This window comes from Pseudoliparis swirei, chromosome 17 (assembly GCF_029220125.1).
Source record: "Pseudoliparis swirei isolate HS2019 ecotype Mariana Trench chromosome 17, NWPU_hadal_v1, whole genome shotgun sequence".
Classification (NCBI taxonomy): Eukaryota; Metazoa; Chordata; class Actinopteri; order Perciformes; family Liparidae; genus Pseudoliparis; species Pseudoliparis swirei.
The window spans coordinates 9,510,050-9,640,169 of NC_079404.1; the positions used below are offsets into that span (position 1 = coordinate 9,510,050).

General features: G+C 43.4%; 6 protein-coding genes across 7 annotated transcripts; 2 read left to right on the forward strand and 4 right to left on the reverse strand.

Moving 5' to 3' along the window:
* Positions 1 to 205: 205 nt before the first annotated feature.
* Positions 206 to 11,931, reverse strand: LOC130206937 (fibulin-7). The gene is made up of 8 exons (XM_056435226.1): positions 11,661 to 11,931; positions 10,322 to 10,484; positions 8,693 to 8,869; positions 6,145 to 6,270; positions 5,857 to 5,994; positions 3,507 to 3,644; positions 2,988 to 3,126; positions 206 to 1,349 (listed from the first exon to the last, which is right to left on the reverse strand). Exons 1-8 carry the CDS (start codon positions 11,736 to 11,738, stop codon positions 977 to 979), a joined length of 1,332 nt encoding a protein of 443 aa, XP_056291201.1. The 5' UTR covers positions 11,739 to 11,931; the 3' UTR covers positions 206 to 976.
* Positions 11,932 to 12,869: 938 nt separating this feature from the next.
* On the forward strand, positions 12,870 to 28,073 carry LOC130206944 (zinc finger CCCH domain-containing protein 6-like). The gene is made up of 13 exons (XM_056435236.1): positions 12,870 to 13,315; positions 15,322 to 15,532; positions 15,624 to 15,734; positions 15,818 to 16,067; positions 16,520 to 16,662; positions 16,971 to 17,099; positions 17,205 to 17,319; positions 17,436 to 17,545; positions 17,647 to 17,870; positions 17,952 to 18,358; positions 18,450 to 18,538; positions 25,869 to 25,974; positions 26,156 to 28,073. Exons 1-13 carry the CDS (start codon positions 13,230 to 13,232, stop codon positions 27,661 to 27,663), a joined length of 3,489 nt encoding a protein of 1,162 aa, XP_056291211.1. The 5' UTR covers positions 12,870 to 13,229; the 3' UTR covers positions 27,664 to 28,073.
* LOC130206939 (zinc finger CCCH domain-containing protein 6-like) lies at positions 20,703 to 22,692 on the forward strand. The gene is made up of 5 exons (XM_056435230.1): positions 20,703 to 21,316; positions 21,619 to 21,747; positions 21,853 to 21,967; positions 22,084 to 22,193; positions 22,295 to 22,692. The coding sequence occupies exons 1-5, from the start codon at positions 21,146 to 21,148 to the stop codon at positions 22,520 to 22,522; spliced, it is 753 nt and encodes a 250-aa protein (XP_056291205.1). The 5' UTR covers positions 20,703 to 21,145; the 3' UTR covers positions 22,523 to 22,692.
* On the reverse strand, positions 24,103 to 25,490 carry LOC130206943 (vinculin). The gene is made up of 4 exons (XM_056435234.1): positions 25,117 to 25,490; positions 24,858 to 25,030; positions 24,659 to 24,776; positions 24,103 to 24,537 (listed from the first exon to the last, which is right to left on the reverse strand). The coding sequence occupies exons 1-4, from the start codon at positions 25,171 to 25,173 to the stop codon at positions 24,349 to 24,351; spliced, it is 537 nt and encodes a 178-aa protein (XP_056291209.1). The 5' UTR covers positions 25,174 to 25,490; the 3' UTR covers positions 24,103 to 24,348.
* An 11,842-nt stretch (positions 28,074 to 39,915) lies between the features above and the next one.
* Positions 39,916 to 86,762, reverse strand: itga9 (integrin, alpha 9). Its single transcript, XM_056435223.1, has 28 exons — positions 86,361 to 86,762; positions 85,978 to 86,105; positions 84,611 to 84,717; positions 82,391 to 82,514; positions 81,258 to 81,325; positions 78,975 to 79,104; positions 78,810 to 78,895; positions 78,658 to 78,720; positions 78,074 to 78,211; positions 77,535 to 77,640; positions 75,588 to 75,682; positions 74,973 to 75,063; positions 74,641 to 74,686; positions 74,379 to 74,533; positions 72,652 to 72,812; positions 57,156 to 57,308; positions 56,198 to 56,274; positions 55,645 to 55,792; positions 52,125 to 52,211; positions 51,957 to 52,036; positions 51,692 to 51,775; positions 51,159 to 51,267; positions 50,936 to 51,043; positions 49,005 to 49,130; positions 48,673 to 48,792; positions 48,493 to 48,588; positions 43,841 to 43,960; positions 39,916 to 42,271 (listed from the first exon to the last, which is right to left on the reverse strand). Exons 1-28 carry the CDS (start codon positions 86,549 to 86,551, stop codon positions 42,173 to 42,175), a joined length of 3,096 nt encoding a protein of 1,031 aa, XP_056291198.1. The 5' UTR covers positions 86,552 to 86,762; the 3' UTR covers positions 39,916 to 42,172.
* A 3,004-nt stretch (positions 86,763 to 89,766) lies between these two features.
* On the reverse strand, positions 89,767 to 112,462 carry golga4 (golgin A4). 2 transcript variants are annotated; one of them, XM_056435221.1, is made up of 24 exons: positions 112,287 to 112,462; positions 111,133 to 111,210; positions 109,523 to 109,624; positions 107,116 to 107,184; positions 106,691 to 107,014; positions 106,477 to 106,524; positions 106,296 to 106,352; positions 106,093 to 106,191; positions 105,537 to 105,690; positions 105,195 to 105,385; positions 103,944 to 104,027; positions 103,429 to 103,576; positions 103,116 to 103,294; positions 102,762 to 102,860; positions 102,489 to 102,644; positions 96,698 to 100,473; positions 96,452 to 96,573; positions 95,893 to 96,023; positions 95,144 to 95,230; positions 93,319 to 93,387; positions 92,930 to 93,005; positions 91,431 to 91,516; positions 90,573 to 90,659; positions 89,767 to 90,433 (listed from the first exon to the last, which is right to left on the reverse strand). In XM_056435221.1, exons 1-24 carry the CDS (start codon positions 112,362 to 112,364, stop codon positions 90,422 to 90,424), a joined length of 6,312 nt encoding a protein of 2,103 aa, XP_056291196.1. In that variant the 5' UTR covers positions 112,365 to 112,462; the 3' UTR covers positions 89,767 to 90,421. The 2 variants fall into 2 exon arrangements, with proteins under 2 accessions (XP_056291196.1, XP_056291197.1); XM_056435222.1 differs by lacking the exon at positions 109,523 to 109,624.
* Between the last annotated feature and the right edge of the window lie 17,658 nt (positions 112,463 to 130,120).

Genomic DNA, 130,120 nt, shown 5'->3' on the forward strand with positions numbered 1-130,120 from the left:
AACATTATAAAACACACATTCTTCCTCTAACGTTTCATCCATCCAGTCAGAGAACCTTTGAGAGCCGTCCAGCGTTCATTCATCAATTATGCGTTGGTTTGAAAACTCACTCCTATTGGTAGAATACTGTAGAATGAAAAAGCACAGCCACATGACATCGCATAGCCCGCTGCTCACCGTCAAGAGAGCTAGTTTGAACAAATACTGAAATGTTAGACCCACTTTATTTTAGCTATGTAGAGACATTTAAAATTCCAGATGAATTGTGTAGTGCATTTGCAAGCTTGCCAAATCAACGTTGATCCGAATATAATGATTTCTGGGTAACATACAGAATATGAGTAATAGAGGAAATATGCTCTGGTACACGACTGCATCTACTGTTTAAAAACATTTAAAAAACACCTTTAGTATAATGGATGGTGCTTAACCGAGGCAAGCTAGTACAAAAAACAACAACAATATACAGTAAATGATGAAAGATAAACGTGGCGAGCACTAATATTTCCAATAAATTAGAGCCTCAGGAGCACTAATGTCTTATAGGGATTCATCATCAACAAGGCGAGGGCAGTGCATCGGACCCTGAGCTACAGACATGATCTATGATGGACAACAAAGACAGAAGCATAAAGCAATGGCAAACACAGTTCTGCAGCCCTCCCAACCCATGGATGCTCATGCTTAGCTAGTTGTTATACATTCAAACACACTCAGTCAAACATCAGTCAAAGCTCATATTGACTTTAAGAGGCATATGATGTGTTTTGCCATACATTATTATTCATAATATAACTGTTATATTATAATATTGGCACTCTCTCACTCTTTTGGTAATTTGGCTCCTGAACAAATGCTAACCTGGGACCAGCTACTCAGGCAAATTAATTTCTGATATTGGAAGAAGAAACAGGACCAGTACACTCTTCTTTGCTCCTTTCCCCCCGTCCGTCTCTATAGTCGCTCTCCTTCGCTCTCAGAAGTTGTACGGTGAAACCAGAACGTTAACCTGGGCCACATGCTTGGCCTGAAAGGTGCGGTCGCTGTACTCGGACATGTCCACATCAACGCTGATCTCCTGCGGCCCGCGCAGCTGCTGGACCAGTATCAGCTCCCCAGTCTGCCGGTCTGAACGCTGCATGATAAAGATGCCTCGGGAGTTTCCGCCCACGATGCCAAAGCGCAGGCTGTCCGGCCCGGTGCGCCCCGGGGCGGCGGCGGTTGCCATGCGGAAAAGCGTTGCAGGAGTCTGCATGTTGGAGGTCAGAGACAGGTAGTGGAAGGACACGGTCTTGGGAGCAAGGTGGCAGGATCTGCTGTCCATGGGGCAAGGGTTTCTCTCACACTGACTGGCGGACAGAAAGGCAGCAAATATTAAGCACGGGGCACTACAGGGCAAAATGGTACATGTTCTCCATTTGGCAGTTGTGATGTAGCGCAGCCATTTAGTCACTGAGAAAACAATGACGTCGTCGTGTTCATAAGTGCCTCTTTGTGACTAAAGAGAAGTGACACACATGCATACAGAACATATGAGGTCATGGGCCTTGAAGTGTTGGATCTTAGAAAGCTGGGATAATTTTTTCTTTGCAGAACTTCCAAAATTCCATCTGTATGCACGACAATCTGAAAACCTGCCTCGCGTTATGAAATGGGGACGCGGCTACTGCCAGTCTCGACTCCACGCTCTCTCCCTTGTTACAAGTGTTTTCCCAAACATTTATTTATCCCCTGCGCTGGCAGTGGAGCAGTATTTCGCCACATTGATGGTTCAGTAGAAGCAAACAGAGCTTTGTTTTAAGCTCTTTAATGAGGCAGCTTGCTGATGACTAGGCAAATATGGAGATGGAAGTTGAAATATCTCCAAATATTTGGCCAGGACACAGATGTTCTACATGGTTTTAAAGAAAATTAAAACAAATGTCATGCAGTAAAGTTCTGTTGATCATCCATATCCTGTCACCAATGATTTGCTCCACTGTGATGCAGCATTAACCACATCTATTGTGTTGTATTGTCATTAAAGTAAGATCTGTGAGCATCACTGTAACAACAACAACTTCTAATGCAGCAATTACAGCAGGTCAAAGTAGAACCAGGAGCTTAGTTGGTAAACTAGCGGATATCTATAACAGTTGTTGGAATTCTTTCATCTGAAGCCTTTAATTTCTCTTCCAAAAAAGTTTGGTTAACTTGGCAGTTAGTTGTACTGCTGCAAAGCCAGATTTCAGCAGTTACCATGGCAAGTTTAATGTTATTTTTACGATTAACAATATGGCCAAAACTCTGTCCAAGTTGCATGAAACCTGAATACCTCATCTTGAGAGCTCCAAGGCTGTAACACTTTGCTAAAGTACTCCTCATCAATGGCAGTCAATAGATGTATTCTACAACCCTCTAACCCAGGCCTATTCAACTAGCGGCCTGCGGGCCGCATGCGGCCCGTTTGAGTTTAACTCTGGCCCGCAAGACTGCCTGCAAATCACTATAGCTTGGTAAGAAAAAATAAAACTGACGGACACGCCTCTTTTATACATTGAGACATCTAACCCAGAGCCATCGAGTTTCACTCCCCCCCCCCCCCCCCTCCCCCGTCAACAATCCTTCTCGGCTCGCGCGCGACTCTCACTAGCACCCCCCCCCCCCCTGTGCGGCCCTCACACCCCCCGTGATTTTCTTATTCGGCCCACTTGCTACTGAAGTTGAATAGCCCTGCTCTAACCGGTTCACTTCATGGACTACCTGCACACCTGAACACAGCAACGATCCGTTTTTCTGCTTTTCTTGCTAGTCCAAGACAAAATGTCCACCAGGAGCCAATTAGTGTCTCACAGTCGGTTTTGATTTTACATTCACGTGGTCATTTGAAAGTTGATGATAATTTCCCGACTGGCACGAGGAAGATGTGATCCTGGTTTACTTTTACCGAAAGCTTTTCACTGGCAAAACCGATGGCAACGGGGTCACATTGGGGTCTATCCACTTACAAGGGAGATGTCTTCACGTAGCTGATGTTGCCATGAGAACGGGGACACTCTGGGTTGACGCACTGAAAGCCTCCCCCCGTGTTGATACAAGTTGTCCCTCGGCTACAGTTGTGCTGCTGGCTTAAACATTCGTCCACATCTGGAAGACAAAACAGCAGAGGCATGTAAGAATGAGAAGGGTGTAAAGAGACTTGCCAGACTGACTCCCTGGTTACCGCAGTCTGAGCAGGGGGTGCTGCGCTGTGATTGTTTATTTGGGTTTTCAGATTAGTCTCATGTCCTAAAGATCCCTTCTGCGAGGAAAGGATGAAGTCACTCATTCCACTGGCAAGCCATGTCAGCGTCAGGGGTGCAAATGAAAGTGGTAACGAGGTCTAGGGCCGACAGACACCTCTGCAGAAACTAAAGGCTCCTCTCTATAAGACGCAGGTATTCCTCTCTGGAGCTACATACCCAGCCAGATCTGCAGCTCGGGCTCCGTGAATGAGCCTTTGTCCTCTGTTCCCTCTTGTCACTCACCCTCACAGTTCCGCCCGTCTGGGAGCAACTTGTAGCCACCGGGGCAAGAGCAGAGGTACGAGCCCGGGACATTCACACACTCATGGATGCAAAGCTTCCCTCCTTTGTCGAGCCGGTACACTTCACACTCGTTTACATCTGATGGGAAACGGACACAGAAATGCATGTCGTAAACACAGTGGCGGGCCGTCAGGGCCAGCAAGGCCTTCTCTGCTGGCCTAAACATCATCAGAATATATATTTTTTTCTAAATATATTTTCCCACAAATATGTATTCAATTATTTCCCAGAGTAAGAGTTATTCTCTTAATTTCATAGCGTTCCTCTTGGTTGCGCTGCTGCCAGCGCCAGGTTGAGATTTGGAGGGCTGGTCTTTATGTTAGATCTTTTATCCAATCATATTCAGCCATCGTGTGTTGCCAGGGGCTAAAATCTGCCCTTAGGCCTTCAGAATCAACATTGCGGGCGCTGGTAGCTTCAAGTGAATGGGAATGACAATGTTGTGTCAACCAATCAGCTTTAGAGTTGGCTCCTCTAGGCCTTCGAGAAGGCCCCGGAACCGCACAGGAGCAGCGAGCAGGCGGAGTGCTGCACGTCTTTGATTGGATTACCAATATTGAGAGGCGGGTCCTATGGGCAGGTAGATGCAAAACCTCAGAACTAGGAAACTGAATTTGATAAAGGAATTAATTCGCGGACTACAAAGCTGTTTTTTCAACCCACAATGGCGGAAGGAGGAGAAGATGTCGATTTGGTCGAGCATATACTTGAAATCTGCTTTGGGTGCGACAATGCCCTGTTTAGTGAACAAACGAGTGCAAGTGACTTTTTTCTTCTTCTTTTTCTCCGTCCCGATGCGCGCATTCTGCAGCGCGCGAGACAGAGAGCCGAGAGAAATGACATGCTGTTGTGTAGATACGATCAACATCAGACGGCTGTTTAGTTTAATAAATGAACAGACGTGCTATAGAGAAAATGACGGGGGCGGGCCAATTTTTTTTAATGTCATGCGATCTACCAATACTACGCCGCGATCGACGTATTGAGCAGCCCTGGTCTAGAGCCATGGCATCATAATGATAGTAATAAGAGGTGGATTAATTCGGGTGGGACTGTGTAGGACCTCACTGAAGGCCCAGGCCCCAGGCCCACGGCCCGCCACTGCGTAAACATGTATCACATGGCCATTGTGCACCTACAAGTATAACTAGGAGGCACCCGTTGGGTAATGATATGCCTTATATAGTTTACAACACACACCAAGAAACCACAATATGTTGTTTCTGTCCCTCAGGTTAGTGTCAGTCTTGAGGTCCATCAGCATTGTGGCATCAACACATTTAACGACATGAAAACACTCATTCCGAAATGTTACTCAACCAGTTACATCTTAAAAGCAACTGAACTGTGACCTGAATGGATGCTAACCAGTTTGAGACCTCTCAAGAGGATTATTTTATTTGTCACAGACTGGTCCCTCAGATTTCTCTCATTTGTAACAATTTGGTTACTCTGGGATCTTTTCAGCAGCAAAGTCCCTAAAGAGAGGTCATTGAGCAACCAGCTTCAGGGAACTGCTCTGTAGCTGACCTTGCTGCCCTGTGAGGAGGAGAAAGGACACTTCGCCCACAGTGTCATGATCCAGAGTTTTTGTGTCTTGTTTCCTGTCTTATTTTGAAGTCCCTGTCTCTCGTGCCCTCGGTTTCCCTGAACTTCCTGTCCCTGATTGTTTCCTTCTGTGCGTTTCCCTAGTGTGTCTTGATTGTTTCATTCCCTTCACCTGTCCTCAGACACTCCTCTGTCTCCTTTATTGATCATTCCCTTCACCTGCCCTCAGCCACTCCTCTGTCTCTTTGATTGTTTCATTCCCTTCACCTGTCATCAGCCACTCCTCTGTCTCTTTGATTGTTTCATTCCCTTCACCTGTCCTCAGCCACTCCTCTGTCTCCTTGATTGTTTCATTCCCTTCACCTGTCCTCAGTCACCCCTCTGTCTCCTTGATTGTTTCATTCCCTTCACCTGCCCTCAGCCACTCCTATGTCTCCCTGATTGTCTCATGTCGTACACCTGTCCCCCTCCCCCCCCTATATATTGAGCCAGTCTTCCCCTTGTCTCCTGTTGGTTTGTTGTCTGTATTTGCTAATGTCGCTAGTAGTGTCTTTATGAGTGTCACTTATTACGGTCTATTCCTCTCAGTTTTCCCAGTGTTCCTTTGTTAAAACCTTTTTCCTCGAGTAAAGATAGTTTGTGTTTCTATTTAAACCTGGAGTCCAGCCTTGTTTTCTCTGCACCTGAGCCTCATCTCTGGACACACAGGGATCTTTTAAGGAACACATAACTTGCAGCTCACCCTGACAGATACTGTTGTCGGAGGTGCCACTCATGTGAAAGCCTGCATCACAGCTGCAGTGTTGGGCTCTGTTCACTTGGGCACAGCGAGGTCTCCGGCTGAACGCTGGATCATTCATAACACTCCACTCAGGTGGGGCTGTGTTGGGAGAGAACATAGGAAAGTTGAAGATCTGTACATTTAATCTCGAGAAGAAAAAATTGTAAACATGTACATTAGTAGATCTCAGTCTTGACTGACAAGAACATACCAACTTAACAAAGAGTCTCAGACATGTGTGGTACTGACCTGTCTGGGTTTGATGCTGACAGCGAGAGCCACTCCAGTTCTGGGAGCAGGTGCATTTGTACTGGTTAACACCTTCCACACAGGTACCTCCATTTTGGCAGGGATTACTTTCACACTCTGCTACATCTGTCGGGGTGGGACAGAATAATCATTGTTGTCAATTTTGTTCTAAACTTGCAGCTTCTTCCTTCTGAGATATCTATTTTTGAGATGATGTTTTATTTTGTTTATCAATCTTGATGCTCCCTTTGACACTGTTTGTTGTCACAGTTGTAATCTGTGAAAACAGTTTGAAATCTTGGCCTCAGGCTGAAGGATCTTGTCTAGTTCTTCAGGCAGAAGGATACACTTGTCTCCAAACATAAGTGTATCTAGTGGTATCTTAACAACCAGTGTGCTTCTATCACCTTTTATACAATAATAAATACAAGGGCTTCAGAATAAAATACATGAAATAATTTAACACAATGATCGGCAGAAATCCTCTGCAGCCCAATTTATCACATAGCAGAAAATGATGATAAGATTAGGTCCTCAAAGAAAAAAAAAGGGCAACAAAAAAATAAAGAACCTCTGTCAGCCCTTCTCGTCTACCATCTATTCAAAGAGTGGCAATAAGTGTCCACCCAGTTTAATAACTGTTGCTTAAAATGAGAACTGGTACTGTCATTATGGGCACAGTGTGTCAACAGTACATTTCGAACACCTTGTATTTGTTCCATTTGTGGAAAAGTAGTATTTTAATCAAATCAAATGGGGAGGAGTCATTAAAATCCATCTTGTGCTTTCATGGTCAAATTGTTGGTGATCGTCTCTGGACATGTGTTTTTCTCATAACTTTAGCTTTGTGAAACACATAAGAAGCATTTTAAAATGTGAGGGGTTCACCTCTCTGCAAAACAAACAGTTGAGAAGTACCTGAAAGATTCTCAGGTTAACAGCAATTATACTTATTAATTTCATGCAAACTTCATTTATATTTCTTCAAATGCATTTCATCTCCTGAACAAGTGCAAAATTGGTATCTATGAGTACAGTAGCATCTGGAAATTCAAATAGTGGGATTCAAAAAGAGCTGGGTGACATACTACGCTATGAATACATACTGAAGACATCTCTGTGGCTACTTTAAAGTGCAGATCTATTCATTTACCCCCCAATGTTAAGTCTTAGTGTCTTTGTTGTGGCATATAGATTGACTAATCATCAAACAGTGGCCACAAAGATGGACAACTGTGGGTCAGTGGTTAGCAGGTTCGTCTTCCAATCAGGGGATTGGCGGTTAAATCCCCGCCCTAGTCGATGTGTCCTTGAGCAAGACACTTAACCCTGAATTTCTCCATGGTGAATGCATGTAACATGTAAAGTGTCTTGCTATATACATTAAATAGATTATTATTATAATCCTATATAGTAAGTGTGGCCACTCAATACAGAAGTCCTGCAAAACGCACAACAACAACAAAGGGTAACAAACTGGATAAGAAACATATATTCTGCTCTTTGTTTCTGCAGTCAGCTCTTTGAGTTGTGTAGTTGTTGATGTCATGAAGCAGCCTCTGCTCTCTGAGCCCACAGTATACTGGATGACAACCAACCCCTTTCATGTTTATTTGGCTTCCCCAGGGGCCACCACAGGACCATAACATGAAAAAGCCCACTTCACTCTGCTAGATATTTTTAAACTCTTCTTAACTTTAAAGTGTTCACACTCTGTCAATACTGCTCTTTAAGCATGACTAAATGTATACCTCTTATGCCAAGCTGAAACACACAAACAGGGATCATACTGTGCAGTGCACGAATGTCAATAAACGTATGCACATGTTCAACTGAGTGCGCTACTTGGAATTTTTGGTAGAGTTACACCGGCACAGGCTGACCGGGCAATCAATAGCATGCTTAACATACTTCTGTGCTATCAGACCATGGTCTGGGTATAATGTCTGGACCTAACCCCGTCTCGTGGGACTACTGTCAAAGAACCAGGGAAACATGAGCAAGAGAGGTGGGGTTTCTTACAGTTGCCCAACCACTGCTGTTCATGAGGAGTGGAAACCTGGAGGGAAAGGCACCCCACAGTGGAATGCAGTACAGGTGTTTTTCTGTGTTCAGAGACATTTAATGCCATTTTAACGAGGGCTTCATTCAGTACGCCGAGGAGCTCCAGCCACGCTAAAGAATGCCTCTTTTCTTTGCCTGTTATCTGTGTGTGTGTGAGGAGCTCAGTTTGGCTTCTGGGCTGCTGTCTCTTTCAGCCATAAACTGGTGTGGGGATCTCTGCTCCAGCAGTGAGAAATGCACAGACATGGCACTTCCTGGCCAAAAACATTCCACTGAATCAGAAAAGTAGTGGCTGTGTGTATGTATGTGGAGAAAGTCATGGGGGTGAAAAGCTCCGCATCCTGTGATGAAAGCATACAGCAGCTGAAGTGAGTCTGCATTCCTCACCTCAATCGAATGCAACACTGGTCTCACACATAGTTAAAAAAAGAAAACAGGCTCTGTGGCAGAGCGATGGGCGTGGAATTCTGTGCGTCTTGCTCACCTTTACAGATGACACCGATGCCGGTCCAGGTGCCATTGACCCGGCAGACGCGAGTGGCAGGACCGACAAGATGGAAGCCCTGGGAACAAGTGAAATGGACCTCATGTCCAACAAAATATTTTGAGCCAAACCTGGTTCCGTGAGCAGGGGCTTCCAGCGTGGGGCAGGTGGAGGGAGCTGTATGTGTGAGAGAGAGAGAGAGAGAGAGAGAGCACGAGAGGAAGCTGGTTACATGTGGAGTAAACCTCCCGACATCCTCTGGCATTCCCTGCCTGGGGATCTGCACGTGTCACTGGGCAGCGCAGAGGAGACGACAGTTCAAATGCCTCGTTTACAGTCCAACCAGTACATCGCCGGCCATTTTTATGAGTCACAATTTCACCAGCAGCCAAATGTTATGCTATTTTGCATGCTCCGGAAAGTTTAAGGTTTGTATAATATAGAACGTAATTACATTACACAACTTTGTGAATGGATTAGGCTTTTGACTTTTTTGAGAATGTGGGCCTCATGCCAGTCAGAGAACATGTTTCCTATGAGGGAAAACCACCACTCACTTGAAGATGAAAGGAAAGCATATACTGGAGAATAGGCAAGAACAATATAGGGCATGTTGATTCAGATTATAGTCTACATTATTTGACCTATGCATTTATTCCAAATGTTTCTGAATCAATAATCTATTCACTTTTTATTTCAATGTGTATTTCTGAATTGTTATCCTGAACATTTAACGCTTGTGGTGCAGTAATTTCACTTCTGTACTTTCATTTTGTTGAGCCTTTACTGGTATAAATGAAAAATATCTGCTTCCTGCTGTCTTGCCAAGTACTTCCAGAGTTATGGACTGCACCGGTCCATCACTAACAAATTGGCCTCAGTGTCTACTGCCAAACAACACAATTCCACAGATCCACTTCCCCTGTCAGGTACCCAGCTCTGTAACTGAGATGACTTTGCGCTGTTGGATGAATATGTAATCCCATAATAAAAGAAGCGATATCTGGCTCTCTACTAACAAGAAATCTGTTTGAAGATGAACTTCAAACAATTAAATGTACCCGAAATGTTGTACATTATATACTTGGGAATATTATGTTGCCTTTATGACATGTGAATAAGCATTCACTGGATTTCCAAAATTTAGCCGTATCATGCATGTGGAACTTTACGGATTATTAATTGCACATCCACACATTTTGTAAACTCTTTGTGAAAATAAATGCGTAAAATAATAAGAGCTTTTAGAAGTGTATAACTCCTATAAATATAAACACCACACATCAATTCACCAAATTAGATACAAGTACTCCTAAATATCTTTATCAAAATCCATGACATATGTGATTGTGAAAGGGCCGAATGTAACAGAATGTAAAACACTAAATCATACATATAGGATAGTTGTATCATTATGAAGAGATATGCACTGGGCATCCCTGCATAGCTCTGCCCAACCTCAACCTGTGTGACAAGGGAGTCCGTTGCATTTAATAATTATCAACTACTCTAGAGCATGTTGATGGAGATTAGGATTCCCTTTCAGTAAAGCACAGATGTAAATATGAATTGAATGAGGAGTATGATGACTAAGGTGGCGGTATGTGCTGTTATCTGCTTATGACTCACCAGCTGACTGGTCAGCTTGAGGTAACTTGGAGACAGAATTCTGGAGAGTGGCCAGCTTTGACTTCATGATCCTGAGGCCCTCTGTAAATCGCATCTCCTGGCCTTTCAGAAACTTCTCCATTTGACGAAGCACCCCGACCACCTGGTGCTTGTCCATGCACGTCTGTGGATAAAGTACGAGTACTATGAGCAGAATTAAGAAAACGAGCACAGGAATCAAGTACTGAATATGATCTGTGAATAAACACAAGTGTGCCGCTGTGGTGTAATTCAAACTAAACCCATCTTATGGTTGTTCTGGTCACAAAGAGTTTACATTGATATTAGGATAAATGATGTAACATGTTTTTTTTAACAATTTGCATGATGCGGTCACCATGATTCCTTTTTAAACTCTTTTTGCTCTCTATTGAGCTCTATTTTCCATCAAGCCTCATTACACTCGCATGTGAGATATTCTAGGCCCAGCATCTCTCTTCTTCTCTCCTTTCCACTTGATATCACAACTCTAGTGGCAGACACAGCTGGACAAAAGCTGTTTGGCAGATGTCAATGTGACCTAAGTCCAAAATGATGTTCTTCTGAATATTTTGCATGGGGGTAGGAATGAAGGCACATTGGAGAATCCTGAATGAGCAAACTTAAAATCGCACGGGTGCCACTAGCAGTTACTTGAGTTGAAAAACTTGTCAAGCCATTACGACGTTCCTCAAAAAAAAGTGCCTCTAATCCTTTCAGGAGGGTTTATTAATAACATGCTCATTGGAACGATTTCTCTGTGAAGCATACCTTACATTCCTGCACTTGCATTTGGAGGGACGTGCACAAAAAACACTAGCTTCAATACATAAAAATTCAATGTGCACATAGTTTGGACTTGTGCAGTAGTTAAAACCATGCTCTGCTCCTTTCCCCTTCAGGCAAAGGGGAAATGCCACCAGCAGACAAGACATGAGAGGACTCATATCCGGATGCTCCACGGGACGTTTTAGGTAAAAGCAAAAAGTGTCGTGCAATCTTTCCAGTAAAAAAACTGTAGACTGAGATCACTAACCACAATCATAATAAGCTGGAAAAAGAAGTTTAACAGAATAAAACACAATATTATTAGATGAGAGGGAGGGGGAAGGGACATTTTTGTATGGATAATATAGGATCAAGATATTAAAATAGATACATTTTGACCAAATTCATAAACACTTCCCAAACACAGTGTATGTAGTCATATTTGGAGATTTGATTAAGGAACCATATGTCCAAACACACCTTATAGAAACAAGTTGCCCAGCCGGCAGCTCTTCGTAGTTCCTGCATTTGAGGTACAGTAGATTGCTCTTACCTGAACGGCAGCATTGCCACTCTGGATGGCTGTCAAACACAGCAACAGCAAACACCTGCGTCGAAAGGACAGTGCCATCTCCAGCAATAACACAGTGATGCTGTTCCCTGTTGGTGTTCTCCAAGATTTGGTGCGTCTGTAAAATACCCCAAACTAGTATCTTTTGGGCAGCTCTGTCTCCTTGTTTGAGGAGTTTGAAGGATGCTCATCAGGTGTCCGACACAGAGATGCGCTCCCGTCTCACGATCTGCGTCCTCGAAGAGTTCCGCCTCTGAGCTCTGCACGCCACCGAACTGTTTCCTGCAGCAGGAATCCCTCCCACCGAGATACTCCCAAACATGTGTGTATTTTTCTCTTTACATCTCCATGTTGCTGTCAAGGAAAAGTTTACCACAGTCAGCTATATCTGGTGAATTGCGCGAGTATGATCTTAACTTAAATATGTGTGTTAAATCCGCCCCAAAAAAAGGGGGGGGGGATTGTTTACTTATCCATACAAACTCAAAAGACTGGATCTCTTCAGAATAGGATCATCCTCGGAAGGTTATGCTCATTACGAAACAGGTCGTTAAGCCGTTGACATAGTGGCTATACACACCTAAACTGACCAGCTATCCATGCGACCAGGTGAGCCGAACGAATGAACACTCGTTCACAATTAAGGCCACATTGTTTTGTAGACTATGAAGAACAACATCATTTTGAGGCATTGTGGGTCCATTGATACACATTTTACTCACTACTGGACGTGTATCATGTTTTTTTGTCTGTATGTGGTCTATTAGACTACTAGACAATTGTGTGTTGAGTCGGAGCTACACCTGGTGGTCAATGACAGGACTGCACGTGCGCGTGAAGTAGAGCCCACCCAACGATCACAATACGTAGCCCCTAATAACGCGAGGACGGGAATTGACTTAAGCTGCTTTGCATTAATTCAAAATATCATACTCTCGGGTTGTTGTAACTATATAATACACACGTTCACAAATTAAAACGTTGACAAAGGACACAACTATGCGTCGTATACGCTTTATTGTTGCTGTTGAAAATAACAGACATTTCTTTTTAACCAATGAGAATCGCAGTCTTCGTCACCGCTGCAACGTCTGGCCAATAGCTGACGCGGATTTGTAACAGCCATGTTAGATTGATCCGCGGGGACTATATATATATACGTGGAGGAATACACGAGCCAGGAATGTGCTGCAGACCTCAGAAGCCATTTTGAGATGATATCCCTGTTGAGAAATCCTATGAAGATGCTGAAATCAACGAACATGGTTACATTTCTGTCTGTTTCTCCCTCCGCCTCCTCTATTTCACCATGGCAGCTGTCAACCGACGGGACATTAGCAAAGCGGGGTATCAAGCTGTGCTCACAGAGTTAAAACGTCATTGACATGAAAGAGGACAGTGTCCGTTTACTGTCTCTGTCGAGACATGTAACACCGTGAGTTTTTTTTCCAGTCTGAAATCTTCCAGCATCTCTCACAACACAACGTCTCCTTGAGTGACTGAGTTAATTCACTCTTGTACCGGGGAGAAGGGAGGCAGATCCGCTTTCCAATGGCTTCTGTGAGCCTTGTTTCCAGTCCCCCAGCCCCTGTTCTTGACAAAAACATGACAGACTCTGAGCTTGCAGGGGATGAAAGGTCGAGTAACATTCTTATGCCATTCTTGATACGCTCATCTGTGCGTTTTGAGTGCTGTTGGTGGGTCGACGTGCTTGTGTTACTGTTTTCTCTATTTAACCATGAATTGCAGGGTCTAGGGTCCACCCCCACCCCCTCCTCTCTCTCAAAAAAATCTTTGCATGCCTTTTTTTGTTGGTGCGATTAAATATCGCTGTCCAAACAGCCTAGACTTCCCGTCATTCACGATCATGTCCACGCAAGGTAGCAGACCTCATCGTTTGCATTGTTGTGGTTCTGGGACGAATTCATGGCTTCATTGTTGCCAACCGCAGGAGACTATGCAAATGAAGATGATGTAAATGACCCAGCCACGCCCATCTTCTTACTGCCCCCTACCGGGCACCTGGCGGTACTGCTGCGTGAGACCGGGTTCACGCGGGGTTGAGATATGAGGCTCCTGCTGGACTCGGGCCGGTGTCCATGGGATTGGTCTGTCGGTGCTTGCTGGGTTATCGGACCAGCTGGTGGACTGTGCTCTCCGCTGTTGAGGGCAGCCCGCCCCTGTTGTACACTTACCGTGCCTCACTCGCATGGATATCCTACTAACATGGGTGTGAGGAGTCAAAAGTATTATAATAGGGAATTTAATTATAAGTGTGCTCAATAAGGAGAATTGTGGTTTTATTGCACAGACAAGTTGAATACTTCTGCTGAGATATTTGTACACCGTCCTTATTCTACCAGTGATGCTAGTATACATATTTTATAACATTTATTAGTCTTTAGTTACATGATTTTGGTCAAATGTGACAATAGGGAAGAGTACTTTTATGCTAGTTTTCCCCAGATATATTGAAGTTAAATTTAACATTATATAATTAATCTTCTGGTCGACCAAGTATATTTTGGTATTGGGTGGCTTTATGAAGGGTTGAAGCCTGACCTGCACTGGTGTCGTAGGAAGAGGTAGCTGGTGACCTGGGTCGTTGTACAACTTTCTTTCCCATTGCAAGGTGTTTTTGTTTCATGCTCCAATCTGCCTATATATATATATATATATATATATATATATATATATATATATAAGGCAGCCGACATTACATGTTTACAAAAATAATATTAGCAGTGGAATGATTGATGTATATCAACTAGTACGAGTACATGATTTTAAATGTGAACCAGGTGTTAGAAATGTTTGCTTTTAACTGCCTAAGTGGAGTGTTATAAGTTAAGCATCTAAATATACCCTAACCAGTCCCGTCAGAGACATGACGCCAAACGGCGTGGATGTGAAGTCCTTGCCTGGTCACCAGCTCACTCAAGTTTAGTTACGACTCGTCTGCAGACACTCGGGGCTCATGGGTGCTGAAGCAAAGTCATCGAAAGAACGCCCACCATTCTCATAACAGTAATGGACGTTTGGGACTTTAAACATGAATTTCACTGTCCAGCATTGGATGCGCTTTGTGAGTGCTCAGGCCTTTCAGCCAGATCGTGTTTGTCCCATCAAAAAGCTACTTTTACTCTGCAGTAATTATTATGGACCTTTGTCCTAAAGGTTATATGTTGGCCTACATTATACTGAACTCATCTCTGACTCCAGACTGTCATTAAATAATTATCCTAAATAACCTTTCTTTGAGAAATCAGAGGTTTTCATGGATGTTATTCAACCAAAGGTTGAATTTAATTAGTCTTCCATGAAATAACCAAACACTAATTCACAGGAAATCAAAACAAAGCCTTCAATTATTTATGGCATGTTTTAGTGCAGGAAAGGCTTACGACATTGTGGAAACTGTCTGGCATCGTATTTAGTACTTTACTCCAAATGAAGGGAAAATACATGATGGCAGTTAAGTGTAATTTCATATTTTATTTCTCATTAAATCATGACAGCAGGGGATCTGGGGTTATTTGTTCATCAGATGTGACCAATATTTGAATTATGCCTCAGGCTGACAAATATGTTAATTAAGTCTTACACTTTGTACTCACGGCATTGACTGTTATCCTCTTTTTAGAGAGGATGGCGAACTGGAAGATGGAGAAATAGATGATGAAGGGATTGGAATTGAAGAAGAAAACAAAGAGGCTGCAGCGGGGAAAGACACAGAGAAGGAAAAGGAGAAAGGAAAAGAGAAAGAAGAGAAGACTCACAGGCACTCTAGGAAAAGATACAAAAAGCCTCGAGAGAAGAAGAGGTCCAAAAGGAGGAGGCGCGACAGACAGAAAGTAAGATATCATACCCCAATGAAGGCATGAGTTTGAACTACTCCTAATAATTCACTTTAATGTTGTGTTTCCCCTTTGATCCTCTCCTCAGCACCACTCCTCCTCCAGCAGCTCCAGCTCGGACAGTTATGACTCTGACTACGACCGACCAGAAAGAACCAAAAACCGCAAGAGCCAGGGATCTGATGGCCAGTCCTCTCAGGTGAGTTTGCCACCGCTTGGCATGCTGACGCTTACATTTCATGAAGGCCTTATTGTGTGACATGTCTCTCTTTGACTCGCCAGCATGGACGGGATTCAAAGGGCGGCCATGGCAACTTACAGAAATCCCCGCAGCACAAGAGCAGTGATTTTGACAAATACAGCGACTACAGTGATGACAAGTACGACTATAATGAAGAGGAGGAGGATTACGAAGATGACATGTCCGAGTACCCACAGTCAAAAGAGTCCGTTTCCCAGAGTCGTGGAAGAGGACGCTATGCCAAAGACCAGATGAAGAGAGGAAGCATGAGGGGGATGAAACAACAGCAGTGTATGGACGCTTTTCAAAATCAAGAACTTTCATATCCGATCATTCGTATAGTAATTTACCTATATTTACCTATTTAACTAATTTCGCAGGGCTGCATGGTGGTGTAGTGTCTAGCACTGTCGCCTCACAGCAAGAAGGACTCGATCCTTCTGTGTGGAGTTTGCATGTTCTCCCCGTGTCAGCGTGGGTTCCCTCTGGGTTCAGTCCGAAGACATGCAGCTCAGGTTAATTGGAGACTCTAAAATTGCCCGTCGGTGTGGATGTGAGCGTGAATGTTTGTCTCTCTCTGTGCCCTGAGAAGGACTGGCGACCTGTCCAAGGTGAACCCGGCCTTCGCCCGATGTCAACTGGGATCGGCTCCCGCGCCCCTAAATAGGAGAAGCAGTTTGGAGGATGGAAAGGATTGGAACTATTTTTCCTTTTTATGTTTATGACTTTTTCTTATTTTTCAGTTGGGCAGAGAGGAAGAGGCAGAGGGAGCGGCCCGGGAAGAGGACGTGGGATGCTCTACAAGAACAAGAAGCCGAAGGGCAAACCGTGGGGAGGACGTGGACGAGGTCGAGGAGGAGACCAGGGCATGGAAGACATGATGCCAGTGAGTTTCCCAGCCACATGTATTTGTGTTATTATTTAAGTAGAATTCAAGCCACAGCTAATTAACATAACATGTAAAGCATCAAGCTGAAGTGCGGTATTTATTGTCTACATCTCAATGTAATATGCAGTTTTTAGAAAACAGTTAAGACAAAACTCGGCATTCTTTTATTTTTGCAGTGTTTCAGCTTTTTACTGTTCAGCTTTGTAACTTTTCTACCTCCCAGTTTTTGCCGTACATTAATACATAGGCCTACGTTTAGAAAAAGACAAAACCAAGACCATATCTTGTTTTATTTTGTGTCACAGGAAGGAAAGAATCCGTCTGGATTTCAGAAGAAACGGCCAATCATGAGCAAGGAGTTTATCAATCAGCACACAGTTGAACACAACGGTCGATACATCTGCAAGTATTTCCTGGAGGGTAGATGTATCAAGGTATAGTAGCGCTAATGTTGTTTTACTTGCTCAATGTACACTGAAATATTGTTAAAAATAAACATTTTCCTACCTGAAAGTTTAAATATATTTTCCTCCATACAGGGGGAACAGTGCAAGTTTGAACATGAGCTCGTCATACCAGACAAGAAAAAGGAACTTTGCAAGTTTTACCTCCAAGGATACTGCAGTAAAGGAGAGAATTGCATTTATATGCACAATATCCTTCACTATGCACAGGTTTTGTAATTCCATGTGTGTAATCGCATTTCCTAATTAAGTAAAAGCTCATGATACCTTTTTTAATTAGTCCTATTCCTTAACCTGTTATTGTACATGAATACCCGTGCAAGTTCTTTCATACTGGAGCCAAATGTTATCAAGGGGACAACTGCAAATTCTCCCACGAGGCTTTGAACGATGTGACCAAGGAGTTACTTGATAAGGTGAAACAAAACACATTTTTCTTTTAACCTTCTATGCCCAGTGATACTCGGCTGTACGGGTCAGCAGTTGTCTTATTTCTGCTTTCTGACTCAATTATCAGATAATTAACACTGAGGAGGAGAACGCCCGTGAGGACGAGTTGGAACTGGAGGATCTGAGAAAGCAGGGTATCTCCCCACTTCCGAAGCCTCCACCCGGGGTGGGGTTGCTGCCCACTCCCGGTCAGAGCAGTCCTACAGACAGCCAAGCGGGGAAGAAGATCCCCTCCCTGTTTGAAATCACAGTTCAACCAACTGTGGACTTGGCACAAAAAATTGGTCTGGGGTAACTGACACCATCTGTAATCAAACTGGAATCAATCAAACTCTGCTTCTACTCAACCTAATTGTGCACCTTATTTTTCAGTGGAAACAACTTCTCCCAGAATCCGGGTGAAGGCACCGATCAGTTTAGCGGAGGCTCAGAAGAAACGCAGAGTGGAAGTACAGCGCCTTCAGGCCCCTCTGCTCTTCCTGTTCCTCCCCCTGAATCTCCTGTTCCCATGGGTCACTCCACTGGACCATCCATGCCACAGAGCCCCCCAGGGCTGCACCCACCACACAGATTTCCAATGCAGCCACCAATCCCCCTGGGTCCACCCCCACCCTTCCATGGAAACCCTCCGAATAATATGCACATGCCTCCGTTCCCCCCCTTACCAGATCTACAGATGCTGCAGAGTCTCTTCCCTTTTCCGCCGTTGGGTCAAAACCCAGTAGAGTTCTTCGGCAACTTCTTCCGAAACCAGGCCATGGGTCCGCAAGGAGCTCAATGTAATAAAGATATTGTTATCCAAAAGGTTCATTATCTTTTAAGCTTAACTGTAAATAAACGTTGTTTTTCTTTGTTTTATTTTCAATGTAGTCGACCCTGGTCTGGCCTTCATGCAGAACCTCCAGCAGCAGATGGGTGCGGAGTCACAGTTACAGTCCTTACCCCCAGCTGTACAGAAGGCCATTTTATTACACCTGACGCAGCAGCAGCAGGAGTCTCATCCACAGGGAAATGAGCCACAGAGAGCAGAGGGCCAGGAGGATAACCATGCAAACCGAGGTAAGTTCCAGCAGCTTCGCTGAACTCATTAAGACAGAAAAAAACAGACTCCCTCAGAAATGAAGCACTGACTGTAAGTAAAAAGATTCTTACCAAGGAAAATGATCCAATCACGTCTGTAGAACTTACAACAATGCTCAGACGGGACAAAAGATACTTTATAATTAGGGCCGTCTCTGTCAGTGGCGGCCTTGAATCCAGACTGGTGAGGTCAAGAAGGTTGTTACTGTGGAGATAGGAGGACACTTGGCTCAAGATAGCTCGCTCCAGAGTTTTGGAGAAAAGGAAGAAGAAAACCGGTCTGTAGTTGCTGACTTCGGGCGGGTCGGCGTGGGTTTCTTCAGGAGAGGGTTGACTCTCGCCTCCTTCAGAGAGTAAGGGAAACAGCCAGTTGAGGGGGAGCTGTTAATAAGATGGGTGAGGAAGGTCAGAAGGTCAGGAGCAATAGCCTGGAGAATGGGAGACGGGCGGGGTCAAGGCGCAGGTGGTCGGTCGGGCGGAGGTCACCAAGCTAAGAACTTGATTGGGAGACAAGGGGTGAAAGGGGAAAAGAGAGGGGATGAAGAAGTTAGTGTTGGTGAGGTGATAGAAGATGGATTTGTAAAGGAGGGCGTATGTCGTCTATCTTGTTTGTAAAGTAGTCGACAAAGTGGCTCGGCAAAAGGGTGGAAGGAGGAGGGGACAGGGGGATCAAGGAGGTTGGAAAAGATAGAGAAGAGTTTTTGGGGTTAGAAGGAAGACTGAATTTTGGTCAGGTAGAACGAGCTTTTGGCTGCAGAGATAGAGGAAGAGAAGGAGGAGGAGAGATTGATAGAAGAGCAAGTCTTCCGCTTGATTCGATTTGCGCCATTTTCTTTCCGCCGCTGGCAGGGTGGCTCCCTCGGCGCCCACCGAGTCCGACAACCACGGAGCCGGAGAGGATTTCCGAACCGTCGTGTCTTAAAAGGACAAAGAGAATCAAGAGATGAAGACAGGGAAGAGAGGAGAGTGTCTGCGGCAGAGTTAGGATGCATGGTGAGAAGCAGTCAGTTGAGGGAGAGCAGATAGGACAGAGGAGGCCAGAGAGGAGGGGCAGAGGGTGCGAATGTTGCGGCGTACAGGTGCAGAGTCTGTAGATATGGGTGGGTTGTCAGTACCAGAGGCGAGAGAGTAAGAGATGAAGAAGTGGTCAGAGACATGGAGAGGAGTCACAGTGAGGTTAGAGGTAGAGCAGTTTCTTGTGAAAATGTAGTCAAGGTGGTTGCCGGCTTTGTGAGTAGGAGGGGAGGGACTGAGTGAGAGGTTAAAGGAAGACAGTAAGAGTAAGAGATCACATGACTTCTCTGTCTGGATGTTAAAGTCACCCAGAAGGATGAGCGGGGGCCGTGTTCCGAAGTTCGATAGGAGGACGTCTAGCTCGTCAAGAAATCTCCCAAAGAACCAGGGGACGGTGAGAACAACAATGTGAAGTTGAACCGGATGAGTAACGGTCACCGCATGAAACTCAAAAGTCAGTGGGATAAAGAGTGGAAGCGGGTAGGGACAGAAACACCATGTGGGTGAGATGAGTAAACCTGTACCTCCACCCGACCAGAGGGTCTGGGTGTGTGGCTAAGGAGAAGGCAGAGGAGAGCAGCCGGGGTAGACGTGTTGTCTGCTGTGATCCAGGTCTCAGTGAGAGCCAGGAAGTCAGCGACTGCTCACAGCAAAGCCAGAGATGAAGTCGGCCTTGCGGTTGGCTGACTGACAGTTCAGAGGCCTCCTGTGACCAGGTGCTGGGTGTGAGTAGAGCGGGTAGGAAGGATAACAGAGGAGGGTTCCGGTACATGAATGAGCGAGTCCTATAGTAACTACAGAGCAGGTATGGAAAAGACACACATATTTAAAAAAAAGGGGAATACTCAGCCACCCGAAGACTCCAACGGAAGACTCCTATGTCTTTGTCCTCGAGTCTTGACTCCAACGGAAGACTCCTATGTCTTTGTCCTCGAGTCTTGACTCCAACGGAAGACTCCTATGTCTTCGTCCTCCGAGTCTTGACTCCGGAAGACTCTATGTCTTTGTCCTCCAGCTTGAGCCCAAGTTAGTGCCAATTACCTCCAGCCGCGTTGACACCGCCCCTTGGCTTTTGGTATTCAAATGACACTCAATAGAAACCAGGTGACGATCGCTCGTCCAATCAGTGAAGATTCAGGTGTCGGAACACAGGACACACCTCTCTACCAAAACAACTCCTTAAAACAGGACAGACTAACAATCTAGCAGCTTTAAACAACAAATACAACAGTAACTTTAGCAGATACAACTAGTTTAAACAAGATACTTAGCAGGATCCAAGTAGTCAGTAGTCTCGCCTCACAGGTAGAAAATGCACACTCTCATGTCTCTCTCTGTGCCCTGAGAAGGACTGGCGACCTGTCCAAGGTGAACCCGGCCTTCGCCCGATGTCAACTGGGATCGGCTCCCGCGCCCCTAAATAGGAGAAGCAGTTTGGAGGATGGAAAGGATTGGAACTATTTTTCCTTTTTATGTTTATGACTTTTTCTTATTTTTCAGTTGGGCAGAGAGGAAGAGGCAGAGGGAGCGGCCCGGGAAGAGGACGTGGGATGCTCTACAAGAACAAGAAGCCGAAGGGCAAACCGTGGGGAGGACGTGGACGAGGTCGAGGAGGAGACCAGGGCATGGAAGACATGATGCCAGTGAGTTTCCCAGCCACATGTATTTGTGTTATTATTTAAGTAGAATTCAAGCCACAGCTAATTAACATAACATGTAAAGCATCAAGCTGAAGTGCGGTATTTATTGTCTACATCTCAATGTAATATGCAGTTTTTAGAAAACAGTTAAGACAAAACTCGGCATTCTTTTATTTTTGCAGTGTTTCAGCTTTTGACTGTTCAGCTTTGTAACTTTTCTACCTCCCAGTTTTTGCCGTACATTAATACATACGTTTAGAAAAAGACAAAACCAAGACCATATCTTGTTTTATTTTGTGTCACAGGAAGGAAAGAATCCCTCTGGATTTCAGAAGAAACGGCCAATCATGAGCAAGGAGTTTATCAATCAGCACACAGTTGAACACAACGGTCGATACATCTGCAAGTATTTCCTGGAGGGTAGATGTATCAAGGTATAGTAGCGCTAATGTTGTTTTACTTGCTCAATGTACGCTGAAATATTGTTAAAAATAAACACTTTCCTACCTGAAAGTTTCAATATATTTTCCTCCATACAGGGGGAACAGTGCAAGTTTGAACATGAGCTCGTCATACCAGACAAGAAAAAGGAACTTTGCAAGTTTTACCTCCAAGGATACTGCAGTAAAGGAGAGAATTGCATTTATATGCACAATATCCTTCACTATGCACAGGTTTTGTAATTCCATGTGTGTAATCGCATTTCCTAATTAAGTAAAAGCTCATGATACCTTTTTTAATTCGTCCTATTCCTTAACCTGTTATTGTACATGAATACCCGTGCAAGTTCTTTCATACTGGAGCCAAATGTTATCAAGGGGACAACTGCAAATTCTCCCACGAGGCTTTGAACGATGTGACCAAGGAGTTACTTGATAAGGTGAAACAAAACACATTTTTCTTTTAACCTTCTATGCCCAGTGATACTCGGCTGTACGGGTCAGCAGTTGTCTTATTTCTGCTTTCTGACTCAATTATCAGATAATTAACACTGAGGAGGAGAACGCCCGTGAGGACGAGTTGGAACTGGAGGATCTGAGAAAGCAGGGTATCTCCCCACTTCCGAAGCCTCCACCCGGGGTGGGGTTGCTGCCCACTCCCGGTCAGAGCAGTCCTACAGACAGCCAAGCGGGGAAGAAGATCCCCTCCCTGTTTGAAATCACAGTTCAACCAACTGTGGACTTGGCACAAAAAATTGGTCTGGGGTAACTGACACCATCTGTAATCAAACTGGAATCAATCAAACTCTGCTTCTACTCAACCTAATTGTGCACCTTATTTTTCAGTGGAAACAACTTCTCCCAGAATCCGGGTGAAGGCACCGATCAGTTTAGCGGAGGCTCAGAAGAAACGCAGAGTGGAAGTACAGCGCCTTCAGGCCCCTCTGCTCTTCCTGTTCCTCCCCCTGAATCTCCTGTTCCCATGGGTCACTCCACTGGACCATCCATGCCACAGAGCCCCCCAGGGCTGCACCCACCACACAGATTTCCAATGCAGCCACCAATCCCCCTGGGTCCACCCCCACCCTTCCATGGAAACCCTCCGAATAATATGCACATGCCTCCGTTCCCCCCCTTACCAGATCTACAGATGCTGCAGAGTCTCTTCCTTTTCCCTGGTCAAAACCCAGTAGAGTTCTTCGGCAACTTCTTCCGAAACCAGGCCATGGGTCCGCAAGGAGCTCAATGTAATAAAGATATTGTTATCCAAAAGGTTCATTATCTTTTAAGCTTAACTGTAAATAAACGTTGTTTTTCTTTGTTTTATTTTCAATGTAGTCGACCCTGGTCTGGCCTTCATGCAGAACCTCCAGCAGCAGATGGGTGCGGAGTCACAGTTACAGTCCTTACCCCCAGCTGTACAGAAGGCCATTTTATTACACCTGACGCAGCAGCAGCAGGAGATTCTTTTGTATTTCCTTATTTCAATACACTTTTATAGGATGTAATCTTTCTGTTTATGCCTACTTTGATGACGAGTGTTTGTTTTCTTCTCACAATGGCAACAGATGTTTTCTTGAATATTTGCATTTTTATTCACTTGACAAGGTAATGTAAGTTTGTTATGTGTCCACCTCTGACGTGACCGGGTCAGATACATATAATATGAGACGGCTCCCTGCTCTGAGAAGAAATGTGTAATTGTGCAACATTCTGGCCATTCGACTCGTGTTGTGTACATTGTCAGACCTTTTTTAATGGTAAGGGACTAAATGCTTAAAGTTACTGTGGTTAACCTAAAGCAGTAATGACAGTTAAGTAAGTTAATATTGGTTACATCATTGAATTTGTCATTGTCATTCCTCAAAATTCTCACTGCTGACAAGCTTTTAAATAGTGAATAAACAGCTTTTCAATGTCTTCATCAGAATAAGAAATGTAGAAGTTTATCATACAAAGAAACACAATATTGTGAGATAATAGGATTATTTTTCACGTTGAAGTGTGTTGGAGTTGACTTGTCGAGCCCGTGGGGTTATGTGTCCTCCAAAAGGTCAATGTTCTGGGCTCCCGGTGGCGTGATGCTCGGCGGTTTGTATTGTTTGACAGTTTTGTCTCTTAAGATGAGCCGCGTTGGACTGAAACTAAAAAAAATTCTTTAAACAAAACATTTTCATATTTCACTTTGTATATACCTATTTTGTATCAAGTACAGCCCGTTTTTGAGTGTTTTAATGGATGTTCTTTTGTCAGTTTGGTGGTTATGGTTGTGATGATACTATATGACATTTAATAACACATGCTTGTCACATTTTAGTGATTTTGTTATGAATAACTGAAATAAAGATATCAAACTTACATTTTATTTCAGAATCACACATCAAGTTGCACTGTGTCATTTTAGTGAACATGAGACAATCCGTAACACGTCTAGCATATGAAATATGAAGATCAATAACATATTTGATACTTCATTGCTGAAGTGTCCTTGAGGATTAAGTGGGTTTCACATTATTATTTCAAATAGAAAACAACATCTCTTTGTTATTCTTCTTATTCCTTGAGATACAAATACTACTTGTGCTTTGGAGGTGGTCACTTGAAACCAACTGGAGGGGCAAGACTGGGGGCTACTGGGTGGGTTGAGGTCTTCCTCAAACCCAGCTCATCCGTCTCGGGGTTGGAGGTGTGCTGGGCTCGATGGATCTCCAGTTTCCTCCTCCACTGGAAGCACACGGCTGTAGCTTCTGCACCATCTGAGTTTGGCTCAGGCTGCTTCAAACCCTGGAATAAGAGAGACGTTGAATGTCCGAGGAGACGGTTCCTAGACGAGTTTGAGCTGTACTGTATATCTACAGTACAGAGGAAAAGAGATGATGTCATCACAGATTTCATTTGGATTTACTGTGATGCAGGCTGTCTCTGCAGCGTGGACCCCACGCAGCACCGTCTGCAGTAGGTTTTGAGCGTTCTTCACCAGGATCTCATCAGAGGATTTGCACCCAGGTGTTACAGCATTGACACTAAGTAGAGAAGAAGAAAAGAAACTCATTCACTTTCTTCATGATTATCTTCTATCGTAGTCCAGTGTTTCTTCTCCTTACCTGGAGATGATGCTGAGCTGGTTCGTGATGGTGAGAATCTGCTCAACGATGAGGGAGAGTTCACCTGCACAGTGTTTGTCCAGGCAGTGGTCGGCGATAACTCTGATGAACTGAGTAACTGACTGGCAGTTTGAGATCACATCTTTGGCTGCAGTGACGAATGCCTCTTTATTCTGAGAAGAAAAGGGAATTATTGTGGATGAGAGTGCCCTGCAAATATCAAGATCAAGGCAGTAAAATGCCCTCTGGTGGTCAGTACCAGTATCGGGCCTTTCTTCTTCAGGTACTGACTCATGTAACATAGTGTGTCAGCCATCTTTTTGGTTATCTGGACAATTCTGTTGTCCTTGGGATCCCAGCTGTCACTTTCTTGCTTGAGAAAGAGGGATGTGAAGGTCAGCGAAGGATCCTCTTTGTATGCGCCAGATCTGACACCGTTCTTTAAAGAAATGTACGGACATGGATTATTGGGACATAAAGGAATCACTCAAACTGTGTTAATTATGAGAGACCTACATTTTTAGTATTTCCAAGTCCACATTTTGCCCCAATTGCTAAGTTAATCTTTGCTTCTGCAGCATATCTGCTGTGTGTGTTGCCTCTCTGCCATGATCCCTTTGTCATGTCAAAGGAAAGTTCCACTTCTTTGACTTTAGTCGGGACTGCAGCCAACCCTCCGAATAATATGCACATGCCTCAGTTTCCCCCTTACCAGATCTACAGATGCTGCAGAGTCTACTTCCCTTTTCCATGGTTGGTCAAAACCCAGTAGAGTTCTTCGCAACTTCTTCCAAACCAGGCCATATGGGTCCGCAAGGGGACCTCCAATGTAATAAAGATATTGTTATCCAAAAGGTTCATTATCTTTAAGCTTAACTGTAAATAACGTTGTTTTTCTTTGCAGGTTTTATTTTTCAGTAGTACGACCCTGGTCTGGCCTTCATGCAGAACCTCCAGCAGCAGATGGTGCGGAGTCACAGTTACAGTCCTTACTCCCCAGCTGTACAGAAGGCCATTTTATTACACCTGACGCAGCAGCAGCAGCAGCAGGAGTCTCATCCACAGGGAAATGAGCCACAGAGAGCAGAGGGCCAGGAGGATAACCATGCAAACCGAGGTAAGTTCCAGCAGCTTCGCTGAACTCATTAAGACAGAAAAAAACAGACTCCCTCAGAAATGAAGCACTGACTGTAAGTAAAAAGATTCTTACCAAGGAAAATGATCCAATCACGTCTGTAGAACTTACAACAATGCTCAGACGGGACAAAAGATACTTTATAATTCAAATCTTTTTGCAGACGAAACTACAAACTGGTACTCGAGTGATGATGAGGATGGGAGTTGTGTTTCCTCCATCCTTAAATCTCTTAAGAAGCAGAGTGCGATGCAGCATTCTCAGTCCAAGCCCCCCCAGACTGCCCCAGTTCCAGCACTGGGTGACCCTCGGCTTGTGAAGGAGAGGGCCCCGCCCAGCGACCCGCGTGTGAAGACGGACCCTCGACAGCGACCCCCTGATATGAAAAAGGAATCCGATGGTGTTGCAGACCCACGGTTCTCCAGAGACCCCAGGAAGGTGAGACCGATGGAGCACAGTTCCTATCGCCAGCCGAGCCGTGCTCCTCCTCGGAAGCCTCCGAAAGGAGATGAGGATGATGAAGGAGAGCGGGAACTCAGGGACAAAGCTGTTCTCATCCCTTTAGACGCGAGCGCTGATGTGGGGCTGCGAGACCCTCGCTGCCAGTTAAAACAGTTCAGCCACATCCGGGTGGACATCCTGCTCCAGCGGCCAGCCTTTGCACAGGCAGTGGTGTGGGGCCCTGAGGACCTCCTCCCTTCCCTAGTGCCCAAACAGGAGCACTCCATCAATCTGCCCCTTCCACCTCTCGTTGCCGATGCTCTGAAGAACCGAACAAGCCTGCCTGACCACCCCCCCGTCTCCAGCCCTCCATCGATTGACCCCAGGCTGGTAGCCGCACGTTTGAAGGAACGTCGGAGTCGCATGCCCTCTGGATCTCTCGAGTCCCGATCCTCCACTAAAAGACCTGTAGATCCGCGACAGCACAAGACTCTGGACCCCAGACTCAAGCGCACAGGGAGTCTGGACTCCAAGCTGCTGGGTCAGAAAGTGCCCTTCTCTGTGGGAGGAGTCAGGGACCGCAGGTTACAGAAGGCCGGTGCGACCGCCGCTCCTCATGCTGTCCAAGTGAAGCCAGAGCCGGAGAGGCTGCCACCGTATGCCCCTCGGCTGGCATCGTCTGGTGGAGGACGAGAGAGTCCCACCACCATCCTCGGGGGCATCAGTCTGTACGACCCTCGTCATCAGACCGAGCAGGGTCAGAAGGAGCCAGCGGAGCCCCCCAGAAAGATGTTGATGCTGAAGCTCCCGGCGAAGAAGGACAACACTCCGCCACTCTCACCAACCCAACGGAGGGGCTCTCATGATGAGGCCAAAAGCACAGACGTGGCCTCGGATCAGCCTCCACCTTCCAGTTCTCCCACAGTGCCTCCTGCCTCACCCGTCAAACCCCCTGCAGTGCATAACCTCCCCATCCAGGCACTGGCCGGGCTAATCCGACCACAGTACACTGACCCGAGGCAGGCCAAACCAGGAGGACAGGGCTCCATAGGAGCACAAGAGGAGGAGGCGGAAGGAAATAAACCAGAGGAAAAGGAGGAGCAAAAGAAGAAGGAGGAGGCCGAGGAGGGAGAACCAAAACAGGAAGAGCCACAGGACGAGGCAGACGACAGGACACTTAAAGATGTGTTCAAGACTTTTGATCCCACTGCTTCCCCTTTCTGTCAGTGAACCAACCGAGTGTGGACGTATATAAAGTCACAGAAGATTTGTATTTTGATCTTTATTTAGCTTTATAGTAACTTATTTATTTCTGTATATAAATGATCCTGTATAGATTCACAGATTTTCTTGTCTGCCACACATCTGTCACCATGGAGATGAATGGTCCACAGACGCAGTGCATAAGTTGCTTTTAACCTAACATTATATTGTTGTGTTTATGTTCAGGTCTTTTTACCATTGTGTCATTTTCATGTATGTTTGTAAACGATCAAAAAAAAGAAATTGTTAACCTGTATAGTTTTCACAAAGGAGTGACCCCCATGGGTTCATCCCACTGGAGAACAGATGGTCCGGTCACGTCACACCCAGAAGATGCAAAATACTCAATCCAATAATAATTGTAAGAATTCCCTTGAGATTCTTTTGTATTTCCTTATTTCAATACACTTTTATAGGATGTAATCTTTCTGTTTATGCCTACTTTGATGACGAGTGTTTGTTTTTCTTTCTCACAGTAACATGTTTGATGTTTTCTTGAATATTTGGTTCATTCACTTGACAAGGTAATGTAAGTTTGGTATATGTGTCCACCTCTGACGTGACCGGCCAGAATACATGTGTATAATATGAGACGGCTCCCTGCTCTGAGAGAAGAAATGTGTAATTGTGCAACATTCAAGGCCATTCGACTCAAAGTTATGTACATTGTCAGACCTTTTTAATGGTAAGGGACTAACATGCCTTAAAGTTACTGTGGTTAACCTAAAGCAGTAATGCGCAACAGTTCGTAAGTTAATATTGGTTACATCATTGAATTTGTCATTGTCATTCCTCAAAATTCTCACTGCTGACAAGTTTTTTAAATAGTGAATAACCCAGCTTTTCAATGTCTTCATCAGAATAAGAAATGTAGAAGTTTATCATACAAAGAAATACACAATATTGTGAGATAATAGGATTATTTTTCACGTTGGAAGTGTGTTGGAGTTGACTCTGTCGAGCCACGTGTAAGGTTATGTGTCCTCCAAAAGGTCAATACCGTTCTGGGCCCGGTGGCGTGATGCTCGGCGGTAGTTTTGTATTGTTTGACAGTTTGTCTCTTAAGATGAGCCGGCGTATGGACTGAAACTAAAAAAAATTCTTTAAACAAAAACATTTTCAAGTATTTCACTTTGTATATACCTATTTTGTATCAAGTACAGCCCGCTTTTTGAGTGTTTTAATGGATGTTCTTTTGTCAGTTTGGTGGTTATGGTTGTGATGATACTATATGACATTTAATAACTTTATGCTTGTCACATTTTAGTGATTTTGTTATGAATAACTGAAATAAAGATATCAAACTTACATTTTATCTTCAGAATGCTACATCAAGCTGTACTGTGTCATTTTAGTGAACATGAGACAATCTCGTGAACATCGCCTAGTATGAAAATATGAAGATCAATAACATATTTGATACTTCATTGCTGAAGTGTCCTTGACGAGGATTAAGTGGGTTTCATTATTATTTCAAATAGAAAACAACATCTGCTTTGTTATTCTTCTTATTCCTTGAAAGATACAAATACTACTTGTGCTTTTGGAGGTGGTCACTTGAAACCAACTGGAGGCAAGACTGGGGGCTACTGGGTGGGTTGAGGTCTTCCTCAAACCCAGCTCATCCGTCTCGGGGTTGGAGAATTGTGCTGGGCCTCGATGGATCTCCCAGTTTCCTCCTCCACTGGGCACACGGCTGCCAGCTTCTGCACCATCTGAGTTTAAGCTCGAGCTGCTTCCAAACCCTCGGAACAAGAGAGACGTTTGAATGTCCGAGGAGACGGTTCCTAGAGCGAAGTTTGAGCTGTGTACTGTATATCTACAGTACAGAGAGGAAAAGAGATGATGTCATCACAGATTTCATTTGGATTTACTGTGTGATGCAGAGCTGTCTCTGCAGCGTGGACCCCACGCAGAACTTTGCGTCTGCAGTAGGGTTTTGAGCGTTCTTCACCAGGATCTCATCAGGAGGATTTGCACCCAGGTGTTACAGCATTGACATCTAAGTAGAGAAGAAGAAAAGAAACTCATTCACTTTCTCTCAATGATTATCTTCTATCGTAGTCCAGTGTTTCTTCTCCTTACCTGGAGATGATGCTGAAGCTGGATTCGATGATGGTGAGAATCTGCTCAATGATGAGGGAGAGTTCACCTGCACAGTGTTTGTGTCCAGGCAGTGGTGGCGATAACTCTGCGGACAGAACTGAGTAACTGATCTGGCAGTTTGAGATCACATCTTTGGCTGCAGTGACGAATGCCTCTTTATTCTGAGAAGAAGGGAATTATTGTGGATGAGAGTGCCCTGCAAATATCAAGATCAAGGCAGTAAATGCTTACTTCTGGTGGTCAGTACCAGTATCGGGCCTTTCTTCTTCAGGTACTGACTCATGTAACATAGTGTGTCAGCCATCTTTTTAGTTATCTGGACAATTCTGTTGTCCTTGGGATCCCAGCTGTCACTTTCTTTGCTTGAGAAAGAGGGGATGTGAAAGCCTCCAGCGAAGGATCCTCTTTGTATGCACATAGATCTGACACCGTTCTTTAAAAAGAAATGCGGACATGGATTATTGGGACATAAAGGAATCACTCAAACTGTGTTAATTATAGAGACCTACATTTTTAGTATTTCCAAGTCCACATTTTTGGCCCCACCATTGCTAAGTTAATCTTTGGCCTTCTGCAGCATATCTGCCTTGTAATGTGTTGCCTCTCTGCCATGATCCCTTTGTCGCGTCAAAGGAAAGTTCCACTTCTTTGACTTTAGAGTCGGGACTACCCAGCCAACATCTTCTTTGATATGTGTCCTCACCCTTTTCGTAGATATTGCTCCTGATGTGCTCTTTTGGCCTCCTTCGGTGAACCTCCCATCCTGCTTCCTGAGCTCCCCTCCCGCCACATAGTGAGCTTTGGCGGACCAGCACTGTATCTGCACGTCCAGACTGAGTGCGTCACAGATATAGTGAGTCTCGACCATGAGCCTCGCCCTGCTGATGATGTCTGAGATCTGAAAAGACAGGCGGTCGTTGATCTGACCTCAGGTTGGAACTTGAGTATATGTGGGTCGCGGATGAAATGCAAGCACTCCTCCACTCTTTTGGTCACCAGTTTGGACATTTTCAGAAACAGCGCTTGAGCACGCCTTTGTCAAATGTTTGCTCCACATACGTCCTTTACTGTTGTCCTGCGGAAAGTGTTCAGCGCTAAATGAGCAATGCGGACAATATTTTTGAAGTGCTGCGTCATAATCATTGTTTGCCTTGCTTAAATGAGAAGAAAGCACTCTGATTTTAATCAAAACGTGTCTCTGGATGAAATCCGATTTTGCCAGTTACTTGACACTGGGAATTATGTCAAGTCTCTTCTGCAGCTTTGAGATAGGCTTCAGTCAGGGCTTTTTAGTTCATCCTGTTATCCCAAGCTAACTTCTGCTTTGATTTTGTAAGCACTTCTACAATTGAGGCTGGTTATCCCCGCTGCCTCTTTTGGATTCGGACTGAGCTCTCTGCCAACACTGAGAGCTGTTTCTGAGGGCTCAACTGGTTCATCGCAGTCGATGTTCCCTAAAATCTTATCAAGAGAATTCAACAAAACCTGAATAGACAAGTTTTCCCAGAGGATGGCAGAGTCCCTCGAGTTGATCCAGCTGTCCTTCCAAGGAGGCGGAACACTCTATCAGATGCTTTGTGGTAGGGTTTTGGGCTTTGTTCAGCTTGTTGTGTAAAACGCTGAACGTTTCTTGACCAAATCGCTTTGTAAGGTTAAATCTGACGATGTCAAAGAGCCGTACTACTTCAGCACATAGAGTCATCACTTCATGGAGTTAACAACAAAAGCTGCCGTCGTTGTCGGCAGATTCCTGCAGCTCGATGTGTAAACGGCATGATACCAGCTTCCAGCTACTAGCAGTAAAACCTTTCGAATTGTTGGTGAGAAGGTCAGAAAGGCTTTATGCTGTGTTTGTGAGGCTCTCCGTTAACTCATCGATGGAGCCTATCGCCATGATTTCCTGAGCTGTCTCTGGACGAGCAGCGGAGTCAGGACACCAGCTCTGCTCGAAAACGTTCCAACGCTTCTGACAATCAACTTTCTGCGTCCATACAACGGCCGCGGCTTCCTTTGCAGCTTGAGCGTAAGCAGTTTGACAGCCGCCAAAAACACCTAAAGCTGCAGCCCGGTTGAGTGCTGTCGCCGTCTTTCCCTTTAGTCACGGTCACAACTTCATACAAAAAGGGGTAAAAGGTCAAATTCAAGAGGTTTGTGGATCATGTTGGGCTCAACGGCGACAGCTGCGATCCGTAAATCATCAAAGTCGTGTTATGAGGCCAGTTCATCTTCTTATGCGTTCCTGGGTGTGAGTGTTCCTCCTCACAATGTTGACAGGAATCCCTCTCCATAACCTCGCTAAAACAGGACAAAGCTCTTATCATATGATCCCGGGTTCTGGGTCACAGGCGTCTTTGACTGGCACACATGGCTGTGAGATTTCCGGCTGACGTGCCTCTTCTGCATGGCGGGCTCAAGAGATGTGGATGCTAAGGTGGCCGTCAAGTCCATTTCTTAACACTTTAAAATGCTGAATAGCCATGAGGCCGCGATCTGAAAAAGTGCGTAATACACCTCCACATTTAGACTGGAACCGAGCATGTCTGGTTGACATCACTCACTTTGGTTCGAGATGACTGGACCTGCCTGTTCAGCAGGACCCAGCAGCCCATTCCTGTGGATGGGTCATCACTTCTGTCCAAGTGCCCCCTCACAGCAGTGAACCAACCAGCTTCATGTGACAAGTAAGGTCTGCAGCATGTTCCTACTGAACAGTTAAGGTAGCTTTGCTCTTTTTATGCACGCTTGAGTCACATCCACGATGATCATTGACCAACTCATCAATATAGCAATACTGGTGAACTCCCTGCATCCATGACATCACTGAGAGCATCCTGAAGCTGACTCGTCTCTTCCTCTTCCCATTTTGCACACCCCAGCTGTGAATCTTTCAACAGTCTGTATTGAATCTTATCCAAATTCTGTGATGAGAATGGCTTGTTCTAATTTGGTGAGGCATACCGGCCTTCCAAACTTTGCATCAACAGTAAAAAAGCTGAGAGGAATTCTGCCACTTTGATTATTCTATCACTGCGTGTGATAGAAATCTCCACTTGTGGCTGAATAGCCAGATCCATCTTCGAACCTGCAAACCAGGATCTGTCCCTGTTACACTTTGAAAGTTCCTCCTCAACTGCTGTCAGTGCTGCGCTACAAAATGTGTCCAAGACGGTAAAGAATCAGACACAAAAAAAAAAAAAAAAAGTTCCGATCAAGATGACGGCTGCACCAACAAAGTGCAGGTGTACCTGAAGGCTCTGAATCTCTGCTATTACAACCCTTTCAAACCACTGAAACCAAAGGCAGGAGGTGACGATAATGACCCACGCTTTATGTTGAAACTCTCTGCGAGAAGAGTTTGCCACAACCATGCAGTGAAACACAAGATCTCTCACCGCGCTGTCCAAGCCACTGCCTCGGATTGAGGAGGAAGTGGTGAGCAGCTGCAACAGACTGTTCCTCCTCCCTGTGAAATATCCACAAGGACCCGGTGACCCACGGTGGCGTCGGCTTTTCAGACTTATAATAATGCCCCTCACTGTGTCTTGTACCTTGTCCAGAATGTACCTCTTGGCCTGCCGAGCCTGCGCGCTCGTCGGGTGTTTGATGGTTGTGCACATGGCCGTGTGCAGCATGGAGATGCACCTCCTCAGGGTGTCCAAGGAATCAAGAAGCTGTTTCTCTTGTCTGGGGTCCTGTAAGGCATTTGCTCTCTCAACCGTCAGATTGTTGAGGAAAATTAAAGCCTCAGAAAACACCCGGAAAGATCGGAGGAGAGACTTGACGTCTGAGGCGGAGCCGAGCTCAGAGAGAGACTGCAAAACTCGCTCAGCAGCAGCAACCACGCTCCTCACCATCTGTGTTTGGCTCAGGCTGCTTCAAACCCTGGAACAAGAGAGACGTTGAATGTCCGAGGAGACGGTTCCTAGACGAGTTTGAGCTGTACTGTATATCTACAGTACAGAGGAAAAGAGATGATGTCATCACAGATTTCATTTGGATTTACTGTGATGCAGGCTGTCTCTGCAGCGTGGACCCCACGCAGCACCGTCTGCAGTAGGTTTTGAGCGTTCTTCACCAGGATCTCATCAGAGGATTTGCACCCAGGTGTTACAGCATTGACACTAAGTAGAGAAGAAGAAAAGAAACTCATTCACTTTCTTCATGATTATCTTCTATCGTAGTCCAGTGTTTCTTCTCCTTACCTGGAGATGATGCTGAGCTGGTTCGTGATGGTGAGAATCTGCTCAACGATGAGGGAGAGTTCACCTGCACAGTGTTTGTCCAGGCAGTGGTCGGCGATAACTCTGATGAACTGAGTAACTGACTGGCAGTTTGAGATCACATCTTTGGCTGCAGTGACGAATGCCTCTTTATTCTGAGAAGAAAAGGAATTATTGTGGATGAGAGTGCCCTGCAAATATCAAGATCAAGGCAGTAAATGCCCTCTGGTGGTCAGTACCAGTATCGGGCCTTTCTTCTTCAGGTACTGACTCATGTAACATAGTGTGTCAGCCATCTTTTTGGTTATCTGGACAATTCTGTTGTCCTTGGGATCCCAGCTGTCACTTTCTTGCTTGAGAAAGAGGGATGTGAAGGTCAGCGAAGGATCCTCTTTGTATGCGCCAGATCTGACACCGTTCTTTAAAGAAATGTACGGACATGGATTATTGGGACATAAAGGAATCACTCAAACTGTGTTAATTATGAGAGACCTACATTTTTAGTATTTCCAAGTCCACATTTTGCCCCAATTGCTAAGTTAATCTTTGCTTCTGCAGCATATCTGCTGTGTGTGTTGCCTCTCTGCCATGATCCCTTTGTCATGTCAAAGGAAAGTTCCACTTCTTTGACTTTAGTCGGGACTGCAGCCAACACTTCTTTGATATGTGTCCTGCCCTGTAGACCCGCCCTGATGTGCTCTTTGGCCTCTCGGTGAACCCCATCCTGCTTCCTGAGCTCCTCCGCCACATAGTGAGCTTTGGCGGACCAGCACTGTATCTGCACGTCCAGACCGAGTGCGTCACAGATATAGTGAGTCTCGACCATGAGCCTCGCCCTGCTGATGATGTCTGAGATCTGAAAAGACAGGCGGTCGTTGATCGACCTCAGGTTGGAACGAGTATGTGGGTCGCGGATGAAATGCAAGCACTCCTCCACTCTTTTGGTCGCAGTTTGGACATTTTCAAACAGCGCTTGAGCCGCGCTGTCAAATGTTTGCTCCACATCGTCCTTACTGTTGTCCCGAAAGTGTTCAGCGGCTAAATGAGCAATGCGGACAATATTTTGAAGTGCTGCGTCATAATCATTGTTTGCCTTGCTTAAATGAGAAGAAAGCACTCTGATTTTAATCAAAACGTGTCTCTGGATGAAATCCGATTTTGCAAGTTGCATGACACTGGGAATTATGTCAAGCTCTTCTGCAGCTTTGAGATAGGCTTCAGTCAGGGCTTTTAGTTCATCCTGGTATCCTGCTAACTGCTTTGATTTGTAAGCACTTCTACAATTGAGGCTGGTTATCCCCGCTGCCTCTTGGATTCGAAGCGAGCTCTCTGCCAACACTGAGAGCTGTTTCTGAGGGCTCAACTGGTTCATCGCAGTCGATGTTCCCAAAATCTTATCAAGAGAATTCAACAAAACCTGAATAGACAAGCCCCAGAGGATGCAGAGTCCCTCGAGTTGATCCAGCTGTCCTTCCAAGGAGGCGGAACACTCTATCAGATGCTTTGTGTGGTTTTGGGCTTTGTTCAGCTTGTTGTGTAAAACGCTGAACGTTTCTTGACCGTCGCTTTGCAAGGTTAAATCTGACGATGTCAAGAGCCGTACTACTTCAGCACATAGAGTCATCACTTCATGGAGTTGCTGCGTAACAAAAGCTGCCGTTGTCGGCAGATTCCCTTGCAGCTCAGTGTAAACGGCATGATACCAGCTTCCAGCTACTGGCAGTAAAACCTTTCGGGTGTTGGTGAGAAGGTCAGAAAACTGTGCGCTGTGTTTGTAGAGGCTCTCCGTGCTCATCGATGAGCTCATCGCCGTTTCCTGAGCTGTCTGGACGAGCAGCGGAGTCAGGGACACCAGCTCTGCTCGAAAACGTTCCAACGTCTGACAATCAACTGCGTCGACAACGGCCGCGGCTTCCTTTGCAGCTTGAGCGTAACAGTTTGACAGCTCAAAAACACCTGTGCAGGCCCGGTTGAGTGCTGTCACGTCTTTCCCTTTAGTCACGGTCACAACTTCATACAAAAGGGGTAAAAGGTCAAATTCAAGAGGTTTGTGGATCATGTTGGGCTCAACGGCGACAGCTGCGATCTGTAAATCATCAAAGTCGTATTTATGGACCAGTTCATCTTCTTGGCGTTCCTCGTGTGAGTGTTCCTCCTCATGTTCGGCTTGGGAATCCCTCTCCATAACCTCTAAAACAGGACAAGCTCTTATCATATGATCCGGGTTCAGGTCACAGGCGTCTTTGACTGGCACACATGGCTGTGAGATTTCCGGCTGACGTGCCTCTTCTCGCAGCGGGCTCATGAGATGTGGATGCTGTTGGCCGTCAAGTCCATTTCTTAACACTTTAAAATGCTGAATAGCCATGAAGACACGATCTGAAAAAGTAGAATACACCTCCACATTTAGACTGGAACCGAGAAGCATGTCTCGGACCGACTCACTCACTTTGGTTCGAGATGACTGGACCTGTTTCAGCAGGACCAGCAGCCCATTCCTGTGGATGGGGTCATCACTTCTGTCCAAGTGCCCCCTCACCGAGTGAACCACCAGCTTCATGTGACAAGTAAGGTCTGCAGCATGTTCCCTGAACAGTTGGTAGCTTTGCTCTTTGTACGCCGAGTCACATCCACGATGATCATTGACCAACTCATCAATAGCAATACTGGTGAACTCCCTCACATCCATGACATCACTGAGAGCATCCTGAAGCTGACTCGTCTCTTCCTCTTCCCATTTTGCACACACCTCATGAATCTTTTCAACAGTCTGCATTGAATTATCTGCCAGCTCCAGTGACAGAGAAGCGAGCCGAGCTCTGATTCTGGTGAGGCATACTCGGGAGTTCTCCACGCTCTCCAAACTCTTTGCATCAACAGCAAAAGCTGAGAGGAAATTTGCCACTTTGATTATTCTATCAGTGTAAGATATGAAATCCTCCACTTGTGGCTGAATAAAGGCCAGATCCATCTCTGGAGAAGAACCTGCAACCAGGATCTGTCTCGTCACACTTAAAAGTTCCTCAACTGTTGCCGATGCCATACAAAATGTGTCCAAGACTTGGTAAAGAACCGTAGTCATCAAAGCTTGATCAAGCATTTGTATTTGCTGCACCAACAAAGTGCAGGTACTCTGAAGGCTCTCTGAATCACCCTCTGTTGTCATTAAAATCTTCTTTATGTCCGACCAGAACTGCAGGACGTGACGACAATGACCCACCACGCTTTGTTGAAACTCTCTGCGAGAAGAGTTTGCCACAACCATGCAGTGAAACACAAGATCTCTCACCGCGCTGTCCAAGCCACTGCCTCGGATTGAGGAGGAAGTGGTGAGCAGCTGCAACAGACTGTTCCTCCTCCCTGTGAAATATCCACAAGGACCCGGTGACCCACGGTGGCGTCGGCTTTTCAGACTTATAATAATGCCCCTCACTGTGCCTTGTACCTTGTCCAGAATGTACCTCTTGGCCTGCCGAGCCTGCGCGCTCGTCGGGTGTTTGATGGTTGTGCACATGGCCGTGTGCAGCATGGAGATGCACCTCCTCAGGGTGTCCAAGGAATCAAGAAGCTGTTTCTCTTGTCTGGGGTCCTGTAAGGCATTTGCTCTCTCAACCGTCAGATTGTTGAGGAAAATTAAAGCCTCAGAAAACACCCGGAAAGATCGGAGGAGAGACTTGACGTCTGAGGCGGAGCCGAGCTCAGAGAGAGACTGCAAAACTCGCTCAGCAGCAGCAACCACGCTCCTCACCATCGCATCATCGTGCACGAACAGAACCTGCGAGGACAGATAGGAGGCCCGGTTACTGCTTTGCCTTGTTAGCATGTCGATCATTGTCATTGTTCATATTTCACACATGTTGACTGTATTCTTGTGAGCTAATATTATTACTGAGTCAGGCAATAACATCACGGGTCAAAGGTAATGACAGAGGTAAAAACACTGATCTACTGTTCGACATAGTTGTGCAAAGGTACTGAAGTGACTTGCATTGCAGCATGGGCGCATAATATCATGAAAAATAATAATTACGGGGTAAGTTAGAAGTCCCAGATCATTTAACCTAAACCTTGAACACTGATGGGGAACAAAGCGAGCCTGTGACGATGTTGAAATTTAAGGCCCAGGATCCCGAATGAAAACCTGGTTCTTACATAATGGCAGGCCTATTTAGTGCCACACTTGCAGACATATTTCAAACCAGGAGCAGAACAATCATACTTTACTTTGGCTACACCCAGGAAGACGTTTTGTGTGGCCGCGATGAGTTCCTCTCGGTGCTCAGTCAAACCGGGCTGGATGCTGAGTTTCTGGGCCGCCAGCAGCACATGCTGTCCAGACACGGTGACTGACTCCAACAGGGACGACATCTCCACGTGCAAAATGTCATCCTCCGTGTTACTTATTTGCCTGGAAGTAAAGAGATTAGTGTTGATCTGAGAACACATTACACCCATCAGTCTCTTCTGGACCTCAGGACCCCCGACGTACGCACCTGGAGGCCACTGCTGCCATGTTCCCGGTAGCTTTGGCCACAGCCTGAGCTGCACCCTCCAGCCGACTCAGCTGCTCAGCTCCCTCGGCACTGTCACACAGCAGCACCAAGTGGCACAAATGACTTGCCATCGGGGCGACCACCTGCTCCACCGCCGCGGTCCTGATCAACCCGTGATCAAATATAGACGACATGGCTATCAGAGGGATTCTCTCGGGTCCAAAGAAAATGAGGTGTTTTCCCCCATGGTAGCTGAATTAATAAGTCATGTGCTCCATGGAGAAGCTTGTGCTTGGTATCAGTGTTTCATAGCAACTGGGGTCACCTGACCAAACACACACACTGCTACTGCTTCTTTGCTGGTCACCTCACCATGTATATTCTTTCCTGACACATTGTTGTGAATGCAAAGGTACAGTGGCACTGCTCCCACGCGCAGAATGTCATATGATGCAACTGAATATTGTTTTCACTAGAAATGATCTAGTACAATGTATTCTTGTTTTACTTATTGATAACTCATGTAGTCGAGTGGCTTTAGCAGTGGCTTGCTTTGCCATTCAATATTCTTTATTAACAACAACACTGCACACTAAAGAGCTTCATCTACAAATATCTGTCCGTCAGAAGTGAATTTTCGTTATTTGTTCTATTTCATACTGCCAACAGCACGTCAAGACTTACGGCGTTAGATTAGAATCATGTGCCGAAGTTAGCACAACATCTGGATTGGCGTGCGCCAATGAAACAGCAGCTGGAAGACTCGTCTGCGGGTTCCCGGTCAGCTACAAGTGCGACTGAGCAAAGGACTTGTGTTTGTAATAAGATGAAGATGAATAAGAAAAATTACAAATGTTTCCAGATATTCAAGATGCCATCTTAGTCATCTCAAAGTTCAAAATTGTATCCAAACAAAAGAAATTGACAATTAATTTACAATGAGTTAACACTAAAAGGCAGAAAATCCTCAAGATGGAACTATTTTTGCTTGATTAAAAAAAAAAAAAAAATGGTTTATTTAATAAGGGACAGTGCACATTGATAAAAACATTGCAGTAAATGTGCCAGAGTTGGCCAAGAGGCTATTTTTCATCTGTAGTCCCTTATTATTTACAAATTCTGAATAAAAAATTGCCACTGAATAACTTTTTGCTTAACAGCGTATCATTTGAGCTCTAGAATATATCTATTGTACATAAGGACTAGAAATTAGACCCATATAATTAGAATGCGTTTCTTGAACCCAAAAATGTGTTGTTTTACCAAATTTGTAAATGTTTTCAAATGTTTTTTAAATATGTAGTTCATAGAGTGTGTAGTGTATGTAGAGCAAAGCAGCCAGCAGAGAGCACCACACACCAACCCACAACTACACAGGACAAAAACAGGATAGAGCCATGGAATTTCACTCAAAATTATTTTTCAACAGATAAATATACAGCTCCAACATGACTTTCAAAATCAAACATACACACTATAGTGAACATTATATTCAGTGACAGTAGTATACTCAGAACAAAAAACCCAAATAACGGTGCGACTGACGGTGTCCACGAGCATCAGTTCAAATTTATTAATAAATGGTCAAGTGTCGGTTTCTCTGCATACAGGTCGCATCGGTTTAACAGAATAGGGAGGACGTGAATGTGTACAGTATATGCTGTCATGCCAGTGGAATTAAATGTCAAAATAAACCCTATCGGATCAATAAAAGGTTCATACAGCAGAAATCAGAAAGCCAAGCAATCATAGTGAGCCGTAAAGTGTGTCAGCACGGAAGTGTGACACTTATGAAAACATAGATTTTGTTCTTTGGCTTTGCTCATTTGAATCAGACTCCAGACTACTGCAAAATATCTGAATTGATTTGATGACATCTTATTATCATAGATACATTCTGCAAAACTGACATCCAAATAAACATATTTTTGGGTGCAAGATTTACTTTTCTTGATGTTAAATTTGCGATAAAGCTCCACAAATGTATAAAATAGTTACTATTCTTATTTCTTTCAGTAACTATAATATAAAATGTACTTTGCTGTCTTCTGTCAACTTTCATTCACAATCAAACGCGGCGCTTGAACAACTCTCGGGAACATGTGCTGTACAATGTGAGTACTGAGAAGCTGTGAACTTTAATCGTGGCAGATTTTTGGGGAGCTGACATTCCTTCATGTTGACTTAAAATGAACTTTTCCCATGAGCCCCAAAGAGCTCGTTTATGTGAAGTGATTGAGTGCAGCACATTCCCACCTATTTTTAGGGCATTACTCATGGCACGGGCCCCTGTAAATGACTGACGGTGGACTCCCATCGCAGACTTTCATCTGGCCGTGGAGAGTAATGCATCTCATATTTCACACTAAAACCCAATGCATAACAACAGAACGGGAACATTACATATGGTCTGATTAGGAGAAGTCTGGAAAGGTTTTGGAATTAAAACATGATCAGGACTCTTGCCGTGATGTATATGAATCCTATCCCACAACATTTCAGTCTTCACTTGAACCTGGAAACCTTTAGGGATCCATCTAGAAAGTCAGCTGCGTACCTGAGCGACAGATTCTTGCAAAAACAGCTTCCGATAATTCACTTAACTCATTTGCACATTGCACTTAGCAAGCATTTGTTCATTCCAATTTAAAATAGACAAAATCACTTTGTTACATCCACTTTTCTCAACTACAATGGACTGCTTCAAAGCCAGACCATAACAAATGGAATGCTTATGAAAAGTCCCAACGCTTGAAATGTATAATTCAACTGCTTCACACGTGGGCAATAAAGGAAACATGGTAAATAAAAGGTTAATAGAGACCTCTGCTGTGCGGTTGATTCCCACATCCTGAGCTTTGTCGTAATGACCCCAGAGAGCGCGTTTACTGCGACAAACCCGGACAGCACTAGCGGATGACATGAGGGGGGCGCAGCGATTTAATCCTTGGTGTGTGGGTCTGAAACATTGAATTAGCTCCGGCTTATTATCGGTGGGAGTCAGATGTGTAAACCAGATATTCATAAGTCGGAAATAGAACAGAAAAGATACAATCTCTCACTCCCAGGAAGAACTGAATATACAAACAACTCCAATCATATACTTTACAGGACATATCTTTGGCATAAAAAGTAAAGCTATGAAGCCAAGGCATTCATTCTTATCAAACATCAGTGCTTTTAGGAAAACATACTGGAGATACAGTATGTTTATAATGGCCGTCAAAACCCCATCGCTTCTTGAAGCCCAGTTTTATACAATATGGCTTAACGTGTAGGTATAAAAATAAATTTGCCCTGAGGGTTTATTGTCCACCAGTATTCATGCTGTCGCTACATCCCCATAAGGATGTGGCTCTCCATCAACAGCTCCACTCTCGCTGGCTGGGAGTTTCCTCCTTTGAGATTGGCTGAAATCCACAGCAAGTGTCCTCTGGCAAGCCACACTGTCACGTCAGAAGCCTGTTTCCTGGACCACCACCCACACAAAAATATCAAGTCTCCAAAAAATGTGGAGAATATGCTTTTCTTCCACATATGGAAGACTGAAGGGCCTGGTGCCACTGGGGCGGCTGGGCTGCGAGACCACGTGCTATTGGATCTTTCTCGACCCAATCCCTAATCTCATTGGCTCCTGTGGGACCCCCACTACAAGTCTCAGTGGTTCTTTTCCATCCAGTCCCAGCTTTCATCACTGTCCTTTCGGTTCTTTTCAGCCTCGATGATCTCTCTGTAGTGCCGACGGAAGAATCCCATCTGTCAAAGAATGAGCGGGACAAAGATGGTGTTTAGTAAGGTGCATCTGTTGTCAGGTCCCTTTGAGTTCATATACTTTCATCTCTGATGATTATTTTCCAATCCTAACTTTTTAAAGTTGATTTTCCCCTCTTGAAGTGCTGATTAAAAACAAAATAAAATGATATCCTGAATCGTTTAGGATACTCTGAACATTCAGTCTTTGGTATATTTCTTTTTTTTCAAATATATGTTGTCATCTCACAACGAGGTTGAATAAGAGTCTTTGTTTAAATTGTTCATACATTTTAAAAGAGAGCATTCTATTGTGTTGCAATTCTCTGGGAACAAGGAAGATGAGTATGTGTAATAACACTGATCTTTGTATGATAATGCAGTTGACAGAACGGGGACTTGTTGGTGCATTCAGGGGCTCAAACACAGACTTATGAGAGTCAGCTGCAGAACAGAAACATCTTTGATGCAAAAAAGAAAAATCTATTCTACATTTTCTTGCTTGACTTCTGGATTTTAATGTACACACCCTGTGAACACAGTGTTACTCAGAAGCTGACTCAAGAGTTTCACAGAATACATCACTCACGAGTGAGAGTTTATTAAAAGAAGCTCTTCTTTAGGCTGCATTATCACAATAATAACACAAGGTTTTAACTAATATTATTAGTATTAGTATTAAATTAAAATTTAGTTCATCATGATGGATTATAACATGTCTTAGAGTTAAAATATATCTGGAAGTTGAGATTTATCTTGAAGTGAAACAAATGGAAAACAATGGATATTTTCGGAGATCGGAAATCAATTTAAAACATCATGAAATGTACGCTTTGAAAAATGTCTGCCAGTGCTGTAAAATATTCACATTTTGAAGTTAATAGGCTAAACCACAAAAAACCACAAGCATGAATAGAAGCACATCTAACCTTTCCCCTGTCTAAATATGTTGTTTATTTAGAAAAGTAATAGATTTTTTTTAATTGACATTTTACTACCGAGTATAATGTAAAGGAGATATGAGAGGATGGAGAGACTGTGTAGACTGTGTATGTAAACGAGGCCGCCACCGCCTTGGGATGATGCCTCTCTCACGACGACCCCATTCATTTATCTGCGTTTTACCACTACAGTTTATTCACACAGACCTGTACTCTCCTCAGGAATTTACAGAAACGAGCAATACAGGACATGTGCTGCTCTTGGAAGTGGGGTTTATTTTGGCACGGTCCGAGGACCTGGGCATCGGGGGGGCAGACCAACATTCCGAGGTTTCGTTGTGGTATTCCCGGCGGAAAATGAAGCCGTGAAAAAGGAAAGAGGTTCTGTGCTAACAGGGCCTCTGGTCATCAGAGTAATTGCCGTTTCCCTTTTAGACTCTTCTTTCATCTGAGTGGTATGGTGTGAATTATTGTCCAGTCCCTTTCCACGGATGTTAAAGGCCCAAAGCAAGCTCTCACCCCCGCCTCCTCCCTCCAGCTGTCCCTGTACAACTGCATACTGTGCGGATGGCGAGACACAACTCTCCCTTATTCACTTCAACTATTGATAGAGAAACTGTGTTTATGTGTTTACCTTCCAGAGTAGCACAGCTAACAGCAAAAAGATGAGGATGCCCACCAACAGACTGATGGCAATGATCCAGCCGACTACGTAACCCTTCGGCTCCTGACTGTGGAGGGCCTCGAACACCAGCTGAAACACAACAAGTCAGTGAGTCAAATACAATACACACACACACACACACACACACACGGAGGGGCTCACAAGAGTAACCATGAAGTCATCTCCTGCTAATGATGTAATGCAGTGCAACAATGAAAAACAAGACGCATCTCATTTCAGTCGCTTTAGCTTTGTGACTCTTGAGTTGAAGAGGCGCTCGCTTCAAGTAGTGAGTTTATTTTACATAGTCAACATTAAATCAATCAGTTCAGTAGAAAAGAAACTCAAAGAAATCTGTGTTTACTGGAAACTATGTTTCAAGCAGCATCCATTTGTCACACACATCAGTTGTACTTTATTCTAAAGGAAGAGCAACTCCAGCGAGCGTTTCGATCACACCGGGGCAGAACAAGAGGACGAGGTGGTTACTCTGACCTTTGCCTCACTTGCAACACACTGACATGCAAAATATTCACTTACCCTGTATGTTTTTCATCATACAGGGTAAGTGATCGTTTTTAGCCAAGCTGGGAGCAAGGCTCTATGGATGCCACCACTTTGGTCCAGAGTGAAATATCTAAACAACAACACATTGGATTGTCATGCATTTTATTTACAGGCGTTCATGGTCTCCAGAGGATGAATTCTACTTTGGGGCCCTGACATTTCCTTTTGATCTAACCACATGACTTTGCTCAGTACTTTGATTATGATAAACACCTGTAACAATACCATTCCTATAAGTCTCATCTGTACTGTGTTCTTAGTGCTACGGAGCAAATATTAGCATGCTTACTTGAAGATGATAAATCTGGTAAAACATAAGCATGCCATCATTGTTTCATTACTATTCAAAATAATATTTCATCCACCCCCTTTTCTTCAATTCGGAGCGTTGTAACGTAATTCAGAATTGAACAGCCTGGAAGAGCTTCTACAATAATCCGAGTCTGCTGTAGTTCTCTCCATTAGGGGCGGTTTATTCACATCAGAAAGCAGCAGAAACGAACCACGGGAGCTCTCCTCAACAAGAAGAAGCGGAAACCACACCCTTTTAGCACATCAAGATTCCATCTTTTATACCCAGAGCTCGTCACAGGTGCATATCCCATCTCGTAACTGGTGTGGGGGTCTGTCTATTGCCCTCTTGCCCTCTATGTAAATACTGATAACAAGTGTGAATGTTGAATACTGTCAGGCGTGTAGCTGCTTGAGAGCAGAGACACAATATATCTCTCTCACAGCAAAGTGCCGCCCTCTTTCTGATTGCCGGAACCTAGACATTACGGTCCCTTCAATAAATCAGATTAATATTAACAGCGTCACGCCTTTAAACCGATCTGAGAGAAATCTCGGGAGGCTTGGCAACTCTGGAAACAAATAGTCTGGTTCCACAATAAAAAAGAGCTATTTAGGCTGTTTCCCAGAACACGAATGAACACTGACCTGCTGTATAATCAGTCACTGACAGCAAACTCAGTTCACTTAACCCAGTTCGCACAATAACGCTCAACTAAAAGTTGTCAGTGGACAATAAGAAGTATCCGCTTTTTAACTCCAGTATTTTTATTTTCTAACCATTATCATTTATGTGACAGTTAAATAATAATTCTTTACTTGCAGTAAAAAAAAAAAGTTGAATTCAATTATTATTCAACAATTACATGGATTGCTTGAACTAATTAACAGTGGTTTGACTTGAGTGAAATGTTGTATTACTGCACATCAGCTAAGCCTGCGTTAATGTCAGCAATCAGGCATTAAATGGAAAACGTCACATTCACTGGGATCATGAAATAGATAGTTAATTTAATGATGGTCACAAACAAAGACAGACAATTTATAATCTCCCAAATGTCAGATAATCTTGTCTAATTTGTGACTGCAAACAATGCTGGGGCAATTTAAAAAATAAAAAATGACTGAGGAGTTCACTGCGACAGTGTACAGTGCTGTATGCTGCTTTGAACCTAAATGTGGCATGAGACGCCGACCGTGAGCCAAGACAAAACCAAGCGGATAAGTGGAGATTAATCCGTTGAATAGTTTCCCACATTAACACCTCGCCTTGACTCCAGCCCTGGAATCTAACTGTTGCAATGCATGCCAAGGCGCTTGTGTGCACAGGACAGATGAAAGCTCTGCATGTCGTTGCCCTCTGACTTTCCCAGTTTAACTTGTGCAATCAGATCATTCTAGGAATGTCTCATTGAATGTGAAGTTCATTCAAATGCAATGCTAAGTTTGTAACTTGCCGATGCACAAAAGAATCCTATCGATTCATGTCCGTTTGTTTACATGTCAAGGGAGATTAAAAAGTGAGCTTGTAGTCGGTCTGCTGTGACCAGGGTCCACAAATCATACTTTCCTGTGTGTACTCTAGCCAGCAGGGATCCTCAGGGAAAATGTAACTGTGTTTACTAAAACCTCGAAGGGGGAGGGAGCACACTCTATAAGTGCTGAAAGAGCAGCATGGGATGGACATATTCATAGCAGGTCTGGATTTCTCGAGCACGTCTGTAGTTCAGGGTCAGCAGAATAATCACTTGAGAGATCCCACTGCGAGCAGGCTGGGTGCTCAATATAATCATCACTTGTGATCTGGTCGGCTATTCAATCACTCAGCAAACAACAGTGGCGGGGGCGGGGGGGGGGGGGGGTCTCTGTCCTTGAGCACAGCTGAGGACCCCCCCAAAAAAAGCCATAGAAGTGCCACCATAGAGGATACCTACAGGCCCCAGCTGCTCCCTGGGCTCACATCAGATTGTCTAACCGAAGCACAATGTGCATCTAAAGAAAAAATGTATATACTGTATGCGTATTATTGATATATTTCTGCTAGCACAGCTGTGTAGTGAGTACCCTGTCCTTCAACCAGAATGCCTTCATTCTGCCCTGCCTTTGAGCAAAACACAGCAGCATCACCCGCTGCAAATGTTCTGTTCTGCATTTGAGCGTGTGATTCGTGTGATTCGTGGCAAGAGAAATTGTGTGAAGGTATTTCCCTGCCACCGGGGAGACCGAACTAAAGTGAGGCTGTGGGATGCAAAACCAAACCCATGAGCTGAAAGCACTCCAACCTATGGGGAACTGAACGGCCGGGATCTTCACATTTGGTAACTTAAACCTTGTGTTGCCTTCGGGTCGATTTGACCCGATTCAATGTTTCACCCTCCTGTCGCTTTCGGGTCAATATGACCCGATTCAATGTTTAACCCTCCTGTTACCTTTATATTTACTAACATATTTTACCCTTGAGGTCAATATGACCCCAGCTATTAAAATCTCCAGAAAATTATTAGAATTAATATTGTTTTCCAAGTTTAAGTGTGAGGTACTTTATGTTTGTTTGTTGACTCCCGAAAGAATACCGACATTAAACATTGAATCGGGTCAAATTGACCCGAAGGCGACAGGAGGGTTAAGGCCTGCTTCTGATTGTAAAAAAAGAATTACACTCGGAATGCCTTCCCAGATATATTGAAAAATATAAATAATAACATGACAAAAGAAAAGAAAGAAATAATTTTGCTGTAAATATGTGTTGTGCTGCTTACCCTCACCCTTCAGTGCCATTATACATCCAAATGTAATGAGTTCAGGGTCAATTTCCTCAAGACATGCGTTGGAGCTTTTTACTGGCACAGGGTGGGTCCCACATCACTCTTTGGTTTAAAAAACCAATACATTTCATTCCACTGCATCTGAAGAAACATGAGCTAGCTAACTGTGGCAAAACAAGCTGGACTCTACCTGATAATGTTCTGGTGTGGTGATATTATATGTATATATTTTAATCTAGAGAAACCATTTGGCAGTGACATCCGTGGCACACTAAATGGCACACTGAGATCCACCACTGGACCCCGGCTGGGAAATAGCCACACCGTGTCATCGTAAGCAACTAATTTCACATCGTCATCTGACCAATTGTTAATATAAAAATATTAATAATAATAATAATAATAATCATTTATTTTATATAGCGCTTCTCAAGGCACCCGAAGTCGCTTTACAGAGTACAGAGTCCAGAGTCCAGAGTCATACACACACACACACACACAGTCATCCCTGTGGTGGTAAGCTACATCAGTAGCCACAGCTGCCCTGGGGCAGACTGACGGAAGCGTGGCAGCCAATCAGCGCCTACGGCCCCTCCGACCACCACCAACATTCATTCACATCCATACGAACCGGGGTGAGGCTGCGGTGCATGTCTTTATGATGGTGGGGGAAACCGGAGTACCCGGAGGAAACCCACGCAGGCACGAGGAGAACATACAAACTCCACACAGAAAGGACCTGGAACGACTGGGATTCGAACCCAGGGCCTTCTTGCTGTGAGGCGACAGTGCTACCCACTGAGCCACCGTGCTGCCCATTGATAAGACCTACTTTAAGTAGTTTTAAAACACACAAAAAGAACATCTGGCACCAGAAGCTGCTCGATTGTGATGTTAAATGTAATTATTTGATTAAACTTTTTTGCATTCTGATCAATTTGGCTGAAATATTACAATTAATGAAGTTAGAGGATGATTTCCTGTTAATAAGCTACTCACAGAAATGTCTTCTGGCAGGCCATTGGGCACCTCCACAGCCCTGTCGTTGACCTGCACGCTGCCCCTCATCACAAACTGGATCACAGAGGAGCTATCCTGTGGGTTGAGAGAAGTTACGTCTACTCTTGGAATCACAACAACCTGCATCTACATTTAACAAGCTTCTGACGTGTTTCTTACCCTCTTGATAATTTCAGTGTTGACTAGAAGCTTGATATCTATGCTCAGAGCTTCTTCTTTTAATTGTGGGCCCAGACTGCAGGAGATTGTCATACAAGCTCTTCCAGGCCGGTCACAGTCCTTTTGAAAAAAAGACAGAAAAGAAGAAACAGAGCGGGAGAGAACAGGAGAAAGTGTGTGTGTGTGGGAGAGAGAGAGAGAGAGAGAGAGGCATGTACGATGAACAGATGTTGCACTGACCAAACACAAAACAATAACAGGAACCCTCACAGAGGGCGACTCTCAAGTGCCTGCTGCGATGTCAAAGTGCAATGTGGGGGCTGCAGCCTTACTAAGACTTTGCGTCCTGATTTGGTAAAGAAGGCAAAGATGGAGTGGAAGATGTTCTCTCTGTCTTGGGGGATGGTGCACGGCGTCGGGTTCCTGTGAGGGGTGCAGTTTCCTCTGCCCTCGGCGACCTGACAGAGGACAGTGGGAGAGTTGTGTTGAATAGATAGTGAATCAAATGGGATGAACAATAATAAAGTCTTAGGTATAACAGAGTTGAGTTAACAGAGGACATGTGTCATTGTTGAGGAGTTTCTCATGTTAATGTCGCAATGCTTTAGGGGTTGAAAGCAAAAATGGGGGACACTGCACGCGATGGAGCATTAGTTAAGTATGAGTAAACAAATGATGAATTCACCATTTGTAAATGGAGTATTATATCATTCTTCAGAGCGTGTAGTGATTATAAAGTGTTACAGTTTATTTGTGTTTGTCCCAGTAACATTTTGTCTCGTTGGAGGCAGCAGTGGCCTCGAGAAGTCTGTCTGGTCCCATGACCCTGTGACACCTTATATAATCACTGAACGGTGATTTTATAAGAGACATTTATATCTGAGGCAAATTTGTAATCGTGATATTGGGCTATACAAAATAAACTGAATTGAATTGAATGGTATGAAGCATTATATTATACTAATGGTGACTCCATCATTTATAAAGTGTGGAACAACGCTTTATAAATGATGAATTAACTATTTACTCATTCTTAACTAATGCTTAATAGTGTGCAGTTATTATAAAGTGTTACTGTTTATTTGTGTACTCATACTTAACTAATGCTTAATAGTGTGCAGTTATCATAAAGTGTTTCCCAAAAAAGTACACTTAAGCACTTTAGTCACCTCAACTGGCCCAATTCCACTATTGTTATGAGTCTCCAGGGCGAACAGGAAGTTCTCTCCAAAAAGAAGCTGTGACCCCTCCCAGCCAGATTTCCCATATGGAGTGATTTAGAGGCGTCTGGTTTACTGCCCAGCCCCCGGGGATCAATTCTCCTTTCCCCTCTCCTCAGGCCGACCTGAAGCTCTGGAGGTGAAAATCTCCTCTGGCCTTCCTCATTGTCCTCTCTGTTGCCACTCAGCATGTCTGAGCTTTTTTTGCCGCGCTTTCTCATGTCCTGTCCTTCTGCTGCCGTTGCTTGTGTGACGATTCATCGGCTGCGCAAACTTTTAACACTCACGAGAACAGAAGAGAACATTACAAAATGACGATTGCGGGATTCTTTACAGAAAAACTAGTTTGTGTGGAGCAACAGTGAGGGACTGGTATATCATGTTTGAATAAATGGAGGTCTGTATAAAATGTAAGAATATCTGGCTATAAAAAATAAGTGTACAACTGTCCGGTGTGCCACAGGCTAGACTGTTAACAGCGTTAATGATGTGTATTTCCAGGCTGGGGATGGTACTGAGCAGCAGCCAGCTCTGCAGGTGTCCCATTCCCATTTCGTGCAAGCTGTCTGATCCCCTGAAAGTGATTCCAGATGGGCTCAAGGAGGGTGGGATACAGTGGACCCTGTCTGCCCATTCACAGTCTATACAATTATCAGCTTGAGCTCCCCCATGATCTACCTATATGAAAGGAGCAATGCAAGGGTTAAGAAAACATTTTAACCCAGTGGGAGGATTACGTTTCTTTCTCTAAATGCAAAATGTTGTGAAACTAAATAGTGGGCTGACTTTCAGTAGCAACGTCAACACTTTTGCTTAGCTTCTCACTGACCCGGTGGTGCCTCACACCAAGCAAATGGGCCATGCCAGGACAAAAGGCCCACCGGTTCAGCAGCTTTCTTGGATGAAGCAGCTGTACCATGAAGAGACGCTTAGGCGTGTGCAGGATAGATGAGCAAAACATATGGCCGCCTGCAGGTGAATAAACTAATAAAAAATGATTTGGTCTAGATGAATAATGGAGATAGACTGCTGTTGGCATCCACCTGTGTTTCAATCATGTGGAACATGTCAGCTCCGCTGCCAACCAGCCGGTTGGGTATCCTGATGTCCACAGTGGAGCCAGGCAACCTGCTGGGCCCCTTGTTTATGGCCTGGAACCACATCACACGGAGACGGGAAAAGATGGAGATGAAAGGAAAGAAAAATCAATATATATTAAAGCATGTACAAATACTGAACGTCCTACATTGTCTCTGCCAGCAGTACCTGAAAGGTGAGATTAAGAGGCTGAAAGTTACACTCCATGTCTTCCAACTGGACGAAGCGAGAGGCGTCGATGTAGTTCCCGTACACAAAGGAGCTCGGTGTCACCACACTGCAGGCAAGAGACAGTGTTCAGCAGAGATTGAAAGATGATCCATTCACGTCAACTATTTATTAAAATGGCAACACAAATCAATAAATAAAAAGTTTACAAACAAAAATAATCTTAAAAAATAGCTTCATGAACATCTCTGGCTTCAGTCATATTATTAGCTGGACAGCAGAGTTTTCTTTAGCAGTTGGGCTATAAGTCAGATGTCAAACGACCGCAGGATTTGGGCTGTTTTACATCTCTTTCCTTTCTGTGGAGCAGAGCTGTGATAAAGCCTTCAGAGATAAGCCTTTTCAAGTTGACATGCTCCACACTGACACAACACTCCCTCTCCTCCCAACAGCCAACAGAAGGGAAACCAGTTCTAGCTGGTTTCAGCTTTAGGTTTGTATAACTACACTGTTCTGGTAGGTCTGGTTCTTACCCAGTAATAGTCGTGTCGGTCTCATGAACCAGAGGGATGGACAGGTCCAAAGTGTTGTCAGAGAGGTTGTGCTCAGGATTGGCGCTGCAACAAACAGGGAACAATTAAGTTATTCATGTTGTAAATTAATTAATTCAGGATATGCAAGATGAAACTCCACAAACACCCACGAAAACTGAATTTGCTCTACGGGGAATAAAGCTGGGAGCATTTTAAGGGGAGACGTTTGCATAATATCAAATTTGCAGACAAATAAAAAAAATACCTTTTTGCTTGAACTAAGAACTGCAATGTGTCATTTTGCCCAGAGAGCTGGCTCGTGTCAAAAATCACTGCAAAATGATACTGGGGAGAAAAAGACAGAATGAACTTGTGGTTCTGCAACAATGCCATTCTGACATTTGGCAATTATTGTTCTCTTGGTTTGAGTTACCTTAGTCTGCGCTCTCATGAATGGAAATCCCACGCTGCATTTCAGGAAGTCCAAATCAACAAGTCCACAGGAAATGCCCTTCTCTTCCTGCAGAAAGATCGACAGAGAGTGAGAGGAGGCGATAAAGACAGACAGACTGGAGACACAGCGGGAGATAGTCACAGTGATGCAAGACACAAAGAGGAAGACGAAGGAGACAGGATGCAGACCGGGATAGTGAGACTCCGGTTTGATAACTCACCGAGCCAAAAGCCCCAGCAAAGCCTTCGGGTGGTCAAATAAATGCAAATATCACAGATGACATAATTGATTACATATGCACAGCAAAAAGCAACAATATAACCTCTGCTGCAGCTTTAAACTCCCACATGGACAGACACACACACTCAGCTGCCAACATATACAGTACGATCAAAGCTTATTGCTAGAAACAGACTTCAATATGTAAAATAATAGGTATTCATTTTTTATTGAAATTCTAAATTAGGTTAAATGAAGAATGTAGAAAGCAGTCATGGCACACACACATCTGAGCGGGTGGGTAATTGGACAACCGCCAGGCTGCGTGTTTGGAAGCTTGTCTAAACAATATGGAGCTTCACCGGCTGCGCTGTGTAAACACTCGGGCCTTGACCCGGCGAGGAGTAAGAATTCTTTTAGCGAGAGTTCACTAAGAGGCTGTCGGCTGAGCTTGTGCGCTGAAAAGAGGGTAGAAATGATTCACGACTAAGTAAAAAAAAGAAAAAGACAACTCGCCCTCCTGGAACATTCTACAGGGAGCTTAAGGTAAATCATACAAAACGTTGGCATGCATCGGCTGCAGTCCGATTTGGGCTTTTGTTTATAACATGTTTCCAAAAGTGATAAAGAAAAGAGGTGGGAAGGTTGTCTCTGCGGACATATTTAAAGGTAGACATCCATCCACAGCATCATCCACACCGCCATGCCCCTTATTCAGCAGATTTCCAGTGTAAGTCTAGGGTGTGGCTGTTCCCTCCATCTTCATTAAATCAGCTTGAGGGACCCCAGCACAACTGGCAATGATGGAATTTCCTCTATTTCCTGTATTCCTTGATGCTGCTGTGCAAACACTGCCTATCCCATGGGGCTGGGCAGGATTGGGGAAGTCAGCCTGTTTACCCATCATCCACCTGGCTGCTCTGGAGAGAGAGCAGAGCACTCGGACACATGGCCTCTTGTGCCTCCACGGGGAGAGATGTGACACAGTCTGTTTGTTCAGCACTTCTTCACCGTCTTTCGCTTGTCTTTCTCTGTCGGGAACAAATACACGGTGGAATTTTTTAACAAATGGCAGGCCCACTAAATATCACAGTTATTGTTCACCCTGCTTTAGCGTCTGCTGAGGCCTCTACTGGAGTAGACATCAGTGTGGATGACAATACACAGAAGGACAATTTTCTGCATGTCTCTTTATGTCGCCATCCATTTTGGTATTTAGACATTTGGCTCAACTTCGGTCTACCTTTTCCAAGTCAGTGTCATTGCCTGTTTTCCACTTCCCACATAGGTATGAAGATTAAGATCTATCTTTGGCCTCCACAGCATTTGGAAAGCTGTGTCTCTCAGACAAAAAATGCAATGATTCATATTTTCGTCGGTTCGAACTTCACACTTTTCACAGCTGCATTCCCATTTTCTTGACTTTTAACCATGTTTATCTGTTCCAACTGTTAAATAACCAAAGATCCGTAGTGAAATAGGGAATAAGGTATTCTGATGCCAAACCATAATAAAACTCCATTACAAGTAAAAGTTCTGCATTCAAAACTTCATAAATTAACAAAAATAAGCCTTATAATCAAAATTTACTTTAAGTACTAAGAGTACTCATTCCGCAGAATGGCCCCTTTCAGAGTGATTATAAAATATGTAATTTTGCATGAATTAGTTGTAGACGACATTGCGTACCACATTATTGGACAATAACCCATAAATATTATGGCGTTGATATCAAATATCACCTTACCTAAAACTACCTAAAACCTTGTGTGCAAGGTCGTAATCTGCAAAGTAACGCATACCTATGGCTTTCAGGTCAATGAAGTGGAGCAAAAGGAACAATATTGACCTCTGAAATGGAGTGGAGTAGAAGTATAAACCACTGGCACAAAACATCTGCAATAAAAAAAGAAGGAAAAAAAGAAACAGAAGCCGCTGTCTGTCCCACGGGAGTGAAGGCATCGCTCCTGAAACCAATTCACCTCCACAGCTTTCTGACAGCTTGTGTTGCAAGAACAACAGACAGACGCCACACCCCACTCCCAAATATGAGGGGGGAGCACAAGTTCACGCCTCGCTCACTGGAGAAAAAGCCTCAGGGGAGGATCGGAAGCTGACCGTAACTTTGCAAAAAGGGGTCACATCCTCGCCACGGACTTCGCCAGCAGTAATTACAAATGTCTCAAAGAGCATACGGCAGTAAATCGTCTCGGTGGCCTTTTTGTCATCTCCGCACCCTGATCACTTCCTGCTCCCTTTGTGCCTCGGTGGCTGCTGGTAACAAGATACTTTGTTCATTAGATCAGCTATGAAACCCAAACTGAAACACTGTTTTTCTAATATTCGCCTGCAGCATGTATTCTATTTAAATTCAATTTCAGCTTTTTGTTGTTGTTTTTGTAATCATGTCACAGATTATGAACTTTACAGAGGTGATCTTATCCATCATAGGGGTGTAAAACCCAGCTGGAGGATAAACAAAAGGACCATTATGAGGGCAAAAGCCTTCATGGAGGATGCCGTGCCCTCCAACATCTGCTCAGCGCTCTGACCGACGTGGCGTCTTTTTGGGCTGCGAGCGGACCTGTTGGCCTCTTTGCACCAAGTGAGCAAACAGACGTGTGCGGAGGCGGAGGAGGCCGCTGTGAAACTCATCCCCATACGGCCAAGCATGGTCTCCAGGAAAATCTCTCAGGTTTAATGTGGGATGGCAGTGGGTGGATATTTATTTTCCAGAGACAGAATGCTCCAGGTCTGAGGAGCAGACCCGATCAGTATCTCCATGAAGGTCAGTCCCAATCCTCACATTACGTACCTGCATTAAATATAGCCCCTTGTAATGCGATTTGAACGGCACATAAGTCAAGCGTGTGTTCTGGATTGTTCTCATGCACACAGCTCACATGTCGTTGACGTGGTGTGTCCGCCTTCAATGAGTCAGAGAAGCGTGTGACAGGTCCGCCAGAGGAGCTGTGGGATGGGACAGCTGCTGCTGGGGCTCTCCTGCTCTCCACCCTGTCCTCTCACAGCAGGTCTGTCTTTTTTGTATGCTTCACTGTTTAGTCTGCACTCCTTTAGTCTTTCGACAGTCTATTTAAATCTTTTGAAAAATGTACATCTCAGTGGAAAGCTGATGATATTCAGCCGATTTGGATCTTAATAAACGGGGCTCTCGGCTCACTTTATCCACATCTTTTCGGCCAAACAACCAAATAGATTTCAGAAACAAACAAGTGCACTCCAGTAAATAAACAGCTTCAACACCTCAAGAGCAACAGACCTTCTGCCAGAAGTTGATGTAGGAAACTTCTCTGGAGAAGTGGAAGTAGATGTTGGTGTCGTAGGCGTCGTCCCCAGCGTTAGAGATGGTCAGGTTCATCGAGACGTTCTTCACTCCTCCGAGGGCCAGATGGGGTTTGCTATGCAACCTGATGGGAACATTAAATAAACAATGCATGTCAGAGAATAAATATGCTTCTTATGATAACTGTGGGGTGTCACAGGAGCAGTAAACAAAGATGTACATCAAGATCAAATCTTGATGGAAAAAAGTTTTGTATTATTTAAAAATATAATAAACACATTTAAAAGAAGACCCTGGAGTAAAATGACACACACATGCCGTCACTAAATGTACAAAGAGCACAAGATACACAATAAAAAGAAAGGGAACTCCCTAAGTATGGAAAAACATATGGATACCCTCCAAGCATGCGTCATGGTTCCACTACCCACACACACATGGCCTCTGACGTCAGCGTGCTTCCTCAGAACTGGAGAAGCAGCCAAGACAGAGAATGAATCCAAACTGCAGAGGAAGTCAATGTTTTTACCCAGAGAGCAACAGTTTCCCATGAAGCCTCAGGTCCGCAGCACAGTCGTCTGAAAGGCAGTTCTTCTCGAACCAAGTCTAAAGAGGAAACAGTAAAGTACACAGTTCAAATGACATCATGCACAACTTCACATTCAGACTAGGGGGCAGTGGTGGGTTGTTGAAGCTTTTCAGTAGATTTCTTTTATCAGGAAACAACTTCATTCTTTCTCGTCTGTCTTTTAATCAGAAAGAGGCTGGTCTCTGGTTTAGAGCTAATTCATGAAAGGAAACTTAAGTCAAGCGGTAAAGTTTGATGTAACGTTGATGAGCTTCAGATAAATGGATAAATCTGTAGGCGCTGAAAGACACAAATCCCTCCGCTTTTCAAGAAGTGCAGACAGTTGGGAAACACATGTGGGGCAGGTTAGAGGTGGTTGCAAAGAAAATAAATGAATCGCTCTTTTTGGGTTCCACTCAAGAAAAGCTAACACAGACAATAATGAGCTGGTAACACACACCAAATCATTATAACCTCAATTTGAGCTATTTCCTTCAATTCTTCTGTGGTCTAAGGTATATTTATAATCAATTGAGAAGATGAACTAGAATCTGAATCAGTTGAAAATAACTGCTATGTGAGAGGGATCCACCTTTTATCCTCATCTTATGCCTGAAGCAAAACGTTACTATTAAAAGAGGTTAACATGAAACAGCAATACATGATTGTGTTTTCTTACTCACAACAATGAATTATGTTTTTTTTCATTGATAGCAACTTTATTCCTCCATTGTATATTAAAGTACCACCACAGGAAAATGAATATCCAATGTACATTTTGAAAGATCTTTTTTCTCTGGTCATTTACTTTCAACACAGAAAACCACAGACATTGGAGAAGCCCTGAAAACGTTGAGACTTACACATATTGAAACAATATTATTCCCAAACCCTGTATCATTCCATCTCAAAGCTGTACCTCGTTCCGCGCTGCGATCTTGTTTCCTTTCCTCCATCGCAGCACGGGAGTGAGCGCCGGCAGGTCTCGCTCCGGGTCTCCCGACAGCACATGCTTCCCCAGGCTGTACGCCACCTCGAACGTGATGGCTGTGAACACGTCCTTCACGTCTTTCTGCAGAGAGCACGAACAACAAGGCTATTGCAAAGAAATATGTCCCAGCGTAGACACACAACTATTCAAACTCATTTGAAGCCTCAAATAAATAAGTGTCATGTGACAGCCTGGGTGATTATGGCAATTTAACAACCTTCTCCAATTGGCGCATGGCGCAAAGACTGATTACACTGCAGATTATATTGGATGATCATAGGCTACAGTCTTTATGGGATGTTATCGCTGTAATCACTGTGCAAAAGAGTCACAAGGTTGAGCTCAGATGTAATTATACTGATAAACTACACAATGATCTGAATTGGTCGAATTAATCAGAGTGAAACACTCCGTTTAATGACTATTTCATTATTGTCATTATGCTGAAAGTAATAAAAGCAGGGCCACCACTACTTTCAGCAAAGGAAACACAAGAGTAATTTTTTAATCTGCTTGAACTGCCTCTGAGAGACATCGTTGCGTTTTTGGCTGCTCCATCTGAGACCACAAGTGTTTGATTTGGCCTCAGGTTTGGAAACAATACGGACGGAATGAAAACACAGAGCTAAATGTGGTCGAATCCCCAAATCTTCATTAGATGACTGGTGAAAGGCAAACATGGGAAGAGCAGATACTGATCTCTTCTGTGTATTACAGTTGAACTCGTCTCTTTGAGGAAGGCTCTGTGGGATCTGGCTTTGGTCTTAAGGTGCGTTCACACCAAAAGCTAAACTATTTTTCGCGCGACCGAATCCCATGAAAAGTCAACGTACAGACGCGTGTGGCTGCGATCGACGCGATATTTTCCCGGGCGGCGAGTTTGGGGCGACGCGTTTACAGTGGCGTGTTTTCAGCGGCACAATGTTCGCCCCGAGTTGAAATGCTTTATTTTCATTGGTTGCTGGATTAAATCTTACCCAGATACAACAGATACGGTTTTTTTTCTGATTGGCTATTGTGTAGCCCATTTTGTTGTTGTTGATTGGCTGATAAGTGGCTCCTCACAGCAGAACTCCAGGGGAGCGCTTGATTCCTCCACGGTGAGGGCAGCGCGGCTCATGTTGGCGCACTGCGGCACATTAAAACATTAAATAGCCGAGTTTTTTTCAGCGTGAGAAATACGATGTGTGGCGGGAGTGCGTGACTTAAGACCGAAATGCGTGAGTGTCACGCTCAATGCGTGACACTTGAGAGCCCTGTGTCCACCAACATGGAGCCATGAGACCCACACTGCAAACACAAAGGGCTTCCCTGGGTTTTCCGGTGGTCACTGAGGCCACTCGTTCGTTTGCACTTTCTCCCTTCTGTCCATTATCACAACATTTTCCAATGGGCACCCTCCCATCCTCTTTCCTCCGGCAGGCACTGAGCCAGTCTGGGCCTTGAACACATCACCAGTTAAGAGCACACCCAACTCATCAACAGTGAGAGAGTTAGAGCAGGAAAGAGTCTATGTTTGTGCGGGACATCAATAATTTAATTCAATTAAGTTTATTATATACAGCCCAATATCACAAATTATGAATTAGTCTCAGAGGGCTTTACAATCTGTACATATACGACATCCCTGTCCCAGGACCTCACATAAGATCAGGAACAACTCCCAAGAAATAGAAAAAAAACTTTCACGGGGAAAAAAGGGAAGAAACGTTCAGAAGAGCAACAGAGGAGGATCCCTCTGCAGGATGGACCGAAGCACAAATTCAATGAATATGACAGAAATGTATGAATAATTAGTAGTTAGTAGTAGGCATGAACCACAATCCAGACCCCCACAATCATAGACATTAGACATTTGGGAAATGGTGCTGCACACAGATAAAGACATGGACCCCAAAAAAACAGTTTGTAGTGATAATCCGTCATTATCTGATTGGCTCTACCACTGATAGTTGACATGTATATTATCATTACTTTATCTAGCAATCCACCATTTCATTTATAAAAATGTACTTGAGAAAAACTTGCTTGTTTGTCTGACCAACCACCCAAAACCCAAAGATATTCAAATCGCTTTAACACAAGACTAAGATAAAAAAGCACAAAGTTAGAAAAATATGTTTGTCAATAATCCACAAACTGCTTCAGCTCCAATTGAAGATGAGAATATTAGTTGGCCAGTATTGGTCAATAGTAAGGCTGAGTACGGCTGATGCAAGAGGTTGAGCTCACATTCAATTCAATTCAGTTTATTTAGTATATAGCCCATTATCACAAATTACAAATTGGCCTCAGAGGGCTTTACAATCTGTACACATTCGACATCCCTGTCCGAGGACCTCACATCCTTCACTGGACTGCAGTTCATGCCTCATTAGACGTATAGAGACCGTATTGTTGTAGTAGTTTGTCGGCTCAGCTGGGAGGTAACATGACACAATATTGTTGTCGGTGCCGGAAAACTATGTGAGGCACCAGTGAAGCCCTCGGCCTCAATAGCCATTAAAGCCGAATGCTTGAAACGGCCCTTGTCCGTTGGCCTCTGAGTGAACTGACCTCCTGGGACTTAACTGCCTGAAACTCCCACCGCTTATCTCATATTCTAAGAAAGCCACAGAAGAACCTGGGGACATAGTGACCTGAAATGTGGAGTTGTTGAACAATCTAATACTTAAAGAGTGTCTTTGATGCAAGTAAATTGGCATAATCTTTTCATTAAACGAGTGCGCTGTGGAGGTGTGTCTGGTCTTTTAAACAGAGCATCTGTTATGGTGCACATAAAGGATCACTTTCTTCTTGCAGCACCGCTAACTGACTGAAGGGCTCTCAAGACTCACAACAAGGTCACATTGGAAGTGCCGGTAACACTCGGCCTCAGCTTGTAGTATCCTCCATCAATGCTGCCCCACCCATGTCCACACCCCAGGCCCAGTCACCTACTCACTCCGGATCCTGCCTTTAATTCCTGTATTTAGGAACAGAGGAGTTCCTGAGCTCCAGCTGAGAAAGACACAGGCGAGTGTTAACTGCCTGCTATAACTTTATGGAAAGAAACGCAACAACTGTTCCTCACATGTTGGTGAAGCTTGTGACGGGTTATTCTCTTCTCAAAGGTTTCCACTGTGTTAAACCTCATTGAAATATAGAGGCAGCGGGGTGGCCCTGATCAGATAGAGCCAAAGACCATTCCAATGAACGCAGACACATGAAACTACACATTGAATATCAGTGTATGTGTGTGTTTAAAGCAGTAGTGTGGCATTGTGGCATTTAAAGGAATAAATAAAACATGTGTCCCCTTAGAAAGAAAAAAGAAATACTTGTTTTCACTTCTTTACAGTGGTTGTATGTTTTTGGGTTTGATGCACATATTCTTGTATTTTTCATTCCTTGCTTTTCTTATTTACTTGTGTTCTCTTAATATCATGTGTTATGTATTGTAGCATTATGTATTTATATCTTACTCAGTCCTTCATTTATATTTACAAAATATTTTCTGTCTTTCTTTGTGCTTGTATAAAAGTAACATACCAATTTAACCCGGGATCAATACAATATTTTGGATTCTGACCTCATGAACAATAAAAAAATATCCACCCAATTCAATTAAATGGAATACAGTCAGGGGTGTTGTTGTATCAGCCTCACTTGGTCCTGTACGACAAGGAGTTCAAGGTGTCCAAAGTTAGCTAAAGTTAGGTTAGCTAACTTTAGACATTATAGTCTGTTTACTGACTTTATGACTCTTTTTTACTTGTGCTCGTTTATACTATGTTTTGGCATTTTACTGATACACATGTTCATGGTTTCATTACCACAAAAGAGTGCTCAAAACCAGGCATGAAGACACCATACTGGAGATATGCTTATCGTTTCCTGCTTCGGGTGCCATCACATTCACTCTGTCGGTTTTTACTGTCGTCGTCTTCAAGGCAGCGAAACCTGTCGGCAAGCGTGAATGACATGGACGCATCGTTTGAGGTTGTTGTAAGTTGTTGTAAGTCGGCTTATAAAAAAAAACACCCAATATGCATATTTCTTGGATAATTGTGAGAACTGCTCCTTGCTGCCACGGTGACTCATTTAGTCTGATTATCAGGTAAGTTTATTCTGAAGGAAAATTAAGTGGATCTTTCTCTCCGTTTTGCGACTATAAGGTACAAATATTAAACATAGTGGCTTTTGAGCTTTTTACAGTGTCCTTTGAGTCGGAAATACTGCCAATAAAAAAGGTAAATTTCCATCATGGCCACTTAAAACTAGTCTGAACCCTGTCATCATCCCATGGACAAAATCTCTTATTAACGGTTCGAGTCAAACTGCAGAGATGCCAACAAACTCTGTTTTCCAGCAGTTCACCCCACAATTCTCAACTATAGGACCAAAGAAAACAGCACGTTACAGCAGTTGCAATCTTTTATCACACACTTGATACAACGTCTTCCTCCCTGCATGCATGTTCATATTAACTCACAGGGCGGAGGACAGCTTGACATTATGTATATTTTGTAGGAAAACAACTGGGATTCAAACCTTCACCTACAACATCCCCTCTCTGGGGAACAACGTCTCTTCAAATATACTATCTCTGTGTTTATCTTCACACTCAGAACCCATTTATTTGGTACATGACTCCCACCTTTCCATCCTTTCTTTACCCTTCCTTTCCTTCTCTGCTGCCTGTAGGACTCTTTCCCACACATCCTGGCGGTATGAATTAATCTGACTTAATGGGACATACATATTTGACCCTGAACACTGGTTGAGCTGTGCTCCAACGATACTCCAGTGTTGCAAGCTCTGACATCTCACGTTAATCTGATCAACAAGATGGAACCGCACCAAACTGCCCCTGCCTGCTCACAGAGCCGCTCCGCCATGGAGGGATGACGTCAGGCTGCAAAAGGCTCTGATCTTCAGTTTAAATGCTGCATGCTTGGCTGAAACACTCATGAGCGCCTCTCTCAGCGGAACCACTGCCTCAAAAGTGTATAACTTAGGCCCGGCCATGGGAAGTCTTTATTAACTTGTGAGGGAAACGCGCAAACAGCACTCCTTTTTAGGACAATGGATGTTTGGATGATTTGCAGGTTGAGGCCATTTCATTCAAGGGGCGATACGTCAGGGAATCTTGGTTTAAATGGAAAAAAGCTTTTTAGTTAAGTGATGAATGGATTCAGCCTGTCAAAGGTTGGGGTTGTGCGTGTCCTGAGACACACAGGGACAACTTGAAATGTAAAGTATTTACAGTAATGTCTGCAGCATATGGCAGCCATGCATTGAGGCAACTTATCTCAGCTTGCCCTTGAAAAAAGTCAAGAAGTGAGACAATTGCTAAACCTTTGAGTGCGCTATCTCTCTGCCAGATTGACTACAGGTCAAACTGCAGCAGCTGCTCAGCTCAGATTAGGTTAGCAGATGTTGAGAAGCCGAGAATGACAAACTGCGTAGGAGCAGGAAGGAGGGTCGATCAGTTGTTTTAGGGTATGAACAGCTTCATCGTGTCTGAGGAAAAAGATCCTTGTGTCGCTTAATCTCTCTGGTATGGTGGCTAATGGCAGAAAGATCCAGAGCGTGTACCTGCTTGGACACCATAACTTCCTAAAGTTACAAAACGGAAATCTTTATGAATAAACCAGAACAGATTGCACATCTGTTCATACATCCCATGGATCCTACTAATATTTAACAACATTATTTGGATCTTGATTTGCTATGAACTCACTCAAATAACAACAACTGTTCTTTACGTGCTGATAACGTCCACAAAGGAGCAGCTCCTCAGACATGATGTTTCTTTCTCCAAAGATTTGAATAACTTCCTTCAAGGACATTGTCAGGGACCTCTCAGTGATTTCCTTTTACTCTGATGCTCTTTATGTGCTTATCCTGTTGTTGTTTTCTTTAAGTGTGCCTCGGTTGTTCAGTTCCTGCGCCCACTCCTTTGCCCCCATAGCCTTGTCATTTCAAATGAGGTGTTTGTCTGCCTCATGTCATTTGTTTGGTTATTCTTTGGTCAATTTACATGTATTTTTGTCTTGTTTATGGTCTTATTTTAGAATGATGTGATGTATTTTTGACATTTGGGAGCAGCGGCACAAGCTGAAAACCCATGACCGACACATTATTACCTAGTAAAGGTTATATTGAATTAGAAAATAATTTACACATTAGGCAGACCATGTGGAGTGGTGTTTCTCTGGTGAATGTAAATCCTGAAACAATGACATGAAAGTGAAACTAACCACGTTTTGAATTACCCGTGTGCTGGAGGAAAGTTACAAGTCAACAAAATATGCACTTGGGTTTGAATACCTTCAGCCTGTCCAAAAAAATCGATTCTGAGTAATCTGAAAAGGCCAGACTACCAGTCATACCAAATGCATGCAGAATGCCTTTGAAACCGGTTGCCATTCAACATGAGCCATGTTTGCTCCAACCAATGGAAAATAATTCAGCCCGTCAGATGTTAGCAGTAGGCAGTGCTTCTCTGTAGTCGGTCCAGCCGACCGGATAAATCAAACTCTGCAGCTCCAACCTGTTGGGCATCAAAACACACTTTTCCTACTGACAAGATTTACGAAAGAGAGAACCAGTGTTCAGAGCTCTTGTTGACTTGTTTGCACTAGACGCACATTGTGTCTAGTACAAACACAAATATTTTACTGTTCCTGCTAATCTGGGGTTAAAGTTGCGCATTAACTTTTTAAGCGCCAAGCTTTTTTTAGGCCTCTGCTCCGAAAATTGCATACCCAAACTAAAAAGGCTGTATCTCTGCAACCACTAGGGCTATTTTAATAATTTCTGCATTTTTATCTTTTTAAACATTTGTTTCTTTTCTTCAGATGTATACATATCAGTCTATATGTTACTGGGTAAGAGTAAATTAAGAAAGCACACAGAAAAAATATTAAAATATCAGGTCCGAATTGAACCCATGACTCATTGTCATCAGGAGTAAAAAGACTAATCAGTAAACAGTGGAGGGGATGAACAAAGAAAATCCCTTCTGACTAATATTTCATTTGTCACACTGGCGCACGGACAGGACAGAAACAAGATCCAAATCCTTGACCTTCACCGCCCAAAAACAGAGGGGGAAAAGAAGAACATAAATAAGTGGTCAGCTGTACATTTTCAGAAACAGAACCCTGAATCTGGAGTACATTTTTGGGCTGCTCTTTCAGTGAAAACATAAATCAACTCAAACCAAATCTTGAGCGAGAGTGTTGCTTGATATGGAGGTGTGTAATGTCTCTCATGACTAAACATGTATTCTCCCTTTTGGCTTTAGACAGAGGAGCACCAGGAAACGTAAACCATCTGTACTGTCATGCACGAGGCTGCATCGCGACTAAACACCAATAAATACCAGGTTGCTCTTAACGCAGCATGCATCCATTTGCAGAAGTACATACAACATGCTCTCCAGAATCTTTGTGTCACACAACAACCTTTCCCATAAGACACACAAAAAAACATAAAGCTCTTTGCTTCATACTTTCCGTAAAACGACTCCCCGCAATAAAGATCCCAAGGGTGCAGATAAGGAGATACACATCTCTTACGCCTCGGAACATCCAAGTGTATTGAATTTATTGCTTTTTAAAACAATGGTCACGTAAACACAAATTACAGGAAACTTTTATGGTCTCGCATGCATCATGAAGAAGGCATTCAACATTTGACCCGCAGACAGTTAAAACCACAGCTGGCATTTATAAAGGAGGAGAGAAAGGTGCCTCACATCACCGTTGGAAATTGGCAGATGGAAGAGGTTTACAGCTCAAACTAAACTAATTCATCAGTGTGTTAGTTTTTTTTACTACATTCCATCAACAACAACTTGATTTAACACCAAGGTTAACTATAGCTGCATTTGTTTCATATCTGGATCTGAGCCAGCCACCTATAAATACACAGATGTGTTCCCTCGTGGAGCAGTTGCTTCTCACTCAACTCCCACATTGTGCGGTTCTCAACACAATTATTTGTTTCTGTGCTATTTTTATTATCTTACTCCGTCTCATTTGAGAGCATTACAAGTCATTTCCCTCTTGCAATGACCCCACAGCCGAGCTCTGGAAATTCAGCAGCAACAGGGGCAGAACTGATTGGGAATTAGTCGTACAGGTTCTGCATTGTAACCTCTTCATTCCCCAAATTCTCGACCCATCATGTCCAGCTACCTTTGACCCCTGGCAGATCTCTATTGTAACCTGACTGACGGGTTAGGAGTCACCACAAGGACACATGCACGGCTCTTCTAGGAAGCAAAACAAACTTAGTGCTGAGGGGGAAAAGGGAAGAATCCAGATGAGATCCTTTTAAGGAAGCAGATGTGGGTCTTGAGATCTGGGCATCAAATAGGGAGCAAGAAGGTGGCTTTAGTCGCCACTTAAGTTGGTATTATATTTTAGGCAATAATGGGAATAGAAGACCAATGCTTCAACTGAGATATTAGCTGTGTCCAAATCACACCCATGTTTACATTAATACATTGTAAAGGGCAAATATAATGCACCGACCTACTATTATGGTGTAAGTAAGAAGTGTTTTATTGAGTTTCTGAAATGCTATTGCTATTTAGAAACAACAACAAGCATCTGAAGACTTCCTCTCTTTGAGAGATTAAGTCCCCTCAACATCCCAACGTTATCTGTGCATAAACAGGAAGTTCATTATCGGCAACATTAAGTGGAGAAGAGAATTTTCCAAAAGAGCGTTCACAGTTGCTGATTTTTGCCTCATTTCGTGACGGTTTAAACAATGCAGCACTTTAATTGCATGAGTTTCTTGAAATTTGCTTTTTTAACCGCTAATACATTAGATACCAGCAAGGAGGAGCAGCTCTTAAAATGGAGTTCAAAAGGTTTGTGTGTCCGTTTCATCCTGGTGATAGAGGAGGTCTCCAGATGCTTCCTGCAGTCGATTGCGTCACTGTGCACAAAATCTGGGGCACTTTTACTTCACTGTTTTGGTTGGAGCCATTGTGTTCAGACAAAGCCCAGATAAAACTGCAGCACGGCGACACTAATTTGTCAAATCCACCTGAGGAAGGTAGGTTGCAGCTTCCCCTGGCCATACACAATCGTTTTGTACCTACGATATTTGTTCCGCTTCCTTTGTGGCGGATCGCGTCTGTTTAAACAGGAAGCAGAATTGGATGTGGAAACCATTTCAGGAATATACACTAATATTAACAAATGGGTCAAGTAGTGGGAAATGACAATGGGGTCACTGCCGGGTTGCTGAAGAAGAGCTGTGACGATATCCAAGTGATGAAGTCATCACGGCCAATCCTGGTGTGGTGAAGCTCAGGCCCCATCACACTTCTCACGCACCCGCTGAACACCCGTACACACATACGTGTTTCTCTGCAGCGGAAGTGGGGATCATGGCAAGAGAAGGTCTTTCATTGCGGTCAGCCCTGGCCACCCATGACGCTGTTGTGCGGTGGCCTCGCAGTACCGCGGCCAAAAGACTGCGGAAACATTTTGCCCAGCATGCTTAGTTGCCAAGAGCAACACATCATCAAATCTGCCCAACCTTTAGTCAGTCTTGATATGAGTAACAACGATGCAATAACTGTGGTAACAACACATGGCATGTCTAATGAGCAGCCAAGGCTCAACAAAATACTTCGCTTACATCTCGGAACTTGTTGAATTTGACTCGTCTTACTGGAGTAAAGGTCTCCCAAAACAAGCCTGGAGAAGAACTGTTTAATGTTCACTCTGACATGACCATGTAGGGAAATCCTGACCAAAATATTACCCCGAGCTAAAATGAACCTGAATGGCTCTTCTTTAGTATCCAGTACATACTATTCACACTAATACTTGCAGACAAAGCATTCAGCTCAACTTATACATATGACAGTGCATATGTCATTTTCCACTCGATTTATTAACGCAGTGCACTGCTTGTATATTTTACCCTTCTTTTTCTTCTTCATTAGAGTCTCTTTATAAATAGACTTTCTGCCATGTGGAATAGAAGGCAGCTGGATATGATTACCGTCCTACAATATACTTTCATTGTATCAGCTCTCTTGGCCTGAGGTAAATGAAACCGGGGGACCGGCATCAAGGGAATTGCACGTTTCTGTTGAACTGTAAAGAGGCAAACAAAGCAGGCAGTGTGACAGCGGCTCCGCTCTGGGCTTCCCCGAGCCAGACAGTGTTGAGGGACTTTGTCTAACTGGAGATTCTTTAGGATGCGGCGACAGGAACTCCGGCTTTGCTTTACTCTCCAGGGTGTCTTGTTTGTAGAGCAGACTTAGGTCAAACAGTAAGCGTAAATGTTTTTTCACATTTGTTTTGACGTCTTTGGAGGGAACAGTTTGGTGCATTTCACTGCATAATGTAGTTCAGGAAAGTGGCCAATAACAGAAAAGTGGAGGAAACTGGCAGTCAGTTACTTTTGTGGAACCCAAATTGAAGTCTTGAAAACTACACTTCCTGTGAGGCACTATATCCAAGAAGGTAAAGAACTAGAACATATTTCCCTTTAGTGTTGTGAAGCTTGGAATCATTTTTTTCTCCATATATCTCCAGAATCTAAGTTGATATATTTAAATCTCTTCTTTTGACCGACCACAACTTAAAGACATTCTATTTCCTTTCGAATACGACAAAGAACATATTTGGTTTTCTAACAATATATTGCATGTCAACGATGGATCTGTACATTACATTTGCCAAATGAGATATGAATGAGGCCCTCTATGATGCCAACAAGCAGCCACACAGGCAGGTTAAAACATTAGCGCCTTTCAATTGCATTTGCAGAAGTAATAATTCTGACAAGTGGTTCAGTCTGTAACTTCGTAAACCTCATCCATCCGCTCATCTACCTCGTCTGATAATCTCCTGCATTGTATGGTTCAAATCCAACATGTATCTAGTGTTTCTATTCAGTCATAGGAGACTTGAGGGCCTTACTGCATTTAGCTTTGACAGATAGATGTTCATCCTGCAGTTGCTTCACTAACAGCAGCAGCCAACGGAATAGTTTGGTGGTCCTTTAAATACTCCGGTGGGTGCCGAGCAATTGTATTGCGGACATGAGATATAGGGCACATGCTCGGTGGGATGTAGGCCAGAGGAAAGAGGAGGGGAAAGTGAGCAGGATACTTTACAAGCTAAATTAAACAGACAACTGTCACAGGCTGGGCTTTAAATGCCTGTTTTAGCTCCTCCTTGGAGACTGCGATGCTTCCACAGAGCCACACAACACCATTCATGACCACACATGGAAGTGGCTCTTGGCATGAATTCAAGGCTCACGTGCACGGTGCTGTGATGGGACGATAGGTAAACTGCCAAACACGTAAACGTGCCATGAGATGTATCGTACAGGGACATCCAACTAAGAAACAGTTACATGAGTTAGTAAGACGAGCAATAAACCAAAGCCAAGTGAGCAATAACAGCCTCCGACCAAATAGTACTTGACACAATGAATACTGAATGCTTTATAGTTTATAGTAAGACGTATGCCACCATGTAATGTTGACATTGCACCGATTGCCTTTTAAATCTAAAGACACTCCTTCAGACAACATAAACAAAGTACAAAACATGATCTGAACTATTTTGTCATGACATTTGTTGTTTGCGTGGTTCTGTGGAAGGCCATATCAATGTCCAGCATTCCAGTCCTGACTGAAATATATTAAAACATTGTGGATGAATTGTCTTTAAATTGGAAACAGACACTCCCGGATGACATATCCTCATCTCTGCGACTATAAGCTGCACTGCCATGATGTATGGAGCTGCCATTCATTTCTGCATCAGGATGAGTTGCATCGACATTGGTGATCCTTTAAACTTTTACGTTTAAAGGACGAAATACCTGCACAACTGATGCCATTCCCAATTGCCTCAGCTGTACGTTGTGTTTAGTGCGAGGCTGCAGACGCTGAAGAGTGAAATGTCTTCCCTGGTGACTCTTTAAGTTGCCATTCCTCCAACTACTATAGAGTGCTCCATTTCCTACCCAATTTAAGATTAGTACACAGAAATGCATGTCATTATCTGCCTGTAAAAAATCAGGTTAAAAAAAAGGTTACCTGTTTCATTCAAATGTGAACGGCTCCAGTTTTCTGTCCTATAATTGCTGAGGGGTCAAATGAAGCTATTTCACCGAGACTTGAGACACTACCATCATCCAGATGGGAAACATGGCAACTGTACAACATGACTAACTGCAGCGCATTAAAATAAAGAATTTCCGCTCAAAGTCGAAGGCTCTCTTGTTAAAATCATTCATCAGTCATCACTACGAGGAACTGTTTTGAGATTGTGAGGTACAACTGAAGGAAAAAGCCGACATGGAGTTTATTTAGCTAGAAACAAACAAAGACCATCTGGAGGGCCCATATGCTGATAACCCTATGCCAATGAAAACATGTTCAAAATGATCGACTAGAAACGACTTGCATCATTTTAGGAGGAATTACTCTTTAAATTACTCAAAAAACCTAAGAGACTGAACTATTAGCTTCTGTACTCTGTGCTCTCTGAACAACTCAAACGATGCCCTTGTGTGCTCTAAACGACATGGAATAATGAGCGTCCGGTCGAGAACTTGTACTTGATTTCAGACGGAGAAAATTGAGCGTGTCTATTCCGGTCCTAATGCCGCAGGTACAGAACAAGAATCAGAACAAAACTTCAACAGTTACTTATAAATGTCAGCTGTTACCCAAGATCCATTTAAAGTATTTATATAATTCATAAATTCAACAAATGGGGTCTACAAATAGTCAGTGCATTTACTGACATAAGAGTGGCTCAGAATTGTTCATGACCGGCTTCCACCTCATGCATCGGGGCTGGAGCAACCAACTCTGACGTGAGGGTTTTCCATCAGCAGCGCCAGCACGCAGCTCCTGTTGACACAACAGCAGCCCAGCACCACACTGTGTTTTTAGCTGAGGAAAGGGTGGGACGGGGATGCACAATCCTCCCAGACCCCCACACCCACCCTTGAGGATGCAGTCGGGCAACCAGCTGGTTAACATTAGCATACCTCTTCTGGGGAATGGGAGGACTGGCTCATGTGGGCAGACACATGAGGAAGATAAATGATGCCATTGGGCGAGCAGACTCTACTCATCTCAGAGCGGAGCCAGATCACGTCTGATGATGGTGATTCTTTAGCTCTTCTCTGTCGTAAAAACACATACTTTATCCTGACGAGGACTCAAGGCAGACAGTTCTCTTGCTCGGTGGTAATCGTTGCCCCCTTTCATACATGTCGAAGGGCATTCATCCTGTTTGCAGTTTGGCAAGGTGATAATTTGGCTGCCACGCCTTAAACGTCCTGGGTGGCGTTTTATAGCTTATGGTAACTTTGGGAATCTCACCTCTACTTTTAGTCGTGAGCAGGTGGAGTTCGTGGACACATATTTAGAAAAAATGACAATCCACACGGCTAGAGTAGCAACCATTCTGCATGTCACAACTCCAAATACTCCTACAGACGAAAGGTGTAATGTTGTATCGGTCATCTGTCGGCTGAAATGTGTGTTAAAGGAATAGTTAGACAATTCTTAAATCCTTTAATAAGCTGGAGCCGGGAGATAGTAAACTTAGCTTTGCATAAACACCGGAAAACAATACGACTATCAGCACATTTAAAGGCCACTAATAAACATATTATATCTTGTTTGCTTCAATCTGTTTGATCCAACAACATTCGGGCCTATAGCTAGACCATTTGCCCCTCATGTATAATTTGTCGTGACGGATGGCACTTAAAGTATAAGTACTGTATGTCTATCTCAAAGCCAGAGAGATGCTCCAGATACGTGGCAGCTACGAACTTCGACTGAGTGATCATTTACTCGCCCACCCACACCCAAAAAAGTGTTGAAATGTCCGATTTACTTGTGGAAGCAACACCCTACTTACCCTACTCGTCATGCTCTGTGTTCAAACTTCGATGGAGAGAAGTGAAAATGAAGATTAGATAGAAGGTTAGATTCCTCTATCCGGTTTTACTGAAGAGCCTAAATAAACACATGCCAGACGTCACTGAATAAACCGTGAGAACTGTGATGTGCATGTTGTGATGAATAATGTGAGCTTGTTGCTGCATCTGCTCTGTGTGATGGACTCTCATTACAGTCTGAAGGGGTTGAAGGAAGAGAGGCAGGCGTGGTAATGACAGCCCCCCCCAGTCGGCAGCAGCTTAGCCTCCCACGGTGAAAGCGCTTGGAGAGCACACTTAAGAATGCCAGTGAAATGTACAGGCCTGCAGTGGGCCTCCGCATTAGAGGAGGTGAAACAGGGATGGTGCCCTCAGGACACGGGTAAATCACAGAGGAACACAATAGAAGGACTATGCGATGACAAAGGAGACTCTGTTTCCTGTTTCTGTCAGTTTCTGCAGATCCACCGTTGAGCAGCATGGTTTCCCGGACCATCAAGAGCTTGCCTGTTACCTCTAACCTGACCCAGCAGGGTGACACACAGAGCTGCCCAGCAGATGCCTGCTGACCCGCAGCCGCTGCTCCGACACCACTCTGAGATAATGAGGTGGACCTTACAGAATGTTGACGTCTTCATTTTCCTCTTGTTTGGATCAGTCTAAACTAGGGCTGTCAGCGTTAACATGCGATTAATTTGGCTGCGTTAACGCACTAAAATATTTTAACGCAATTAACGCAACTTTGTTTACTTCCGGTGTGCCTTGAAGTTTTTACACTCCTCTGAGTGTCAAGCCGCGGCAGTACGGTTTAACACTGTTTCCGTTATTTAAAAAAAGATTTCTCCGCAAAAATAAGGAGCAGAAATCAGTTTAAACTCGTGGATGAATCAGTCGGGTTTCCTCCTGCTCCTCCTCCTTACAACAGCCCAGTCTCCAGAGGGTTAACGTGACATATGTGAATATCAGTCAGTTTACCAAGGCCACTGGTTCTGCTGCTGTTCAATGTTAAAGATGACAGGACCAATGCGGTCTCAATATACTTCTTTTTTTTTTTCTAATCTGGATGTTTCACTGAAGAAACAATTTATCATCCACAATATTAAATACCTCGCTGGCACTTTATAGGTAGGAGCCTCTTTGAAAACACAGCTCTGTGTGAAGTTTTATCTTTAAAAAGAAGAAAAAAAAACTTTTAATCGCGATTAATGAATTTCAAAATGTGCGATTAATTAGTTACATTTTTTTAATCGATTGACAGCCCACTTGAACTGGAAACAACCAGATGTGAATGCTCCGACCAAAAAGACACAAAAACAGATAAGAAAGAAAAACACACCACGTGAGCAAACAACTCATAACACACATGCACATTGCAGGGTGAGCGTGCCCACGGTGAAAGCAGTCGGCTGAGGACATGAGCCGCACATAAATAACCCAACACAAACGCAGCCAGCGCTAAGTCCAGACAAGCCAACCTTACCTTAACGTAGGCCGTGTAGCGCTGGCACTCCTCCCTGTTGAAGTCTAAGCTGATCTGATGGCTTATCTGGCTGATCTGAGAACCGCTTTGAGTGAAGTAGACCCGGGAAGGCGCGCTCTTCTGTCGCTTGTCCACGTCAGCTGTCAGGTTGTACAGCAAATCTGTGAAGAGACGGCAGCACCGTGACACATAATATCAACTGACAGCGATGGCTCTTTGAGCAAAGATGATCTTGAGAAACACGTCAAGTATTCAGGGTTTGGCTTTCTGGTAATCAAAACATGGGTATAAATAAATGATCACTTATTGCAGTAACATAGAGAAGATGAACACATGTTTGACATTTCTTGGTCAAATCATCTGATATTACTTTAAGTTAAGCCACAGTGTGTTATGAAAACAGAGCTATTTTCAGTAGATGTGCTACTGCGATGAAAACTGAATGAAAAGCAGTGTCTTGGAACGATGAAGAATCTCAATTTCTTCTTGAGACTAGACAGATAATTTATTGTTCACCCAGAAACCGTTAACCAATGTATTCTTGTAAGCTAAAACTGCATTTATACATTAAAAACAAAGTTTGTGTGCCGATATTTAACATAAAACAAATATTAACAAAAAAAACAGGATGTCATTTGTATCCAGCTGGTGGGGCAGAACCAGCATTACTGGGAAAGAAAACATTCAACAACAACATTTCTGCTGGTGACGTTGAGACACACCACAGCTAAAAATCTTGACGTTATTGAATTGAGAAATCATAACCTTGACGAAAACGTTTCCGAGGAGACCATATATGTGCCTCTGGCCATTTAAAACCCATTCCTCTGAATGAATCAGCCTCAGTCTGAAGTAATTGCTTTAAAAGGGTGTCACTCTGGTAAAGCAGTGAGAGGAGGCTGGCAAACACACCCTCGTCAGACCAAAGCCTACTGTTTCCTCCTTCCAACTGAGGAACGCCATGAGCTCACTCCAGAGGAGGCAAAGGAAGGTTTCATAAAGGGAGTCACCAAACACAGAGCGCTACACTTTCCATGGCGTTTGCCAGACGGCTAAACAGAGAGGCCTTATTGCTGCAGGACGCAGTTATTATTTAACGACGGGGCTCCTGCTCCCCTGGGGGTTTGTGAATGACCACACCCAAACACTGAAAAGGACTACACCTCAGCACTCGACAGGCACCGCACCCAATAGCCGGTTAAGAAAGGATGAGGGGCAAACCATTGGCCAAACTGACAGGCCAGAGGCCAACCACAGCGACCGTCTCCAAGCACGGGGAGAATTACTCAGCATGAGCACGTTTACACATTTTCCCAATTTAAATGACCACCATAAGTTCAAGGAGTAGGAATTTCACTTCCTCACAACACTAAAATATACTCTCTATGATCAACACCAGTGAGTGACACATGACTACTGAGATGTATGGCTTGTGTAGATTCATTAAAACAATTAATTAATAAGAAATGTTCCAATATATTTAACTATTCTTTTTAGCTACAAAAACTAAACTATGATTCAAGTATTCTGAATTCTGCAACTATGTGATTGATGAACTTTGTTTGATTGTCTCAGATCTAATTAGCTTGTTTCTGTTCAGTAATGTAGAGATATGTTTTTGTTCCAGTGGGGACTGCGGAAGTACTAGAGTCACGGGTAGTTCAGTGTCCCTTTCAGAGTGGACTGACAGCTTTTTTGAGGTTCCACTTGTCAGGATTTGTCCTCACTTATCTGTCCTGGCAGCTGTCTTCCCCTGAAGCGCATGCAGACGGTGACGTTGAAGCAGTTTAGGTTCTGGTGGCCCTCGTGGCACTGCGGCACAGAGATGTTGATGGAGACGGGCAGGAAGATGGAGACATCCACCGTAATGACAGGCCGAGTTCTACAACCACGTTGACCGACACAAGAACACAGTGTTGGAAAGGCCGGACATTATTACCACTCAAAAGTACTACGAAATAGTGCAGTGTAACTGATCCAGTTACTCACCTCAGCATTACCACACTATCTGACATGAAAGCTCCAATAGTAACATCTGGAACACAAACATAAACATGGTTGATTTGAAGCTGTAAAGAGGTTATTGCAACATCTGCCGACAGCCCTCATCCCACTTGCAAATCCCAAACAATGCAAAAAGGTCTTTAACTGTCATGCTGGCTAAGTCTGGACGTCAGCTGTAGAATACAGTAAACAGGATGCCTCTATCATGAGTCTGTGCACTGCTTTACACAATCAGCACGAGAGTCAAAAAACAGAGCTAAAAAAACGAATATTTCATAATGTCATCCTTTCCTACTTAAGCTTTTATCGATTCTTACCTGCGTATCCATTGCCATCCATGTCCACATTACCGGAGATTGACTGGCCAAACATCTGCAGACCAGGGTTCACACTGCGCCCAGACAGTTTCTGTAACAGACGACACAAGCTCTCAAGTCACGTGTTACATGTGAACCAACATGGGAAAAAAAGAACATTGCGGGATTTCTTTTGCTCTGTATTTTTTCAGCTGATTGACGGACTGCAACTCATCCTTTTGACACACGTTTAGGCAAACAAGATACAATTTGTTAATTAGTGAGCTCGGGGGATGCCGTCAGGTGGATTGATTTATCTTTGGCCAGAAGTTAGCTATTTCCCTTAGTTTTTATGTTAGCTTAGCATAAAGCTTAAAACAAATTAATGTAAATACTTTGTAGTCACAAAAAAAAGCCAACGAAGGAGACTCCTGAGGCAACATCACCACCTGCGACTTTACCAGATATTAGACAGCTCGATACACAAGGTTTCATCAAAATGTAACATGTGCAGGTGGACCTAGAGTGGAACTACTACAACTAGAGACGCAAGGAACGAGAATCACAATTGAATCCTAGTTCTAAAATAAACCTCCACGATATTGGCGTGTGTGTGACACGGGGAGGAGTTCTTACCATCGAGTATTTTCTGATGATTCCTTTGGCGTCCCCATGGTAGATATAAACAGCTCCTCCATAGTCATCCTCTTTCGGGGCTCCTATGGCTACATCTTAAGAGATAGATAGAGGACACAAGTGTTTCTGTTTAAGTATATGACTGAGTGTATTTGTGAGCTTTCATTAACCCTGGGAAACAAGCTGTCACAGTAAGAGGCTTAATAGACAATTACGTGTTGTTACTGGCCATAAAGACTTGTGTGGCCACAGAGAGTGGAAACAAGGCTATAAAGTGCTGGCAGGAGCACTGAAACAATGTCTCCTAATCCCATTTGCACAGAAACTCCATATATAAGTTTTCTTTTTATAAACCAAAACACCTCCAGGTCACGTGAGGCAGCATAGCAAAGCAGAAATGACAAACAAATGGCACTCTTTGTAAATATCACACAAATATGAACTCATTATGTTAGAGATAGAATTAAATTATATATATAAATTTTTTTGTGGAACCAAATGTGTATTCTGATCTCCTCCATAGTTTAAAAAAAATTAAATCGAGGCAGTTTGGTTGTAAATAATAGATCGTCAGTCTGGTTCTTTCGTCACTCCAAAAGCGAAGAGTTACAGGATGAATTATGCATCCCAGCTGCCATCTTTCTCGACACACACACACACACACACACACACACACACACACACACACACACACACACACACACACACACACACACACACACACACACACACACACACACACACACACACACACACACACACACACACACACACACACACACACACACACACACACACACACACACACACACTTTGTGCCAGGCTGCAAGCCTCGAGGCATATCTTGCACGGAGATGAATCCAGTCAGCAGCTCCGGCCTCGAGTGTGAGATGAACGCCAAGTCTCAAAGCCAAGCCAATGCGAGTGCCAGGAATACAGACAGTGTAAATGTATGTCTGTGTTTGGATAATTTGGTTTGCATCTGGATGACATACAAGGGCGAGAGGGTAATATTTTCTAAAGAGCCCCCTCGCCGCAGGGTAATAAAAACAAAATGTCTGTGAAAATGACGGGTTTTGTTTCACCTACTGAGACTCTCAAACAACCAACGATTGCTCGTGGGCTGATGTCGGGAACATAAACTATGTGACTTTATTACTAATGACTAAAGCAACATGTCACAATAATAGTAGTAAATGCAACTGAAAAGTGTTTGCCATTGCGTGTATTTTAGATCATTGACCTCTTGTGGACCATTACAAAACCCCCACCTGGGTTAGGACCGCCCACCAGTGGCTCCATTGTTGCAAATGGTTTACATGCCCAGAGATAGTTCAGTGGATGAAGGACAATACCAGTCATTTTGAATTTAAAGACCTCCTTTTTAGTGCATTTAACAAAGACTCTGGCATCTGAGGCACAAGAGGAAATGAATATGATCTTTGTTTCGGTTTGCATTGCAGAAGCTGGTTCATAAGGATCATTTTGAAAAGACTCTTCTCTTAATGTATCACAATAAACAAAAACAATTGACCTTCAACAATATAAAAAACGGATACTATGTCAAGCAGGTTTTACTGTCAAGTGTCACATCATAGTGAACTAAACTAAAAACAAATAAAATTAAGAAGTTGTGGTAAAAATGGTCAGGTCAACTGAGTGATGTATGTTAAAGGGAATAAAACATGTTAAACATCCAGTGTGTCCTGATATGTTAGTGGTTCCCAAACTTCCCAACCTTGTTTGGCTTGTGAACCCTGAACAGATTAATTGTGCCTAATAGTGAGTTTTCAGAAGTTTTTCAGTTAAACTTCTCATGTTGTGTTATTGATTTACTCTTTACATCTCAGAGAGGTAAACATAGAAAGTAAGTGGACACTGTTTAAAAATGTATTATTCATGAATTCTTGCATTCAGTTTCTACGACTAAGTTATTACTGTACTGACCTTGATATCCATCATCATCTATGTCTCCAATTGCAGAAATGCATTCTCCAAAGTGTGCATTGAAAGCATTGTCACCACTCAAAACACCATCTTCCTCCATCACCCCCTGAAAACAGAAGCAGGCCAGATAACAGTTTATGGGGCGCTGGCAGCAGAAAAAATAAATGTCCTCCAATATAAAGCTGCAGTGAAATGTCTACAGCGGTCCGATAAAACACTTCGGCCAAGACTGCAGCTAGTTGGCTTTCATCCCAAACAATTTAACAACCACACAGTCAACTTCCTCTCAATAAATCATGAATACAAAATGTACACACATCGGTCGGTTGAATTATGTCACAATGATGCGCTATTTTTTATCTTCTAATTTCAGGATAACGTACAAGGTCAGGAAGAAATCAAACATGAGCAAATCTAAAAATGTAAACTTCTGACAAAAATACCCAGATAGAAATATCAGTGAGCGCGGGACACACTGGAGTAACATAAATCAGCAAGTTATGGTCTCATGTTTCTCGTGAGCCACGGATCTCACTCACATTGCCCTTGCTGAGGTACACAGACACCTGGCCCTCATCCCGGAGCTGGCTGTGCATGGGTGCCCCCACCAGCAGGTCCGACAAGCCGTCCTGGTTCAGATCAACTGCACACAATGAGGAGCCAAAGTAAGAGCCCATCTGGAACCAAGCCGAGCCACAGAGCAATGGGTCAGATCACAGACACTTCTTCAGTTCATAGCATTGACATACGATTCACACTGACTGGATGTTACTCCCCTTAAATATCTATACCAGCATTACAACTTAAAGCTACCCTGACTTCCTTTTATTTACTCTGCATGGAAAACATTAGCTACCTCCCTGGCAACTGGTTCCTTCTTTAAATCGCTGTTGCTGTCTAAACACTTCAGGCCCACGTAAACAGTGAAGTTCTGACAACAAAGCAATCAGAGTAGCTGGTCGCAGTGCATCGTAAGAATCAAAACGATACCTGAGGCAGAGTAGGTTCAATCAAAATATGGTTGAATAGTAGAACAATAGCCCCGATGCACAATATGTTTTTTTAATGATTGAAAACAGGACTGCCAGAGACCACTGGAAGAATACCATATCCGAGCTCGTACCATTCTCCCTGAGGCTTGAAAGCTCTTCACCAAAGACACACCGTCGATTTTGAAAATGTAAACCTGTCCGGGAGAAAACGAAAATCAGTGTTGCAAGCAAAACGAGAGGACTTCTACTCAAGAGCTGGAAATAAGACAGAAGAACTCCCTACTTTTCCACTGCCGCTGTGCTGAGGCGCCCCTGCAGCGATGTCTATGACATTAGGAGAGGAGAAGTGTCCAGCAGTCACGGCGTAGCCTGGAAACAGTGATCAGTTACACATTATTACTTGTATTTTGAACATTCAACACAATCATCAACATTAACAAGCCCGTACCAAGGTAGCTGTATCGGTGAGAGTCGACGTCTTCTTTGTTGGGGCTGTAGAACGAGTCAGAAGTCAGGTTGTACACCTTGATCGTCCCGGTCCAGTAGTATGACCCCGGGGCCCCCATCACCACCAGCTCCTGGAAATGAGAAATCACATTCATTGGGATTTCATTGGGATTTACCCTCTTCTGCAGAACGTCTGGTTACCCAGTGGCCGCAGACCGGTTTGTGTTATCTGCTCTCACACAGCCAGATGGCGTGCCAGCTGAAGGGGCCTCCTTTGATGTGATCCAGGCACAATTGACAGCTGTAAAATTAGTTGTTCACAGTTTTTTTGTCGTGACGCTCAACAGATATTAAAGGGACCAGAGCACGACCGTTAAGACCCTGGCTCTGTTTCAGCTGCCCTAAAAGTGGAGCCATTGCTCGCGGAGTCCTGATTTTGAAACCTGACAGTATGCCGTCCGTCTCAGAGGATGTGTGTAGTCGCCTGACAACCCAAACAAACGTAACCACATGGTAAGGACCTCACCCAGCAGTGAATATCCCCTCTCAAACATCTGAGCACCATGGCTCAGTCAAGGATAAGTTTAACAGTTGGACGTCTTTTCTTTTAATTCCTGGCTTTCTCTAAAGTTGGGTTGTTCAAATGCTTTAACAAATCAAGACTGACATCCTCGGTTTGTCTGTGAAAATAAGTGGTTTGGTTGATTTTCTTTTTGCTTTTCAAACAGTAGCTTTATTGTAGTGTGTTATTAAAAGTGTTATTTAAAGCGTTCACATTATGCTAATAAAAATAAATGTACACGCACGCACAAAATAAATCAATAAAATAAATCCATAAGACCTCGCTTATAAGCTCTTCACAGCTTTTTCCAGTTAATATAGTGTGTTTTTAATCTGGGTTTACTCAAAAATGAAACAAATTCCTAAAACATGATGTCATACACTGCTTTAAGTGTTCATAACAGCCGTGAACAACCTTTTCAGAGGCTCTTGAGACACACAAGTCAAAGAAAGATTAGCAGGCAGATCATGTGAAATGATTCCATTTCAGTATCCGTGACAGGAAAACCATTTCGGTCTATTCCATGTCAGAAAATAGCAAACCCAGTTTCACACAGCTCAAGCTGAAGATATTCAGTTTGCAATGAAATATGTACAATCAAGAAAGGCAGCAAGTCCTCACATTAACAAACCACAGACTGGCAGTTCAATGCTCAACGATAAATAAATGTTTCAAACAATATTTTTCTGTTGACTGACTGATTGATAAGTCGTTTGCGGCTCTGATAGAGTCCAACTGGAAAGCTGAAACAATGTAATTTAGCAAAGGTAAAAAGAAGAACTCAAATCACATACGATCTTCTTGAGACTCCTTTTCACCGATAAGAATGGTTTCACCCTGAGGGCACGGCTGTGCTTCCAAAACACATTTTGAAGTCCTTTACACTCCACTGTACTTAACTATATGTGCCAAATTGAGCGTTACAGTAATTTGAGACTTGAAACGGTCGTTTGCAGAACATGCAGCTCACGGACAACATCAGGAAATACTCATATTGCTGGTGTCGAGAAGAAGAAACAATGTCGAAACTGGTCAAATTAAATCCTCAATGTATTCCTCATTTGCAAATGTTTTCCCGTCAATATATATAAATATATATATATATATATATTGCTCAAATGCATTTCATGTTAAATATATTTGTCCTTTATCTCACCACCAGCTTCACCTTTCAAGGCAGCTTACAGAAAAAAGGCATTTGTAAGATACACTAATGTATTGTTCAACAAAGGATGATGTCATATGTTCTCATGCATCTATGCTATCGAGAAAAGGAAACTTGTATTTTCTTCAACATTTAATCTTGTGGAACCACACCAGGTCAAGTGAAGTTGCGTTATCTTCCTTTAGAAATATGAGCTAAGACATATCAGCAGTTAGTGAGCAGAGTGCTGGCTGCTTTTGACAAATACTCATGTTTATATAGAGACTGAAAAATATTCCACATCATTTGACATCTTAAACAACTTTCCTCTCAGTCATCTATATGTAATGTATCTGCTAACTATCAAAATCAACAAAAGAAATGAGAGACAGTTTAAGATGAATCAGTTTCTATTCAAACTTAATATTAAAATGCAAAGAACGGCAATTGTTATTGCATGTGAAGACGTGCTCAGTTTACCAAACAGTGAACTGATTGATGAAGTGCCACGATTGTGCAGATGACTGGAAGACCACCAGCGACGAACAGAAAGAAGATGAACAAGAACCGTTACTGACCTCCGTAAAAACTCCCGCTATCCCGGCTTGGCACGAGCCGTGCTCTTCCCCATACTTCTGCTTATAGTCTGTAAGAAAAAAACAAACCACAAATTATTTCACTGTGTGCCTGAGCCAGCATTTGCTGGAGTTTTTCCTGCATTCCACATGGAGCTAGTCAAAGTCCCAGTTGTATCCGCGAGGAGTCTGGGGCCAGAACACAGACTGGGAAAAGGGATGCAACCCACATTCAACAAGAATACCTCTTACTTGAAAGGTTACACAAATATTCAGCTTGGATCTGTGAAAAATGCACGATCAATAAAGTCCCATGCTCAGTGTGTCTGGCTTCTCCACTACTGACGGCAACGAGAGACACAGAAGGAAGTGAAATCCGGACCTGGGAGTCCAATGAAGGTGTAAAACAGACTTGGATAAAGATCTCTGAGTCACATATCAAAACATATGAAGATCATATTTGCATGAGTCAGCTTATACAGTACTAATTTTTAAATGGAACTTGATTTTTAGCGCTGTAGACGGAGCGTGAAGAAAATAACCAATAGCACAAATGGATTGGATTTACTACAATCCTCACAAAATATAATCTCTAAATCTTGCAAGCAAATTTTTCCTTAAAAGCACCTGGTTTCTAGAAAAGCCTAAATCTGTGCTCCGTTGGCAGAATTCCACCTTTCAGTAAATGATTTTTCTTTTTCAAAAAGGTGCACAGGGAATACAAACTCTCCATCTCCACCGGACACATGCTCATATATTCGGCTGAACACAGGACTCGTTTTGGACGGAGGGAGACGGATCACACCTCAAGGCTCTGCTGCTACTAGACGTCTCTGCCAGAACACCAATCAGAGGTCAGAGGCAGATGGTGCAGATGATGCTGGCTACAAAGATCACGTGTGCATAAATTGTAACCATAGAAAAGGAAAGACAAACCAATTTATTTATTGTTTTAAACTTTAAATGTCCACACCGAGGCCATAACCTGGGTCTTTGTTCTAAGGAATTAGGAGGCGAAGGGGGTCGGGAGCCACAGGAGTAAGCCTACATTCAGGAGCGCACTTTCTCTTTCCCGGTGTCTGTGTCGGCCGAATGTGAGAGGCTGATATGGGTTCAAACGTGTGCCTGTACTGTACCTTCATAACAAGGGATGAGCGGCTTCGTCCTGCCCTGGAGAGTGGGAGGAATGATGGAGCAGTACCCGTGTGGAAGGATATGCTCCGAGTCGTAGTAGACGTTTTTCCAGCGGTGAGCACAGGCCTGCGAGAGAAAAGCAACAACGGAGAGCAAACTCAGACACACGTTCACGCCGTAAACACAGAGACTTTCAGACTGCATGCAGGCGCTCCTTCCACCACGCCGATGACTGAAGCCCCTTCCTCGCCGGGTCGGAGTCAGTGTGTCTCTGTGGCTGTCAAATGATCGTCAATAAGAGGGGGGAGTGAGGCCCATCCAGAACTCTGAACGTAACGGCAGCGTGAGAGCGGTGTTTCCTAAGCATCATTTAACATGTGGCAAGAAAATCTTTGTCTTTTCAAAGTTTTCATTTAAAAAACAGCTCCTTCTCCAGCTGCCCGCAAGGCAAAAGTTCAGACATCGGATCAAGAGACATAGAACAAACTCCCACTTTATTGTGCTGGAGCTGAATCGCGGGGGCACATTTCTACAACTGACTGAGTAATTCTCAAAGCAATATTTTGACGTCGGTTTTTTTGCAAAATAAAACATTCCACAGATCGATAAGCAAACAGGATAATATAGACTCGATTTCAAACTCTGGCCCAAATCAAGCCGCATAAATGTGGCAATCATTTAGTATCCTGGGCGATGGTGGTGGAGCTCCTGTGGCTCTGGGGACAGACAGATCTGGACTCCTCTGTGCACACAAAGTTCACTTCATTTCCCCTTGCGGTGTTTAACCCCCCCACCCCCACCAACTCCCCCTCGCGTGCATGCACGCACAACCAATCTAAATGACTCCATGAGTGTCAGATACCTGTCTGGAAGCAAGATGCAGCTTTGAGAAACATTTGTGTTTCAAAAGACGAGTTGGGCGACAGTAGTAGCAAAACCAGCAGTAGGAATAGAAGATTCTGGAAGATTGTTTTATTTTTTTAAAGATCAATAAGCTGATATCAACACAAAAAAATGAGTTTTTTGCAGCGTCTGTTATGTCGAAGGAGCGAAGAAGTCTCTTCTGAGTGGGGTCCGTGCTGTTGTCATGTCCTGTTCACTCAGAGGGCTCGCTGGTCACAAACAAGGCCTTCACTGAAAGCACCGATGAAATCACCACTGTACACATCTGCCAAGCAGCCATTCCCCTCCTCCATTCAGATGAGTTTATTTTTTATTTTTTAAAGCAACACAGCAACACGTGGCAGAAAGTCACCACCTTTCTTTTATCATATTCCCGTCTGGACGGCCAAAGACTGTGAAGCTACAAGCATCTTATTATTCTATGCTCAAATTCCAAACACTGACAACTCCAAGAACTTTTCAAGTTTTGGGTCATGGTTTGAAAAGTATGCCAACACTTTCCACTGAGATATAACAACTGGACCAAACACAAACATATTGGGAAGTAATAGAGATTTAAAAGGCCAAACAGTTATCTGGACGTCTGTATGGGGAGGAATTATTGTGATTTGGCTCCTGTAGGCGGAGGTCAATCAACGACAGGTATTCAAACACACACCTGTCTTAAGTGTTTCAAGAGCTGACCGCCCACCAGCCGCCTTCAAACCGGAAGGCTGCTGGTCCCCTCGCTACCCAGCGCCACGGACTGGGGGTTAACGTTTAATGAAAGGCTGCCCTTGGACGGGACCACCGCAGAGGGGCTGAAGCCTAAACAAACTCTACCAGCTGCCCTATGATCTCTGTGCAAATACCCAGTCAATCACCCCTGGGATTAGCACCACTAGTTAGTCTTCTGGTTTCTCTAAATCCCTCTATCGTTCTATATAAACAACATTCCGCTTTTGACAAACCCGGTTCCACTGCCTCTTCCAGCTCCTCACACGAGGTCGATGTTTCACAGTATTATGTAACCACTCAGCAGTTTCCAAATCTGTCTGACTTCAGCTGTTCCTGAAGCTTTGACTATGTAAGGGGAATCTAAGTTAATTGTTTGACTTGTGCAAGTCAAAGCTTGTGATCATGTAACACCGAATGGAAGGAACAGCCCTTTAATTTAAGGAGGGTTGTAATGTTGAGACCAGCTGTGGTTCAACAGTGTGGTTCACGTTAAGACATTAGCAACAATGATGTCGGTCTAATATGGTCTGTTTTTACGAGTGTTCATGGTTCGCATTATACAATTTGGTGAGGTGAGCGCGGCGTTGGGTCCCTGAACTCACCAAAATGTTGCCATTGGCTCTGTCCTGCCGGGCCAGGCTGACCCCCATCCACTCATCATCCCTGTCTCCTTGGCACGTCTTCCCACACGACTCCCTCGGCTTGTTCCCTGGAAGACAATGAGAGAAGTTTCTGCAGACGTCGAGTCATCGGCAAGGAGGATGTCTTTGACTTCTGCGTTTCAGTCTTCATTTGTGCTTCATGTGTGTGGGATGTTTACCCAGTTTGAAATACTTTATAGTTTGTACAGCTGATATGGCTTTACGGCAATTTTACTCAAATTAATGGGAAGAAATCGATTATAGTCGAGCTCAAGGACACTGGATTTTGAGGCTGATATCAATATTGATATTTGGATGTTAAAAAAAATATAGGCTGATATTCCATTTGACAAACAACATAAACACATATTTTTGAATAATAGAATTCTTTTAGGGATGCAGAAATTGTTTAGTCAATAACATCATCACAATTTCCTCAAGCCCAAGGAAATCAAAAGTGCAGATACAAATAAATAAAAACCTAATAACTGACTAAGTTGCATACTGCTTTGTAATGCTTTTTACATGAATGTGCATAGTTAGAAGAAATAAACAGACTAAATCACACTTTTCAGTCCCACTTTATCTTAAATAATTGATTTACTATTTCCCTTGCTCAAGTTTATTCTCTTTCTTCCTGCAGACAACCGATTCAGCACAATGGCATGCGGCTGTGTAGCATGCAGTGTGTAAGTGTGTGGGTTGTGTGTTCCCAGAGGCCCGTCAGAGTTCAGCTCCTCTGGTCCATGCGGCTCACTGAGCGCCAAGCAGCACACGCTCACTGTGATCATGAAGGTTTCTTTGGTGACACACTGACTGAGCACAGAGTTAATATAAAAGCTACGCCTGCACCCCCGGCTTTCTTCACCACAGGAACAGAGTTGAGGCTGGCTGGGTGGTGTGTGTGTGTGTGTGTGTGTGTGTGTGTGTGTGTGTGTTTGGAGGGGGCTTTGAAGCTGAACTCTTTGGCTCACGTATTTGGAAAATATTAGCAGAAGCATACATCATATTTGTCAAAGATATGTATGGACCTATGCACACAGAACACTCTTACCCTTTGGATGTCTCCATAAAGCATGAAACTAAAAGAACAAATGTCGCCCTGTTAAGAAAAGTATAAGGCTGCATTATTCTGATAAAACAAAACAGATGCGTGGGGGAGTTGAGGCAAAGAGAGGAAAAAGCTGCAGGAAAGCTCAACTTGCGTGCGGACTGTACCGGATAGTGAACCGTTCTGCTGTTTGAGCGGGCATGTGTTCCCCTGAGGCTGCAGTAGTGTGCTGTTTGTCAATGCGCGTGTATTTGTGCTGCAGGCCGTGGGGACTGACCTCTTCCCAGATCCATTTCTGTGCAGCGGCGCTCTGGGTTGCTGTGAATTCGACACTTATATACCGCTCCAGGAGAGTGCACAGAGCTACTGTAGGTTGAGTTGGCCTTTGGAGCCCCTACTATTACCCTGCAGAAATGAGGAAAGGACAAATACTTTTCAGAGTCTTTAAAAAGTGCCACTAAAACCTGGAAATAAAATAACATATTTCTTTGCAACAGAAATGGCGTTTCATGAAAAGGAATACTAGGCATTATATTTTTTATGCATTTGACGTGGCTGCAGCCTGAGCTCTGGAAACCCTCAGACATTTGCGTCAAAAGCACAAACTCCTTGCATCATTGACAGAAAATTTGAGCATTTCCTGTAAAACATGGGACTCACCAGCGTGTGTTGTCATGATAATGCTCCAGCACAGAATAGCCGAAAAAACTAGAATTTGGTCCGCGAAATACCAAAGGATGTTCTAAGTCTATATTGTAAGAATAAACCACTGAAATAGAGAGATAAGCACACAAAATATGTTGTACTCCTCTTGTGTGTCTCCAAAGTGAAGCCATCTCTTCGCGCGTCATGCGTAATAACGCAGTACAAGCTTCCAAAAAGAAGGGGAAGAAAAAAACAATTAAGATAAATCTTCAGCTCTTCAGTGCTCAAACTATTTCACAACTATCTCGCAGTTGTATCCTCCTGGTCTAACGCAGCGTGTAAGCTGTGATGGCATGAGGAGAGCGTGAGCAGGAAAGTTAACGGTCCGGTAAATAACGGTGCGTCAGCTTCTCTCCATTCTGTGTCAATCAGGGAAAGTTGTTGCTCGCAGGCTCCCTGTAGTGGAGATAAATGCGCTCACTTGTGTCAAGTTAGAGGGGTAACCGGGACACGACCGGATGTACGAGGTTTTAGTCAAAATAAAAGCTTTGCTGTCGGTCTTACACAAGACTTGGAGGACAGAGAGGGTTTTAATGTGACGGGTGAAACCGGAACGCGTGTTTCCACTGGACACTGTTAACGCGGTCATGGAGAGACGCAGATAGTTTTGATGCGCAAAGCATCACATTTCACTGGTGGGCTTTGGGGGCTCCACTCAACTAAACTGAGCCGTGAGGGCGCGCGCTGCTGCCCTCTAACGTTGTCCAGTCACAATGAACAGTGCAACACCTTCATTCGTAAAAACTTTCATTTATTGATTGTATTTATTGGTTCAAAAATCCACCGGGATATTGCAATTCCTTTAAAAGTCAGCTTAATTATAAACATGTATTTGTAATCGGTGTTGATATAAGGAATGAAAAGTTTCTATAATAAATTATTTTGTTGGAAATTTTGACAAAACTAAAACAGACTGATATGGTTTCTATGGACAAATCATCTTACTCTATTATATGTCACAGCAGCAGTTCCCAATAGTTTAGGCTGCTGTCCCTTTAAAACCAAAGCAATGTCTACTTGCAACCATATCACCAATTGTGACCAGTCAATGAAAGACCAACTAAATTTGAATACCTTGTACAGACCTCACGAAATAAAGTATCAAGATTTACAATAAAAAGATGAAAAGAGTCTAAATATTGTGTAGCGGAAATCTTTATTTTCTGCTTGTCTTATTCCTTAATATTCTGGCAAGCGCCTCAATTTATCGTTTCAGATTCTTGGGGAGGTCCCGAGCACTAAGGTCGGAACCATATTTACAGTGTTATATATACATTGTGCAATAACATATACTTATATCACTGTCACATTATGCACACTATACATAAACTTACAAAACAGGCTAGCTATATGTTCTAAGTGTCAACACAACTTCCTTGTGTTTGTCAACACACTTGAACAAATATGTTTATTCTGATACCCATTCAATTAGCGTGTCCATAATCTAACACTTGTGTTTGCCTTTCATATGAAAATGTGCATCAAACTAAAAGTTACCATTGCAGAAGTATATGACCCACTACCAATCTTTAAAGGATCTTTAAAACCCAGATTTGTTGCGATGCGTCTATTACCACGGGGCGGCGAAGGGACAAGGCAGTCCCAGGCAAGGGACTAGGGTGGGGACGAGGTTGGCGAGGGCCAAGGCAATACCAAGCAAGGGACTAGGGTGGGGACGAGGTTGGCGAGGGCCAAGGCAATACCAACCAAGGGACTAGGGTGGGGACGAGGTTGGCGAGGGCCAAGGCAATACCAAGCAAGGGACTAGGGTGGGGACTAGGGTGGCGAGGGCCAAGGCAATACCAAGCAGGGGACTAGGGTGGCGAGGGCCAAGGCAATACCAAGCAAGGGACTAGGGTGGGGACGAGGTTGGCGAGAGACAAGGCAATACCAAGCAAGGGACTAGGGTGGGGACGAGGTTGGCGAGAGACAAGGCAAGACCAAGCAAGGGACGAGGTTGGCGAGGGCCAAGGCAATACCAACCAAGGGACTAGGGTGGGGACGAGGTTGGCGAGGGCCAAGGAAATACCAAGCAAGGGACTAGGGTGGGGACGAGGTTGGCGAGAGACAAGGCAATACCAAGCAAGGGACTAGGGTGGGGACGAGGTTGGCGAGGGCCAAGGCAATACCAAGCAAGGGACTAGGGTGGGGACGAGGGCCAAGGCAATACCAAGCAAGGGACTAGGGTGGGGGCTAGGGTGGCGAGGGCCAAGGCAATACCAAGCAAGGGACTAGGGTGGGGACTAGGGTGGGGACGAGGGCCAAGGCAATACCAAGCAAGGGACTAGGGTGGGGACGAGGTTGGCGAGAGACAAGGCAAGACCAAGCAAGGGACGAGGTTGGCGAGGGCCAAGGCAATACCAACCAAGGGACTAGGGTGGGGACGAGGTTGGCGAGGGCCAAGGAAATACCAAGCAAGGGACTAGGGTGGGGACGAGGTTGGCGAGAGACAAGGCAATACCAACCAAGGGACTAGGGTGGGGACGAGGTTGGCGAGGGCCAAGGCAATACCAAGCAAGGGACTAGGGTGGGGGCTAGGGTGGCGAGGGCCAAGGCAATACCAAGCAAGGGACTAGGGTGGGGACTAGGTGGCGAGGCAATACCAATACCAAGGGACTAGGGTGGGGACGAGGGCCAAGGCAATACCAAGCAAGGGACTAGGGTGGGGACGAGGTTGGCGAGAGACAAGGCAAGACCAAGCAAGGGACTAGGGTGGGGACGAGGTTGGCGAGGGCCAAGGCAATACCAAGCAAGGGACTAGGGTGGGGACGAGGTTGGCGAGAGACAAGACAATACCAAGCCAAGGACTACGGTGGGGACAACAAGAGCGAGGGACGAGGCAATAGCAAGCAAGGGACTAGGGTGGACGAGGTTGGCGAGGGACGAGGCAGTCCGAAGGAAGGGACTAGGGTGGGGACAAGGGTGGCGGGGGAAGAGGCAGTCCCAATCAAGGGGGGCGAGGGACAATGCAGTCCTGAGCGAGGGTCGAGGGCGGCCAGGGCGTGGACCGCTTCGTCGCCCTCACCGCCCTCTTCAAGGGCAAAGGGTTTGGGTGGGGATGAGGGCCGTCGTCGACGAGGGAAGAGGCAGTCCTGAACAGTGAGGGCGGCGAGGTATAACACCCAATACCATATCCCCAATGTCTCACAAAAAACACGCATCAATGTCCAGGGTTCACTCTTGTGATAATTCTAAGGTCCAACACACTTTTTTTATACTAATGGATGCTAATTCTAATGTTAATTTAAAAAATCTCACGTACCCCCTGGAACGCCTTCACATCCCCAGGGGTACACGTAGCCACATTTAAGAACCACTACCGTAAGACGCTGAATGGCAAGAAGGATGCAGTGACAAAAGGTGTGTTGTAAATAAGATTTATTTTGTTAGTCTGAAAATGTATAGCAAGTCATATAGTGCCCTGTAGTACAGTCTTAATTATCATAGTACAATTTACAGTTCTTGTGTTTTTGTGTCTCCATGTCAGTCCAGTGACACAATATAAAGCATAGAAAAACCGTGTTAAACAAACAAGGTCCACAGGCCGGTATATATTATATATTAATGTGGTGCACAGTTAAAGGGTGCTTTACCGAAGACACAGAAAACCTATGAATCAACTGACCTTTCAGCCTTAATACATAATAATTATATAATTTATTGCACAAGCCAATCTTTGTAAAGATATTCTAAAACAAAAAGAAAACAATGTCCCTTCAGCTAAGACGTATAAATTTACAAACTTCATATCAGAGTAAAACTTGATTTCTGGAAGATTTGTGTGTCTGGCATATTCTGATTCCCTCTTACCATTAGATTATACAGAAGCACACACACACACACACCGCCAATGTCCCTGTGTTCTCAAACACACACAGACACAGACACACACACACACTAACACCCTCAAACACATAAAATATAAAGAAATGCAGGTCTTGATAAAATCCATGACAGTTTCCCCTTGAGCAGCAGCAGATTTTCATCCATAAATACCCGAATCATTCAGACGCTCATCATAACCAAGGCTGCGGAGGGACAGATAGGAATTAAATTAATGATGCAATCAGCGATGCATAATTGTATGTCGTATGTTGTTTTAAGTGCAAGAGGACTGACTTGACTTTAGTGAATGAAAGTATCCTTATAAGGTAAACAGATGCTTACAATTGCTTTCGAGTCTTCTTTGTCCAGAACCTTTTGCGCTTGGTCTGGAGTAAACTTCAGCATGGATGAAATCACTTTGGCCATCGTCTGGAAGTGAGAAGCAAGCAAACAAAAAACAATAAGCTTCTTTTAAGACACTACCTACCGCACCATGATTTTAAACAACAAATTTGTTTTATGCCCCCCCCCCCAAAAAGAAAAAGATATGAACTCCAGGCCCATCTACCAGGGTGCATGCATTTCCCCATAAACACGACGGATAATCAGAAACAGGCGGCTGTGTCGGAAAGCTAACCGCTCAACTAACACTAAACAAGGCCAGCATGTCTTTAAATGGGAAATATGCGTCATGCACGATGCATATGAGCAAGCAGGCCGCCTGGGGGACGACCTCCACGCCGGGGTGGTCTGCCACGCTGCCATAAAGACGAACTGTTGCTGAGGAGCTGGGACAGTCCCGCTGGCTTTAGGACCAGGTCAAGCACTGTTAATTATAGAGATCACTTTTCATTTTACCAGAGAAGACTTTACACAACATGACTTTCATACAATGTCCTAAATGCGAATCATTGTCGAGCTGTTGTCGTAATGCGTCACTGTGGTTGGCCGTGATGACACCAGTGGTGTGACTGGCTGAGAGTGAACTTATTAATTGGAGAAGCGTACACCGTCTACCGCTTTGCAGTTGCCGAATAAAATAGGGTCCATACTGCTAATGTTGTTCCTGCTGAATGTCGGATATGGAATGAATCTATTCTGACATTATAGAAAATAGGAACTAAAAAAACAGAAACTATAAGCATATAAAACAACCACACGTGTCTAAAGTAGCGTACTGCAAGAGAAGAATAGGCATACTTTTGTTTCTCGTCCCATCATGTATTCAAACAAAACCTTCCTCAGGTACTCCATCTCGGTATGTTCGCTGCTGTTGTACGCAAGGTCTGTGAAAAGGAGCAAAAACAGCCTTTAATCATTTGGGACTGGTCAGCCACACAACTTCAGTGTTATCAATTATTGTATAATATTGCATCCCTCTATGCCACCATTTGTCCAGGAAGTCTCTCATGAGACTTCCTGTCTAAAAACTGGAAAAATTAATTATTTTTGTATTTTTTTTACTTTAACTTTTATTGTCTAGATTTAAAGCAAGACTAACATACAACAATGCCTGTCAGCTGACTTCTGACACAATAAAAGAACAACAACAATCCTCATGTTTGTGTTAGCAACCATATACAGAACCACCTGTTAAAAGTGTGCACAGGTATGGGTTCAAATTAAGCAGCAACTATAAGCGCAGGGAAGAATGTCAACGCTCAGCATGATCACCCCGACACCACACGAGTCAGAGAATAAACGTTTTACTTCCATGCCCAGAGCTAGAACGCCATTGTGCCTCGAAAAATGAATGGGAAACCGTGTTAAAGGGCTGGTAACACTTAGACAACTAGTTCTACCACTCGACCCATCGGGTCTTTCACATGGAACAACAACACTTGGTCTTTGCATATCTGGAATTATCAGTCAGACGAAGCTGCAATCGCCAGGAGGAAGCGTGCGATTGGAGGAGGAAATGGTGAGAGAGTGCAAACAAGTCTTTGATCTCTTGCGTGAAGTAATGGGTCACCAATAAATCCCACAGCCGTTGTCCTTCTGACCCCATGTTGCTCCAGCAAAGCCGACCACTCCACCCCACATGAAACCATCGAAAGCCCTCTGGAGGCCCTCTGACCTGAAACCAAAGCTCTGTTCTTTGAGATTCATCACGAGTGAAAGATGCTTTCACTAATAAGTCCTGTAATCCAAAGTAACGCAGGACAGAGTAGGTACCGTATGTGTATGGGAAGTAAAGGATTTGACAAGTAAAAGTCTGTGTGGGAAAGAAAAGTGAGGACCACAATCTGGAAAACCCATTAAACCCAACCCCCCCCCCCCCCCCTCTGACAGCAGATTCTCTTTATTACACCAGCAGGGAAGCTCGAAGAGGAAGGTCGAATTCACGCACTCGCCCCCAGCTCTCTCTCTCACCATGTTCGCTTTATGAGATACTTGGGGATACTGCGTAGACCTGTCAGCACCCAGAGGCTTACCTTCACCGCAATGGATATTAGTCTCACCCGAAGCCCGACTAGATGTAGACCGCCTCTCTTTTAAACTAACCTTAACCAAACCCGGCAAAACACAGACTCGACGCTCCTCCAGAGTGGGCTGCTCTATTGGGGCAATTAACTATGACATATATACTGTATGTCAACACAATATATAATCATATGTAAACACATGTGTTTCAGCATGTCGCGTCAAGGAAACTGGCTCAAGAAGCTGAACTAAGTGTTTCACGGCGTCAACGTTACCTTTGAATGTGCTCCCGAGATGAGTGACAACAGTGGCCCGGTGGAAACATTTAATCTTGTCCTCAAGCGAGTGAATCTACCGAGGAGAAACACACGCGCACGCACAGATTAATAATTTCCAAAAGCTATTTGACCCCAGGGGGTTCATCCGATGTAGTAGCCTAATTGTTGCACAGCAATTTATTCTCACTCTCAGGGGACGCGTTTGAGAATGACGACCTGTGTGAGAAAACCTGTGGGAGGCGTTGTTGTGATTGTTTATAGGGTTAAACCAAACAGATGTGCTTTGTAATTAATTTGATGCAGCAGGAGAGCAGTAGGTCCTCTTGCTGGAGGCCACCGAATCCTGGGAATACATTTCATGGGATCTGCGGTGCCCAAACACTCACCCTCTCAACAAAGCTCTGCTCCTTCAGACGAGCCTCGCTCAGCAGAGTCGTCTTGAGGGCGAGTTGAGTCTGAGGAAGAGAAGGATCAAACGTTACCAGAGAGAACCACTGCGGCTAATGGAGGAACAAGTGATGCAAAGCAAATATGATAATAATAATACAAACTATAATAACAGTAAATCATGTATTTTTAGAAGATACAGTGTATATACACGAAGGCTTGTAATATCTGGCCACAGGGACGACGGTTGAAATGTAGCATGAGCTAAGACTGGCACATTTACCCCTGGGTTGATTGATGTGTACGGTCCCTGTTCAAATAAATGAAATTAAATTAAATAAACAATTGCTCTGACAAAGAAAAGAATAACAAACGGCACCTGTGGCCGTCGCAGGACGGTTATAAACCTCTCCTACCCACCGGTCTGTCACAGGAGACTTACACAAGCTGCTCGCCTAACAGCTGTGATACTAACAAGTCGCCACGTACGCCGGTTACGTTCATCATCGAGTCGTCAACACTAAACCGGGTTATTTCGTTCGGATCGCTTCTACGCGGACGGTCTAAAGGGGACTTGTTCACGATGTCTCTGTGGAGAGACCCCCTGTCCACATGAATCATGCTCCGTGAGGCCTGTCGTAAGGAAAGGGGAGAGCATGAGCCCATACAATCCACCTCTCAAGTTATTACCTCACCAGGGAAAAATGCAACCGAGAGAGCAGCGTCGTTCTTTGTGTTTGTGTGCATCTGGACAAAAGACTCTGAGCAGGGCTCTCATGGCACCTCAGCGCCTGCGTCAACCGCCTCCGTGGAGTCCAGTCGTCCCTTCTGGCCCCTTTCCAGTGCGCACATCAGGCCTGCGAGTATTGCCGTAGTATAAATCTAAAGGCTAGAATCACATCGTATGATGATAATTGAGAACAGGGATTGAGGCTGGCTGCCGCCTCGCAATCTCTGTTTTCCGAAGGAGGAACATTCCTGAGTGATTCGAACGAGCTCCACGGCATCAGGCGCGCTTTCTGGAGCGAGAGACTGATCAGAGCGAAGCGTGCGAGCAACTTCGCCCCGAGCTCTGAGGCGGAATCCTTCAATTACAACGCAAGACGAAGGAAACGATAGCCACCGCTGCCAAGTCTGATAACCTGGATGTGAACTTTCAAAATAAAAGTTATCTTTAATGATCTCGTGGTCCGGACACAAAAATACATCCGGATCAGGCCGTCATTGAACACTAGGAATTCTTCCATCAGACAGCCCAGAGGAGGGAAGGGAGCGGATTTTAAACAGGCATTGTTATTTCATTCAGCCACTGCTAAGGGACTGATGATTTCAACTGAATCGCTCTATGAATCTATTCTAAACCGCCCGTCTCATATCACAAGTTACAAATGTGTCTCAGAGGGCTTTACAATCTTTACACAGACGACATCCCTGTCCCAGGACCTCACATCGGATCAGGACAAAGTCCCAAGAAATAGAAAAAATCCTTTCACGGGGAAAAAAGGAAAGAAACCTTGAGGAGAGCAACAGAGGAGGATCCCTCTCCAGGATGGACAGAAGCAATAGAGGCCATGTGTACAGAAAAAATCATTACAGAGTTACAACACATTCAATGAGTTTGACAGAGTGTATGAATAGTTGGTAGTAGGCATGGACCACGATCCGGACCTCCACAGTCCATCAGATGGAGGTAGAGAGACTTAGAAGTCGTATATAATGAACTTTAATGGCTGCAGGTATGATTGTCTACATCTGTGAAAATACATCCACCAGTCCAGATGTTTGACCTGGTGAACATGGACAGTGGGTGAGGCGTGTTCGTACCTCAGCGGTGTCATTGCCCTTCACTTGCAACTCCTCCAGTTCTTTCTGAACCTGCCACACTCTGCTTCCCATCTCCTCCTCTCGACTCTGACAAATAAAGAACAACGGCTGAGTCACTTCCTATGATTCAGCATCGCAGCTCAAGCATGTCGGTCTAATCACCCTCTGCCGTATTTCAGACCACCCACCCTTAATTATATTCAGTGAGGGAGACAATTTTATACCGGACGCTGAATGTTCTTTAGGAATAATTTGACCAGTTTTCAAATTATAAAATCATTCAGCAGGCATTCATTGAGTCATGTTTCTTGTAGACCAGTGACTCATCCTCCAAGGAGGGTGCTGCCAGAGGACATGTAGACAGATTGTAAAGTAACAGCATTCATGTCTAATAACCATGTATAAAATCAGCTAAGACACCCAAACAATGAGAGTAAGAATCTAAACTAGTTAGCGTGTGAGAAGAGGAGTTTAACAGTTCAAAAATCAATCGATGAAGAGATGGATAACAAGTCACGACAACAACAAAACATTCACGGTTAAGTGTTTTAGGTAGTTAACAAATAAACAGCTGAACGAAATGTTAAAACTAGAAGCAGTATAAATAGTATTAGTATAGTAGTAATATTTTGAACATAATGGTGTGTGTCAGTGACGGGGTATTTGAGTTCATCCGACGGGTGGGAGGTGTTCTTCAGGGTAAATCTCCTGTATGAAACGGGGTCTCGATGAAGGAAACGTGTTCCTACCTGTAAAACCTCTTCATACTTCTGAACAGTTCTGTGCAAATCGTCCTCCTTCTCGCCAATCACTTTCCTCAGCTGACTGGCTTCTTCCCGATGGCTCGACATGAGCTCGACCTCGACAGTCTGGGCCTTCGCTGTGTCGAGGAAAAAGGGGAAAATGAGTTGGCGCTTAAAAAACAACCAAAATCATATTTAAAAGCGCTCAGTCAAACATTTGGAATGCAACATATTCAAACCATTAAAAACTAAAACAAGGCAACATGGCGATCCAGACGCACTGTTGCCAAACGCAATGAGCCCTTCATTGTGTTCCGCTTAGCGCGGTGATTAACAACGCATCGTGTTTCCATGGAGTTAATCCCCCCTGCTGTTACACATGAAAGTCAATCACATTCACTCTGGTTTTCCATTGTTTTTCAGTTGCTTAAAACCAGAACGAGACTTTCCGAAACTGAAACAAAAGACAGCGGTCTCCAGCACGTATCGCCCATGCGTTACAACACAGCTGTAAATGTCGTCGGTTTCATCTCATTGATGCAGAAAGATTTTTCTCCCGCCTCACCGATGGTCTCCTTCACCGCCGTATCGAGCTCCCGATCTCTCAACGCCATCTGTGTGTTGTACTCCCTCATTAACTGCTTGATGGCAGAATTGTGCTTCAACTCCACATCTTCCAACTCCAGCCTGTTGGAACAGACGGCAGACAAAATAATATCAACGCATGATTTGGGACTATTGAATCATTTGCCACCTCGTGTCTGCAAGTGGTTCATTTTCACTACAAATCAACATGACATGGTGGACTTACTTGAGCCTTTTCTCATTCTCCTCGAGCATCTCTTTCTTCATGTAGTCCAGGTCCTCCTCATGCTCCCTCCTCAGTGCTCGGATGTCTTCCTGCAGCCGGACGAAGTCCTGGTGGATTCTCTCCTTCTCGTTCTTCAGCTCACTCAGATTGCTCTGGAGAGACTCCAGAGAACCCCCGTCCCCGTCCGCTCCTTGCCTTGTTGAGTGGTTTCCCATCTGGGTTTGCTGCACGCTGCTGCGTTCCACCATCACCTCAGCCTCAGGTCCTGATGGATTTTGAACCTGCCGAGTAGCCGCTCGGTGTTCTCCAAGCCGAGCGTCCTTCTCACATATTTCTTCTTTCAGGCGATTTATTTCCACGAGAAAGTTTCCATTCTGCTCTTCCGCTTCTTTCAACTTTGCCACAATTTCGCACAGCGTCGATTCAGTTTCCTTCAGCTGCGCTCCATCTCTCTGAAGCGACGACGACTTCTCCTCGTACGAGTTTTTCAATTCCTCCAAAGCCCTGTCTCTCTCGATCCTCTCATCCCTCAGAGTGCGTTCCAGCTGTTGCTCCTGCTCTCCCTGAAGCCGGACCAGCGCCTCCTCGAGTGCTTTAGTCTTCCCCTCCATCGTCTCTGTGTGTTGCTGGCCGGACGCTGCACTGCTCTCGGTTTCCTCCAGGCGAGTCTGAAGAGACTTCAGCGCCTGCTCTTTCTCCTCGAGCTGCGAGGTGAGCTGTTTCTTAATCTGACTGATTTTCTGCTCGGCTTTCTTCTTCAGCTCCGATACTTTACGCGTGCTCTCGGCCGAGAACTTCTCCTCAGCTGCCTCCAGACTCTCCTCTTTGCTCTTGATAATCTCGTCTCTCATCCTTTCAAATTCCTCCCTTTGACTCTCGAGCTGGTGTTTGCACTTTTGGTTGTCTTCCTCGAGGGAGCGGAGTTTTCCGACCAGCTCCTGCTCCAAAGTACCGTTCTGAGTGCACCGCGTCTGCTGCAGCTGCTCCACCAACTCCCTCTTCTCGTTCTCCCTGACGCCGTGTTGCTGTTTGAGGTCCGCTGCCAGTTGTTCGCACTCCTTCGTCTTGAGGGCCAGCTGCTCCTGAAGCTCACCGAGGCGACGGATGCTGCTCTCCAGCTCCGAGGTGAGGCCGCTGACCTTCTGCTCCTTCTCGCTCAACGCCTGGTCCATCTCGGACTTGCTGATGGACTGATTGTCGACACTTGCCCTCAGCCCCGTCAGGGTTTCGTTCTTTTCAGAGATTTCCCGCTCCAGCTCATCGAGCCTGGTCTGCAGCGACGTAATGGCGTTGTTATTCTGGGCGAACTTGGTCTCCGTCTTCTTGTCGTTCTCAGAAAGGCGGTTCCGGAGTGCTTCCGCCTCCTCTAAGGCAGACTGTCTCTCCTGCTCCAACCTCTCGATGGTCTCCTCCAGTTGAGCGGCAGCCTGTTGTCTCTCCTCTTCATACTGCCGATTCAGCCGATTTATGGCTTCCTCCTTCTCTTTTGTGCTACTTGCGAGCTGATTGGTTAAGTCACTGCTGATGCTTTCCAGGTTACTGATACGCAACGCGGTGGTTTTCATACTCTCGGACATGACTCGGTTTCCTTCAGTCAGCTCCTCGATCGCCAGAGCTTTCTCGTGGACCGACTGAGAATGATTCTCTTTGTCCTGCGTTAAGGCCTTGACCTGCTCCGTGTGAGCGTTTACCTGAGCGGTCATCTGTTCCAATGAAGTGCAGAGGTTCTTATTCTCCTCCCTCTGCTGGCGGAGAGTCTCCTCTAAGGTGCTGATTCTATCTACTTTAGTGAGGATGACGTTTTTGAGGTTCACTACTTTTTTCTGACTGCCGAGCAGTCCGTCTTTCAGCTCTTTCAACCGACACTCGACTCTTTGACACAGTTCATTGGATCCACACTCCACTCTGGACTGAACCTCCTGACAGTAATACTGCATTTGGTTTCTGATCGCAATTAATTCTGCTTCCTTGGCCTGGAGCTGAATTGCAGTTTCCGCCATTCTCTTCTGCAAGTCCTTGCTCTCCTTCGATTTGGAGCCTTTCAGTGATTTACACTGCGTCTCCGTTTCCTTCAACTTTCCTGACAAGGTCTTCACCGTCTCTCTGCTCTCGTCCTTCGTCGCGTTGAGCTCGTCTTGGAGGGAGTTTCTCTCGTGCAGAGCTTGGTTTAGGTTCCTCTCCACGGACTCCGTTTGCTCTTTGAGCAGCGCCTTGCTCTGAGACAAGCCTTCAAGCTTCAGCGCTGCTTCGTTAAGCTCTTCTTGCAGCTTCTGCACAGTGGTTTCTCGAATGGCCAGATCCTCCTTTAAATCCTTGATTTTACACAACACTTGCGCGTTCTCCTCTTTGCCTCTGGCGAGTTGCTGAGAAACTTCCTCCAGTTCCTGAGCCTTCTCCTGTAAGATGTGCGAGTGTTTCTCCATCAAGTCTTCTTCCTGCTGTCCTGACTTCTCCTGCCAACGACGCTCCAGCCCCTCACTGTCATGCTTGTGTGTGTCGTGCAGCTTCTCCACTTCTTCCTTATGGTTGGCCTGCAGCTCGGACATCGCACTGCTGAGGCCGTGGGAACTTTTTTGGGCCATCTCTACAATTTTCTCTTGTACTTGTTGCTCGGTCTGCTGAAGCTCTCTGTCCTTCTTCGCAAGTTCCATGTTCATGTTTTCTTCATTCTGCTGCAGCTTTTTCTTAAAACTCTCGTGCATTTCTCTGGCCTTCTGTTTAATCTTTTCCATTTTGGTTTCCTGTGTTTTCAGCTTATCTTCAAACGCATTCATTGTGTCTTTCGCCTTCTTCTCGAGGGCAGCTTTTTCATCAATCTGCTGTTTCTTGAAGCGAGCCACTTCTTCCTGCTTCGAGGTCAGTTCTGCAGTAAATGACTTGTGCTGCTCCGAGAGCTCCTTGTTGGTCTCTTGCACCTGGGCCACTAGTTCTTGAAGCAGCTTCTCCTTTTGTTGACTATCAGCCTTTGTTACTTCTAACTGATGCTCCATATCTGTCAAATCCTTCTTACACTGATCAAGATCCTCTGACATCTTATTTAACTGGGCATTAGATTCCATTAGGCTCCCACTTTCCAGCTGGGATTGTGACAAGCATTGCTGCAGCTCCTCCAGCTCCTTGACTTTAACATGTAATTGTTGTACAGTGGAATTCAACTCCTCTTTTAGTGTGTTTTCTTTCAGCACGAGTTCTTTAATGTCCCTTTCATTTTCATTCTGAACAACCCTCAACGCGTTAAGTTCCTCCTTCAGAGTTTCCTCTAAACCTCCAAGTGACTGCTCGTGCTCCCGTTGGACAGTTGCGAGCTCGACATTGTGCTTTTCCACGTGATCTTGAAACCTCTTCTCAAGCTCCTGCTGGGCTGAAGTATGAGCATCTTCAGCCGCCACCAACGTTACCTCCAGGAGCCGTTTATTTTTCAAAGCCTCGAAAAGTTCAGCAGACACTGCGTCTAGCTCTGCCTGCTTTGCGTCTAGTTTCTCCAACGTCTTCTGGTTCATGTCTTCTACGTGTGCTTGGAGCTGCAGGTCTTTATCTCTCAGAAGCGTCTCCACTTCAACCCGGTGTTTTTCCTTGAGCTTCTCGAGAGCGGCGTTATTCTGCTGGGTTTGGGAGCCCTTGTGCTTTTCCAGCTGCTCCTGGTGCTTTTTCTTTAAAGCCGAGATTTGCTCTTTGTGTTTAACCTTCAGCTTGTCCAACTGAGTGGAAAGTTCATGAGAGACACTGGATCCATCTTGTGAGATCTTGTCTATAGTGCTCTCCAGCTCCAGTACTCTCTGCAATCACAAACAGAGGTTGTTAGATTATTCTATAAAGTCACTACTAATCATTTCACAGGATTCTGAGACAACTATGAAATCAAATGGTCAATAACTAAGATATTTGTTAACAGTATTTAATAAGAGTGCGATAGTCAAAGTTGCAAGGACATTGAGGGATATAAGTAAGTAAGTAAAGTTTATTTATATTGCACTTATCGCAGACAAAGTGTCACAAAGTGCAGGACAGAAGGCATTTTAAACAAGTTGCCCATAACAGCGGACAAAACATAAACAGATTAAAGAGCAAAGTACAATACACAGTAAAAAGCTGATGCAATAAAATATTTATAAACAAACAGAGAATATATAAAGCAGGCCATAGAATATTAAAATTAAGCAAATGCCAGTGTAAACAGAAATGTTTTGAGATGGAGTTTAAATGATACTAAGGACTCAGCGAACCTTAGGGGCGCAGGCAGAGCGTTCCACAGCTTTGGTGCTACTGCCTCAAAAGCTCGGTGTGTACATAACAAAAAACATCCAGATTCAGAACCAGATTTGTGTAATTACGTAAACACTTTTTTGTAATGCATTTTAAAATTTCACATTCAAAACGACGGGTAGCAATATTCATTAAAATGAATTATCTCACTCTGTATTTCAGAGTATTATTTTTATTCCGTTTCCTGTGTGTCTGTGTATTGTTTCCTGTTGTGTCATCAGCTTGTCAAATAACTAAAAACCTAAATCAGATAATATAAACACTGTTTACTAACTACAATTAACATGAATAAGAATAAACATTTGAGCGTCAAAGGATTCACTCGGCCCCAACTAATAAATACAATATAATTTTTTTAGGGCTGTGAAACGATTAAAATTTTAATCGGGTTAATCACAGGTTTTTGTGGATTCATCATGATTAATCACATATTACCGATATTCTCGGTATATTTTGTGAGAACATAGAGATTTATGACAAAAGACGGATATATACATTTATACATTCTTCTATACAATGGTGCTGCAACTCAGCAGTTATTTAGCAGTTTTCTTCCATATGGAACATTAATACATCTTCATCCTAAACAGAATGTTTAACCCTCCTGTTGCCTTTCGGGTCAATTTGACCCCATTCAATGTTTAATGTCGGTGTTCTTTGGGGTCAATTTGACCCCAGGCTGTTTTTCACTGTGTCAAACATATCAGAAATATCAACTTTTTTATTTATTTAAAGGGCTATTTAGGTAGTCAACAAACAAACATAAAGTACCTCACACTTAAACTTGGGAAACAATATTAATTCTAATAATTTTCTGGAGGTTTTAATTGCTGGGGTCAAATTGACCCCGAGGGTAAAATATGTTAGTAAATGTAAAGGTAACAGGAGGGTTAAACAGAGCATTTTCTCTTGTTTGTCAACCATTAACTCCACCATGATACAATCTAAAGGTGGACAGATTGACAAGTGACTTTTTTTTGCTCGGTCCCGATGCGCGCGCACGGAGCTCTGTGGCGCGCCAGACGGAGATCGATAAGTGTTAACGCAACGCGAAGAGACAGAAATGACATGCTGCTGTGGAGATACGATCAACAACAGACGTTTAGTTTAATAAAAGAACAAAGACGTGCTATAGAGAACATGTCAGGAGGGCGGGCCAATCTTTTTAATGTCATGCGATCTACCGACACTACGCGCGATCGACTGGCAGGTCGCGATCGACGTGTTGAGACCCTGATCTACAGGAAGTAAAAGTCGTAACAAGGTTTCCGGAGGTGAACCTGCGGAAGGATCATTACCGATGAACAGACCGTCTGCATGAGAGCGGACAGAGTTCAGATTGAAGTGGTGTATTGGAAGCTCATTTTGCAAGTGACTTTTTTTTCGTCCCAACGACCAACAACAGACGGATTGGAAGCTCATTCTGCGCATGCGTTAAATGCGTTAAAAAAAAAACTAGTTAAACCTGTAATTGGATTAACTGAGTTAACGCGTTATTTTTCACAGCACTAAATTTTTTTAAACTCACAGTTTTTGCAGCTTCCAGCTCCAACTGCACCTCTTTCACCTTGTTATCGCCTTCAGTCCTCAGAGCGATCTTCTGTAACTCGACATCCTCCAGAGCCAGAGAGGACTGCTGTTCCCGCTCCTTTCCTAACTGGGCAAACTCCTCTTTGAATTGCTCCTAAATGCACAAGCAGCACAAACAGATCACATCTAAATTCAAAAGTGGCAGTTTTTAAAAATCTGATTTACTTGATTATGTTGTGAAATTAGACAGAGGGAAACCTTTGGCACATACCGCAGCTTTGTTGATTCTGACACTCATCTCTTCGTCTTTCACGGCCAAAGCTTCACTGTGGAGTTTCTCCATATTGGCAACCGTTTCTTCCGATGATTTCTAATAAAGTTGAAAGAAAATCTGATTTTTATATGACCCACTGTGTTATCAAAGACAATTTACAGCATAACATCTAAAAAAATAAACAGAGCAAATAAAAATCAAATTACATTTGCCTTGCATGTCAGTAGCAGAACAGTTTGAAGGGGCAATGTTTTGGATAAGAGTTTGAAAGAATAGCTTCTCTTCAGTGACAATGACATGAAAAGCAACCAAAACAGCCAACTCATAGGGTGATGCCTTTCACTCTCTGACCTTCATGATGGTGACGACCTTCTGTTTGACTCGTGTCAGTTCCTGCTGCAGGCTCTTCCTCTCCTCCTCACCCACCCTTTCAACATCTTGGACTTGCTCCTCCAGCCGAAGCTGCAGTTGTTGTCGGGCCTCGTCCGCCCTCTGAGCGACACCCAGCGCTCGTTCAAGCTCTTCAAACGCTTTGGAGAGAACAAAACAAATAAATATATATATATATATATACACATACATATATATACACATATTTATAATGTATATATATATATATAAATATATGTATCATTAGCATATCCAGAAGTGGATTTCCACTCACCTGATTTCTCAGCCTTTTCTTTCCGGCCCTGTAACTCTTCTTTCTGGGTCGTCGCGTGCTGGAGCCTGGAGCGAAGCTGTGCAACCTCGTCTTCTTTCATTTCCAGTGCCTCGTGCATCTGGCGCTTTGTCTCAGCGATCATCATTCCCTGAAAGCCAGATAGCCATCAAACATTATCAGAGCAAATCACAGAGCAAATCACCTGACCCACTGATCATGATGTTGATTTGATGGATACTATTTTTGGTATTTTACACCCGAACGAACGCAAGATCAAGCGTCTGTAATTCTTTTTGACTTTAAGTGCCTTCAGCATTCCTCACAGAGATCTCATGAGATGAGCTGTCCATCCCACAGAGCTGGGGTCAAAGTTGAAGAGAAACATCATTGGACATCAAGGTGTCCGACTTCTTCACATCGTGAAAGAGTCAAAAAATCTATAAAACAATGTCATGTCTGAAGCTGTAGGCCCTTCAATCCCGATGAGCCTAAAGCCTGAACGCCCCCTCACCCACCTTGTCCTGCTCCAGCTGTTCAATGAGCTTCTTGGCATCACGCAGCTGAGTGATCAACTTAGTCTTTTCTGTGGTGTGCAGTTCCTATGAACACAAAACATTACAAAAAATTACAAATGAGAATGAGTCATTTCAGATTTTTTTTTACTCAGATCCTGCATCGGCTTTTGGCCAGATAACTTCCGACGGAGATGTTTTCTGCACCACCCAGGATGCCTCACCCACAAGCCAAATAACCAGAGTGCACACAAGCCCAGCTAAACCAACAAGTCGACCCAAATTACAGCCCAGTTTAGCAGCAGCGGCATGTCGTAGCTGTGTCTCTGTGGCACCGCTGTGTAACCAATGGTTACGGAACAGGAAATACTGCGCGGTCGTTGTTTGATCCAACAAGGCATTAGTGTCAAAGCAAACGAATTGTAAAATTAATAGTTTTACCGTAAATATAGGAGCAACGGACAATACAAAATACAATTAAAAAAATCCCTGAGCTGAATGTCTGGAATCTTCCGCAGATGGTCTGTTTTATGGGATATTTGTCTGAGGAAGCGGATGAGCACAGCTCAACCCAGCAGTAGCAGGATGCCTTCATGCTGCTAAAGAGGGCTAAACGCCTGTTAACCTCTGCTTTTCCTGACACAGGAAAGGCCCTGTTCCCAAACACACAGCAGAATCAAAACAACAATCATGGCCAAAAAATGGAGACAAGTCAATCATCACATAGCGGCCAATCGGTCTGTTGTTATCACAGCGTCTCTGTGACAACAAACATTTCCAATCGGACGCTGCCAAACATCAGAGCAACTACGGACGAGCTAAATAAGCCGATAATAACCACTGAAGCAAAATGTTTTGAAATAAATGAAAACAGCGGTTCAGTCACGCTGACATGACATGAAGCGTCGCCCTGGAGCGTCGCCAGAGAATTTGGATGTTCGGACTCTGAGAGCCACAGCAATCCTCTGTGTCCCTGAGATAGTTGACTCGCATTATCAGTGGACCGTTAGGACTCCAGCAGAGATTATACAGCACAACATTAATCCCCCTAAAGAGTAAAAACAGTGTTCAGTCATTTGCAGCATCCGAACCTCATTTCGATCAAACCGGTCTGGAAGAAATTGCCTTGAAATATCTGCTAATAAGTGATTATGAGTCTGAGCACATCGATGAATTGGACTGCAAACTGTCCTGATAGTAAAGCATGACTGGTCAACACTCCAGTATCATTGCTGATGAACGCAGAATAACCACCGTAATCTTCTCCAGCTCCTGCAGTCTCTCCTGCAGCTGCGTCTGCAGAGTCTCATTCTCGCTGCCCAGCTGGGCGCTTCGCTCCTTGTGTGTCCGCATCACTTCTTTGCACTTCTGCAGCAGGTTTTCCTGCCTCTTCACTCTCTTCTGCAAAGCCTCCAGAAGTTTGGCTGGATCACTGATGCCCTCTCCTGTCCAGAAGATAAAATGCACTCGATCATAAATAAATGAATAAAAGGGATTCTACACCAACACATCATAATTCTCACATAATTCTCAAACAGAGTAACTTTTCCTTTTATTTCTAACAAAACTACTAATATACACAAAGAATGTGCTTGCCCTCAGTGACTTCAGGCTCGACTTCTTGCCCCTTCAAAGGACTTTGTGCGGAGGAGGTTGAGTCTGAATCTGCATCTTGAGATCGAGGGACGCCCCCCTCGGCTGGCACAGCACCCTCAGTGACCCCCTTGGAACGTTTCTTCGACAAAGAAACCTGTTAGAAAGAGCAAAGAAACAGTTAGTGAAATAAACCTGTCTCAGTTCTTTGGTTAAAGACCCAAATCCAGTATTATTGCATGCATATTAAATTTAGCTCATTTGACTTTTAATATAGATAATACCACTTCTTTTTTTCTTTTTTTTGTGTTTTTATTTGTACCGTTTTATTATTATTTATTATTATTTTAAATTGCAAGTGCACAAAAGCGGCTGATATTATTTGAACAAAGAATAATGGTAAAACAACTATGTCTCAGGTTTTATGTGAAATGTTGCCTCGTATATTAGTTGACCACTGCAGTAAAACTCTTATATGGAATTCCTTCAAATCATTTGACTTCTTTAGTTTCTTTAAAACATCTTTTTCTTTGTTATTCATCCATGTACCAACACTCACCTGAGTTTGGAGCACAGAGATCATCTGGTCTTTTTCCTCCAGCGTGACATCAAACTCTTCTTGTAGGTGTTTCTTGGCCTGCTGGTCCATTTGAAGCTCCTAGAGGTCATTCAATATGCTCACTAACACGTCAATTATTCATCGAAAAAGGAAGCCGGACACCGAGCTAGAAAGAGGCCAGCATGCATAACATAGAGCCATACCTCCCGCAGCTCGCCTATCCTGCGGAGAGCTTTATCTTGACTCTGACTGAGGATGACCTGAAGGCAGGAAACAGAACTCTGGTCAGTTCAGGATGCCACAGATCATCAATGGCTGATGAGAAAACCCCATAACATGATATTAAAGAGAAGCCAACATGTCAGTTAATGCGGAAGACATTACCTGCGTCTTTTCTTTATCTCGTTGGACCGTTCGGAACGCAGTAACCAGCTGCACGGAGAAGAAGAACAGGTCAATAGAAGTGGGAAGAAACAAAGAGAAATAAATAGAAAATCATGAATTAGGTTGCATTAAAGTAACTATAGTGATACACTTCTGTGGCTCCAAAATAAACAGGTAGACAACTTAAAATGGGAATCTTCTGGGAGCCGCTCACCTCCGAGTACTTCCCCCTGTACTTCCCCAGGCTGCTCTCCACTCTCAGCAGCCGGTGCATCAACTGCTCTTTGGAGAGGGACTCTGCACTTCCTGGTGGCTCCTCAGCCTCGCTCTCAATATCTGAAGGGGGATCATAAGAGGGGGTGCCCGGGGGCTCGTTTTCTCCCAAAGGTGTCAGGGATTCACGCGATGAGCTTCGGACCAGGTTTTCTTTCGAGGGAGAGCGGAACAGGCTTTCTGCTCGACTCGCCCCGCCACGAATCAACGACTCCATTGAGGGAACTCTCAACTGCAGTTTCTGGGGAAATGACGTCTCTTCTCTCTGTCGGGAGGATCAAGACAACGCATAGAAAAATAACTTCAACCAAAGACAGAGCAAGAGCCTGAGAACATTAATGAGGATCAGGTATGTAACATACGTACACGAGGAGAAGCACTTCCATCCCCGTTGATGCTACCTGGGGGAGATCGGGCTGCTCCTTTAGGGGTGCTCTGCAGATAAAATACATCATGAGAGAAAAGGAAAACGATGCCAGAGGGCTTGTCCTGGGCCAGTTAGTCATCCACACCCAGCGTGGCTCTCCCTGATTACTCTGAAGGGAGCAATATTAGTATTGCTGGGAGTAATGCAGGGGCAATGGGTACCCTCATGCAACTTGGAAAAAACAGAAGGGTTAAATACATAAAAGAAGGCATCTCGACAGTACATGAAACAAAAGGGGTTAAAACTAGACGACAGAGCAGCCATAAGGTCGGAACAAACAGACAGTTAAAAGTCAAGAAGGACAGCTGCTATTTGAATTGAAGATGCCTGGCCGCGCCGTGTTCAGAGAATCAGCATCTAAGTGGACAAGTAGCGGCTTAGTTGGTTTAGTTGACTTGTTAGAAGCAGGATCAGGATAAGCAAATGTTCTCCCCCCTTCTCCAAGCTACTCCTTCCTCTGGATTACTGAGCAGAACATTCAACATGTCTGTCCTGTTTCTCGTGGAAAGGTTCTTGATGCAATGTCACTTCCAGGATCTGTTTTAGCTTACTTTGCAGCGATGGTCATCGTAGTAATTTCTTTGTCAGGGATTGGTGACTTTTAAAACTAAATTATGACATGAGTTATCATTTGGGCAGCTGCTTGATTCAATGTGTGCGAGTGTGTGTGTGTCATCAGAGCTAAATTAATACAACGGAATAATTAATCAGTGATTTCATCTATAAAGAGTAAATACTGATGAAGTGTGTCAGAGAACTCCTCATTTAAACAAGCCGATACCTCGATGCTCACTTCATTCTCACAGATGTATGTGAATGAACGGGAATACATATAAACACTCACTATAAAGCATACAATACCTGTACTACTTTACTTAAATGGCTCTACTCTCTTCCAGTCCAAGCCCACAACTTCCCAATTACCACGGACGATAAACGGCTGATTAACTTCAAAGCGGTTGTAAACCAGATTCATGGTGCTCACGATGGTATTTACGACGACTAGAACCTTGCTCAGATACCAACACAAACACAATTCCAAGAGACAGAGATATTCCTTCAATTTAGCTCATCAAATGACAAACAAAAACACATTTGTACCTCCAAAATAAAATGTAAAAAACAACAAAATAAGTGAATGAATGAGATAGTTTGATGGGATTACTGTGAATGTACTGAGCGATGAACACGTTGTGAGAACATGTTTATAACATCTGAATAAGATGTAGATGCAACAACAAAGACAGTGCTATGTTTACGATATTTGTGTTTGATACAGGGGTTGTTTGTAGCTGGAACACATTAAAATCCTCCAGACTGCAGAGTAATAATTAAATGTTTTCTCAAGTCCATTCCTGACTAAGTGCAACACAGGAAACAGTGTAAGGCTAGAGTTCAAGGCTCAAACGTTCATCCACCCACTTAAACGGTGTGCTCTTAAAACACTGAGCCAAAGAGAAGCTGTTCATAGTTTAGTATTATTGATGTCAAAATATAACATCAAACAATTTGGGTGAATAAACTAAATCAGCATTTTAATCTCGTGTTTTAAAATAGATGTACATAACAGGAAGTGCAAACAGCTGGCCAGACTCCCTTTACACTGGGTAGTTAGTAGTGAAAACACATTTTAACATCAAACATACACTTAATGTTAAATGTTACATCAAGTATATCTTAGACATTTAAATAGACAAACACAATGTTAACGAAATGATTGTACCGTCTGCATATCAAATCTGATGAATTGTTTCAAAAGTTGTTTTCTTCTAGTCTTCTTACTGCCTCCACATACGAACACACACCATCTAGTTTTTGAGCTCCGCAAGCGCATCTACAAAAGGTGCTCTGGTCTGTTTGTTTATTTGGAAAAGTTACCGACAATTTGACATTTCAACGGCTTAAATTTCCTTCCCATAGCTTGGAAAAGACTAATGTAAATCCTCCAAATAAACAGACTTGTGGGACAAGGGGACAAAGGGTATAACAGGGTGTTGGGGGTCTATAGGGCAAGCAACTGAGGGGGCAATATTCCATTTTGAGCTGGACTATAAGAACTGAAAGGTCGGGCATTAAAACAACAAAGGGTAGAAAGCACACAAACGTCTATCCCAGGATGTAAACCATAACTCCCATCGGATGCAGGGTTAGCCTAGTTATGAGATGCCTTCTTGTTGCTAAATCCAAAGGAAACAGGAGACAGAGAGCAGGGAACAAGCTGTCCCTACTTGGGCCACAGTCCTCTACCGATTCCCCAAAGGCATGGAGATGGGAGGAAGGAACAGGGCAGGAGGAGGAAGAGGAGAAAGACGAGGAGGGAGAGACAGGAAGTCAGGACAAACTCACCACACTGGCTACCTGGGCCGTTTTGGGTCGTTTTGAATGGTCCAGAGCAAAGATAGTATACTCAGAGAGAAAAGCGGGCTCTGCTATCATCCCAGCCAGCACCTGACCCCGTCAGGTCAGTAACGGGACGAAAGGTGGGGAAAGGAGAGGAACACAGAGAGCAATGAGAAAAACAACACCATGAGTGTGAAATAGGGAGTGTCTAGCCAGACTGCCCAGACGAGGCTGGTTGAGAGAGACTGAGGTGGATGGGTGGATGTGGAGAGAGAGAGACGACATGGGGTAGGAAGAAAAATAAGAAAAGTGGGAAAGTGAAACACTCAATCAACATTAATGTTATGAATAACCGTTTGACATCTCTGCATGTAGTTGTAAGTTATGATGTTGTAAGAGAAAATCGGCCAAATCTGCCTCCAATAAGCAAATAAACACTTTTAGAGATGTCAAAGTGTTAAAGATTTGTGAGGTGAAAAAATATGCCGCGATGATTAAGAAGTTGAAGGCACACCAAGGGCCTCCAAAGGACAAGGAAGAAAGTAGAGGATAAAAACCTGAGCAAAAAGGGCCGCTGTCACTATTCCTGCTCGGTCTGGCAGTGTTGAAACGCAAAAAAACTTGTCATGAATGAGTAAATTAAGCCAATTTTATTAATCTAACGATCAAACGACCAATCAGTAAACATCAACATCTCAGCTCTAAAATAGATTTGTTGCTCCATCATTCTTACAGTCGTAGACGGTAACTCATTGCCGGTCTACCTCCGTCTAATGAATCAAAGACGTATTGCATAAACTTGGCCATATCTACTGGCGAAAAACATCGCAACGAATCAACAGGGAAAGAAAAACACCGCGAGAATGAAACATCAATTATTCATACACATGCTCTATTATGGTCTGCTTTGCGCCATTACAATTATGTTCCCAATGCATCTAAATGAGAATCGCTTCTGACAGCAAAATAAAGAAAAAAAGACTTGTGTCATTGAATAAGCAATATATATATATATATATATACATACACACATATAGATACATATATGGTGTTAAAGATAAACAAGAAAAATGCCCCGAAATGTATCTAAATTTCAAAGTAATTGTCCCATGTAATGATGAGGTAATTGGAGCGACCATACCTGTATATGATGAGATTCCAGAGCTGATTACTCTACAACATCTGTTATCATAATGTTATTCTTGCTCATATATTCTCATGAAATCATAAGGACCCTGTGTAGACAGATTTTCATTTGTTGCCGAAGTAATTCAAACATCTACGATTCAGTAAATACACTGAGGGAATTAGTGCAGTGACTAATATTCATATTTGATCATATTAACACATTATGTTCAGTAGGGACAGAGAGTTGAGGGTATTTTATTTAATAGTATATAACTAATAGTGTAAATTAGTAGCCTACACTTGTTGATTTGCAAAATAGGACTGGTTTGTTATTGAGGCAGCATTCAGCGTAACAAGACACATGACAGACAGGAACATGACCCTGAAAATAACAATATAAGCTGTGGAGAGAACATGACATCTGGGGGGGGTGCAGTTTGAGCTCAAAGGTATTAAACATATCTATCAGAAGCTGACCCCACGCTCACCTCTCTGTCACTGCTGGAGGGTGAGCCTTCATACTGAAACGGGGGGGTTTGACTGCCGCGCCGGTCTCCACTCCCCATCTGTGAAAATAAATAAAACAATGCATGTATTAAAAAAACAGCATCCCTTTCCCAAAACTATACACTCACAACTATGCTCTTATGAAAAAAAAGTGTTGGGCTCCCCGACATACAATTATTTGGTTGACCACGTTGTGTTATTGGCCTAATTTAACTTTCCTTGTCTGATTGTCAATCTTCACCTTTGAACACAATCTACTTTCGGTTTTTCGGCATGACAATGAGGGTCATGAACTGCAGTGCAGACACAAACAAGTAGCAAAGTGACATCCACACAAGGGCCACCAATAACAGAAGGACTATGGAAAAGTGTGTTTTACATCTGAAGTGACATTTAGAGGCTTGTCACAGCTACAGAAGGATGTGAAACAAACAACACTGACATGTGGATTTGGGATTTTGGAGCAAAATCATACTCCAAACCTCTAAAACGGTCAAATAGTCTTTGTTTAAAACAGAGGAATACTCCATAAATTGTGGTTATTATGCAAAACATTGAGAAGCTTCCGTTGCATTCAGGGACAGGTTAAACCTGACCAGCAGGGTTATGATTAATCCACAGAGCGTATTGCTGGGAAACAGCGTTGTAGCAGACTGTTTCCGTGATATCTACTTTAACGTCAACTTTGAATTCTCGTTTCTCTGGTGCTGAATTTACATATGTCAAATAAAGCTGAGAGCAGACGCCCACTTTGTCAATGCAAGCAACATTTAACAGAGACACCCATATCCTCCACGCCTATTATTTAATAATTGAATAGTGTTTGGGCTTCAACGAAGTTCACGGTTGCCTATCTTTTCTTTTTTCAACCCGAGATGAAGTGAGAAACCAGTAGTTACGAGCTTTCGTGAACGCAGCAGCAGCAGATGACAGCTAGGTTAAGTTGGGCTGCTACATGTCTTAGCATTGTGCAAACAGGCCAGCTGAGAGTACAAGTAAAGGTTAAACGATAGCTGACGGTTTATAATGAGTCTCGAAATATGAACCAAAACGTCTGCGAACCGACAGCCAGCGCCTCAGCAATGTAAACAGTGGTCAGCTTAGCTGGTTAGCTTCCAGAAACACAACAACTGACCTGGGCCTGCGCTGGTGACTGCGCATTCCTCTGCGGGGACTGCTCCTCGTTTATCTTCTGTTTGAGTTTTTTAAACATGGTGTCACGCTGATGCAGCTAACAGCTGATGAGCCGATCACTTTTATCCGGTGGAGATGTATTTTAAGTTTAGCCTGACATCAAGTCCTCAGTGCTACACTTCCTTGTTCGCTTCTGATATCCAGCAGGTGACCTAGCTCTCTGCGCATGTGCGGCCAACGTGGAGGAAAATTGAAACGTCAGCGTTAAAGGGCCAGTCCGGGATACATTAGCTACAGCGCCACCCGTGCTCTTGTGACTTTCCAGGTAACTGTCGTTCAGGTATTTTAGGTCATGTTAGTGGTTTGGAGTGGCAATGTATTTACAGAAGGCAAAGCAATTTCTGAAAATCGCTGGAGGCTACCATAGCAGTATTGTATGAGCATGCCTTTATAACATGGTGTTTTATTTGGGGAAAACCTTGAACATAGTTGAGTTTACTGGTATCCGGAGCATTAGTCATAATGTATTGAGAATAAAGCTGTGCTTTTATGTTGGCCTAAAATATGTGTGTTTAACCTAAATACAGAGTTTCCAATGCATTGGCTTCGGAAAGATCCTATTTCGAAAGTTTACCGATAGTGCTACATACTTCGTTTTAGTGTACAATGTTATAGGCTATGTTTTCTCAAATAAATTCTATATTACAACCCTATATAATGCTATTCATGATATCAGAGAAAATAATACAGCTCTGTCTTGCTCCCTTCTATCATCTTCATCGGATTAGTCTAAGAACCGACCTGCAAGTCTTTACACTTTAAAAACAACCCTGCATGCATGAATAATGTATACACAAGCTAAATATATGCTACTGTAAGGCCCTTGTTTTTGACAGAAGAGAGCACTGTTTCAATGTGCTTTACTAAGATTTTGCTACAGCCCAGTTTATAGCACAACTACCACGACTCACATAATGTGTCAGACTGTATGTGCTATCCCGTTTTCATAGTCGGAAGAACATTTCACAACTAAAAGACGATTAAATACTTTCCCTTCCTTCTTTGGTGGCGTCCCTGGCTTTTACGATGGAAAGCTGCAGAGTCACACCGTTTTGCCAATCAAGCAGCTTTTTTGGTAACTAATGCAGTTGTGCTGGCTGATCCATATGAATAGAAAATATTTGATTGGGTTTATTTTCTGCTGTGGAGGGCATAAATAATCCATTATGTGAGGGCCAACACATCTTCCTTGGGGAGCATTTGTTTGAGCCCATACTGAGGCACAGGGATTTACACATATTGTAGAATAAACAGATCAGTATGCTCTTGTTTATTGTTTATGTGATGATTTGTGAGTCCCTGGACTCTGATGTGTTCTATTAATCGATGCATATCTATATACAAAATACAAAGTCTACATGCTTTCTGTTCATCAAGGTTGGATCATAGTATCCTTGGTAATAATAACAACATGTAACGTACACAACTTTATAGAAAATAGCTGTATGTCATGGTTAAAATATGTGGTATTTTCCTTCCTTTGGGATCTGGCAGAGTGCACATATTTGAAATATACATTTCTGAATCTGCCTTTGCTGACTGGTGGAGAAAGAATCCAAGCATGTCATTTTGGGCCTTAAAAAACCATTAAAAAAATACTACAAGCAAGATTTGATTAGCATTTTTCCACCATCCGACTGTCATGCATGCGACTCAGCAGGGCTTTTGATCTATGATGGGTGCCTGGAACACTGAGTGTGAACGATGGGTGGTTCTGTACACATTACATCTATTGCATCTGTCCATCCTGGAGAGGGATCCTCCTCTGTTGCTCTCCTCCAGGTTTCTTCCCTTTTTTTCCCCCTGAAGGGTTATTTGGGAGTTTTTCCTGGTCCGATGTGAGGTTTTGGGGCAGGGATGTCTATGTGTACAGATTGTAAAGCACTCAGAGACAAATTTGTAATTTGTGAAATTGGGCTATACAAATAAACTGAATTGAATTGAATTAACGGCGGAGTGATGGAGCTCTCCTATACCATGCAGCAGTCACCCTGAGGCAAAAGGCAGAGAGGATGATAAGTTGTCAAAATAGGGGAATCTCCTGTTGTATGTCTGCTACAGCTGGTTTATTTTCGACAGCAACTTAGGTTCAGTATTTTCTGCAAAGTTACAGAGACCTTGTTGGACAGCAAGTTGGAGGGAGGGGGGCACCCAATGTATTCACTTGGTTGGTAGTGTGGCTCAACACATGAACAACTACGAGAATAAGGTGCACCTCAAATCACTGCTGACCACACAACCAGTCTTCAGAGACCAGATCAATAGATAGGGAGCTGCAACTCCCCTGTGAGGCTTATTGCCACCCAATTAAACACATAGTGAAGGAGAACCTGAAAACCAAGCTTTTTTTTTTACCACAGCCAACTAGCTGACTGCCAATGATTAGGTAGCAGACACTTGTTAGACCTATATACTGTATGTCCATCCTTCCACCTTCCACACGGCAGTTTATTAAATTGGACAATAAATTCGCCAAACGACTAACAATCTGCCTCCTGGGCCAGATTTAGCATGCTGTGTGTGTATGCAAAATATTCAATACATAAAAAAGTAAATGTAGCAGTTTTCAGTTAAAAATGCTCATGATATTTACACTATATGTCCAAAGTTGGCTGAGCATTACTTATTAATCCCTTTTTTGTCGGTTAAAATTGTGTCAGTCTTGTGCCGAGGTTGATGTAACAACTGTTTTGGGGACTGATTGATGATGATTAAGCATCGTGCGCTCTGACCAGCCGTTGCCCCTTTCGCACCCCCCATGGCGTTGTCATCTGGTTGTTTTGGGCTGTGCCTCCTGTCACAGAGAGCTATTGCCAGACGGCCTCAGAAGCAGCTCCATGTGCTTTGTCACTGGCACTGGGGAAAGCATCGCACAGCCATCATCTCTCATTCACGTCCTGTCCAAAACAGCAGGACGCGATGATTTGCCGACCTTGTCATGTAGTCTTTTAATGCACATTAACTTAGCAGTTAGCTCATTGACTTGATTCAAAATGTCATTTGAACTTTTTGTCTGTACATGTTGAATATCTGGTAATACTGTGAAACCATAATCTCCATTTGGTATCTTCTGAACGTTGCTGAACACTGTTGCAGTGGTTTAATGTAGGGTGGATCCACTAGATGGAGCTACCCCTGCTTTGCAAAGCACCCATCTTACTCGGCAAAGGATGAGGCGTGTGGTCAATTGGCCATGACAGTGAGACAGACTGTACAGATTTCCACATCTGACATTTAGACCCGTCCTTGTAGGAATAGCACAGGTGTTACTACTAACATTAAGGATGGATCTGACCCAGTAAGACAGTGAGCCAACACGCTCAATAACAGGATTTAAATCTGCTTCCTACTGTGGCACGTTAAAAAATGCCCTCCGGGAAAAACGACATGACCAAAGTCTTGGAATATGATCACAGTGTTTAAAACAATCGCACCTCTTCAGTTTCTTTCCCTTTATATAACCAGGTAAAAGTCTCGATGAGATCCGATTATTTCTTTCAACAAAGTCCTGACCTGTCCTGGTGCAATTGGGATGATTTCAGACTACAAACATGCTGCCTGGTTTCTGCAGATCACGCTGAACTGAGAACAACGGTCGACTTGTTGGCAACCCGTCTCCTCTGACAGCTCATTACTTGCCCCTGTTGGACTTCTGCGGATGTCAATGGATTCCCAGGTCTTGACGAATATAATATTGTGCCTCTTAACCCTTGTGTTGCCTTCGGGTCATTTTGACCCGATTCAATATTTAACCCTCCTGTCGTCTTCGGGTCAATTTAATCCGATTCAATGTTTAATGTCGGTGTTCTTTCGGGAGTCAACAAACACACATAAAGTATCTCACACTTAAACTTGGAAAACAATATTAATTCTAATAATTTTCTGGAGATTTTAATAGCTGGGGTCATATTGACCTCAAGGGTAAAATATGTTAGTAAATATAAAGGTAACAGGAGGGTTAAACATTGAATCGGGTCATATTGACCCGAAGGCGACAGGAGGGTGAAACATTGAATCGGGTCAAATTGACCCGAAGGCAACACAAGGGTTAAATGGAAAAGAAAGGACAGGTAGGATCCAAGTTATAAACCAGAACTGGCCTTTACTGTAATGGGTCAGTCAAACCCAGCATGAACAATGCAGTCAGTCTAAAACAAGCAGTCGCGACCAAAGGGGCATCAGAGGGAAGTCTGTGGAGGACGACTGTGGCTAAAGGGCAGGTACGCAGTGTACGACATACTGGGAGGCTAATTGGGGAGTTGGGAGCAGAACACACTATAAGGACTAATGCTGGCAAGGGACGGATTGCCATGAGAGGTAAAAGCAATACTTTTGAATGAAAGTTAAATTATTCACCAGTAAAATGCATCACTGCTCAATCTAATACAGCAACTTTTAGAATGAATCCATAATTGTCACTTCTGACCTTGGCCACTGTTTAGAGAATGTTCCACTCTCTCCCTTCAATGATAATAAAATATGGTAATTATGGTCTTTTTTCCAGGCTTGAAGCATCCCATATATGAGGCATCTGCTGTATGAGTGATGCATTCACTGACAAAAGATTGACTGGGTTGTTCAATTACATTAGGCCAAATAATGCTTTTAGTCTTCTGACATTCTTTTCAGATATTTCCATACTACTACTTAGAATGAATGAAATATGTATTTTTTCAAGCAGTTCAATTGATATTTTTCATGAAACGTAACTGCACCAACATAAATGAGAATCTAATGTTCTGCCAGAGCAGGTTCGTGAACACAAATATATGTGGGACCTTGGAATTGTGTAATAAACGTGCCAAGCAGAAATACCTTTGAAAGTATCACTCTCAAGGTAAGTTGTGTTTTCCTAATGAGTAATGTCTAAACAGGCAGCTGCATAACAAGCCAGAACCTCTCATGTGCTCACTTGTCCCAAACATCTGATGTGTCAATGGATTTCCCACAGTTGGATAATCATACAGAACTATCAAGGAAATAATTGTCACGAGGGGGATTAGGGTGGACCCAAATGCACGACAGATAATGCAAATAAAGATCCTTTACTGAGAGCGTCATCAGGAACGGAACAGACAGAATAATCAAACACACTGTGGAACGCTCGAAGGCTTGGTAGGAAAAACACAAGACAATCTGGCAGAGGGCAAGTGAGGGAACCTAAGTAGACAGGGACTAATTAGGGAATGGGCAACAGGGGAGATGGGCATGAAGACCAGGTGAAGGTAATGAGGGACTAACGAGGGAGTGATCAGAGGCAGGTGAATGGAGTTGGACTGACGAGATGGGAAGCAGGATCTGGAATGACATGATAGTTAGTGAGACCGGATGAAAACAACTAATACAAAAAGGAAGGTGTGGAGCTAAACTGTTACAATAATAGCCTTTTCATCTTCTATCTATATTAACTTTCTTTCTAATTGTTTTGGGAATAAGTAAAATATGAATATAGTACGTTGGAGGTGTTGACTCCACTGCTGCTAGTAGTTGTTGCTTCCATACTACTGACACAAATAAATAACAAAAAAGAAAATTGAACTCCGGAGTTTAAAGATGAGGGATGATGAAAGGAGCACTGGTAAATGGTTGGGCTCCTGCGTGACTCCACCTGGGGACTGGTTGGATTTGTGTTTGCCTAATGAGAGAGACCCCTCTGTTGAGGGGAGCAGGGTACGCCTGGATAAACATGTTTTATGTAACAAGAATATCTTTCCAGAAGGCAGCGCTGCTCCCGGTGTTATTATCTCTCAGTTGGATTTCCATCAGTCTGTGTGGTTGGAGCCATTGGCATTTCCAGATGGCATGAACACCCTGGTGCATAAAACAGAATATTCATTTCAGTCCTATCGCATCTATAAAGCTCAGGGGTGTTTTTACTTCGAGTTACTTTAGCTTGAAAGGGCAGAATACTACAAAGTAAATAATTCTATTGCATATAATATGTTGTGTTTATACTATACGTTGTACTGCAGCAACCATTGAGGAAGCAGCGGTGTGTATGGATATCAGACAGGAGGGAGCAGCGTTGCATAATAACCGGTGAGCGGAAATTCTGTCAATCCCATGAAGTGAGTACCAATTAGCCGCTATCCGAATATGACAATGAGTCTAATTAGATAGACTTTTATGTTTTTGGAATACTACAAGGCATCTGGCATCACAGATAGAGGCTCATCTGATGCTGACAATAATCAGACAAACATCACTCCGGTCATTTAAAATGTCTCCAGTGTGCCATCATTGTCACGGTGCAACCGTAAATGCCGTTTGATAAATCTGAGGGGGGGGGGTGATGTCGAGTCTCACAATGCTCAAGCAGGGGAAGCTTCATTGGGGTAAAGGCAGGAGGGGTCATCTGTCTGTCCCCTCATCACCATACTAGTGGTAATAAAATGCTGCTTAGTGGCAGACAATAAAAGCAATTCTGATGATAGTCAAGATAACCACCAAGATAAACTATCCCATAGGGGACAATGAGAGGAAGCGTTCCTAGTTTAGAAATTGTGCTGATGATGCTTCTATAACCATCCCATCCATCCATTATCAATACCGCTTATCCTCATTAGGGTCGTGGGGGCGCTGGAGCCAATCCCAGCTGACATAGGGCGAAGGCAGGGTTCACCCTGGACAGGCCGCCAGTCCATCTCAGGGCACACAGAGAGACAGACAACCACTCACTCTCACATTCACACCTAGGGGCAATTTAGACATCAATTAACCTGAGCTGCATGTCTTTGGACTGTGGGAGGAAGCCCACGCTGCCACGGGGAGAACATGCAAACTCCACACAGAAGGACCGCTCCGACCGGGAATTGAACCCACGGCCCTCTTGCTGTGAGGCGACAGTGCGAGTCACTACACCACCGTGCAACCCCGCTCCCATAACCATAACATTTTAATCACAATACTCCACATTGTTTCCCTTTGCAAATGAAATAAAAACAATTCATCTTCTTCTTACTTTTAGCTTTTTAAAATTGTGTTAATGTACTTTTCTATGATATGGGACGACTTAAATAAAAATGAATAATAAAGTATTGCTGTACTAACGCAACTATATGTCACATTACTATCAACATTAATATTCACCAGTCACGGTAAACACAGAGAAGGATGAGGATATACAAGCTGTCCAGAGCAGCATTAATTAATGTGCTTAACATTTAATTTCGGATGACCATTGAAGTACTATTTCAGCAGCAGAACATTGTCTCAGCCTTGCATGAGAACAAGATCAATATTTTCTGTGTGCTCAGTGACTTACATTACAGCAACATAATGGTGAACATATTTTGTTATGCGTGGGCGTGAGATATTCACACACACATCACTAAGCCATGACCTATAGGAGGCTGGATCCATACCATCGACACACAAGGGAATAAAAGTATTCCACTATTTGAAAGAGAGGCTTTTTCTATAAGCAGCATCGTGGGCCTGCACACGCTTTCACAATCTGCTGACTAAGATGTCTGCTAAAAATGCCGCACTCCTTATCTAATCGCTTTAATTCTCCGCCACAATAGTCGCTCGTCCACAACAATTCAACATGCTGATAACTCCCCAACGCCTCCAGACACCTGCTCAGCATCCAGAACGTGAAGTTTCTGCGCTGCTGGGCTCACTATGAGTCCTTTTGTGAAATGCCAAAATATACAAGCTGCTTTTATTCGGCGTGTAAACATAGTTTAAGCATTATTTGTGAACATTTTCTTTCAGGGGTTAAAACAGCTTTACGTGTCTGTATTATCCATTTGTTTTTTTCACCCTTGACGATCAGCATGCCTCCAGTGTAATACAAACAAGTCGCAGAATGTGTTTTAATATGCAGGCATGTGACAAGATGTACCTCATGTGTATCATACCGCAATGCTATCATGGCCGCACATCTAAATTAAAGATTTGGAGGAAATTGTTCAACCAGTGAGATAGTGTCTGCTGAGAGGGGCAACCTCTAGGCAGCTATCACCATGATGAATGAATCGAAAGGAGACTGAGATTATCTTCACTGTGCAGATTAAAGTATCAATGGGCCAAAAGTGATCAGGTTTGAAGGAGCTCTGAGAGGAACAGGACTCTATACTATCCTGGGTAAATAAACATACAGTGAAGGTGGGTGGGAATCTCCTGAGATACTGGATTCATCCCAGAGCTCTGGGTTTACTGGAAGAAAACTACTCAACCGTGACATTAGCTGTTTCAAGGGATCTGCAGCAACCAGGGATGCAGCCTGTTGGGGTGTGAAGCGGTCCAATCAGCCTACATGCAGTCATTCACCGATCCTTGCTACACTGTTGTTGCTTTTTGGAGGTTTGGCTTCTGTATTTGGTGTCTTTTAAAGAATTAAGACAATTGAAAAAGAAAAAAAACTAGAAAGAGCATTTCCTTCTGAAAATGCGTTGGAATGCTAACATTTTAAAGCTTGAAGCTGAAAAATAAAAACAAAATTGCTGAAAATGTTTGAAAATAGCTGAAAATGTCTGAAAATAGCTGAAATATGGAATGAACAACTGAAAATGTCTGAACATAGCTGAAATATGAAATGATTAACTGAAAATGTCTAGAAATAGCTGAAATATGAAATGAATAACTGAAAATGTCTGAAAATAGCTGAAATATGAAATGAATAACTGAAAATGTCTGAACATAGCTGAAATATGAAATGATTAACTGAAAATGTCTAGAAATAGCTGAAATATGAAATGAATAACTGAAAATGTCTGAAAATAGCTGAAATATGAAATGAATAACTGAAAATGTCTGAACATAGCTGAAATATGAAATGATGAACTGAAAATGTCTAGAAATAGCTGAAATATGAAATGAATAACTGAAAATGTCTGAAAATAGCTGAAAATGTCTGGAAATAGCTGGACATGTCTGAAATTAGCTGAAATATCTTTTTTTTTAAAGCTGAACATAGCTGAAAATAGCTGCCAACAGCTGAAATATGCTGAAAATAGCTTAAACATCTGAACATATCAAAAAGGGAAACTTCCTGCTGAAAATAATGAAGCACAAACATATTGGGTGGAAATGTATAACTGAAAAAGATAAGCAAAACTTTCACTTCTAAATATTCAAAGATATGAATCACAATCCAAGAAATGAGAGAGAGGGGGAAAAGTCAGAGGTGAGATCAAGAGAGAGAAAGAAATTGAGAGTCAGAAGGAGAAAGATAAATAAAGAAAGAGAGGGAGAAACCAGGGTGAAGGATAGATGAGATCTAAACACTGAGTGGATTTTCTACAAAAGCATTTGTTAAACCCTGTCAAAAAAAACATGATCAAATCACCAAAATAGTAGAATCAATAGAGAGGAAAGATTGAGCCGAACGCGCCGATATGTTTGTTATGTTTGTGGGTTAAATGTGACCTGAGAAACTCAAATGCTGGTTCTCCTCTATCTCTCCATTTAAAGACACACGCGCACAAACGTTAGTCTGTGTGTGTGTGTTGGGGGGGGGGGGTGTTCAAAATGTATGATAAACAAGAGTGTGTGTGAGATCCGCCACTGATTAGCCTAACATGAAACACCTGTGTGTGTGAGAGACAGACAGCTCAGAATCTGATGAAATCAACCTGTTAAACCCTTCGGATTTGACAGAGAACCATAACTCTGATCCTAAAGGTGTTTACATTTTCAGTTATTCATTTAATTTTTCAGCTATTTTCAAACCTTTTTCAGCAATTTAGTTTTTATTTTTCAGCTTCAAGCTTTCAGATGTTAAGCATTCCAACGCATTTTCAGCAGGAAATGCATTTTCTAGTTATAATTAGTTTTGCTTAAGTCATAAACACGCAAGGCAAACACAACAATTCATGTGTTGAATATTAAAAGTCAAGAGCATTGCAGCATGATACTGCAGCTGACAGGGGTTACTAACATGAGCATGTTTCAGGGAGATAAGCATCTCAATCAAGTATAACCACTTCCAGGCACTCTGCGCTGCATATTGGCTTTCCATTCTGAAGTGGTGTTTGATAAGAAGAGTATGACAATATGGGAACTGGCTATGTGTTGGCTGAAATATCCCATTGACAGTTAAAAGTCTGCTTCCCTCCTCCCTGTACCATTTGGCTTGCCAGAAAGTTCTGATGTAGTTTTTAAGTCCACTCCTCTAGCTGCCCTCTAGCTTTTGAAAATGTGTGTGGCTTTGAAAGGTATAAGTGCAGCAAACTACAACCACCTGGAGCTCTTACCGTCGGCCTCCTCCAGGTTCTGTCAGGACTGTCCTCACCAAGAGGAATACACTCTACACAAGAGGAGCCGCTTTCTGAGTAAATGCAATATGTTGAGTGAATGTATTAAGTAGGTGGGAAAATAGCATTATTATTATCTACAAAAGGTACCTACAACAGGAAAGTACAAACAGAACACCAGAATTTGTGTTGTGATGTAATTTATTTTAAGGCGGCAAAACTTGGATGAGTCACAACCAAAACCAACATTTTCAGAATAAAAGTGTGGGCAGTAAGAAACCTGTTTTTGTAGAATTGTTGGACAAAGTTAACCTCGGCCACTCACTCACTGGATTTATGTCTTTGGCAACTGAATGAACCGCTTTAAACCTGCTCCCCCCCTAGATAATCTACCTTCAAGGATTTAGTTTTTGGACTATTGTTGTTTGACTGTAAATCTAATTGGATTCTTGATGGTAAATCCTCCTCACTGGTAAGAGTGGGGAAATTATTTTTAATTTAAGGCAAATGCACGCACTAACCAAATTACACGCACACAAGGAAGTGGATTAAAGTTGCGGGACAGCCATAGAGATCGACGTGCACTCGAGAGTCAGTGCTCGTGTCCGACTTTGCAACAGTTCATTTAAAAAGAAAACCTCTGCTTCATAAAGGTGGATACATGAAGCTTAGATTGTTAGGTTTGACTTATACACATATTTTCTTTTAAAGATCAATTCAATCTCAGAAAAAGTTGTCCCTTTTAAGCTGAAGACCCATTGCACACTTTGGACAGAACTAGTGCACTCTAAAAAAAAAGTTGAGTCAACTTAAAAAAGTGAGGCAACCAGCTGCAAAGCCTTTTTGAGTTCACTCAACTAAGGGCTAATGTGTTGTGTCAACTTATGATAAGAAGTTCACTCAAAGTGATATCTTAAGTTTGTCAAACGTAACATTACTATTCAGACGTACTTATGTATTTAAGTTAACACTACTTAAAATATTGCATTTGATCTACTCATGTACTTAAGTTCAGAACACTTAAAATATTAAATTGGAGAAACTTTAAATTGTGTGTTCTTGTAGATTAAAAACATACATAAACAGCACTTAACATTTTTTGTTGAGAAATGTTTTGTTGAGAGAACTTACTTTTAACTTAAAATGTTTTGTTGAGAGAACTTACTTTTAACTTAAAATGTTTTATTACTAAATTTCACTGCCCATTATTTGAGTACACTCAACATTCTTTGCAACGTTGCCTTCATTTAAATTAATTAAAAATGTACACTGTTTTTTTGGAAAAGTCAACAGTTAAAGAAAACAAACTTCTTCAAACACAAAATGTTTATTAACAATAACTAAACATTTGTTTGCATAACTATATAAATTCCAGGTGTCAACACGTGAACATAGACAGCAGAGGGTCAACATCCTTAAAAATCAAAATGGCTGCATAAAGAAAAAAAAAGAAAAAATTCTGTTTTGTGAATCCAAAATCAAGGCCTTGAAACAAGCTTTGGAACATGGTTGTGACACGTGTGTAGCCGTCACGAGTAGGTTCCCCCCCCCTAAAGCACCAATAAGCAACAAGTAGCCAGAGGAATATTCGGTAATAAGGTTTATTCCGACAGCAGACTGTGTCTCACGTTCCTCTCATCTCCTGTCTGTCCAGCTCCTTTATGGAGACAGACTCAGATAACCAACACAGATCGTCATCAGCTGGACTGATTACCAATCTGATTACCAATCAGTCCAGCTGATGACAATCAGACACCGTTCCCTGAACCACACCCCCGCTCCACCCACTCTGCAGTATTCCCAGTTCAACTCCTTTCACGTAAGATTCCTCCAGGTCTATATTCTACACAAAAACAAGCATACAGAGACTATAATAAATATTCACTGCCTCTTTTAAATTTTCATTTTTTTTCTTCCCATTCTGTAACAATACAATTTAAAAGTCAAAAGACATTTTAATGCAGATTTTAAAAACTAAAATATACCACTTTCATACAAGAGTCACCTCCTACACATTAGTATTATAGTATTTCAATCTTCATAGTCTGTTAAATTAAATAAATAAATTGAGCAAAATACAGGGAAACATTTGCTCTCATGGTACAGGCTCCCTTTAATTCAATAAGTGACAAAAACCTGAACTGGAGCAAATCTGCCATTAAACAATGGACAATATCCTTCCAAATCTAATCCATATCTAAATATAATAAACAAACAATGGTATCAAAAACCAATGAATTTTAAACAGGGGCTAAAGAAAATATTTTCATATTATTTAATTATTTAAAATATAAGATTAAAGTAGTATATATATGTATTTACATATATATGTATTTATATATGTATTTGTATATATATATATATATATATATATATATATATATATATATATATATATATATATATTAGTGCTGTGAAAAATAACGTGTTAACTCAGTTAATTCAATTACAGGTTTAACTAGTTTTTTTTTTTTTACGCATTTAATGCATGCGCAGAATGAGCTTCCAATCCGTCTGTTGTTGGTCGTCGGGACGAAAAAAAGTCACTTGCAAAATGAGCTTCCAATACACCACTTCAATCTGAACTCTGTCCGCTCTCATGCAGACGGTCTGTTCATCGGTAATGATCCTTCCGCAGGTTCACCTACGGAAACCTTGTTACGACTTTTACTTCCTGTAGATCAGGGTCTCAACACGTCGATCGCGACCTGCCAGTCGATCGCGGCGTAGTGTCGGTAGATCGCATGACATTAAAGAGATTGGCCCGCCCCCTGACATGTTCTCTATAGCACGTCTTTGTTCTTTTATTAAACTAAACGTCTGTTGTTGATCGTATCTCCACAGCAGCATGTCATTTCTGTCTCTTCGCGTTGCGTTAACACTTATCGATCTCCGTCTCGCGCGCCACAGAGCTCCGTGCGCGCGCATCGGACCGAGCAAAAAAAAAGTCACTTGTCAATCTGTCCACCTGTCCGGGCCGGTGAGGTTTCAGCTTTGCAGCGGTGTCCCCGCCGTCCCTTTCATCACGGCCCAGTTCATGAAGAAAACCCACACAGTCAGTTTGCCTCAGCAGCTGCTAGAGGAAGACTAGAGGCCTTTAGATTGTATCATGGTGGAGTTAATGGTTGACAAACAAGAGAATAATGTTCTGTTTAACCCTCCTGTTACCTTTACATTTACTAACATATTTTACCCTCGGGGTCAATTTGACCTCAGCAATTAAAACCTCCAGAAAATTATTAGAATTAATATTGCTTCCCAAGTTTAAGTGTGAGGTACTTTATGTTTGTTTGTTGACTACCTAAATAGCCCTTTAAATAAATAAAAAAGTTGATATTTCTTATATGTTTGACACAGTGAAAAACAGCCTGGGGTCAAATTGACCCCAAAGAACACCGACATTAAACATTGAATGGGGTCAAATTGACCCGAAAGGTAACAGGAGGGTTAAACATTCTGTTTAGGATGAAGATGTATTAATGTTCCATATGGAAGAAAACTGCTAAATAACTGCTGAGTTGCAGCACCATTGTATAGAAGAATGTATAAATGTATATATCCGTCTTTTGTCATAAATCTCTATGTTCTCACAAAATATACCGAGAATATCGGTAATATGTGATTAATCATGATTAATCCACAAAAACCTGTGATTAACCCGATTAAAAATTGTAATCGTTTCACAGCCCTAATATATATATATGTGTGTGTGTTTACTGACATACATGCGCAGTGGCCTTAGTTACCTCAGCAGATGCCCAAACCACTATATTAAGTTTTCTCAACTTAACATTTTAAGTGGATTCCACTCTTTATTAATGAAATTGACATTTTGAGTTAGTTCAACTTTTTTCAAAGGCATTTGTTGACTCAACTTAAAAAAATGTGTTAGGACAACAAATTTGAAGTTGGGCTTTTTAGAGTGTGGGATGAACTGGGATGTCTACCTTGTTTTGTTTTACTTCTTATACTTTCTACTTATGTGTCTTCATTTGAATTATTCCTTTGATACAAAATGAGTATGGGAACAAATCTAACTGTACTGACCTTTGACACAGTGTGCAGCTGTTGTTTTTAAGTGGTGGGATTTAGTCAATCGCTCGAGACTCTTCAACGACAAAAAGGTTTCTGAAGGGATCCTCTGAAATCTCCGAGGGCTGTGTTGGCTTGATTGGTCTTGTCAAGCCTGATCTAAATCAATACACCCTCACTCCTTGCACACTATCACGTCTGCTTTTTCACTTCTCCGGTCAACATAAGGCACAAGAACTTGTGGGATGCTTCAGGTCACATTCACACATTAAATGCAGAGTGTTTTTTTAAATGGCAAAAGGATTGATTTCACCATGTGCTCTCAATCACCGGCAACAGCCCGTACTCTGCAGGGCGAGAGGAAATCCCTCACTCGCTTCCCTGGCCGTGTCATTTCTCACTGTAAGCGGATGTGTATCCTCCCTTGTCTCCTCATCTTTATTCCCTGCAGGAGGCCTCGTTGCTGCACTCAGAAGGATTGTCTCCCCCCTATCATGCCCAGACGCCCTCTGTTGCTATTGTAATGGGCCCGTTAAGGTGTGCCGAGCTGTGGATGGAGCGCTTTCTCCATTTAACACTCTCTGCAACATGACTGAGGCACCGGAGCTTAAAGAGGAATATGGCATGTATGTTTTATTTTCATTTTGTTTATGTTCAAACTGCTTTAAAACTAAACTATTTAACTTTGTAGGAATGTTACAAATAAAAAAGTTGATCCATGAGCAATACAAATACACTTGCTCTGGTATGGCCAGTAGTTTATGATGGCTAACAATAGCACATTTTAGGTAAATATTTCATTATCCCTCTACTCCCCGCTGTTGTACAGGTAAAATGTAAAATGTTTATATTTGTTCTTAGTTTGTACTCTTGGTTGAATGCACTTCTTGTCAGTCGCTTTGGATAAAAGCGTCTGCTAAATGACATGTAATGTAATGTAATGTAATATTTACTTTGGCATCAAAGACCTCGTGTTGTACAATCGAGAACAGGACACTTCTCAGCAGTCTTTAGCTATTTGTTATTTATCTTCATCAATATATCTCCTCCACCATTGACATATGTAAAGAGTTGATTAATGATTGATGACATGATCTAACATGTATTGTTTTCTTTACACTGAAATACCATTCCATTATATATGAATACAGCTGGGTTATAGTTTGCTATCAAACATGTTGAAACCATTTTTATTGCTCATCCTGAATTCTAGTTGAACAGTATATATGAGTTGTGGATGATATGAGGATTTAGCCCTCTGAGGCAAATGTGTAATTTGTGAGAAGGGGCTATACAAAAATAAATAAACTGAATTTATAGCTGAAAAATACATTGAAAAATGTTTTTACATGTCCTTACAACTACATTATTCTTTTTTGTCAATGTCCTTATTATCTGTATGTCTGTATTGTGTGCTAGATAGGCGTTTAAAATAAAGTTTCCAAATAAATCCAATTGTGATACATGGTGCTCAATACAAATGCTCAATGTTTAACATCATTGTTACGTGCAAACCAATGGACCCAGCATTAGTTTCTGCTTCAGCTCTGCTGGTTTCCTCCCACTGTCAGGTGCACTGGAGCCTCCATCACCTCGAGGTATGAATGTGTCTGAGCCACATGTCTGAAGCCTGCTCTCTCTTCCCTGCCCTCCCCACTGCATGCTGAGTCTTCCCCTTATGACCCTGAAATGAGTGGGTGGAGAATATAAATGACTGAAAACTGCACATATATTTCATTACATTTTCACAGATCCGTATTTCCCTCAAGTTGCTGCTCATTGCTGATGTGATGTTTGTAATGTATTGCATTCTGCTCATGTATATTTGTACATCTTGAGTGAGCATTCAGACTCGGTGCATGCGCATATTTTTTCATTGATGTCTTCCTTTATTATATTACTTTTCTTACATTCTGAGCTAATTATTAGACCTGACACGGACAGACTGTGTAGCGGGGATGACTTCACTGAGGATGCCCTTGTTCTACATTCTGACTTGAAATGTCTAAGCTAATCGGCCTGTTTAGAATGAATAATCAATACAGCCACTTCCCATCAGACAATTACTATCTTACTATCTACTATCTTACTATCTTACTATCTACTACCTGTCTCACAAGGGAGATTCAATCCACTTCTCTGCCCAGTATTTTGTTATGCATTTGTTGTGTTTAAAGTGCAATTCTGTAACCTAAGCATTCTGACCTCTATACAGTTACAGTTTCTTAAATCACTGGTTCCTCATCAGTTGGATAACGTGTCTTTTTAAAGCCAGTTAATGTTTAAAATTGATGTCCATGGATCAGCAGCTCCATATCATCTTTAATTGTGTTAGACTGTTAGCTGTTTTTTCTTCTTCTTAAATGGTCATTTAGCCATATGTGCCTTGTAAATATTACTTGACCATATCCTCATATTTCGGAGAACTGCCGGTAGGAAGTCTTGACGTGCTCTACATATGCAGCAGCAATGGGATTAATCTCTATTGTATGTGTTCTGGCAGTCAGTCAATGCATTTAATTTCTCCATCTTCCATTAATTCCTCTGTTGGGTCTTAAAAGCATGCAGAGTAGGCCGTTATTCATTAAAATCCAGCAATGACAGCAGAGTGAGAGCATGTCTGCATCTCCATCACGTGAGCAACAGCCACACACATTAATGCTCAGGATCATGCTCTGGTATATTGCTGTATGTATGATTGTAGAATAAGTCATTCTACTCAAGTATACTCCAGTGAGGGACTTTGCGTTCCATTTTCCAGGAAAAGATGAGAGAGATGCAGAAAGAGGATTGAGATGTGATCAGTGTACAATAGGATTGGAGCAAAATAGATTCGTTGATTTATCACGCAGGCAATTGAATGACAATTAATGAACTATTTTGAATATCTGTAATTCTAAAAATGTTCCGCTCAACATTATCTAATTGCTCCCCGGATGGACAGAAGCAATAGATGTCATGTGTACAGAAGGAAACATTACAGAGTTACAACACATTCAATGAATATGACAGAGTGTATGAATAGTTGGTAGTAGGCATGGACCACGATCCAGACCTCCATGATCCATCAGGCAGATGGAGGTAGAGAGGAGTGGGCGGGGCATCAGCAGGGTCATGACATTAGACCCAGTCAGGTTCAATGGACCATGTGAGACGTGAAGTCAAAAAGACTCCGGGGAGGAAGCAGAGTTAGTAATGTGCAATGGAGAGATGAAAATTCATCCATAAGTAGAGAGAGAAGAGGAGAGAGGTGCTCAGTGTATCCTAAAACGTCCCCCAGAAGCCTATAAGCCTATAGCAGCATATCAAGGGGCTGGACCAGGTGAACCTGATTCAGCCCGAACTATAAGCTCTGTCAAAGAGGAACGTCTTGAGTCTACTCTTAAATGAGGTGACTGTGTCTGCCTCCCGGACTGAAAGTGGAAGCTGGTTCCATAAAAGAGGAGCTTGATAACTAAAGGCTCTGGCTCCCATCCTACTCTTTAAGACTCTATAAACCACAAGTAGTCCCGCATTTAGTGAGCGCAGCTCTCTAGTGGGG

Coding starts and splice junctions, on each gene's coding strand:
- LOC130206944 (XM_056435236.1), top strand. CDS start 13,230: ATGGCTTCTGTGAGCCTTGTTTCCAGTCCCCCAGCCCCTGTTCTTGAC. Junction 13,316..15,321: donor GAGCTTGCAGGGGATGAAAG/GTCGAGTAACAT, acceptor TCCTCTTTTTAG/AGAGGATGGCGAACTGGAAG. Junction 17,871..17,951: donor GCACAAAAAATTGGTCTGGG/GTAACTGACACC, acceptor CTTATTTTTCAG/TGGAAACAACTTCTCCCAGA.
- itga9 (XM_056435223.1), bottom strand. CDS start 86,551: ATGACGCGCGAAGAGATGGCTTCACTTTGGAGACACACAAGAGGAGTA. Junction 78,896..78,974: donor TCACCGATACAGCTACCTTG/GTACGGGCTTGT, acceptor CACTGTTTCCAG/GCTACGCCGTGACTGCTGGA. Junction 72,813..74,378: donor ACAGCTGCCAGGACAGATAA/GTGAGGACAAAT, acceptor GTCTCTTCACAG/ATTTGCTGTACAACCTGACA.
- LOC130206943 (XM_056435234.1), bottom strand. CDS start 25,173: ATGGCTGACACACTATGTTACATGAGTCAGTACCTGAAGAAGAAAGGC. Junction 24,777..24,857: donor CAGCTCAGCATCATCTCCAG/GTAAGGAGAAGA, acceptor TTCTCTACTTAG/TGTCAATGCTGTAACACCTG. Junction 24,538..24,658: donor CAGAGACAGCCTGCATCACA/GTAAATCCAAAT, acceptor CTCTTATTCCAG/GGTTTGAAGCAGCCTGAGCC.
- LOC130206939 (XM_056435230.1), top strand. CDS start 21,146: ATGTTTATGACTTTTTCTTATTTTTCAGTTGGGCAGAGAGGAAGAGGC. Junction 21,317..21,618: donor GCATGGAAGACATGATGCCA/GTGAGTTTCCCA, acceptor TTTGTGTCACAG/GAAGGAAAGAATCCCTCTGG. Junction 21,748..21,852: donor TGGAGGGTAGATGTATCAAG/GTATAGTAGCGC, acceptor TCCTCCATACAG/GGGGAACAGTGCAAGTTTGA.
- golga4 (XM_056435221.1), bottom strand. CDS start 112,364: ATGTTTAAAAAACTCAAACAGAAGATAAACGAGGAGCAGTCCCCGCAG. Junction 105,386..105,536: donor CGAGCCTGAAGTCACTGAGG/GCAAGCACATTC, acceptor TCTTCTGGACAG/GAGAGGGCATCAGTGATCCA. Junction 96,574..96,697: donor GAGAATGAGAAAAGGCTCAA/GTAAGTCCACCA, acceptor CTGTTCCAACAG/GCTGGAGTTGGAAGATGTGG.
- LOC130206937 (XM_056435226.1), bottom strand. CDS start 11,738: ATGGCACTGTCCTTTCGACGCAGGTGTTTGCTGTTGCTGTGTTTGACA. Junction 8,870..10,321: donor TCAAGCTGACCAGTCAGCTG/GTGAGTCATAAG, acceptor TCACACATACAG/CTCCCTCCACCTGCCCCACG. Junction 3,645..5,856: donor CGACAACAGTATCTGTCAGG/GTGAGCTGCAAG, acceptor GTTTCCCATCAG/ATGTAAACGAGTGTGAAGTG.